At 47.2% G+C, this 109458-nt stretch overlaps 1 protein-coding gene across 1 annotated transcript; it reads right to left on the bottom strand.

The window, feature by feature from the left end:
• Positions 1-668: 668 nt before the first annotated feature.
• LOC119466162 (protein bark beetle) lies at positions 669-94495 on the bottom strand. Its single transcript, XM_037726661.2, has 16 exons — positions 94052-94495; positions 39368-39564; positions 30087-30277; positions 28669-29016; positions 25960-26177; positions 25571-25868; positions 19807-22329; positions 18033-18077; positions 16192-16455; positions 15626-15995; positions 8594-10488; positions 7815-8505; positions 7282-7439; positions 5137-5231; positions 4659-4866; positions 669-3072 (listed from the first exon to the last, which is right to left on the bottom strand). Exons 1-16 carry the CDS (start codon positions 94295-94297, stop codon positions 2327-2329), a joined length of 8493 nt encoding a protein of 2830 aa, XP_037582589.1. The 5' UTR covers positions 94298-94495; the 3' UTR covers positions 669-2326.
• Positions 94496-109458: the final 14963 nt, after the last annotated feature.

Below are 109458 nucleotides of genomic sequence, written 5' to 3'. Positions count from 1 at the left end.
GCTGTTGTTAAGATAGAGCTAATAGTTTTGTTTATTGGGATTTGAATTAGAACTGGAAGACAGAACAATAGTTTATGGTACCATCACAAAGTTAGCAGTATTTATGGAAATCAGGCTCATGCAATCTTCACTGGCTGTGTACTCCTTTTAGTGATATATGGCCTCTTAACTACTTTGGAATGCCGGCAGTCAGTGGCAGTGACATTTCATAAAATAAAAGCACAGTGATTCTGCAAGGGGATCACACCGCAATCACATATATCTTTACAAAAGTATGTGTAGTGCCTACTGAAGAACCACCACTTGGTGAGCAGTGTGTCCCAAATATTAAGTACCAAATGCCAAGTGAGACCCATGACTGTCAGATATCACTTCGTGCGTGCGCAATGTGTTTGCTATACTGGAGGGCAGTGCAATTTCATACAATGCCTGTTGCACATTCAACTTCAATGCATAAGGGTCCTTCAGTGACCATTGTCCATGTTTAGTAAGGTGAGCACAAGACTCAGGCTTCTTTTTTTAACTGCTGCAGTTTTGTATGAGCTATTATTATTATTATTATTATTATTATTATTGGCCTTTGGGCTATTACAGTAGCAAAAATCAGTCGGGCATATTGGTGGGTGTAGTAGAAGTGTTCTTAGATTCAGTAAACATCAAGGGCAAGGCAATGTACAAATGTAGGTTTTATTCTGACAGTGATACCAGGATGAATTACTCACCTGGCTCTGTCTCTTAAATGAATTCACATCCTAAAACACAAAGGACTGCACAAAGTATCTTTCTTTCTTGGCACAGGAAAGTCATGCTATGTGCTTATGTAGCTCGATACTATTCAGTATAGTCCAAGGATAACTACTTCCACATTGCTGCATATATGGTAGTGCACATGGCATGTACAATGATGAAAGCACACAAAAGTCATCAGCAGACTTGGGAACACTTTGGGACACAAGTGCTGAAATAATGCTATTGGCATGAATACTGACTAGGTAGGCAGTTATCAGTAAGTACAAACTTTAAAAAGCAGTTTTTACAATATATAACATTCACACTGGTTTTGTGCACTACACAATAACATGAGCAGAAAATGGGACTACAGCTGCTGGTGACGGTGATGCCATGCACAGCATTGCACAATGTTTATAAAAAAACTTGTGTGCACAGTGAAGAAAATCTTCAGCAGCAAGTACTTGTTAACAAGAATTTGTGAGCAAAATGCTCACAAACGGCCTTCTATTAACAAATGGTCAACCAACAGCTCTGTGGACGGATGTGATAAGGCACTTGGCTATGTTTGTGTATTGGGCACTGAAATAAAGCAAGCAGGCAGTAAAGCACACTAACATTCATATTGACAAATGTTCCTTGAATCAACACTCCTCCTCAGCTATGACGAGTATAAAGTAACACCAGTCCTCAAGGGAAGCTGCTATGCTTCAACAACGTTCCTCTGAAAAATCTGTAATGACGAGTTGCTAGAGAAATACCCTTATGCTCTAATGGCTTTGAGTGGACATTGAAATTGCTTGATTGAGAAATTGCATCTCAGGAATCGGCAAGAAGCGTTACTGAAGCACATGACTAGTATAGTCATGGAGCAGCACAGTTCTGCTTGTAGGAGGAGTGTCAAGTCAAAGAACTTGTGAATATAGCCATAAGACTACCTATGAACACAGCGGAGCAATCTTTATAACACCTTCAGCTAAGTTTCACACAGTACCAAGAAGCACCAACAGCGTGCCTTGGTCTTAGAGGAGGCAGAAACAGAGCACTGGCATATTTCCTATGAAGATGCAACAAAGAATGTCACCACTTTCTCAAATATGTTGTACTCAGTGAGAGACCAATTTAATCTCTCTCTTTTGGCTAAAATTCACACTTCATGAAAGTTCTACAGTCACACGAAAATTCTCTCATACAAAAGAAGGAATGTTTGAAACTATTACTTTTTACAATGCAGCAGTAGTTGTGTGTACAGTATGGTATCAAAAATACATCACCATGGAATGAGCACAAATTTCACAGTGCTTTCTAAAGTCTTTTTCTTTTTTATGGTTGTATGGCCTCTATTTTGAGATCAACACTGCAGCAGTTTTGATTTGTGGATGTCACTGGACCAGCAGCAACACAGGCTGCCACAGTCATGTAGCACAGGTATCACCGGCACCACAAGTCAGTCTGGCTGGAAGCACCAGCTGTTCGTGGCCTTGCCATAACAGAACAACACAGCCAAGCCACAATAAAAGCTTTCAAGTTCTTTGGATTGCCCCATGCCTCAAAGCATAATGCTGACACACGATGCACCTTTCTCTCATGGGGAAAACTACATGGCTGTCTCCAGGGGTTGTCGCCTGTAGTAGTTGTCAGTGTTTGCATAGTGCGATGGGGGGTACGGTTCTGGCCTTTTAAATGTGTTGTCAGCTGGGTCCATAGGAACAACCTGTGGTGTCTCCAGTGATCGTTTCATGTCTAGTGTTGAATCTGTTCCTGAACTCCAGTCTCGGGATGCATCTAGCGAATCATCGTAGCCACCAACAGAGCGGTCCATGTACCCACGGTTTTCATAGGTAAGGTCAAACGTAGGGTGCTGTAAGTCTGTTGCACCTTTCCTTGCTTCTGACACAGTCGTAGGGTACTTTTCTTCAATATCACTGCTGTAGTCCAAGGCAGGATTGCGAACTTCATGCACTGTATCATCATAGCTGCGGCTATCATCCAGGTCATAAGTATACTGTTTAGCGACAGAGTCTGTGCTTCCATTGTGTTTGGATGGATGCACAGGAAGTCGAGGTGGTGTGCTTGTTGGGGTGTCAGCAAGGGCCCGCTCAATACGATGTTTGTAGTCAGAAAAAAAGGCATCCCGGTCAAGTGAGCGGTTGGAGGCTGAGCGAATTGAAGCTCGTATAGAGTTCTGTCGCTGAAGATGTTGTTTGTGACGTTCTTGTGACTTGCACCACCAAAAACCAAGAATTATGCAGACACAAATGAGCAATACTCCCAGCAGTGACATGGCAGTGATGGAAACAGGTTCCTGGTACCAGTAGTCACTCCGCACCACAATTTCTTGTGCTGCAATGAGAGAAAACCTGATTAGTGTCTAAAGCCAGTTCATTTATAAACTGCTTGTACTTTGTCAGCCAAGACTCCCATCGAGTGTTGTTTTTGGCTTCAGTGTTCAGTTGTGGTTCAAACATTCTTTATGACACTTGACGCCTAGGCAGGGTGAAGCCCACCCTATTAACTTGCCGGACAAAAAATGAAGTTTTTACCTACCTACCTACCTACCTACCTACCTACCTACCTACCTACCTTATTGATTGCAGTATAAAGAAGACAGCCTGCTCATATGAAGCACATAGCTTGAAGTAGTTTTAAGATAATTCTTCATCCACAGAAAATTAACAAACCTCCACATGATTTTGCTTGCAGCATTTCTTTCACTTAATGTTGTTTCATTTAACTTTTACATATATTCCTCATTCAAAATGGAACTACAGTTAAAAAGAAACTAAATTAAGTGACCACATGATCATGGACAGGGGCTAATTGCACCTCCACCTAGTGTATTTCTGCAGAACTGACTTGCCACATTCGGTGTCCTTATACTTCAAGTTGTCAATTAATTTAGCTTTTCCCATCGATCTGCTGGCCTCCTCGTTAACTCAGACCACCCCAGGAAGGCATTGGTTCTTGGTTCAATCCCCGGACCAGGACTAATTTTTCTTTGACTGCAAAGTCCTTGTTTCTGAGAAGGCCACATGGATCTTCTTTATTGTAGCTTCATGCTGCTGTGGGGTAGATGGCAATTTTTCCTTTCAGAGTGATTCCTTGGTTGTCAAGCCCCACCCCCTCCTCTCTAACCCCAACGCACCAGTGCCTTCTGCAGCTCATCTTCGCCCCGTAGCAGCTAGCTACCTTACTTGATCAAGACTAAAGGTAGTGGGCACTTATGATCAACATTTGGTACTTATAAATGCTCTTCAAAACAACTGTTCTTTCCCAGTCATCTGTGTGTTCTATCGGAGGCCAGGTGCTCAGTGCGTTATATTACCCCCACCTCCTGTTTGCATGCCCATGGTAACCATATAATGTATACTGTACATACTGTATGCCAATGCATATGCCTTTATTATTTTATTTGGAAACATGGCAGGTCAATAATATTTAATCAAAAGGTTCCTGAAACAGTTTTTCTTGAACCTAAAAGAACAATCTATGTGAGGATGCCATTCAAGCAAGGCAGCATTTCTTTTTTTTTTTTTTAACCTAGCCAAAACAGGAGAAAATACTAATAATAGCCTTTGTACACTGCCTCTGTTTAAGGTAGTACAGATGTCGCAAGCCAGTGAGATCACCTACTCGTGATAGCAGTCGCCCAGTTGATGTCATATAAGCAGGCATGTTTTAAAAAAGTGTGATATTGCAGTAAGCAAGCAAGATATAATTACAGGTTTTATGCACAATGGGTAAACATGCCTGCCCACAAGAACTTTGTCTATCATTCAGAGCATAAGGTAATTACAAAACTTTATTTCCAGGCCAAACTGTATGTAATGCTTAGCCTTCATTAAGCATGGTTAAGATGTACTTCAATTAGGTTGCTCTGCTTACCTCACATTTAGTGCAGATAAACCAAGCATAGGAGTAGCGCTCACCTCTTTCACAAAGAAATGGAAGTCTGTCATTGCAGTCATGAGCCCACACACTTCCTCGGTACAGTACAGCACACTGGTCTAAAGGAATGTCCAGTGACTGCACCCAGATACGTTCATAAAACCAGTCGAAACCTTCTTGCCAGGTACTGATGTACTGCATCAACTTTGTCAATTTCTGCTTCAAGTACGGCATTGATGAAGCATCCAGCTATAACAAGTGGGGGAAAAAGACAGGGCACTGGTGAATAAATGAATGGGTTATATGTCAACATATGATAAAGTGTAGAAGTTCAAAGTACGACAAGCAGCTTTCTAAGAAAAAAAAAAAGGAAGATGATAAAATCTTGGAAACAACATATACGAATACACAGCATACCTGGCCCAACATAGTGTTTTTTTTTTTTCTTTTATCCATTAATTGTTCAGAGCCATTTACCACTATTTCTTTTTTTACACCCAGCATTTGCACTTTTCTTACCTGACAAAATCTCTTGGCTTCATCATGAGTCATTGGTCCTGGTATATATAAGAAACAAGTATCTTCTATCATTTCCCAGCCTCCCATGCAGTTTCCTATAAAGGAAAACAAAACTATTACCAGACAGCAAAAGTGCAGTGGAAATGATGCTGCTGCCATACAGCTTCAATTGAAAGTTAATGATATGCACCTGCTTGCCCTCCTTTTGAGCTTCATAACCTCCAAAGTGCCGTTAAGTTGGCTCACACTTTTTGAGCACTTTTGTTTTCCTCATCAAAATAAAAGGTAGTAAGTACTACAGCCTTTATAACGAAATTCTTGGGGCCTCCAAAAACATTCGTTATACAGGTCACTCATTGTAACGGTCACGTACCGCAAAATCACAATAGAACCAGGACAGACTTATTCCTTCGTTATACAAGTCATTTCATTGTAGAGGCGCTCGACTGTACTTACTGTAAGTGATATACTAAAAGTCAAAGCTACTGCTGACACAGACAACACATTGCTTGTTATGACACATATACCAAGATGCCAAGCTGTCTCTCAACAAAAAAAAGTTAAAAAAAAAGGAAAAACATTTAAGTGCCTGTACATACTTTATGCATAGATTAACTGCAGTGTTATGGCAAAGAATACTAATTGTGCAGCTTTGTACAAACGCTCATACATGCAGTGCACACAGAAGCAGTGCAAATTTATTGCACAGTATAGTGCTCATTGGGAAGCCCTTAGGTGACGTTAGGCCAGTTTCAATAGATTATTAGAGGTCCCTTAAGCAACTTTAACATTTTGATTTATCAAGAAGAGCACACAGAGCATATAGTTCTGACAATTTAGGCAATGTTGCATGCATCAATGCACTCCTGACACTCTTTATGGCAATGGCAACAACACCGGGACACTTGCAGTGGAATCACTCAGCCAATGTTTCAAGAAACTCTGCAGGAGCTACTGATGCCAGTAGAGATCAAATATACAGAAATGTTGAGGACAATACACAGCTACACTGGGAAAAAAAAAAACAAAAAAAAAACAGTGTTGTCAAGACATAAGATTACATAAGTATGCGGAAGCTAGGAAAGTGTTGAGAAAGGGTAAAAAGTTCAGGGGAGGTGCAGGAAAGAGGAAACAGCTTATGGTCACTTCATTTGCCTATATAGCTCGGTTTATGAAGTTGGGCTAGTTAGTTCAGGTTCAGCATTATACAAACTGCACAGATGACAGAGAGAGATGGATGACATAGCCTTTTATGCACCTTTAAAGGCGAATTAAAAAGAAACATTAAGCTGGATTTGTAAATTACACTTATGGAACGCTGAAAATGGCAGTCCTATCACATGTGAGGAGTTGCTAAGCAGTAAAGGTGCAAAAATGAGAGTGCTGGCGATGCGACCTTGTGTGTTCCCACACTAGCTGTCTACAATGTCGCGGATTCTGACACCACCTGCTCAGGACTACTTAACATTTTGTTGATAAAAAAAGGGATTACATTAAACGCCAAAAGGAAGCAAAAACCCAACCAAGCAAGTTTTGAGAACAGAAATGGCCCAAAACATGCGAAAGTAGTTTTAACACTGATGTACCGGCACTGGCAGTTTACACATGAAATTCAAAAAGGGAAAGACTGGGCTCCATTTACTCAGCTAGTAATGAATCCTTTTCTGCCTAATAAATGAAAAAAGAGTTTTGAAAGAATACATTGTGATCCTAAACTGACATAACGTTGCTTTTTAGTGTCCCTCAAAAGAGAGTTCTTGCAGGAGAATGTTCCTTGAATAGTGCCAGTTCATAACAAAATTTTTAATTGAATGTGGTGCGGAGGCTATCGAAAGGCATAGGCTGAAAACATGCACACTCCACTTGTTCTAGGGAGCTAAATCACCAAACTTTTTTTTGCTAGAGGTAACATTGCAATGCCAGTGCTACAACCACATGCAGCATAGCTGTACTGCAACTTATGCTTAATACTGTCATTAAAACAGAACAGCTTCAAATGACAAGTCGTTTTCTTTTTGGCAAAGCAACCTTCAATAATGGTTAATTGAGCTATGTAAACCACAACTCTTTACGAGATGTGCTGCATCTCTAGATAATTACGCTGCGCACTTATAATTTAACGCCTGACAGTGCATGCGCACTTACCGCTGATCACAGTGTCGTTGTGTTCCAAATGTGGCTGAAATCGAACCTCCAATAGTTCTGGCTGATCACTTCTGTCGTAAATTCTTCCCACCACTGCAGATGTGTCCTTGAATCCCCACCAGTTGTTTTCAGCATCAACAAAACTGCTATTCTCTTGCCTGTATTGAAATAACACATAACAATAGCACCACTCATTCAAAATTTATTGCAGAAAAAATTGTTCTTCGAGCAGCACTGGAATTGCAGCATCAATCACTGAAGGACAAACACTGACAACACAGCATAGCATAATTTTAGTTTCAGTGTTTGTAAACGCCATGTGATCACAATGTAAACACAACTGTATGTCAGAACTTTAAATTTTCACTTTTTTTGTTTTATTAATTATTCTTCAAATGTTCTGTCTATTATTACTAACGTTTGTCTTATTCCCTTCAACACAGGTTATCTTACTTTGATATCATCAAATTATAATGCAACACCTCAATGGAATTGACTTATACAAGAGAGTCAAGTTGCAGAACTGTACTTACTCTGTATTGTTTGCTGTGACCATTTCAAAGTAGTTGAGTCTGTTCAAGAAGTAATTTTTGCTGAACTTTTGTCCAGAGCTCTCAGCCAGCACAGTTGCCTTGAGTTCTTTTGCGGAGGCTTCATTATCCCACAGCCAATTATGGTACACTAATTGTCCTGAAGACTGTGTCTTCTCAAAGCCCAGGACACTCATTTGCCGGTATCCTTCACTTTCCACAATCATATTTTCACTGAAGTTGAATGTCACTTTCTCCAACACAACGTTGTCCCTGAAGGCAGCACTTTCTCTTGCAAAGTAGTTGCGATACACATGCAGATACTGGTACATCCCAGTCTCTCCACTGCGAACATAGAGGCTTTCTCTGTTTTTATTTTGGGTAAAGAGGTTGTTGTGGACATACCCTTTTAATGCTGATACTGAATTTGTTGAGCTCACAAATATTCTCAGGCCACCCTGATTATGCATGAACAGGTTTCTTAGAATATGCATCTCCATAGAATTCTGAATGTCAAAAAAGACAGCAGCCTCAGAGGAACTGAAATTTCCAAACAAAGCATCGCCATTGTCTTCAAATCGGTTGCCATGAAGTGTCAAGATGGGTGTTATTTCACCTGCGCTACGGTATGCAACTGCTCCACGGCGGTTCTTGTTAAAGTAGGATGCAGTAATGTTGTGCTTGCTGTCACGAGCTATAAAAGAAAAAGTAAGGCTTTCATTAGTTTTTAAGCACACTTCACACCAACCTATCATTATGTATAGGTACTTAAATGCACTTACCTGTTATTGTCTGTAATGGAATGGTCACCACTTCAGCAATGAATCCATTGAGACCACTTGCTCCAGTCGCATGTAGTTTCACACTAAGAGTGGTTCCTTGCGACCTGTAGAAAGTCATCTGGGCCATGTTTTCCTTTGATTCAGTTCCAACACTGATATAACCAATCCTTTTCACTGTGCTGTTGAAAACATCACCATCAAAAATGCTGATGCTGTCTGGATAAGGAGTGAATTCTGTCGAGTTGAAGAGGTTTAACTGGAGTATTCTAAAGCCAACCTTCTGTGACAGCCGAGACTTGCTAGTAAAGATCTTGATGCATTCTACTGGGCGATTGTCGTACTTGTAGTATAGCAACACTTTTCCACCAACAGGAAATGCTTTATTGTTGTCACAGATATCAACAAGGCCAAAGATATTGTAGGGAATGTCAACAGGCCCCAGTGGAATGTAGTTTAGTCTGTCTGCTGTTGACGTCTGACCATTAAGGGTGACAAAATTTATGCCAGTCCCACGATTGTGCGTTATATTTACAGCATGTACATACTGATATCCTGGGGATGCTATGATGTCAATACCATTTGAAGCGCATTCTGAAATGTTCAGGTGCTCCAGAGTTACGTCCCTCAAGACAACCTGCACAGCTGGTCCCTTTTCATTGTGGAGTATTCCCGCCTTGCGGATGTGAACATTGCGGAGAGACGAGGTTGGAGGAGTGTAGTACCGACTGCTTGCATATACTCCGCCACCTATGCCAGTCGGGGCTTTGTGATCTGGCACAGAAAATCGAATCCCACCCCAGAAGTCTTCCTCTGGCGCTGTCAATTCCTCACCACAGTGGATGTACACAAACTTGCGATCATATGGTGAGCAGGCATAACTGTGCTCACCATAACCATTCAGGCGTAATTCGCAGCTGGAGAAAGAGGACTCATGGCCATTGCACTGCAGTGGATGCGGCCACGAGTTAATGATGGACAGTTCAGTTGGGCCAAGCTCATGCCGGTACCCTCTGTCAGTCCACACATCAAGTATTCCAAAACCAAGTTCGCGACAAACAACTTCTGCATTGCGCTCAGTGAATCGCTGATCACAAACTGGCACCCATTGTAGTGTTGTTGAGTTGAAAAACTCAAGAAAGCCATCTCTTCTGTTTGCAATGCAGGCCTGATCAATGCAAAGTCTGACGGATCTTCTTGGCAATGCTCTTTTGTAGCGAAAACTGGGTTGCAACTGCTTGAATGGGCCCATTCTTATTGGAGACCAAGGTCTTCCAACAGCATTGAGGTCACCAAGGACAAGGATACCAACGCTAGGATAGAACTGAAGTTCCACACCTTCTAGAATGGTCAGTGTTGCATTGGGAAGAATAGTAAGGTCGCTTTTCACAATATATGGGGAGTTTTGCTGGTATAAAGTTAAAGACTTGAGAAGCCGCCCACCAAGTGGCCTTGATGTATCCATTCTATATCCCCATTCATTCAATTCATCGTAATGCAGCAGAGGTCCATTAAACTCTGCTCGAGCCAGGTATGGTGAAAAATCTGCTGCTGCATAGCCATTCCAGTCGTCAAGGTCGAAAACTCTTGACTTGATATCAGTAGCATTCAAGGAACCCCACCAGTTTTCTGCAACATTCACTGCATTGTTTAGTGAACTTGTGAACACACCAGCAAGGAATTCATACTGATGAGCTGGATTGACCAGAAGATTCTGAGTGATGTTAATGCGCTGCACTCCTCGAATGCTTACAGCGTAGCTGCTTGGCTCATAATGGTCTGATGTCATACCACTACTTGCATCTGGGTGGTTGTTTTCAAGGAAGTTGTAGTAGAAGTTTGCAGCAACAATACTGAAGCGTTCAGAATGGCTCTCCAGCTTGAATTCAACAACATATCTGAAATAAATTGAGGAACAATGTCAATTATAGGTATGTTGCAAAATCAAAATGGAAATATGAAAACAGGACAGGATAATTTTTCAATTAAAAGCATGACTAACAGCTGTTACAAGCTACTGCATCTACAAATTCTCAGTTTTCTTCAAAACATATATTAAACAAAAGGTATACCAAATTTCATGTTACCCCAAAGCAACTGCATCCTAAGATGTTAACTTAGATAGTCTGTAATTATTAAATGAGCACCACAATTTTCCAACAAGAGTGCCTCCACACTGAATTTTCAAACAAAATGCCACAAACTGGTCAAGGCGTCTGTAACACAATGCCCTATTGACTGTTAACCCTTCAACTGATGGAGGAACATATCAGTCCCATTTTAAAGCTCCGCTTCCTAGTGCTCTATAATTAAAATAGAACATCTGTTATCCAAATTTTGGATCTTGCTCTGTCCCTGCATTTTCAGGAAGCTTTTTCTTAACCTGCATGTCCTGCCATTAGGTTGGCCCGTATTACAGTGTAAGTATATTTTCTTCATTTTTGCATGTCTCCCATCACTTCTACAGCTTTCTTTTTAGCTGCCTTAGAGATAGATATAGTGTCCTTCAAGTAAACTGTCTCCTACTAGCATAACAATAAAGTTAGATATGCCCCATTCACTGGTGAAAGTACAGTGAGATGTATTCCTCTGGCATCACACCTGATGAATTAGTGTCCTACTTAGGCATGGAGAGCATATCCTAGCCTTTGAAGGTTCTTGTTTCAACATATATGAAACACCTTAAACATTTCAAATGCTTGGACTTTCTTTACTGTGACAGAAATTGCAATGATGGTATGCATGAATACTACAGGAGAATTCTGAAGCAGATTGGGAGCTACCATAAGTCCCTTGGTGATAACAGCCTGTTGAAACCATTAGAAGCCAGCAGACAGGGAAGTGTCAAGTTCCTTAAGTGCATACCTGCCAATCTCCAAACTTTCAAATTCCTAAAAATCCTGTGAACAAGACCAAAGAGTGTGTGTGTATGCGTGTGTGTGTGCGTGGGAGGGGGGTTGATAGCATGCATTTTATTAATGTTTGCACAGAGAACACACATAATGTGGCATACACACGCACTTTATTACTTATCATTTATCAAAAGACTAGGACAGCAGCAGAAACTGAAAAGCAACCCACTGTTTTTACATCAGAGCGACATTTTCAGCGACTGCTTCAGGAACTTGTCTGAATAAACTTGCCCGTAGCAAGTACTCCTGTAGTATATGGCGTTTTCTGTGGCCACGAAAGTGTGACAGAGGTATAGAAAGGTACCATCAAAATTTGTTGATCTTACTCATTTTTTAAAATCTTGAGCAGCCCCACCTTTCATGCCTTTAAAGCTTCGTTGCAAATAAAATGCATGTTTTCGTAAAACTTGACGCAGCATTTGTAAAATCATAGAACGAGCAAAAATTTGTAAAGTTTATGAAAAATTTGGGAGGGTTGGTAAGTATTTGCTTAAGCAGGAAGAAGAGAAAACAAGATTTGGAAAAAAAAAAAAAAGGAATGGTGTGCGCAAGGTGCCGATCAAAGGTGTGGTGATGTATAGTTGTATTGGTGTGTTGCAAAATTTTATGCCAAATCCTATCAATAGTGGACTTGGAACTGATTACCTTCACTTGACATCATAAATCTCCCAAAAAAAAGCACAACCCTTAAGGTGTTCAGAAGGATTGGTTTTCTGGCAATATAAGCTGCAGCCAGCTGGAGACAATACTGGTGCCACAATACTCAATAGAAGCATACACGACCTACATGTAGCTTGTATAATATTTGTGGGAAAATAAGACACTGTAAACAGATGCTTAAAGAAAGGATTTTCTGCCGTTTCACAAGTATAGTTATCAACATGCCTAGCAAGAAACTCTGCTAAACTTGTATAGTATACCAGTGTATCAGGTTGCTTTTGATAATTTAGGAAGCCTTGAGGGGGCACAGATGGACAATGACACACATGTTTCTTGATCATTGTCACACAGGTAAACGGGGCAGTGGGACAAATATGGTCCATATTTTAATGCGATATCGTTAGGGGCCTCGTGTTGCAGAAAATCCGGCGTAGGAGTGGGCTCACCGGCGTCGTTGGCGGAAATAATCATCCGTAATTACCCCGACCGCGCAGGCCCTCCGCGTGGTGCAATGCGTTAGTGAACAAAATTTAATTTCTCAAAGTAAAATTCATCAGAAAAATAGTAAAGTACGACTTAACCGCAATCTACAGACGTGATAGCGTAGGATTGTAATTTGAATATACGAGAAAAAAGCCTGATAAGCAGCCAGGGGTCTTTGAATGCTATCTTAAAATCGAAACTTACGCGTCCTCCAAATTTTTTCTTCCATAAGAATGTTTTCCAGCTCTATGATTTGCCTTTTTGCAGAGAATACCACATGAACATTCCAGTAATGTTTGAAACAGTAAAAGTTGTTCACTTGTCATGTCCATAAAAGGTTAAGCCTGGTAGGCAATGTTTACCATCAAAAGTAATGTTTACTCGGCATGCAACAAGGCTTAGTGCATACATTGAGTACCAGATTGGCGAAAGAAACACAAACTGCCCTGTACCATTACCACATGCCCGCACAATATGTAACACAGCCTGATGAAAATGTTCAAGTCTGATTTTGAGCTAGTTGGTTAAACAGGAAAGAACATCAAAGGCTGGTACAAGCGAGCAGCATACATACACACTGAGCATTGATTTACAACTGCATTTATTCATTCCAAGCAGCCCATTTGTGAAATAGTCACAGGCAACCCTTCAAGCCACTATGTGCAAATTCTGTCATATCTACTGCTTATTCTATGTTCTTCTTTCCTTTTATAATTGACATGCTGACTTACCAGGGAAACGCATGTCAAAATTCGGTACAACTTTTAGAGGCTGTTTTATGTCAAGATAAATTAAGAAATGAAGGCCCTTGAATAAAAATATGGGGTCGTAAGAAACAACTGAAACAGCAACAAACAAACATTAAATAGCTTTTAAAAGAAACGAAGATCATCAAAAAGTAAAAGTAAAAGTGAAAAATCATCTAAAGGTGAAAACATTAAAAAGCAATAAAGAACAGTGGAATACACCCCACAGAATTAAAATAGTATACACAAAGCTACACTAAGTCTCAACATCAGTAAAACGGCAAACAGCAACAAGAGCATCTTGCACTCTTGCAATGGCAAATGACCAAAGTGTTGAACCAATCAGTCTAGCAGATAGTCAAGCTCTTTTCTAGAAACAGAAATAGCATGATACTGGAAAAGGAAGGTCCATGGTGTTCAATGAAAAATGCCTAAAATATATCTCATGAGCACATTGATCCCTGTAAATTCTGATTACATACACCTGGACAAAAAATGGCATACATCTACACACGATGCTATGCAAAGTGAAACTGCAACCTGAATGGGACTTTTAAGTTGTGCGTTTGTTCGTGTAGATGATGGTTTGACCGATGTATACACAGTGCTTACAGCACAAGAAACGCCACATAGTTTGTGCCTTTCAAGTCCGGTGTTGTTTACGAAATGCTACTTTCCTGCAGCTGTGCATACATCAGGCAAACTGGCTGATGCATCAATGATCATCTGTGTGAACATGCAAATAATTTGATGTCAAACTAAATGGCAATGTGGCTTTGCATAGTGCCATGTGTGGCAGTATGCTGTTTTTTTACCAGGTGCATGCAATTAGAAATTAAAGAGATCAATGTGCTCTGGAGATATTTAAGGCATTTTTCACTGAATAGCATGGACCTTCATTCGTTAGCATTCCACCTGTTTCTCTCTAGAAAAGAGCTTGGCTACTGCGAGACTGAGAAGGTTCAACATTTTGGCCTTCTGCCTTTTAAAGAATTCAGGGGGCTGTCACCCAACTCTATCACGTTGTTTGCCACTTTGCTCGTGTTGAAACTTAGTGTAGCTTTGTGTGTATTATTTTTATTCTCCTAAACACATTTCACTGCTTTTTATTTTTCAATTTTAAGTGATTTTTTCACTTTTGATATGTGCTTTCTGATGATCTTCTATTTCTGAGCTGTTTAGTGGTTGTTTCCGTATGAGATGTTTTTTACAATCTTCTTTTTTCTTTGTTTTGAAGGACTTTCATGTCTTGATTTACCTTGGCATAAATCAGTCTCCAAAAGTAGTACCAAATTTTGACACATGTTCTCTGATAACTCAATATGTCAACTTGATAACGAGAAAATAAGATAGAATAAGCAATAAATATGACAAAATGCATGTGCAATGGTTTACAGGGTTGCCTGTGGCTGTTTTAACAAGGGGTCGCTTGAAATGAATAAACATAGTAGGAAGACTATGCTCAGTGTGTGTGCGCATGCATGTGTACGTGCATGTGCACGTGTGTGTGTACGTGCTCCTTGCTCATCCCGTCCTTTAGTGCTGTTCCCTGTAAATCTTCAAAAATTTTGCTTATTGCAAATATGCACCCTTCTGTATTTTAAACCAGTAATTATAGTACTTACTGCATAGGCGAGATTTCACTGCGAAGCTGTTAAAGGGATTCCACAACAGTTTTCGTGCAGCAGCGTGCCACAGCGTGGTCGATATCAAATCGAATGCAATGCAATGTGTGTCAAAGCCCTATATTTGCTTTGAAACGTAATGATCAATGACTATTAGATAAAAGTTACCTTGCCAATATGTCATTCAAACATAAAACTTAAATGTGCATTCTTTTTAACCAGTAATATGTAACTTTTGTTTCTTACATTGCGTTATACTGTCTCCATGTCTCCATATTGTAGAACAGCTAAGAGTTTGTACAGCTACAACTCTGAAAGCCAAAAACATGTTGCTGCAGTGCAGACTGCATGGGAACCATCACTAAGTACAGCCAGTCGCGGCCTCACTTGAATGCAGCCTGCATGGAAGCCATTACTAAGAACAGCCAGCCAACACTGCTTGAGCGAGGCCATGAGCTAGTAAACAGACCCCTAGAATTTCCAAAGGGTGTGAGAACTCGCCTATACAGCTTCGCTGTCTTGGATGTATCACTTGTCAGATTGGCATACATCTGTGAAGGGTTTTTTTTGTCCTGCACTTATTCCTACTGACAAACAAATTTTACTTACTTTCCCACGTTGTTGAGAAATTGGTTCTCTCTGATGAGCATTTCTTTCTCCATGCCACCAATGGTGAAGACTCCTTCCCCAGAACTGCATTCATTGCTTTCGACTGTGTTCCAAGAAGCATTGAAGCGAGCAAAGTGCCCATCTATACGGAGCTTGAAGTTCCTGTTGCTCTTGAGTGTTGAATTAATAAGCACCACACTATGCGTGTAGTTCTCATTGTAGTCCCAGACATATGGCAGTCTCAGATCAATGCCACCATGGTTGTTATTAAATTCTGTTTTGTTGATGATCCAATGGAAAAGGTTGTTCGAACTTCTGAGATCTCTACTGTAGTGACTTATCCCACCTTGGTTGTTGGAGATTTGATTTCCTGCACACCAAAATGTTTTTCATCATTATGACAGCTTTTAAACAACCTCAGTGTATTTTCATTTTTTTTTCTTCCTGCTGCACAATTAAAATGAAAAGCTATGCAGGCAGTTTTTGAGATCATTTATGGTGTCATTTAGGAACAGCCGGGAAAACTACATACAACAAATTTTTGTGATATTGACAGAATTTCTTACCTGTAAGATTGTAGACTATCTCTGCCAGTGAAGAGGTGAGAGGATCCCATAATGGTGACGAAACAAGGATAGCATATCGTTGAGAATCCCTTATGGTATTTTTCAGCAGGTGAATGGTTTCATTGCTGTAGCGATGGTAGTAGAACGCTTCATCCGGGCCTATGTCTCTATTGTAATGGTTGCTTCCAAAACCATAGCCACAACTTGTAATGGTGTTTCTTTCAATATTCAGACTGAGCTTGTACTCTAGCCATTGGGCTTGACCTGTTAAATCAGTAGGGTGTATACACAATACATGTAGTGAATGGAGCAGCTACAGCAACAGCCAACACACTTTGGCTCACACCTGATACCTTACATTTCTAGCAGCAAATGCTAGGACACAAGTTCTTTTTTACATCCAACTCATGCCATGCTATGCACCGACAGCTATGCTTACATAGCTCATGTGCTATCATTTCTCTTGTGCCTTTTATGCAAGCCTCTCAGCCTTTTCAGCATAGCAGTAAATTATTCATCAATGCAATGTAGTCTTCGTATTTGCTAAAGTCATATGTCTGATTCAAATTAGTTAAACGCTGCTTTTGTCTAGAGTCATGTATTTTATCAGTACAACTATAACAATACGATGTGTTATTCACACAATGTAATAAGATAGCAATAGCAATCACATCACATCATTAAGTAAACTTGCTCACAAGGAGATATAGAAGCATTAGCTTTGCATGACTGACTGAATGTGACTTTGCACACAGCGCATTTACATTTTCACACAACAGTTTCGTGATGGTATCATGCATTTTTTATTACTACCTCATTGACAAGGTCTTACTCAGTCATCAAAGGCATCTTCCAATCTAGATTGCATTTTCTTTCATTTGCACGGTCAAACCTGACAGCCGATTTCTCCAAGCCCATGATCTCTTATACAGTTATTTTCTTCTTCCTGACAAAGCAAGCTCTACTTGTACCATAACAACATGGCTTCTACAATCAAGAAAAGATTTTTGATGATTTCATAGATTTACCTTTACACAACTCGCTCATTCTCTCCTACGGTAATTAAGGCAAAAGTAAGAAATAAGGTTATTTAGCTCTCTTTTTATTTGTTGCAGCCAAACAAAAATTACATAATCACAGTAAGGTGTTGGCTTGGGCTAGTTGGTTAGGTTCTATACTGAGAGTGGCACAAAAGAAATGGATGAGTGAGTAGACGGCACACAAGTATGGCACATGTGTGCTACATAGCATGGTACACAATCGCAATTGACTGCACAATACAGGTCAAAGTAAGGTAGCCAAGCATTTGCAGGAGGTGCAAGAGTGACTTCACTTTTTAATAGTGATCTCCATTGGTTGAATATAAAAATAAAAGAACTATTCTAAGCATGAGAGCAACTGCCAACAGAATTATTTATTGCCTGCACAAACTCTGGTGATTGTGGAAGGTGATCATATCAGGCTATGTGAACTTGCAGCAGGAATTTTGCTCCTAGTCAAGCGGTGTAAATGGTCATTAACTGCTGCTTAAGGTACACCTGCCCTGCCTTCTGACAGGCAGCACTTTTTTCTAAAGGAACTTTAAACAATCTCATATCATAGTAAAAAAAAAAAAAAAAAAAACAGTAATGTCACTTAAGCGAGACACATATCTATAAAGCACAGTTTCTTATTCTTCCTTACTTTTTCTTCTTTCCAAACACATTCACGCTTGGTGCTGTGAGACCCCCACCACCACATTCATCTTTCTTAGCCACACATGCTTAGTAAGATGCATCAGTAATAAAGAAAAATATTTTTGAGGGGGGAAGAATGAAAGCACAAACAAAAGTATTACCAACCTGAGTTTTTGCAGTAAAACCCTGTGCAAGGCCTTTGACGAGCACCTAGAAGACATGACAGGCTATTTTACCAACAAGACTCATTATATTTGCATTATATCATTGTGTTATATTTACAATCACCTCGTAGCCCCCGCCGACTCAAATATCTTGGGCTTCGCCTTTCCCCCAATCTGACATGGACTCGTCACATCAATAAAATTATGAAATCCGCTAATCAAGTACTAGGATTCCTTCCCCATAACCTCATGCTTGCATCCCCTCCAGTCAAACTCCTTGCTTACAAGACTTTCATATTACCCAAATTAGAATATGCTAGTTCTTTATTTGACCCCAACCAAGCCAACCTAACCAACACCCTTGAATCGATTCAAAACTGCGCCACTAGATTCATTCTTGACAATTATTCCTATCATTCTAGCATCTAGACCCTAAAAACACAACTTGAACTTAACACTTGCCTCATGCCACAGGATTGTGCGCCTATGTTGGTACCACAAATTTTTTCATGCCCCATCAGCCGAAAACAACCCTATTCATCCAATGCACTGTGCTTCACGCCACAACCACCCGAATGCCATTAACTTGAAGAAGTTCATACAACCACCTTTCAGCAACTCTTTTTCTGCGTACAGCCAAAGACTGGAATGATCTTCCTGCCCAAATTGCTGTGATTACTGACCACCTTCTCTTCAAAGACTCCATCATTAATTACGATACCGAATGGTGTATCATGTTTACTGCCATTGTAATACCCCCCCCCCCCCTCATGTAATGCCCTCGGGCCTTTGAGGTATGAATAATTTTTTTTAAAAACAGACAGTCATGTAAAACAGTGCTGTTAAGAGAAAAAAAAATCCCCAGAGCCCAGTGACCCTTTGCTTCCCTTAACTCAATTACTGTAAATAGCAGTTATGAGCCCACAACTCCACAATAAACTTAGAGACTCCCACATGCTCCTTAAAAAAAAAATCTCAATACACCTGGAAAACTTTGAGAAAACTCAAGTGCCATCTGAAGAACTCCTGAGAACTCGTGGAAAAAGCTAGGAGAATCCCTTGCAATCTGCAAGTGGCATGCAGTTTGCATGCAGGAGCAGGTGTGTGCATTGGCCTCTTGTGTGGTGGCCTTTACTGAGTCTGGTTTACTATAAGTGCACCCTCTCTTCGAATTTTCTTGTTTATTTTACGCATTGTCTTTACAAACTCACAGATGTCACATATAGCACATGCAGTGAAATATGAAATCGGAATGAAGAAAGAGCATCTCGCAGTGCCTGTGCACCAGCATTGCAAGCACTGCATCTCAACAAACACTGTGGCATGATGGTCTCCATAAAAAAAATGAGCATTTAGCACACATTAAAGAACCCCAGGTGGTCAAAATTAATCCGGAGCCCTCAACTACAGCGTCCCTCATAATCAGAACTGGTTTTGGCACGTAAAACCCCAGAAAGAAGAAAGAAGAAGAATTTGTCAGTTAGCAATGCAAGTATGATCTCTTTGCTTGCTTGAAGTGGCTGTAGCATAGTGGTTAAGGCCATAGGTCTAAAACCACACAACTATTGGTTTGATCCCAGGTATACCTGCTCGAATATCTTTTATGTTACATTGTGTCATGCCTGAATCAAAGTGTGGTGAACAAATTAACACTATAGGCCTATTTCCTAGCTCATAACTGCTGTTTACAGTAAAATTGTAATATGCAAAGCAAGTTGTAACAAAGCTGTGATGATCAACATGAAGTATTAGTGATAGGCACACAGCAGACTTACCTAGTGGTTGAACTGCTGTCATCATCAGTGTAGCACCTCCTCTTGGCGTTGATCCTGTCTCGTACCTTAGTGTTACAATAAAGCCAGTTTCTCTTAAAGGGAATGATGTCAAGTTTTTTCTGACATCCCAAATGGGAGCAGATGTGTCTTCAAAATCTCTGCCTCTTCTAATCAGAAGAGTTTCCGTAGAGTCTTCTCGAAAGGGGTCCACTACCATAATGCCAATAGCACGCTTGTCTTCACAAGACACTTGAAATTCCCTTCTTGTATTAGGAGTGGTTCCAGCTACTCGTATATAACGCCTTTCATCAGGGTTCAGCCGAATGTTTTCTGAAATGACTGTGACTGCATCTTCAGCCCAACGCACCATATCTCTCTGCTCTTGCCTCGTGAAAACAGGGTCATACCATATGCCACCACCTTGATTTCCTTGAATCATGTTGTCTGCTATATCCACACCTTGAGATCTTGTTATTATCCCATGATGATTGTTGTTATGGAGTTCTGAAAATTTGACCACTGGATTATGGATGTCCCTGAATATGTCATTCCACATTAGACCTATTCCAGAGTCTGTGTTCTCCCTCACAGTCAGGTGCTCCAAGATGTGGTTATTGAAGTCAACCTGTAGTGCAGGCTTAAAGGCATGTGTGGCATAGTCGAGCTGTCCTGCTTTTTCAATGATGACATTCTTGAGAATACTGGGCCTCGCATGAACACCCAAGCGAATACCAGCCCACGATGGCCTGACACAGCGTATGCCTACTTCAGAAAAACATGAGTTTTCAAAATCTTCTCCCACAACTTCATGTTTGCAAGTAAGAAAACTGGTGTCCATTTCACTGCAGCGGACATTACTTAAAAGTATGTCTCTCGTGCCACCACTTGATGCTTGTGAGGCTGGCTCCATCAGCCAGTCATGTGGGCTCAGAACCATCCCAAGTTGCTGGCAGACAAGTGCTGCAGCTTCAATAGTAAAGCCATACGCACACACCCCACCTGTTGTTCCATTGACTGTCACCTCTACAGTGCCCTCAGTGACTGCAGAAAGTCTCAAGCTTTCCACGTCCATTGGAGCAACTTCCAGTTCCTCTTCCTCAGTGACAATGGGAACAGGCATTCCAGTGAACACAATTTGCTCATTAGTACCATCACTCTCAAGTTCTCCTTGGACCATCATACCGATTGACTGTTCAAAGTGCAGTCTCGTTCCTGGCTTTATGAGCAGCTTTGACCCATGTTGCACAAAAATATCTTTCTTCACTGTGTAGTGGCCCTTCTCAAGGGTGACAACACCCATCACTTCTCCTCCAATTTCCAAGCTTGATTTGAACTGCATAGTCTTGTCTCGCTCAAAAACGGACGAAATTAATTGTTCTGTGTCAAGATCATAAGCACTTAACAAATACTGCAGAAATTTCACAGTTGCCAAGTTGTAACGATCTTTGCGGTCAAAAATTCTGTTGTAGATTTGCACAGCAACATCAGGAGTTGTAGCATCCAGCCCCCAGAAGTTCAGAGATGCATCAATAGTACTGCTGTGGTCATCAAGGTGTGAACCCAGCTCATAGTCTGATGTGGGGTTGATGAATCGGTTCCTCCTGATGACTGTATTGTTTGAAGTCACCACAACAACAGCTGCAACTCTTGACCGTGGATTCAGACGTGGAAAATGCTGTTGGATGCTGTTTTGCTCTAACCTGTTATGATCGAAACTTAGCATCTGCATGCTGCTGCCATGAACCACCCCAATTCTTGCAACAAATGTTCCAGAATTGAGCTTGAAATCATTTTCAGTAATCTGAATTTTGGCAACTTTGTCTGCATGGTGCTCCAAGTATTCTCCGTGGTCCTTGTTTTCAATCCAAATTACTCCAGATGTGTGGTTCATGAAATTGTTGTGCTTAATAGAAGCATTGACGTTAAGCGCTGGTGTCATCTGAATTGACAACTTGTGTGATCCTCCAAACTCTGCAGCTCCTCCAAATCTATTGTGTGTGATGTGCAAGACATCACCTTCACCTATACCATTCACAGAGTTTTTCATCCAGCATGACTGGTAAACAAGAGCAGCACCACCATTTGCTCCAAGTGTGTTCATACTGATGTTCCAGAATGCATCAGCCCTACAGACATTTCCAAGTAAGACTCCAACGTCACCATTTGATGATATGTTTGAGAATGAAATGTGGGTGGTAAAATTAAAAGGGATCCAGTGTGATGTTTCATTAAACCACAGGGCAATGCCCCTTCTTGAGTTCCCATGGATGAAAGACTGCTGAATATGCTTGTAGCCACCAGCATAAGTAGCATTAATACCATCGCCTTGATTACCACTGATATCACTTCTGTTGATGACAAGATCTCCAACACCTTGATCTATGTGAATACCAGCAACATGTGAATTGTTCTGAATCTCTGTCTCCACAATGCTAGCACCTGCCACTCCATCACGGAGCCAAATACCCCGTCCATTGTTGTTACTGATGTGGCAGTCTGTCACATTAAGGTCGTAGTCTTTTCCTGAAAGAAAAAAGAATTGCATATGTGAAAGCAGCAGCATACTCTCTCATATGAAGGTGCATAAGATGCATTAATACACTCTGTTTAAATGGAGCTTTAAAGCGACAGAAATTTTATTGCATCCAGTAGTGTTCAGTTTAAGAAGAGTACACAATAGGGTTAACAAATAAAAATTCTAAATACCTGAAGCAAAGAAACAACAGCATGTAGGGCATTCTCTATCACATTTCACACTGCCTTGTGCACAAGGAATATATGCACAAATGAAAGAAAGGCTGATGAATTTTACACAATTTGACCCATTGTCACTAATGTGGTAGTCACCAATTCTCAAAGTGCCACAGACATTTCTAGCATCTATGTATTATTAAAATGGGTGTGACTATTATATAACTAAAACTGTGAGCACGCCTTGATGTAGAATATAAAATATGAGCAGCTAGAGCTTAATGTTATCGCTTGCCTAGACATTGCTTTTAATTATCGTTAATACCACTGACTTGAAGTCATCAAATGCCCTTGAGATCTACAATTTCACTGGGTTGCTTACCATGTGCAAGTTCTCTGATGAACTTTGTACTCATATCAAGCGAAAGTACCTTATGCAGCCACTTCTTTGACGGTTCAATTAGGTAGCTTTAAAGAAGAAGCCTTACACTAAAGCTGCATTAAAACTTACTACACTAATCATTTGTTTAAACACACTGTTGTTGTGGATTTAAAGTTGAAGATATCCTACAGAGCCAAGTACTCTATTTTGGCCTTTGCATATATGTTTTGTGCTTGCTCATGTAAAAATACATAACTTGAGCGATGAAGCTTGCTGCTATTGATAATAGCCCATGCTATATCAAGAAGGCATATTTTTTCTTTATTACAGTGACCAAGCCTGTGCAAGATTGCACAGCAGCGTTTATCACAACCCATCATTGTTAATAAATGGTACCATGTGAATTCAGCAAGTACAATTAGCATGTGAGGTGTTAGTGTTCATTATAACTGAAGAAGTTTTATAGGTAGTCTTGTTTAGTTGAAGTAGAGAAGAGATGTGTTTAAATTATCTGAACAATGTGATCATGGAAAGACTAAAAAGTCAACCAAAATTCCATGTATAGTTGTTCTTATGATAAATTTATCTTTATCCAAGTTTTTTTAATCAGTCGTCCACTTGGCTTAGTAAATTAATTGCATAAAATGCTCAGAAATTACGCTTTGACTGTGCTGAGTGTGACGTGCAGTCCTGTGACTTTTTTAAATATTAAAATTATAACTTTATAGCTAATGACAAGGAAAGCAACCGTGTGTGTGTGTGTGTGTGTGTGTGTGTGTGTGTGTGTGTGTGTGTGTGTGTGTGTGTGTGTGTGTGTGTGTGTGTGTGTGTGTGTGTGTGTGTGTGCATGTGTGTGTGTGTGTGTGTGTGTGTGCATGCGTGCGTGCGTGCGTGCATGCTTAAAATTAAACATTTGAGCATAACGTTATAGACGATGCACGCCCACAGGGCTGTAACAGCTAGTGCATGCGCTGGGGGCCACGCTCGTCATACCAATGCACACCAGGTGCAGCTACGCTTGCAAGGCTGCATGAGCAGGCATTGTGTTACATTGCATTAGCATAGGAGTAGCAGATCGCCCCATTTTCCCTTTCACTGCACTTTCGCTTAATCACAGGCCTTCGCCTGCTGTGCATGCGCACTTGAGTACACCCTTTCCTGCAAAGTTCCTGAAAAGTTCCTGCACAGCTTTCCTGCAGAGCTCAACTGCTCAATCACTGAGGATGAGCTCAACATAACTTCTAAGAACGAAATTATGACTAGAAGTGGGGGGGCATAAGATTATACCGGGTGTTAAAAATTAAGCTTTATGGTTTTTTAAAAATTAGGCACTGGGAAGCACGCGAAGACCACCTGTGCAAATAAGTTATGCGGCCAGGGGGACACAAAGTGAGATAATAATTATCGCTGTCAGCAACTGAATTAACTAAAATTGAATAAACTTTTTATTGACTACAGTAAGTGTGTATGTTTGTATTCAAAAGTTAGAGGCAGTCGTGTTTCTACACAGTTTCACTTGGAAGAATTCTTCTAGCACGTCTGTGCTCCGAGATATCAGACTCCAATTTTAAGTGTCGTTCACATGATTATGCATGCAAGAGAGTGAGGATCGGCGCAAAGCTCCTCCCTGATGTGATGCGGCTGCTGCGTGCGGCGTTTAGTCTGACAACAGGGCGGAGGTATAGGCAAAGATGATAACAATTCCCCTTCCCCTCTCGGCTGGTGAAATCAAGATATGACAGCAAGGTGTCACCATTATGCACACGCACTGCCCTCTGGCTTCTCCGCTCACATCATTATTTCCGCATGGCAGCTGCCATCATCGTTACAGGCTGTGCGGTCGCGTGTTACGACAGCGGTTCCAGGTTCTTCGATTTTTTATTTCACCAGCTGTGAGGGGGACAGTTATCATATTTGCCAATGCCTCCGCCCCGTTGTCAGACTAAATGCCGCATGCAACAGCCGCGTCACATCAGGGAGGAGCTTTGCGCCGATCCCAACTCTCTTGCATGCGTAATCATGCAAACTACAATCAAAATTTGAAGTCGGATATCTCGGAGCACAGACACGCTAGAATTCTTCCAACTGATACTGTGTAGAAACACGACAGCCTCTAACTTTTCGATACAAATATACCCACTTACTGCAGTCAACAAAAAGTTAATTATTCAATTTTATTTAATTGGGCTGCTGACAGCGATAATTATCATCTCACCTTGTGTGCCCCTCTGACCACTTAACTTATTTGCACAGGTGTTCTTCGCGTGCCACCCAGTGCCTAATTTTAAGAAAACCATAAAGATTAATTTTGAACACCCTGTATATCATACTATATTCATAGCACTGTTCCAACTATAGCACAAGATGCTCTTTCAAGCTGGTAATTACACGCACATGCACACACACAAAGCTGACATTGTATTCGTGCAAATATGTTATGCCCCAATAACAATGGAAGCATTTACTACAACTTTTCAGCAAGGCAGACACTGAGCAGTAAGCATGTTCACTGTACAATAATCATGAGACTGTTATGACTGTATTTTCCTTCTAGTCAAGGGTTCAAACATTGTCAATATCAATGCATCAAAGTATCTGTGCTTCAAGGTGATAATTCATGCATTTCTCAACAATACACTTGACCTGCTGGCAATGTTATTCAATGCAAAAATAGCAATAAAGCACACTTACCAACATCAAGCACTGCTTCCATGGAGAACTGCAGTTGAGGAAAAATGTCATTCAGATGAGAGTATGTATACTTTGGTGGCTGGAATTCGACTGTGAGAGCTCCGCCTTTTTCTGAAGACACACTTTGTGGCACAGTTGTATTGTCGATGTTAAATCGTGCTAAGATATGTTCATCCAGCTTTTGGTCTCCATTCCATACAGTCACTGTACCTCCTTCAAGCTTAGTTCGGCCATCATATCTCTGCATGTTCTTAAAGTGAATTGTCATCACCAAATTGGAATGCCTGGCCTTTAGTTCCTGCAGAAGAGAGTGCCAACAAGATTAAATCCGCTACACGAGTAGACCACACATTCTCAACTAATATATGCTACATATAAGCCACACTTACCCTTTTACACTCCGACTTATAGTTCTTCTCATCCAGCTGGTAGACAAAAACTGCTGGGTAGCGAATGTTGATCACAGATGAAGATTGACAAAAACTCATTTTGCTCCCTATTTTAGTTTCATGCCGCGTGTAAACGACTCCATCAGCACCATTTTTCATCACTGTCACTCCAGACAAGCTGACTCCTCCTTTGCTTGTGTTTATGAAGATGCCATAACCTGCATAGCCATTGAAATATAATTTTTTCAGTTCTCCTACAGAATATATAAACAAGTTATAAACATTTGTTCACTATATCTGCACTCTTTCATAATTTGCAAGTTTTTATATATGTGCACACAGATCGATAAGATACCGCTAACAGCTGCTTATTTTGGGCTTGTTGACTTTGCAGTGTATAAATGTATTGGCACTCGTAATGCACACCACCTCAAGTTTTTCAATAGCATTGGCTTCATTAAAAAATGTGAAGTGCATCAAAATGCTAGTTTGCTTATGCGTTGATGCTTTCAGTGCCACTAACGTACCAGTACATTTTCGCGTCTCTGTCCCGCCATGTCACTGACATCAGATAGGAATGTGAGGACCATACCAAGAGAGCATTTGCAATTATCCGTGTCATTTTTGCCCTCCTGCATAACCAAAAATAAATTATTGTGTTAGTTTTATAATATCCGAGAAAAAAAACCTAATGTTGGAGGTGCGTAACTTTTGAAAAAAAAGAAAGGCACTGAAAGGGTTAATAAACCTTGATGTTCTTTCACAACTGTGTCAAAATCCAATGGCTCTGTCACTGTCACATTCATGGCCTTTGTCACTCTAAGTAATAAGAAGAAGCTAGATGATTTAGCTTACAACAAAAAACTGTTGCCAAAAGATGAGGACAGAAGCATAAAAGCATAGAAAGGCAACATATTCTTTTAACTCAGTATATTGCTGGACAATGCTAGTCAAAATCACTGAATTCTGCAAGTGTATTTAGAACAGCACCGAAAGAGAAACAATTTGGTTTATACAATTTTAATGGAGAGCAATCAAAATTATTGTTACCGGAACAACATATCAATTTATCTGAAAACACACTGTTGAGCACAGACATGACAGAAGAAAGGACAACCAAATGCCCTAAAGCATTTGCTAACAGATAAAAAAGGTAGTTTTGTAACTATACCAGAAGCAAATGTTTTCTGAGAAAAGGATAAAGGCTGCAAAAGAAAAAAAATCCTTAGGAAGGTGGTGCACACATACATTAAAAAATGGCAATCCATTTGTGTGCGCCAAGAAATGAAATAGGAGAAGCTGTATGCAGCAGTGAAGAATGAAAGGGCATAGTCTCAATCATACATTTTTTACAGTTAGGACTCACAATATTGGTGGACCCTTTCGAACTGCCTCACATTTGACTTCTCTTTGCATTGTTGACCCATTTCATGCGAAGGAGTTTCATTACAATGACATCCCAAAACTTTGGGATTTCTGAAACGCAACCTCTGCAATGCTCCTCAACAGGTAATATTACTAGCATATAAAACACTGGTCAGGCCGAAACTCGAATACGCATCAGCCATATGGCATCCTCACCAGATTTACCTCAGCAACGCATTAGAATCCATACAGAATCGCGCCATAAGATACATTCACTCGTCATACTCATATGATATTAGCGTTTCACCATTAAATGTAGATTCTGGTTCGGACACGCTAGTGCACCGTCGCCATATCGTGAGCTCATCATTATTCCATAAGTTCTACACCAGTTCGCTTCGCCACGCACCTTACATTTTACCACCTTCACGCATATCGCTGCGCACAGGCCACCCACTAAATGCCACCCACGCTCGCCCTAGTGCACGCACTGTCATCTGCTCGTCGTCATTTTTTCATTGCACAGCTAAAGAATGGAACAACCTTCCCCACCACGTCGCTGCCATCACCACCTCATCTGCATTCATGGAAGAAGTAACAAGTGTTATTTCTGTAAAATGACATAGTGGACAACCTTCTGTATTATTTTTGTACACCCACCCCTTATGTAATACCCTGCAAGGGGTCTTTAAGGTAAGAAAATGAGATGAAATGAAATCTGACAAGTGTCGAGCTTCAGTACATGTCAAGAACTTGTTCACTCACTAAAACACAACAGGTTTTTGACCTATATACAAGAATGCACATCGAATGATAATGATAAAGAAGTGTTCCAGGGCAGCTGCAGAACAGCTTTTATGTCATCTTTCTTCTGCCAAGCCCCTGTTTCCTCACCCTGTTTTTCCTCACCCTGTTATTGTAACTAAACTATAGAATATATCGCCAATTTAACCTGCCACGCTGGCCCGCTGGCCCAGTGACAAAGGCATTCCACTACTCAGTTCAATATCATAGGTTAGAGCGGTCACATTTCAGATGACACATAAAGCAGAAAAGTCTGTACACTGAGCTCTTACAACATGCTAAAGAATAAATTTGAGTAAATTATTATTATTATTAATTTCGTTCCCCTTTAAATACCCTGTGTGTATGTGTGTGTGTGTGCACGTGTGTGTCCTTCACTTTCTCTTTGAAACAACATAATAGGCATAATTTGTTATAGATAATATAATTTGGTCTAACTGGATAGCCCTCATTTCTCTAATGCAAGTAAGCTTCCTCATTCCCCTTTCCGAAAGTTGTCTCACAAATGGGATCAGGCTGACAAGGGAAATAAATACTAACCTCTATTTTCACTGAAGACGCTGTGCTGAATCTCAAATGGCTGATTCGGCATGGTGACATTTATGCCATGGTAGGCTGACAGGCGCACATCCAAGTTTTTCATCACTGGTGGAGTACCATAGACTTGAATAGCTGCTGTTGCATTTCCATCCTGTTGGCGACCTCCATACTTCATGATCACATGTTGAAGAATGGACTGGGACACTTCTAAATTGATCCACACATTAGGAGAGATCTGTTTGACTTGTGGTTCAGTTTTGGCCAACTCAAAATGAAGGCCACGCCAGTACTGTCTGGCTTGTTCCTGAAGCCTTGGCTCACAGGCAACCTCGATGTCCAGCTGGAAATCTGCATGATCACAAAAATATAGAGAATTACATATAAAGAATACAATAATATGCAACATAATGACACTTCGAGCACTAAGTTGCAGCACAGTGGCCTTGCGGATTGAGTGTAGGGGGTTGCTTATAGAGGATTCATTGCAGCAGAAAATTCCTAGCCTATCTCGGCTCTGAAGGTAGGATCAAGCCTAGAGGCATAGTACAAATAAAAAACATTAAGTCCAGCTGGATTGGTAGATTACAGAGCCAGGATAACCAACAGGGGACCTTTACTGAAACAAGGTGCTGGGTAGGCAGGAAATGGTATAAAAGTAAATTAGCATGCTCCCAAAGGCTGTGACATCGCACTGTCTGTGATGTCTCAGACTATGTCACAGTCTGGTCAATGTTAGTTTATTGTTATTTATTTTAATAGAATCACACTGCATTCAGCGATATACAAAATCTTAACTTTCCAGCTTCTATAGATTCTTCTCGCACAAAAAGAACCTAAATCTGTGAAATGCCCAAAAGTATGGGACATTCAACCCCTTAACATCATTAGTGCTTTAGTCTGGGCATGAAATTGAAGAAGGGAAGTTTAGCATTCACTTTCTCCACTAATAAGCCTTTTTTTTTATTTTTCAGAAGAAACAATTTTTTTAGGACGCACATTTGCTGGAGGTGTACATTTCTCTCTGATATTTTGCATCATGAAACCTTTACTGATGCTAGTGTGACCATTACCAACTGTTCAAAGATCACACAGGTTGTATGTGAACAGCAAGCAAAGGATAGCAAGTTTTTTTTTTTTTTCGTTTTTTTTTTTTTTTTTTGTCTCTCAAGAACATACAGAGCACACATCTGCAGATTGTCTTCGGAAGCTAGCCCTTGTTTTAATGGAATGCTCTTGAAGCTGCTACTTTGCCATTAAAGTTGCCTCACTAAGTTCTCACACATCTGCACATCAAACAGCTGATCTGCACACCTAATTCTTCAGAAGTTAAAGCAATGCATATGCCATGGACATGTGCTTTACTTTAACTCCATACAGAAATAAAGCAATGAATACTTTCACATGGACTAGACACTCACCACATATTCCACTGCCTAGCTGCTTGCGTGCCCATCCAGGACACTGGTCAAGGCTCTGCTCATTTCCGATACAGTTTGGGCTCGCAAACATAAGCTGCCGTGAATCATTGTGTCGTGGTAGCCAACCTTGGAGGAAGCCCCCCGAAAATCCCAAGTGTCGGCACACAACCCGTACATCTTCATCAGTCCAGCTGCACAAAGTATAAAACAGGGACACCAGTGCACACACTTGCAGACATTTCTAGCTTGAATAGCACAAATGGCCTGTGTAACAGGCCGGTGACACCAAAGGAACTACAAGTGTTGTGAGAACTTCCTGCACCTCTCTGCAACTGCTGTGCAGTCAGAGCATTAACCAAGTGTATAAGCGTGTATGAAAGCTTACTAATAATCAGACAGGTGCTTGCTTGCTTGCACAACCCATGCGATGTGCATGCAGCAATGCTAAAATTTTTTTTAAATTATATTTGTTTATTACAGTAAACTTTTTCAAACACTGAAGGCAAGAAGCAAAATTTAAATATTTTGCAGCATTAACCCTGGTCTAAGATTCAATTCTTTCTGCCTGCAACTTTGCTTTGGCATGGTTATGTGAACCAAGATTTGCACAGATGCACTTTGCAGCTCACATGAATGCACTCTCAAATTTCACCTGCACCCTCAGCATCAGGAGACCATTATTTAATGAGGTTTCATCTGATGTTCTACAGATTATTACTGTATACAGACTCATAGTAGTGTGTATTGCTGGGCTAGTTGGTTCAACATGACCCTGTATTTACATACAGACAAACTCATGTTTCAGCTACAGCTTTTTTTTTTTTGTTTCTTTCTGAAATTAGTGCAATAAGTCAGGATGCAGCTATTACAGGTAAGAACAAACATTTTTCTTTGGCTATAAATTTGTTCACATAAATGAACCTGTTTCTCTTCATATAATGAATAACATAGGATAAATGTTTACAAAAATAATTGAACCGTTAGCCTATATGGCTAGTTATTGGTCCAATCTAATACTCGTGAGTTTATGTAATCAGGTTTAAAAGCAGAGGTGCAGTGAATAGGTTATACATAGGCATGCATAAATGTAACAGCATGCCTTTTTAAACAAAGAAAATACAAATCACAATGAATACAATTCAAAATCTCTACAAATACAAAATAATGATCGCCGACACTGAACGCATTGGCGACATTTCACGTGAAATAGCGCTGGACGCGTCGGCACCTACGAGCGACAGCGTTTCTGGCATGCCACAAACGCAGGCAGGCTAACCAAGGTTGGCACAGTGCCAAGAACGCTGTTGCTTGCCGAACGCGTTGGAGGCTAGCCGCTCGATATCAATCGGCCAGCTTCGCTGTGTCTTGAGCTTTGCGCGGCCTAGTGCAAGCTTTCGCCTTTTTTTTTTTCTCCCGTGGCTCAGCGCGCCACGGAGAGGAGAGAGGCGGGGGTCAGGAAGGGAGGGAGCTGGCGAGGAGGAGACCGCATGCGCCGCGCCACCCTCCTGGTTGCCATGGCTAGGGGCGGCAGTTTCTTGATACGAACCACAAATTAGGGCTGCCTTAAACAGCTTTGCTGTTAAAATAACAATAGACATGACTAGCAAGACAACGCAAAACTATAAAGTGACATATACATTCGCTACTACAAACCTTCTCAGTAGAAAAATATTAATAACGTGCTAAAAATAGGGTACGAAGGACGTAGACCTAGCATTCCGAATACAAGTTCAGTTGCTACTGACCGATTTAAAAAATTTACTTTACAAGAGAATTTACAGTTGTGTGCAAGTTTAATTGCGAGTGGAATAGAGTTACAAATTTTAGCACCAAGGGATTGAATTAATCTTTCAGAAACTCGAGGGCACGGAGAAAGAACAATTTCTCCGTGCTCAAGGGTAATGTAAAATTAATGCTGATTATGGCATTCACCAAAATTGTAGTTTTATAATTTCATTTAGACATGAACGCTGAACGTGACACATGACATGACATGAACATGAACATAATTTCATTGCGACGGTCCATCCCTCATGTAATACCCCACACTGGGGCCTTTGAGGTAATAATAATAAAAAAAAAACAGTAATGTCTGAGCATTTACAAATAATTGGGTGCTTGGGCAATGAGGAGACGAAAATGTTATAATTCTCAAAGCGCATTTTTGTAACCGTACAACCGGTGCTATGTATGTCATGTAAGTAAAGCCCCATATATTTCACTACAATAACTCAGTTGTGAGCAAAATAAGGAACAATATAAAGATCGAAGCATGTTATATTGAAAGTAACCTCTGGCTTTAATGAGTGTAAAACATGTAAAAGCGAGCTCTTTAGGTATATTATTAATTTGTTATTTTCAATGCAAGTTTTCATCCATTACTACACCCAAGTACTTAAACATGGAAAGGTGCTCAATAGGTTTGTTGTTAACATGCAACACAGGCAAATGGAAAATGCACCAACACAAGGCTATAGCTTGACATAGCTAATGGAGTTGTTTTCTTCATAAAAACATTGCTCATTTCACTCAGTAAACAAGCTAGCAACGAGAGTTACATGGAGACAAAACATTAAAATACTTAATTTTAAATTTTTATTTCGAAGTGTGGATGGCACGAGTCTAAATGGCTAAAACTATATAGTTAAAGATTTCAGTTAATCTTCTCATCATGAAACTTGATAATCATAATACTGCTGTGATGCAATGTGAGAAGGACGGACCTCAGTCTGCATAACGTGCCCAACTGCTCAATGCATTGGCATTTTACGAGGATGAAAAGTTTGCTATAATTGAACAGGATAAACTATAGAAAGCTATTACAATATTTTACTTCACAATCAATATACTTTTCTTATGTTTCTTTACACCTTCTATTTCAGTGTGCTGTACAACTAGAGCTGCACTAACATGGCACATATTTAATAATTTAAGAAAAAGCTTTGTTAAGAAAAAATGGGTGGCTTTTAATTTATTTATCAAGGTTCACAGGGGACATTTACAACTCACATTTCTCTGAGTCACGGGGATCTGTCCCAAAAAATAGCAGTTTTGCCAGAAAAGCGAGACATTAATTGATAGCTATAGCAAACTATTAGACAACTACACAAAGCAAAGTTCATAGTTTTATCGGCAATATATATTGCAGTGAACATTCCCTTATTAAATTAACAAGCATGGTGTCACGCACGCAGAGGCATACATGAACAGGTCTCACTCAATGACCACGAACACTCGCTGTCATAACGCTGGCATGACGAAGAGTTCCAGCAGCAGGGTGCTTACGGTTGGTGCTGCTGCCTCTCGCTTCACCGCATCTCGGAAACTTGAGATTACGCGACCTGCAACACTAGGCACGCATGAAGCCACCAGCCATCTCAACTCACCCTTAGCTTTTGTGCTCACTCCAGATTACCTCCAAGATACGACGCGTTAGTTGCGGATGCACTTTGCCGCGCGGACAGCCATGCGCAGCCACGGCCGGGCTAGAGGTCGAGCCGCTCACCTGCCCACCCCCCCTCCTCGCGCGCACTTGATAACGTGACCTCTAACATTGGGCAAGACGACGCCCATCAAGCCACCATCCTTCTCAGCTCACCCTCGTTCGCTTTCCCTCTCACTCACGACATGCGCTGGGCCGTGATAGAATGTTATCGCACTCGGAGTCTCGGACTTTATATGGAACATCGCGGCGACGGTGATGCCGAAAATTTCCTGGTGTGTCCATATAATTGCTATCGCAATAAAAAAAGACGCAGTTTCGCTCGAAAGGCGAAGCATCGATTGCGATAGCAAATTAGTAGACAGCTATACGAAGTAAGAATAGCAGTTTTATCGGCCGTATCAATATTCGCTAACAAGCATGGTGTCAGCGCGCACAGGCAAACATGAACACATCACACTGGACACTCGCTGTCAAAACGTTGGCGTGAGGAAGCGCGGAGCAGCAGCGAGCGAAGTGACCATGGTGCTGTCTACCTCTTCTACGCCAACTGAGCGACGAGAACACAGCACGCACAAAGGTATGAGCCGTCTGCAAATCGCTTTCAAGATAAGGCGCGCGCGACCGTGCGCGGCCGCGCAAAGTACGCAGTTGGTGCCGGAGTAGAACGCCCCCCCCCCCCCCCCCCCACCTCCCTCCCGCGTCGCCTTCCCGCTTCCCTCCCTGCGCGCGCGAGATTGAGCCGCGATCGTTGGCTCCACTCGCCCGCTTTCACTCGCACATACAGTATACGGCGCGCGGCGACGATTTTATCGCCGTTGGACTTCAAACGGAACCTCACGAGTAGCGCAGCCAAGATCTCTGCCGGGGGGGGGGGGGGGGGTGAATTTGAACAGCGGAGCTGTTTAAGCCGGCCGTAATGTGTGCAACTCGCGCGCTATGCTCAGGAGAGAGAAAGAAAAAATGAGAGCGAGAGAGAGAAACAAATTGTAGCAGCACCAGCGAGGCAACGCTGAGCCGTGCTCCCTCAAGGGCTGCAGAAGATAGCGCTAACCTTTCCTTTTCCAAACGAACCACTTAGTAACGCGCAGAGGTGCTGCTGACGCCATCTGCGCTTCTCCGTTACCCCGCATTAGCGCCGAACGCTCGCGGTGTCCGTGACTGCAGCAGGCGGTTCGGGCGACGGCTCGGCCACGCTCCCACCAGCTGCGCGCTACTGCGCATGCACCGTGACGTCATCCCGGCATGTCGTCTGCTGCGCGTCACCCGTACACTGTGCATAGCTTTCGCCCCACTTCCCCTACGTGTGCTCGGACTGCAAGTGCTTCCCGAGGTGTTCCCCCATGCCATGGACCACGAGGAAATGCTTATACACTTCGTATAACTTAGCATCACTTGGCATTACTCCGTATAACTTAGCATCACTTCGTATCGCAAGCACTTTGCATATAATATGCAATTGCCTTGCTTTAGTCAGAGGAATCCAACAGGAAATAAAATACCTGATAATTATAATAATATAATGACACCAAGGATGATGACGATGTTTATTTCTTCAGCGTTTTACTCAAAGTAATTTAAGTGTGAATGAATAAATACAAGACAATGACAGAGTGTTTTTGGTAATCAGGGAAAATTCGACCTCGATCAAGCCACCTCCTGAATTATAATGACAACGTGAACAGAGCACTGAAGGTACACGTTGGACTGCGGTGGGGCTGGACGCGTGGGGGGATAACTCGGCCTCAGGGGGGAGTTACAACACCCGAACCCCCCCACCGTCGGTACGCCACTGCCTCACGGCGACGACGACGACGACGACGGCACAAATGCGCCTGGAGTGTCCATATAAATGTTTTCGCTATAAAACATGCCTGATCCCACGTCCGCGCACGCTCCATACATTAGCGCGATTGCAGCGCTCTCAACCGTAAACCTCGTCAAATACGGGTCTAAGTTATCGCACTGAGAACGAGTGGCCGCGCTCTTTCCCCGGCACGTCAGCAGATTTCGGCGTGCATCTTCGAGTCCAAGGACTCTGGTCATAATCGAACGCGAAGACCTGGCGGCCCTGAATTTCAGCCATAACCTCCGAGATCGAGCGGCACGAGCGCGTACCTCCCGATCGTGTGCCGCTCCGCGCGCGCTGGTGCGTGCGGACGCGTTGTCACGTGGCATTTTTAGTTCTCGCAGGCTTTTTTTTTTTTTTTCTTCGTCGGTAAAAAGGACCACGCAAGACCTACGCTGCTATCGGTTATTTCTCAGCACCCTTCAAAGCTTTTACACTGACGCCTCATCGCTTAGGTAAGTTAATTAAATGTTAGCTAATTAGACTTAATTATTATTGCAAGCTGGAAAAAAAATGACCAGCCCTTCCCCTGACGAGAAAATGGGGGTTATAAGCGAAGCTTGTCGTGTGTGTATCTGACCTTCGTGGTGATTTTCTTTCTTTCTCTTACTTTCTCTATTTCTTCCTCTCTTTCTATATCTCTTTCTTCCTTTCTCTTTCTCTCTGACCTTCGTGTTGATTTTCTTTCTCTCTTTTTCTTTCTCTCTTTCTCACACTCTCTTTATTTCTTTCTTTCTCTCTCTCTCTCTATCTTTCTTTCTCTATTTCTTTCTCTTTGTCTGACCTTCCTAGTGATTTTGTATATTTCTCTCTCTCTCTTTCTCACTCTCTCTTTATTTATTTCTCTCTCTCTCTTTTGTCCCTGGTATGTGCCATTGAGCTTGGACCCTTTCTGCACTATCGCCAGGATCGGCCCACTTTTCAGCGTGACACCACCGCCGCCACCACCACCACCACCGCCGACACTTGTGAGCCTATAAGGCTTCGCTTAAAAACGACTAGCGAGGACAACATCCATCAAAATACAGCGAGCGCCGTTTGCGTAAAGCCCTCCGTTGTTGCCATCTTATTATTATTTTTTTTTACTCCTTGCATATTCTATGCTGTGTTGACGTGATGCTACCACTATTGTTACTATTTTCTAAGCGAGATGTACTGCATTGTTGTCACCTGACAACACCATTTCTCTTGACGCCATCTACCATTATGTGCATTCCGTTTGTCCGCGCGCTATGTTCTAATTTTTCGTGATTATAGTCGTTTGCTATTCTTTTTATTTAATTTTTTTTCTTTCGCACACCATCTTACGCTCTATTTTCCCTTTCGATACTTGCCAAAAGCCAACGTTGTTGACTTTTCTGCCACGTTCCCAGCATCCCATGTAATATGGAAAGATATGAAATAAATTTGAATGAATTAATCAATTCGTAAAATGGAGCCACACCGTCCTTACGCATACAGGTACAATTCAGACTGTTTTTCAGTCAGTAAGAATACTGGATGATACTGACACTCACGCACGGAAATTTATAGAAGGATTTATATTATATGTACAGAAGAAATTGTGAAAACATTTCGGCATACGGGAATAAAAACGTGTTCGGCATGTTGTCAAGGTACTTGGAGTCCCAATCACCGCAGAGCGTCTCGTACAGGCTCAGCGCCACTGCGCTTGGGCACGACCGCCTCTAGGCCTTCTGCACATGCTCAGACACAGACTCCTACCACGCATCATACGGTCGAATTCCTAGTGTGTTAACTTCTGTCGCCTGAACAATCATGCAGCGTGGAGTCGGTAGCGTGCATTATTAATCGCCGGATTTACCTCCCAACAATCCGGGAGCTATAACGCACAAGGCGCTCGTAAAACGGACGATTCATTCACGGGGCTCTGGAACATTATGGCTCTCGATCATCTGTCCACTTGGCCAGCAGACCCCTTCAGTACAGTCCGGAGGCAAGCAGGACCAGTGTCAGAACGGTGGCGTGACGTCATTAGCGTCGCAAGAGCGGCCGCGGACTGATCAAGGCGCCCTTGACTCTGGCCTGGCCGCGAGGGATTGTTTCTTCGGGCGCGCTGAACCGCGCCGTGCGCAATGCGCCCCAGTGGCGGCGCGCGCGCGCCAAATGCGCTTCCGCGTCAGCATGGCGGCCGAGCGCGAACAATGCGTCTTCAGGAGCGCGTCTTGGCCGTGGCATTCGCGATTTTGCGGGGCCCGCTAACAAAAGCACGCCCCGCGCTGGCTATTCTAATGCATCAGGGTGTCCTTTCATCGGACCCGTGCCAACGGCCACAGTCAATGCCAACGCGCCGCGCACGCATGGTCACTGGGATGGCCTCACAACTGGAGCAAGCGACCTCCACGCTCACGTCGTAACTCGGTCGCACGCGCGCGCTGCCACGCTGCGGCCAGGGAGGATGGCCGGCGCCGCAGACGGCCGTGAAGAGGGACCGCGCCGCAGGCGTGGGCTCGGCACGGCGCGTGAAGGCGAGCAGCGGCCGTGGCGAATGGCAGCACATTCGAACTTTCCATTAGCGTCGCATCCTTTCACGCTGCGGATGAAGCGAAACGCCTGCGAAGATGCGAGCCCATAGTCAGTTGGCACGTACGCCGCTGCTTTCGCAATCCATCTGCTGATTTCGCAATCAGTGGAGCACAGTTACACCAGCAAACGGTTAGCTTGATTTTCTTTTCTAGCTAGCTATCGCAGGTCGGCCGCATTGTCCACAGCTAAACATGGTGGAGTTAACGTTACAAGGCTTCACACAAGTGCCATAGATGGGGCTCGAGGTACCGTTGTTGTAGAGTTAAGTGTCTGGGCTATAGGCTCCCTGAAGGGAGCCTATATAGTAACTCTACGTTGTTGCATTAAATTGAGCGCGCGCTATTGATAGTTTCTCAACATGCAGGTAACCAAACGTGGCGGCCACGATGACATCCGTGCACCACATCGTCATGAGTACATCGTTTTTCGTCGGATTATCACTGCTATATACGATTTGCCGCTCGGTGCAAGACGCGCCTGTCGTTCTATCATGCTGCCACGTTTCTTCTTTACGCAGCTTCTCGACATGCTAGCACCCTAAGATATGGCGGCGACCATGACGTCAATGTAAATCATGCATCCTTATTTTCATTTTGTCTCCATATCTCGCACAATTTAAATAATTCCTGTGCAGCCAAAGTTGCGACTTGAGTGAGATATATGCTTGATAAGGGGGAGGGTCATGTTCTCTGCCACAACAATTTGTTATGAGCGTGACACACACACACGTGCGTGCGTGCGTGTGAACAAGGTAGTCCTTCGAATCCGGTGTTTAATAATTAGAAAGAAAAGTGCAGGCGCACGTTAAAAAGCAAAAATAAATTTAATTTCCGCCGGGGCCCGGCCTTCACCACGCGCAAGGGAGGAAGGCGGGGAGGAAGCGCGCGTCTTCTATCGTGCACAAGGCACGGAGGGGGAGGGGGGGTTCTACTCCGGCGGCGGCTGCGTATGGCGCGGCTGAGCGCGGCCGCACGGGCCCCATCTTGAAAGCGATCTGCGATGGGCACAGAGTCTGGGCATACCTATGGTCTAGGTGCGCCTAGAACTGATAGCTTCGTGTGGGCTGTGTTCTCGTGCACATAGTTCGCTTGTTAATTTAGTTAGTAAGCGAATGTTTACAGCAGTTTATACAGCAGATAAAACTACTAGCCTTACTTCATATAGCATGGCTAATAATTTGCTACCGCAATCAACGATTCGCCTTTCGGTCGAAACTGCAACTTCTCGTCGAATTCTGCAATGGCGTCCATTGAAGCCGATCACAGTGGCCGTAGCAGCCCTGTGAGTCAATCAGAGCTGACAAGATGGCGAATTCGATAACGATGGCGGAATATGCATGGCAGCGTCCAGGACAGCACCCCGGGTACACCATTGCTAGCCTGGCATGCTTGCTGCTCATTTGCAAGGACCTTATATAGCGAGGCAGATGGAATGACTGCTCACTTTTTGGACCGAGTACAGACGGACCACCAGTGGGCGCCGTGACGCAGCTGCAGCCGGCCGCGTAGCGGCAAAGGTCCGTCGGTGAGCCGCACCGAGGGCCACTCGACACTCGTGTCGCGGTGCACGACACTGTGCGGCTCCAGGCGAGGCTCGTTCTCGTTCAGCACGGTCATCGTCACCGGCCTCTGCGCCGTTCCCTGCGGAAAGAAAAGAAAGTCAATTCCTGCTTGCTGCGAATCCGCGAGTGTTATCGGACACGGCTGTAACAGACCTTTGCGGGCCCACCATGACACGTGAACCCTATATATAGTCGAGCGCCTCTACAACGAAATGACGTTTATAACGAAGAAATAATTCTGTGCCGGTTCTATTGTGAGCTGTGCGGTGCGCGACTTTTAAAGCGAAGTGACCTGTACAACGAATGATTTCGGAGGCCCCAAGCACTTCGTTATAAAGGCGTTCCACTGTTTTACCTTCTAGGTAAATGATCAAATCCAGGATTTCCACTCCGATATCGCTCGAATTGGCTACTGCCGACGATGCTCTGTCGTTCTAGAAATGCTTAAAACGACATTAAAGAACAATACTAATTCAATTGAAGACTCACCTATGAATTGTGCGCAAATAAAAAAAAGAAAGGGGGGGGGGGTATATAAGAAAGACAGCACAGGCGCATGGCCGCAACTGAGTTTATTGGCAAAAACATATTATGAAGCATATAAATATACTCCGACAGGGTGCACACGCATCACCGCACAACACTGAATGCCCATGGCGGAAAGAGTAATTAGAGATTTGGGAAAATATCCAGACCCGGTATCCTCGCTTTGCTGGAGTATGGAAATTCGCCTGAGAAGCCGCTGTCGTCGCATCACAACCACTCGTACATAACCGGCTTTGGTCTATAATATATATGAGACACATGGCAGAGGCCCATGAATTCCAACCTGATCACGTTTCAAAACTCTACACAGCACAGAAAATGGCGATATCGTCGACGTAAGCCAGAAGGCTGACCTCGCCTGTATATAAATTAAAACCGCTCATCAGACCGTATTTAATTACCCTTAAAGAAAAAGGTTCAATAAAAGTTTAGAAGGAAAAAGAAAAGAACACGGATGCGAACAATAACGGAAATCCCTGTCTTACGGAGCGCTCCACATGTACACGTATGCGCTGACCCAGTGATTCACCAGCCTTGTCGTGCACCCGACGCCTTCGCTAATAACAGTACCACCATTCGCGTACCCTTTTCGCGGAGCAGTTTGTTCTAGAGAAACGAGATGGCGCTTACGGCGGCGCGCCATACGTCTCCTCAGCGACCGCGCACGAATACGAAACCATTACCGCTTCTACCTTGCTTCCGCCTTGCTTCTGTGCGATCAGCTGTCGGAAATGCAACCGAGTTTTTGCTAACGCACTGTGCTCCATTCATGCTGGTTTGAGTTTGAATCATGTGGATTGAAGACGTGTGCAGTAGTTGACTGCAAAAAGTGACTGGCCCATATCAAGGAATGTATTGAATATGTGGGGCCAAGTTCGCGGACCGCAGCTGCAACTTGCCGTACATGTTTCCGGCACTTCGAGATGTACGGATTTCCTCGAGGATACACAAATTTATTGTAATGGATGGTGTCGCTTTATGCATTGAAGTGCAAAAGTAACTGGAACGCCAATGCATTTCTCCGCAAAGTTCGGGAATTAATACCTCGAAACTGCATGGTGTCATCCTGAGAATTCGTTCCAAGTGGATCCGCCTTGCGAACTCCACGGCTACAATTTGTAAATTGCAATATGGGCCACAGGTAATTAGTTAAAAACTTAATTAGTGAATTTTTGTTAATTATTCTATTATGCATTTTAATTTCTTATGCAAGTAATGTTCGCCTCTTCGAGTAGACCAGCTCATGAACTAGAATTGTGCTATCTGCCACAGGCCACCTTTAATAATTTTGGAAAGTGTTCGCTGAAACACCAGGCCTGTATAATTAGTCCTCGTTTCTCGCGATGTTTCCACTACAAGACGCAATATACCAACTAGCCCATGTGTCACACTCTTTTGCAGTCCATTACACATATTCAGCACCTACGTGTATACTCATAACACCCCACAATAAGCGTGTGTGCGAGAACATGTCACACAAGTCTCCTGGTGGAAACGTTGGCTCCAGGCTAAAGGCTTTATAGGCCAAGGCTTCCATTGTGCGCTTTTTTATTCCGTAAAGTGGTATAATTTGACGCACGATCACATACATCATGAATGATCTTGTGCGGTAAAATTTTGATGTGGCCAAGACTTGAGCATTCTTTCGGGTTCGTAACTCTCGACACGAACAATAAGCGCAAGCAAAAGTGATTATCTACTTATAGTCAGCGCGAAGGAGGTAGCATTGCAATCAGTGTTCACGCGACCTGATTTTTTGACCGTTTTTCCGCAATGTTTTATTCACCTTCAGACACGTTAAAAAGAAAAAAGAAAAAAAAAAAGAAAGAAAGTGCGTGACAGTAGACTAATCTACAAAGTGTATATTTAATTCAAAGCGGGAAAATAAAATGTATTCCGGACAAAGCATTCCGTTCGCTTTGGGTCACCTTCGACCAAGTCGGCCAGCTTATTTGAGCTCGTTTTGAGAAGCCTCTATACGCTCGTTTGCCCGAATTCATACGGTCACACCGACTCATATGCGCAGAGTTCGAGAAATCCGTAGCAATAAAGAAACATAGAGCAAACACTCAAGGGGGTTTTCCTGGGTATACGTACGACTTTACACAGCAAACGCACGGGATAGCCGGGGACCACCAAAATTACGCGTCCAGAAATAGAACGCCAGGCGCTCCCGCGCGTACGTAATATCTTGTGTGTCGCGCCTTTCTCGCGCGCCACTGAAAGAACACGGAAGCCGCGGACGGCAAGGTCCAGTGGCAGCAGCGATTCCCGGGCAAAATGAATCTTTCTTTCATTCTTCGTTCCGAAACCAGAGCGAAAATGGCACTGCGCTCGGTGCCTCGTCCAACTGTACGTCCAAACAGCCTTCGCGGGGAGCTGGTCCGGTGGCTCGAAAATTGGCCGGGGCCCAATCGGAGCGAGACAGCAGGTTCGGCCCCGCTCGCGGTGTCTCTACACACAAAAGGCTCTCCGAGAGTGCAGTCATTTGCGACGTCGGCGCAGTCACGGACTGCGGGCGAAAACCCGACCGGCGCGTCACGCTCGCCGAAGAGAGCGAGACACTTGGAGAAAACTCTCGTTCCGCTTCATCGGAGACGCACTGGGCAAACGACTGCCGCCGGACAGCATAGTACCGCGCGCAGGTTCGATGCCCACGCTTTGTCGCCCGCGCAGATTCTTCGCGCCGCTCGCGCGTTTCGCCTTTTGACGCGCCGAGACGACAGCCGCGGCGATGACAACAGCGCGCACCGCCGGAGAAGGGCCATTATATGGGCTCCGGCGCTGTCGTTATTGGGAACGTCACGGTGCATGGTGTCCCGTTCTTCGCGACACCTGCGTCACCGCCCACCCCCGAGCGCATGCACTTACATTATTATTATTTTTTCCTGACCAGTATGTATACACAAAATCTCTTCGAGTATATTTTAGAGTTGCTTATAGCGAATCTAAAGCAGGGCCTCCCAGACGTTTCGCCTCACATGCATGCAGGAGGTATTGTCAGCGCGCGCGCCACTGACGTGCACTGATGACACCTCCTTTTTTTCACCCATCCTTACGATTCCGTTCAAATTATTTTCCCTTTAGCACTTCGTCAGTGGTCCAAGCGGAGCTCTGCCTATATACGTTATCACCACCACGCGGATCGGCCATTCGCGAGCTGTGGATGATAAAAAAGGAATAGAATTGAGCGAAAGGAATCATTACATATTCTATACCGGCCCAGCCAACACCACCTAGATAGCAGAAGGCCTGTTCACTCTGATCCATGACGTCACGCTACCTGGCCCGAAATTTCCATTGCCAAGGCTGGCGTGACGAAAGCGATGACGTCAGAATCACTGTTGCTTACTCGGGAGCATCCCTATCAGATTCGATTGCAGTCGGGCCAGGTAGCATGACGTCATGGATCGGAGTGAACAGGCCTTGTGATATCTAGGTGGTGTCTCAGCATACTGTCCATGTGCGGCGTTTAGAGAAAGTTCAACCGACGTAAACCATGCCATTTCGCGACATCATTTATAGCACCGCGTTTGCACGTTTCATGCAGTGAGCGCGCTTTTTCGAGAGGCAATTTCCCTCGCCGCCACAGCACAGGAAATGAGGCTAAGAATAAATTGAGGAATGAGCCCAGTGCCATATACGCCAACGTTCAGGAGAGAATGACTACACACTACATGGGTGTTTGGAGAAAGGCTGCTGGAAGCTCCAAAGATACACAAGACTACAGCGATGCAGCGCTCGGAAATTGAATGCCTAATAGTATATACATGGTGTTTCAGCTAACACTTTCACAAATCTGTAAAGGTTCCTGATGGCAGATAGCACAATTCTAGTTCATGAGCTGGTGTACTCGAAGAGGCGGCCATAACTTGCAGAAAAAATTGAAATGCATAATCGACTAATTAAAACATCACTAATGAAGTTTTTAACTCATTACCGTATTGCAATTTACAAATACTAGCCGTGGAGTTCGCAAAGTGCATCCACTTGGAACGAATTCTCAGGATCATGACACCAGTTTCGAGATGATAATACCCGAACTTTGCGGAAAAATGCATTGGCGTTTCAGTTATTTTTGTGCTTCAATGCATAAAACGACGTTTTGTTAAGAAAGTAACTGGAACGCCAATGCATTTCTCCGCAAACGCTCGCTCTACGTTACTTTCGTTTACAAAGCTCACCGTGCAATCAGTGCAATGCTCCTTCCTGCTAGACCACAGTCCTCGCGTGCGCAGTCAACGCTGGTTGCGGTCGTCCCAACTTCTGGGCGAGCACGCTCATACAACAAAGCGAGTTGTATATACCCACTCGGATTCGGTCATCGCGGCTATATCGCCACGCTGAATACGCCTGTTCTCGTCGTACATCACTCAAGCTAAGCAGCATTGCGCTTGGTTAAGTATACTTGGGAGGAAAACGCTGCGGGAATGTCGAGTGCACGCTCCCATGCGGCTGCGGAATGGCATGCGCCCGTCTTGGGCGATTGCCGTGCGCGTACAAACAAGCAGTCTTCTCTTGAAGCGAAGCTTATATACGCTATATCCTGCGCCGGCGATGTAACGCTAACAAAACCAGCTGCTCTCAGAGCTGCACAGGTGGTCAGCACGAGCTCGTGCTCGGCACGCACTCGTGCCACTGCTCCCGCGTTTGTCGTCTGCTTCCACAGCTGGCTGCTTTGCCGCTAATCATTCCAGAGTAGAATTTCGCTTCTCTTCTGTCGTCGTAATGGGAAGGCCGCGTTTACGGGGGGGTATGAGCCACTGCTTATGGGGGTATGAGCCATTCATTGTTTTACGTAACGGACAGATTTAATTTTGAAGAAATTTCATGGAAATCCATCCACAATGAACGCGCTCGGGAAAGGGCTCGTCGTCGACGTGCCGATTCTAGCGTGAGGGGTTCCAAAGCTCAGGCGAAACGTCAGCGAAGAGCCGCGGACCCCGAGTTGAGGGAGCGCGATGTTGAGGCCAGACGTCAGCGTCGTCTTGCCCTCCAGGAACCCGACAACGGTGGCGCACGCCTCGGCAACGCTAGCGCCAACTTCCCCGGTGCGACGGCCAGGTTTCAGCGCGAGTTTCTCAACCGCAACTTCGGAGCCAGCTGCAGTGCGTGTGGCCGGTTGTGGTTCGAGCACAACGTGGTACTCGTCAGTGCAATTCGTTCAGAGGAACACCGAAGAAACACACGACAAGCTTCGGTTACCCCCATTTCCTCGACAGGGGAAGGGCTACTATTTCTTTTTCTTTTTTTACTATTTTCTTTGATAAAAATAAAGTAAGGAACACAATCCGACTATGCTAGCGTCAGTAAAATTTGTTGCTGGGCGAGCTGATTGAAGACTATTAGCGCGACGAAGAAACAAAGACTTAAGAACGGAACTGTAGGAAGTATCAGGACGGGCGCTAACGCCTTGTTCCAAGTTCCTCAATTCCCGCTCTGTTCCTTCCTACTCACTTCTTCTTAGCTGCGCTAAAAGGCCTCCCTTCTGTTAGCTTCACCGCACTCACAGAATACATGCAAAAAAGCGGTTTACGCTTTTTCCGGCACTGTGGCGAGTGCCGGAAAACGCTCAATTTTTTCGGCGGGCCCATCGCGCTAGGGTAGCATAGCGATGGAACGGATGACCCTAGTCCGCAACCTGACCCTGCTGTCCCGGTAAGACGAAACGGTCTAAGGGAGGTCACGCGGTCCAAGAGGGATTAAAAAAAAAAAAAAAAAAAAAAAAAAAAAAAAAAAAAAAACCCGACGAGAACTCCGAACAGATATCCGTGACTGAAGGTTTTTTTTTTTCTTTTTTTTTTTTTTTTTTTTTTTGTTCGTGTATTCGGCCCTCAAGGTATACATCATCGGGTGCGATGCTCCTAATTCCAGCACAGTGCATGTACTACGCAAAGGCTGCACGTTCCAGTGGCAAGGGCAGCAGGCGCGCGCTCGGCGGAGAATCGAGGCCCGCGGGCCACGACAGCTGATCGACGCCGGCACAAACAGCGCGCGTCCATCGAAGCGATTGCGGGCGGCGGCCGCGATCGGCGCGCGGACGGACACCGCGCGACCTTCAAAGGCTCGGCGGCTGCCGGGAACGCCCACGTTCGGCCGGGACGCGTAATGGCCCGGCAGCGACAGGACGAGACAATGGCTCGGCAGCGGACCCATCGGGCCGTGACAACTTCTTATTATCCAGTCGACTCGTCGGATATATCGAAGGTGTGTGTACACGCTTCGTTCGCTCCCAGATGCATACACACACGCAACAAGCACACAAACTGCAACCAAACGCTGCTCGCGAGAGGCGGTTGCTCCAGTTTCTGGGGGCGCGTGAGCGCGGTTCAGTACCGTTCACCGCGCTGCCGCGCGCATGCGGCCTGCGATGACCAGCTGGGCGCGTCGGGGAGATACAGCAGGCGACCATTAGCCATTGCGGGCGAGAGTAGCGGTACGAGTATCGCGATGACGGCAGCGCCGAAAATAGAACAGCAAAGCACGCCCCCCCGCCCTTTCTCATTTTTTATTATTGGCATTTTTCTTCTATAAGAGCACTGAAACACCTCTTGACAACGCGTATAGATCTTGAGGCAGACCTTGACCAAATGCCCTTCTATATAGCGACGCCTTCATGCCCTCCCTCTCCAATTTTCGGTGTCTATAATCGAGCACGGCGCGAGGAGCGCCAGATGTGCAGAATATGCGAAGCACCTTTCCCGAGAGACAAGCGTGAATGGAAGATTTTAGCCCTCAGAATTTAGTCTGGCAAGTATTTATGCAATAAACTATAGGTAGAGAGTTCCGCTACCGCGATGAATGTTTGAAAAAGCCAAGTAAGTGCAGTGTCACCGCCAAGCTAATAGCAACGTTAGTCGCTGACGACGACCGTGAAACTGCGCGAACGTGCAACATGGGAATTCAAACCACCATGCGAGCGCCCGAAGAAATTCTCAATTCTCAAGCCAGCGGATGGGGCGGTGAGCGAGCCTGAACAGCTAGAAAACTGCAATGACGCGTGCCACGTGACAACCCCACTGACATGCACGGGGTGCTATTCTGGACACGGTCAAATTCCGCGCCACACTGGCATTCTGAGCCAATCTGAGAAGTCGTAGCAGCCCTATATACGGGCCAATGAGAGCTGACAAGATAGCGAATTTGACAATGTCCAGGGATGCCATCTTGAAGCGGTTCGGAAAATGAACCGCTCACTTGCCCTCGCGTGATCGGTCAGAATGGCGCTTTTACTGAGGAAAACGTGATACTGGCCAATAACGCGAAAGAAAGCGAACGGTTCGTTTTGCGAACCGCTACAAAATCGCAACCAGAATAGCGGCCCACCGATGGCAAAACGCGCGCTGACGAGGCTCTTCACAGAAGCTTGGCGGAGTGATCGAGAACGTGCATCCACGACTTCTCTCCGTCTCTCTCGAGAAGAAAAGGACGCTGTGTGGGAGGCTGTAGAGAACCGCACGTTGCAACGACCAAGAAAGCACGAATGTGCCCCACGCACGCCCCGCAAAAGCCGACGAAAAGCCGCAGTAGAGAATAAGAAAGACTCCGGGTCCGGTACGCGTGAGTCTCAACAGCTTCGGCATATAAGAGCTCTGCATGCACCCAATTCTATAGTCGGTCACGCCGGCTTTTGTGATCGCGATCCTCCTGTATAGGAGGCCACGTCTCCGTCTACTACGGCGATCTATCTTGGTCACAAAGGGGTATATAACGGTAGCTAACGCGTAGTCGTTAATCTGAGGATAGCGGGAGAGACGTTACCCGCTGTATCCACGTGTATAGCGCTGTGGAATGAATGAACGTCTTCGTCCCGATAAATATGTTCTTAAAAAAAAAGATACGATGAAAGAGTGGGAATATCGAGATCACGTACTAAAGCGGCGCGCGCCAGTTTCGAAGAATATATGTGGCCGAGATACAAATCGGCGGCCGTGCGTGCCTAGACTCGCGCCCCACGCAGGATATACTACTACACCCTCCTCGTGGTGCGCGCGAGTAACCGAAGCAAGGCCGCTCATCGCGTCGGTCACGAACGCTGACTGACGCTACAGGAATGCTGCTTGAAAAACTCGCGGCGCGCTCCACATGCGCCTTTTATCGCGGACTTCCAAGTGCGCAGCGCGGATAACGTTACGGAAACAGAACGATGCCGCAGCGTGGGGGTCCCACGCGTTGAGTCACGATCAAATCCGGCAGCATTTTCGCGAGCACTAGATCTACCACCGCGGCGCAGGGTTTGACCGGCGGTATATGCACAGTGACATAGCTCCAACATGGGAGCGGCTTCGGTGTCGGCACGCCTCCGCAGTGAGTCTACGCGTGCTCCTGGTTATATATACAATTCGGCGGCACGCGCACAATGCGACTTCATTTGAATGCGATGCGAGTCAGATGGCCTTCAGTGCGCGTTGTTGCAGTGGATTCTTACGCGCTGACGGAATCTCCGACGATGCACTTATCCTCACCGCCATCTTGGCGGAGCGCTCCCCCCCTTTATTCTTATTTATTTTTTCTTATATACTTTTTCTTGCTTTTTACGTACGGTAGCAACGAAGAAAGTTTAATGAATGAAACGAAACACCAACAGACTCAAGTAACTTTCGCTCCCTTACTTCAGTTATTTCGAACAGCAGTTATTGTGAGCACCGGACTTTTCAATACGTTTACAGATTCCCGCGCGACTTTGTGAACATACAATACTGCAGGAGACAGCCCCTATAGCTGTTCTGTAACAACGAACGACGACACACATCGCGCACAAACTCAGGTTTGTTATTTGTGAAACGCGCCTCATGAAATATACATCTGCCGCTGCTCACATCATCCTGCATGGTCACCATCACCACCACACTATACTTATACAATACCCACCACCTCCAATACATCACCAGGATATTTCTACACGCGAATCTCTTCCTATTGACGAGTCACCTTTTCAAATCAACATCATGTGCCGTTGTAACTCGTCGCTATAATAACCGAGAAGGATTATTCGCCGTAACCCCAACACGTACTCTACTATACCGTATATATACTATACACAAAAGGAACTTCACGAAGGTGTTAATTTTGCTGATTCCGGGCATTTTCTGACGTGGGAAAACGATATGGCAATGCAAGTATTTTTGTTATATTCATCTCCGGTCTCACACACACACACACTGCGCATTTTTCTGCGCAGCTTGGGGAATCTGCTCAGCCAGAGACTGTGGCCACGCGTTCAGCACATTTCCATATATCTTATAACGGTACATCGCTGTGGAAGACCGACGTTGAGCAGTTGTTAGAGCGCTCATCCTGAAGCCGCATATATAGTTATAAGCACTTATACCCCCACATTACCGATAATTTTTTTTTACGTTTTTATGAGAATAGTACGAAATTTCTGCGAACGAACGTACACGTCCAGCCCTCTCGCTAACGACTGCTCGCAGTAACAAAGAAGAATGTTTTCTTTACCACCGTGCTATCGTAGACGACAAGCGGGCGCACCGTGTCCAGCCAGGATTGAGTAAAAATAGCCGGCTCTACCGCAATCGAGAGTAGATGTAAGCATGAAATGGCTAACGGCAAAGCAGATTGGTGCCGCGACGCAGGCCTGATAGCTTACCGAGCCGAAATGAACCTGTTTATAACTGAACCTCGTTGCAAGTCTTGTCTCGGCCAAACAACCATCCGCGGCGTGCCGGACGCTGCCGGCCTGATCACGCGGCGTGGTGCCATCTCTCGAAGGAGGCGGTGCAAAACCCGCGCCGCGGAACTCACGGGCCGCTAGCGTTGAAAAGAGATCCGGCAGGCCTGTCTCAACGCCAAAAGATGACAATCAAGTGTATGATGCACTGTATCTGCCTTTTTAACGTCGCTATTTGAAATTACGCATTAAACTTCAGCGTACTAGAAGTTACAGCCTGAGTGATATGGTGAACAAACATTGGGGAGAAATCGGAAGCAACATTTTTTTTTTTTTAACTTGCTTGGGCAGTAACTAGCGTATGTAATGCGGTCCTGTACTACTGTAATGAGGTCCTGGTTGGGAGCCAGAGACCGCATTTTCTTAAGTTTCGACTGGTTGTCCGGGTGATCTTGTTTTGCTCTCGCGACGATGTTCTCGCAGGTTCTCGTTTCGTTCTCACGCCTATTTTCATCTTGAGTGCCCGGATAACGGCTCTGGATTTCCGTTCAAGGTCACTTGAAGGTCGCCGACAACGGGAGAAAGAAGCAGTTCATGCTTAATTAAGTGCGGAAGCAACAAGTAACCGAAGAGCAATTTCCACTGATGTCACTGTATGCATACACGAGCCTTTGGCCTTCATCCATGCAATCCCTTCATCGATATGAAGCACCAAGGCGAGAGAGGACACCAAAAACGAGCGTCAATCATATATGTATATATATACATAAATTAAATCTATACAATTGGTCGACATCTAATCAGGTCGGGAAGTAAATTCATATTAGGAACAGAAAAACAGAACACCGGCCAAAGCGGCGATGTCAAAGGGATTGACGTCCATACCGGCGGAAGTTTTAATTGTTCACTAACGGAAAGCCGACTCACCTCAAACAAGGCTTCCACGTGGCAGCCGAAACGTCAACCCCCTTGACAACAGCACTGAGGTTGAGGTCAGTTTTTTAATGATTTTATTATTATTATTATTACCAAGTCATAGAACATATAGCGCTTAACACCAGAGTACAGCGGTAAATTTCGTGTGCTCGCGCGCCCGTATGCCACGGACAGGAAACAGCGGCAAGGCAAGTAATCGAGGCGGGTTAAAATGGTTGGTATTATCAGACTATCAAAGGGCTGCCATATTATGTAGGAAATGTTAAAGCAACATTGTGCGGGCATGGTAAAGAAAAGAAAGGGAGGAGGAGGAGGTTGAAGACGGTAGAAATGCGCCGCAACTACAGCGTCATTTGCCAGCGCCAGCGATCACCCTCCGTGATCTCACAGAAAGCGGCGAGGGGCAGAGAGAGAGAGAGAGAAATAACATTTATTAGCCCCGAAGGAACTAAAGCCCAAGTCCGGGCCTCCTGGTAGGCTCATGCCTCCTGGCCCAGCACGTTCTCGACGTGCTGCACCAGAAACGGCCACCATAGTTTTTCAAACCTTCGTGGGGTCCACTCCTCCCAGCTGCCAGGACGCTGGTTGTGTGGTAATTTGGAAAGTATATTGTCTTTTTGAAGATGGCGTTTGCAGGGCACTCCCACAAGATGTGTTTATTTGATGGATAGGCCCCGCACTGTTTACAAGTGCCTGGGTCCCTGTTAATATAATGCGTATAGTGTGGTGTGAGTAATGTGTGTGTTTGTGCTTTTCGTGTGATTGAGGCGTCCTCTCTCGAATGCGTGTAGGATTGTGTGTTGAGAATTGTTGATGCTTCCCTGCGAGACTTCAAAATATGTATCCTTTCTTTCCGCTGCATCTTCTGCTCTTTTCTGGGGTTGTAAGTATCTTCAACGGGCCAAAGGATAGGAAGTCCCGGATGTTCTGCGCGGGTGAGCTGGTGTGCTCTTACATTTCCTCGCAATCCTTGATGGCCTGGAACCCATTGTATGCGTATGCGTAGAAGGGGGTGAGCATGCATGTACATGTGGAGCTTTGTGCGTATGTGGTAAGGAAGGTCATCAATTTAAATGTCTCTGCAAGCGCTTTGACTGTCTGTTCGGATTGCGATCGTGTCAGATGTATGTGTTATTTCCGTTATGGCGAGCATTACTGCCAGCAATTCCGCGTCGTGAGGCGTTGGGACTCCCAAGTAATTTTTCACAAGCGTCGAGTCATGGCCCACGACCGCTGCTTTGCTGATTTCGGCATTATGACTGGTATCTGTGTAGTACGTGCTTTTATCCTCTGTCCTCTGCATTACACTTGTTCTTTTTGAGCGCCTATTTCGGTTCTTTTCCGGGTGCATGTTTTTTTGGAATGGGATCTACGGTTATCCTTGGCAGATCATCCCATGGTGGTAGTTTCAGGTTGCACGCAAAGGTTTTTCTGAACAGAAGAGCCCGAGACGCTCTCGCGTTGGTGAGCGGAGAAACGCCTCCGGTCGGCACCGCCTCGGCGGAACGCGCATAGACGCGGCAGCACCACGGACGCCCTCGCGACGGGCTCGAAAACGCAGCGCCCCGCCTGTTGTGAAGGGCACGAACTGTCGATTCGAGGGGAAGTCATGCCAAGTCAGCGCGGGGGCAGCAAGCGCGTGGCTGCTGCCGGCGACGTCGTGGCACGCTGCGCGCAAAGGCCAGCAAAGGCGTTGTCGCATAGCGAAAGAAATCGTTGTCGCGTCACTCGGCGTGTAACGCTGCGCGTAGCTCGCTGCGAAATTCTTGGGACGCCGACGCGAACCGCAGCACGACGGTCTACTGACGCGCGGGTCGCGCATACATATGCGAATAAGGCTTGCCACCGCTGCACCAGGCCGCGCACTCTCGTTTTAAGTGACGGTTTCGAGTGCACTCAAGAATGGCGGCTCGCACTTCGCATGTGACTGACGAGTTGTCGAACTCTTCAACAGGGCACTCTTCCCATGGTGATGAACCGGATATGAAGCACGGCAAGACTCTGGCGTAACGAAACTATTCACATAATGCATATCCAAGGCGTGCTATAATACAGGGTGATAATATTGAAGTTTTATGGAAATTTAGAAAATCGCCTGAGGCAGATAGCATAATTCTTGTCCTTGAGCAATTTCGAATAGGTGGACATTACTAGCACGATAAATCGAAACGCATATTCAACTAATTAACAAAAATGTATTAGTTAACTTGTTAATTCATTACTTTACGTCACATATTACAACTTACGAATCGTAGCCAGTGAGCTCGCAAGACGTATCCACTTGAAATGAATTTCCAGGATGACAACAGTTTCGAGATATTATTTCCCAGAGTGTGGGACGAAATACGTGGGCGTTCCAGTTACTTGTGTGCTTCAGTGCATAGAAGAGCGTTTCGTTGAAAAATTAAGTGGAACAACAGTGCATTTTTACGGCAAGTCTGATGGCGCATATCTCCAAACTGACGTCGTTCTGTAAATTCATTCCAAGTAGATACGCCTTGCAAACTCACCGGATGCAATTGCGTAAATTGCAATTGAAATAAAGTAATTAATTCAAACGATAATTAGTGGACTCTCCTTAATTAGTTGAATATGTGTTTCGATTTCTCGTGCAAGTAATGTCCGCCTCTCTGAATAATCCAGCTCAAGGACTATAATTATGTTATCTGCAACAGGCTATTTCTAAACATTCCTTAAAGCTTAAAAATGATCACCCTGTAGTATATCCCTCTTTCAATGCTGCGTGACGGCGTGGCAATGCATGCGGAATGGTGGCTAGGCGTCCCGTTTTGCGGCGCTTATTTTTAGGAAGAATCAGTGCACGTTTTCCGTTGTTTGCTATGTCGTCAGGGGAGAACAATGAAGGAATGGCAGTTTTTTTTGCCCTGGCTGGCTAAAAAAGGCATGACGGCAGTACGCGTAGTGGAAAACCAAGTGTAAAGGCACCGTTTCCTTTCAACGACAGGACGAACACTGGAGGATGGGAAGCACGATCGATACGCAGGACGTCTGCGGTGCAAGGGACATGTATACCTATAATGTGACCTATTTAAACGCAGCATTCGTTTTACGCCGACCACTGAACTCAAATGACCGTCCAGGGCCTGTATTCACAAAAGAAGCTTCTTCGTTAGAATTGCTCGTAAGAGCAAATTCGAGCCAATCCTGATGCTATACATGGTCATATTATTAGCTAAGGCGTTCGGCCAATGACACGAAGCACTACAAACGAAAGTCTTTGTGAATTCGGCCCCATGGGTCCTTATTCTTGTGATGAAGGCGATCTATACAACAGGGGCCGAATGTACATAACTTTTCGTTCTTAATGCGGCTTGCCACTGGCCGAACGCCTTCGCTAATAATGGGTCGAACATCGGGTTTGGCTGGAATTCGCTCTTGCGCACAATTTCAGCAGTAACAGTTGTTCGTGATATTCATTAAAAAAAAAGAGTTCTTACGCTAGAAAAGTTCGAAAGTGCATAAGCGAAAGCGGTCAGATATACTGGCAAAGAGCACTTGCGAACGAAAAGCTTTGTGAATTCGACCTCAGGTGAGCCAGTCGACGCCATAGACTTTTTTTCGACAAGTGATACGGGCCGCCCGTATATTCACAAAAAGATCTTACGCTAGAAATGTCCGTATTAGAGCCAGATTCCCGCCAATCCTAATACAGGGCATATTATTAGCGAATGCGACCGGTACAAATAGCCCTTACGAACCAAAAGCTTTGTGAATTCGGCCTACGATCTCTATCCCCTTAATAATTTTTACTGCGAACAGACGAGCTATGAAAACAGCCGATCCTATTCGTTCGTTCTTCCCGCTTCGGTACAGTGAAAACGCGTGAAGAAAACAGAGACTTTGACAAAGAAGTTGACGGCACGACAACGACGATGACGACTACGGCGCGACGACGCCACTTCGTTGACTGACGTAAAAGAGCCGTCTTCGTGAGAAGACCACCGTGACTGATTGCTAGCTGAGCGGAAAGCCGCGCTGCAAACGGCGTATAACGGTAGGTGCACGTTTCCTTCAGCAATTAATTACGACTATACCCACAATACCAATATGTTGAAACTATGCAAATCTCATCTTCGGTCCATCGACTCGTTTAATTCGGAGGATTTGCCACAAGGCACAATGAGTAAAGAAAATCAAACAAAACGTTCGTCGACTCGCTCCACGCCAATTTCGTCCAACAGCACTAATGAGCCTCTGACTCCTCGGTACGTTTAGAGACTCGAGATGAAGGCCCCCCCCCCACCTCCACACATGCAGGGGGATCCCGGTAATATGAAGAAAGAAGCTTGCAGTTTCCATGCAGCATCGAACGCACGCTGGCGCAGCTTTTTTTTTTTTTTTTTTTTTTTTTTTTTTTTTTTTAAGCCTGTCTATGAGTATGCACTCAGCAGTACATCAACTGTGTTGCGTAGAAAAACAACGAATCCGTGCAAGGTGTATATATATATATATATATATATATATATATATATATATATATATATATATATATCAAGCCAGACATTCCAACCACTGCGCGGCCGCCACTTAGCCAAAATCGTCGGAGTATTGCAACGTTGGTGCACGCGCACACAGTGCGGCGCACTCTTCCTTCGCTCCGCAGGCGCTCGCAGTGCAAGCGTACCGAGGAGTGCGGGGCTTATTACTGCTGTTGATTGAGTTATTAGGTGGATGAGTCGCTCCAGTCTGGAGATTTCTTCAGCCGCGGATGTGTGTCTGCCAGCTCTTACTTCGCCCTCGCCGATTCATCTGTGCCAATACTCGCTTCAACGCACGAGGGCAGATGAGGTGAAATGACATATATATATATATATATATATATATATATATATATATATATATATATATATATATATATATATGCCCTCGTGCATGCGGCTGCCCATATATGTCTGGTTTGCGCGTTTCTTCTTCTTTTTTTTTTTTTTTTACCGCGTTGTCTCTGAAGGGCGCTCAGATAACTGGGGTCGAGTTCACAAAGCTTTCTAAATTCGTAGGTGATATTTACCATTGGCATTGTCTTTTTCCTTCGCTAATACATACAAATAGGCGAGAGTTTGGCAAACGGCCGTCTTCTAATAATGGCCGACACTCGGAGAGCGAGCGAACCACGCACTGACTGCGTACTTCGTCGTTCTCGCCCAGGGGACGTATTCTCGGACAATCACTTTTGGCGATACGGTCACTTTCGCGTGACGTAGTACACGGTGCGTTGTATGCATCGAGCGGTTTCGCTCAATCAGCGCGCACTGAAAGTGCTATCTCCGAAAGTGACCGTCCAATAAGAATACGCGTCCCCAAACTGAGCTTCAGGATTGGCTAGAATTTGCTATTATACGAATAATTCTAGCGTGGGGCTTCTATGTGAATACGAGTACTGAAGAGGCGTTTACCTCCCTACCCTACACTTCCAACTTTTTTAGAAATCGCCTTTGACAGGTAGCATAATTCTTATCATTGAGCTGGGTTATTCGATGAGGCGGACATTCAGCTTGTGAGGCGTATCCACTTGGTATGAATTTCCAGAATGACACCAGTTTGGAGATATGCGCCATCAAACTCGCCGTAAAATGCACTGTTGTGCCACTTACATTTTTACCAAAATGCTGTTTTTACACTGAAAAGTAACTGGAACGCCCATGGATTTCGTCCCACACTTTGGGAAATGATATCTCGAAACGGGTGTCATCTTGGAGATTCATTTCAAGTGGATGCGTCTTGCAAACTCACCGGCTACAATTCGTAAATTGCAATATGTGTCGTAAAGTAATTAACTAAGAAGTTAATTTGTCAAGTTTTGTTAATTAGTTGAATATGAGTTTCGATTTCTCGTGCTACTAATGCCCGCCTCTTCGAATAACCCAGCTCGACGATAAGAATTATGCTACCTAGCTGACACAGGCGATTTTTAAAGATTCCGTAAAACTTAAAGATGAACACCCTGTATAGTGCCGCTTTACTGAAGCCAGTATGCTTTCCACGTCCTTGGCTCAGAGCATCTGCAAGGTAAGAGACCGTCGCAATTACGACCGAGACGACCGCACATGCGGAAATCATACGCGAGGATGCGTTGGCCGCTTCTCTCAGCGGGCTCGCTAACGGCTCGCGCAGACTCAAGCGCGACCGCCATTGAGCATGTGCGGGCCCGTAGGCTTGGCTAGCCGCCGCTTCCTTGGTGCTGTTTTCCTCTGGTTGACCATCGCGCGCGCCCTCCTCCTGGCGTGCCTCCAAGAACTTGCGGGGGGCGTCCCCCCATACCTGCGGCAATTGCGTTTCCGGACCGGCTGCACTGACGACCTGTTTTCATAAGCGAGGATGGACTACCGGCGCCACCAAGACCGCGTCCTTTTCGCTTTCGCATACAAGCTCGCCACGACGACGGCCGGCTACAATTATGCGCCCCTCGCGGTCATTCGGCTGCATAACTGGGCACCGAATTGAATGCGATACCAAGTGTCGACCCAAGCGGGCTCAAAAGCAGAACTGCGAGCTTTCCACCGTTGTCATCAACAACGAAATATATGTATACGATTGCAGACGGATGCTGTGGCACTGCTTCGAGCACCGCTGATTCAGCGTCCACGCATATAGCAAACAAAACTTTGGCTTTGTAGTCGCTCCTGCTGATGCAATTATCGGTCGATGGACATCGTCCGCCACTTGTTGGACGCAGGCGCTGCGCGAACGCAACCTTCGGTGCCAATCCGTCAATACAGGCGCCCATGCCGCGGTCAGCAGTTACGCCCCGTCTGACTGCAGCCTCGACCGGCCTTCCTCGTTCGGGACGCCCGTTGTTTCCGCGGCAACAGCGAAGTAAATAAGGGGGGCTGTATACCAATCGTGGCCGCGTCGCTCGGCGCGCCGCACGCAAGCGCCCTTTGCGCGCCGGATCGAAATCCAATCGAAAAAGAAAACCAGAGGGGCTCAGCATGCCGCCCCGGAAGACGAGGCGCGAGACACACACCGCGCCGCGTCGGCCGAGAATTCTTGTCCACCCCTCCTCTCAAAAAACGAGGTCGAAGCCCTCTTCCGAGCGGCACCTCCAGTCGAAAGGCCTCTCGCAGCGGCCCCGGTGACGCCAAGCGGAACGGCGTGCTCGACGCTGCCCGCCGCTGAGGACCGCGACACACCGTGTCTTCTCTACCTGGCGTGCGCATGCACCTGTTCGCGAAACCAGTTCATGTTGCTGGGTGCGCCACCGCAGTCCCAATAGCCGACGGCGCGCAGCAGCGTTGCAACTTGGTACCGTGGCTTTTAAGAGGAACGGCGCGTGTGCATCTGTCAGACTGATCCGCGGGTCACGTCGCCCTCTTCTTTCGGACGGACTTGTACGACGCGGACCCACATCGCTCGATTTTACTCGATGAAGAACGCTAAGGCATAGGACGAGGTGGCCAGCATGCGTGGGAAGAAACGCTCGGAAAGACGCGCATTAGCCACGCTTCCGATCAGTTTGGACTTGGCCTTCCGCCCGAGAAGTCTTTGGTAGCCCAAATGTTATTTTATACACAGAAACCATATTTGCTCCCGAAAGCGAAACCAGTCCTCGACCTTCTGTGCCTCCAAGGGTGAAAGGCCGGAGGCGTTTAAAAATACGAGAGAAGAAAGAGAGCTCGCGTACGCTGCAAACTCGCCACAGAGTTGGCGAGCGCGCCAGAAGGTTTCTTTCACGCACATGCGCACGACCAGTCGATGCGCGGTCGGTGTGGCTACTTTTGACCGGCTTCCTGTTTCCTTTCCGGCCGCAGCGAAACGTGAAGCGTGGGGCAGGCGGGGCATGCCGGGCGCGGAGAAACACGCTGAAGCGCCCGCGCGACGCCACGGAAAGCAAAAGCCGCGATGAAAACAAACGCCGCCGGGGGCGAAATCACAAAGGCCGCGCGCACCGCCTCGCTCGCGCGTCCGGCCCGCCGACGCGCTGCAGCGTTCGTGGCCAAAAGGGCGTCCGCCTCTTGGCGCGCTCAAACACGAGAGGAGGGCGACGTTCTCCCTTCCGAGCCATGGCTTCGCGCATTCCTTCGGTGAGAGAGGGAAAGTTACGCGGGGATCGTTCGGGGGGCACCTTCCGGCCCGAATCAGCGTGATGCGCCATGCAATCGCGCGACGACGCGGGCAAGCGTTTGAAGTGCGCGTGTCAGCGCTGAACGGCGATTCATTGTTTCTGCATTCCGTTAAGCGAATTCTTCATCTCGATTGTCAGGCGCAGTCGCGTAACGTTTCATCAATGCGCACACGCGCTCGAAGAATGTTGAGGGCGGTGTGTGAATTCACAAATCCAGGTCTGGGCCGCGATGCTGTAGCGATGGTATTCCTTTTCGCGCTTCGTAAGTGGTCAGATCGAGCGACGCTCCGCCGCCGGCCGTGATCGGTGGATGATAACAATGGCCTAGAATCGAGCGGAAGGCATCACTACAAACTCGCTGGGCGGAATTCAGAGCTTTTCGTTCGTAGGTGCTGTTTACTATTGGTCAGCCGCCTTCGATATGTCTAGCATCAAGATTAGCCGGAATTTGACCTTACGAAAAATTGTAAGAACTTTTTGTGAATACGGGCCGCGACTATATATTCACCAAATTCTGACGCTAGACCTGTTGGTAAGTGCATCTGCCAGGCAATCGTGATGTTGGACGTGTTATGAGCGAATACGGCTGACGAATGGCAACCAGCACACTACGAAACAAAGCCAGTATTCGCGAAAAAATTCATTACGCTAAAGCTGTTCGCAAGAGTATATAGATGCCAGCCAATCGCGATGTCGGACATGTTACTAGAGGAGGTGGCCGCGACCAATGGCAAGCAGCGCAGCTTTGTAAATTCAGCCCCTGACCCGCATCGACAAGGCCAGCTGCGTTCAACACCGCGTCCCTGGCGCAGTGAGTGGCACACCGAGCTTTGCAATAAAGGGCCTCCTATTCGAGAGAGAGCATCACCGAGCCAGCCGGCGAGCGAAGCGCGGCGCATGCAGGCGCCCCGTGGCGTCCCCACGGCCACAAAGCCCGAGCAGGGTCCTTGAGGCTAGCGGCACAGAACGGTTCTTCCTCCAAGACGCCGAGGCTCGCGCTCGCCCTTGTTACTGCGTGTATACGCCTCGTTGTCAAATGACACGCGCGCGCCCACTACACACCGGGGAGAGCACGTCACTCGACACGATGTCGCGCGGAACGACGCTTCTGTATCAAACTTCATCGGATAAATTTAGTAGCATCAGTTCTTTGTTCGCTGAACTATACGCAAGTGCACGAGCATGCGATTCGACAGGAGGTATTAATAATACCCCATCGAGTTTTACGTCTCGAAACTATACTTGGTCCACGTAGGGGTCTGTGCTCTATAGCGGGAGCTTGTGTTGCGCCCCATTTGGAATGCGGCGGCTTCCAGCAATCGAATCCACAACCTTGTGCTCACAGCCATTGAGCCACCGTGGCGGGCATCCGGAAGTCCAATAATCAAACAAGTTCGAACAGATTCGAGGATTTCCACAAGGTTGCAATTCACGCAACGGCGCGGTCCCTAAGTCGCTTCAACATCTTTCTCCACTTTCGTCGAGTCTTGCGAGGCAATAACTCGGCATAACCACGGAGCCGGAGGTTTGAAAAGCACGAACAATGTGCGTTCAGCGCCAGTATTTTGTAACGATTCATATAATTTCCATTTTTTTTTTTTTTCATCATTCATCACTGGTTCGGACGCCGTCGCGCCGCCGTTTATCGGCGGTTCGACCACTGGATCGCCTGGATCGACCACTCCGTGCGACTAATGATAAGGAGAATGGAAAATGAAGCGCGTAGTTAAAAAATACGGTCCCAAAACTCGCCGACGTGCGGCACAAGCTGCCCAACGAGACAGCGCGTGATGCATCGTCTTGTCGCCCGCGATGAGGTCGCGCAGAAGTAGGACATGCATCTATCACTGCGCCCGGTCACGATGAGCACGCCGAGTGCGTTGACTATTCCTCGGCATCTAGAGTGTATGTATATATAGGACACAGTGCAGTGAGAGATGATCATTAATGACGCACATTTCCAATGACTTCGGCAGCTTTCATGACTTCCCTAGCGCGCCGAACCGAAGGCCATACACGTACGCATATAAACGGTGTAGTTAGCCGCGTCGCTTAATTGGACAGCATATAGCCCACGGAGCTCGTTCATATATACGCATTTCCTCGCGGCATGCGCAGTGATACCGATATCGACAACGCTGCCTGTTCACAGCGATGCCGGAGTCCCATCCCCGCCATTGCGCAGCAAAAGAACTCTCCCGAGTCGCGTCGGTAACTCGGCGTGTATATACACGCTCCGCTCAACGTTAGCGCGCCTGCATTTGCTGCTGATCCGCATGGGGTATCGTGCACGCCGCCGAGATAGTCGCGCTGCCAGGCGCGTGCTCCTGTTACCGCATTGTTCTCGATGCGGCGGACGAGCCAGTCGCGCAGTAGGCACTGCATGGAGCTCGGTCAATCTTTATCGCGCGCGCGCGGTCCGTTCGTTCCGCGGAAGTGCGTCGCCGACGCAGTCCGATGATCGCCGTGCACGGCAGCCGCACGCGCGTGACAGCCAGGCTGGCATGTTATACAAGGCCTCGATCGAAGGCCGCCGGAAGCGAATGCCGACTGACTGTGTACGCACGCGTCCTGAGATGATCGAACCGCATCGCGGCGTCGGGACCGCGCCATGGTTCCTTTTATGACCACACCAACGAAAGAGAGCGAGCGAGCAATACGTTCATCGATAATTCTGCATGCTGTGCTCGTCAGAAAACGTTGAGACCGCTTATTAATGCGAAAGCATTATATACCCCATTACGCGAAAATGCGGAGTCGTCGGCGGCGGCGTGATCGAGCTATGGTACCAAAAATGGCCGACGGCGCAGAATAAAAATACGTCAAACATTTTAAAGCCTAGTCATAAAAGCTATAAAGTAACGGCTCATGGGAAACGGGCCCGCACCACATCATACGCAAGCGGTAATTCCCAGCCGCTGGGCGTGCGCATAGAGTATGGGGGAGAGTAGAGCGGAGCGGGTGGAGAGGGCCGACTGCGACGAAGGCCTAACTAAAAGCTACCACGAACCAAACAATGCCTTGAAAGATTCGGAAATCAAGGCGGGCCTATTTCTCAACCAATATCAACGTGCAGGTGGGCCCCGAAGGAAAACAAGGACAGCGTCAGAGGAGAGGCTGGCTTGCTGAGGCTGGCTGACGTAATGCTCTCCTCCTATAGTCTTTTTTCCTTCCTCCATGGTATATACCTGGTCACCGTGGCTCGTCGCGCAAATAAGAGCGGTGCAAAGTGAGAAGCGCGAGCTATATGGCCTCGCCGTTTGTCCGCGATGTTTATACGAGTGTCGGCCGGGACACCAGACAGACAGCGCCGCGGCGCCAAACAAAGCAACGCGTCTCCAGGATTCCGGTTGTGGGCTGCGCACGCCGTGACAACGGATATCCCTTGCAGCAGCGACGGCGCCACGCCTGGACCCTCCCTCCAGCCAACCGCGGTGCCACGCGGGCTCCGTATGGTTGCCGTTCCCACGCCTTCCGACACCGATTATAAAGTAGAACACAGACCCGTCCACCGGTCGCAGACTATAGTTCAGGACGTGTTCGCAGTGTTGTATAATTCTCAGCCTTGAGCACACGGGAGGTTCGTCTCTAAATGTTGTGGTTAGAGAACGTTCCTGCAACTGTGCGTTCAGACGCCTCCCATGTTGCCTTCCTACTATATATAGGTATACCACTATCACACGTTGAGTAAGAGGAATATCTGACGCCTGCGCCAGTACCCGCCAATGAACACGCAAAATAAATAAATAAATAAGTAAGTTCTGCTCAAATATTGCTGTATCAAATTCTAGAGAGAGAAAAAAAAAAAGAGAGACAAACATGCGGTATATGACGAAATTCACGGTTTACCGGAAGATAGTTTAATAAAACATGTTGTTGCGCTAGTTGGTGCATGTTTCTTGAACGGAATTATAGCCCAACAACACGTTTGATTAAGCTATCTTTCGAGTATACAGTGGGCACTTTATTGTGTCTTCCTTCGATCGTTTTCTACGGTGTGCTCCTGTCCATGTCGTTTCTGTCGTCTTTGTTCCGATTGCTGCGCCATAATTCCGCATTACAACTATCCGCGTGTGGCAACGATCGAAGCGACATATCTAGGCCTTATTTTAGCAAAGAGAAGTCAGGAATTATTATCTTTAACAAAGAGGAAAGTGATGAGGTGGCATCAATTCAACAGCAAGTCATACCCATAGTCTAGCAATACCTGATTGCATATTAAACGAAGGACAGAGCTACTAGAACATTTAAGAAAACCTGAGGATGAAGGGGAAGCGGAACGCAGCTATAATTAAATACAGAGCACATTGGGGCTACGATAAATATGAAGAAACAGGTAATGGTGCAAGCGCTAACGTTCACAAATGTCATTATTTACTCAAAACCAGAGATCATGACGTGGTTGGAAGTTAAGCAAAGGTCGGTGGGCCGATTGGCGTATGCAAAATGGCGACATGGATTGGGCCTCTTTAAAGTCAGAAAAGCGCAGAGCAAAATTAGTTTTGAAGAAATGCACAGAAACCTGGATGAAAAGGAATAAGCGGCTAAAGTGCAGAAATATCTTTATATTAAAAGCGTGGACACGGAATGTATAAGAAGAGGTCAAGGAAGTTGAAAACCAAGTAGTACAGGGTAATTAAAAGTGTAAATAGACAACTAGGAGCCCTCAAAAAGAAAGTGAGAGAAACAGAGACGGTAAACTGAATACAAAGGATGGGGAGGGGGGGGGGGGGGGCGGTAACTATGAAGATTGAAGGTTTACAAATACGGCAAGAAAGAAATCAGGAAGTAAAATCTGTGCGATAACACAAAAGCAGCGCCTTGCTATATTGAGGCCCGAGCTGTCTGCCCGAGGAGTCTGCCTGAGGACAAAAAATACCGGTACAGGTATTCGTAACAGGATGAGGCATATGTGTCTGCTGCAGCAAAAGTCCGAAGGCGACTCAGCACATCGTAATGAAATGCCAAGATATTCACCCAGCAAGAGCCGTAGAGAAAGTCCACCCTCCAGAATCGCTGTAATTCGAAGCGGATGGAAGCGCTAACAGGTCAGCAGTCGAAATGAGCAAGAGACGCTTAGAATATTGGTGAGAAAAGGCAGGGCAGATATCGATAGAGCGGGGGTCGTTACAAGCATAGGTAGCTGTACAATATAGAGATAGAGGCTTTAATGAACAGAGAGAGGATCAAGGAAAGATAGGCAAGATGCTGCAATAGATATAGTATTCTGTATATGGATCAGCACGCTAACGAGGGTAACATAAAGAGAACACAGGACTAGCGCTGTCTAAGAACTGAAATTTACTAAGAAAAACGCAAGAAAGGAAGACACCGTGCGCATGTCATTAGGCCACATGGAATAAATCACCAAGCATTTGCGCCTCATTTGCGATATAGTAAAATCTGATCAACTCAGGCAGGCTATATACGTAAGTATTTGTCGCCGCCTCGTCTCAAAGGGGATGCCAATAGAAATCTTCATAAATCATCACCAACGCTACAACCACTATAACAGACTCAGTAGAATAAATCGCAGTGTGCGACATATATACATCGTGTGAAAAAAAGGCAGCGCCTCGGCCTCAGCTATGCCAAGAGAAATAAGTAACAATGCGTTGTCTGCAGCATAGCGTATCAACTGCATGCCTATGATCTACGGGGGTGTAAAAGCGTGAGGGACGCGCGCAAATAAGAGGCTGACGGTGTGTGTGTGTGTGTGTGTGTGTGTGTGTGTGTGTGTGTGTGTGTGTGTGTGTGTGTGTGTGTGTGTGTGTGTGTGTGTGTGCGTGCGTGCGTGCGTGCGTGCGTGCGTGCGTGCGTGCGTGCGTGCGTGCGTGCGTGCGTGCGTGTGTGTGTGTGTGTGTGTGTGTGTGTGTGTGTGTGTGTGTGTGTGTGTGTGTGTGTGTGTGTGTGTGTGTGTGTGTGTGTGTGTGTGTGTGTGTGTGTGTGTGTGTGTGTGCGCGCGCGCGCGCGCTCGTGAGAGAGAAAGTGAGATGTCTTAGCAGAACTTGTTCTTCGTCTAGTCAGCTCATATTTACAGTAATAACCGTAGCGTTAACAAGACTGCTACATAAATATGTTTTTCCGAGCGTGAAAGAAGCCCGCAAATACACGCAAAGTGCCTCGATTCGCGGGCTTCTTTCACACTCGGAAAAACACATTTATGTAGCACGTATTGAGCAACGGAAAGCTGTATATCGGGAGTTTTTCATGTTGCTCTACAACTTTCTCATTGAGATTGTGATAATTAGGACAGTACTTATCGAGTTAGATAATTAATTACAATTACCTAATTAAATCTCAGTAACGAAAAAATTACTGGCGGCTACTCCACTGTACTGGAAACAATACGCACTAGGTTTGCTTCGCGTAACGCCGTTCCTCTTTTTTTAAATCGTGCTGCGTGATAGCTGGGACACCCTGTATATCATGTGACACGTTGATCTCGCTGTTTTATGCCATTGCTGGCGCATGATATTTTTTGTACGTGTACTTATATTGTTGCCTTCCTTCCCGAAATAAATCAGTCGTGAGTGTATATCGTTCGTCCTGTCACCTTTCATGTGTCCGTCTTTTTATACGCTTTAAATACGGAAGTATTTGTGGGCTTGTAATGACATGCCTCTGACCTTATAACAGGCTCCACAGGCCTTAACCCGGCCACCCACTGGTTACTAACCGGGGCCTCATTCACGCGACGCTTATCTAGTACAACGCAAGACCTAGTGGCCGACTGCCTCAGCTCCTTAACTATGTTCGCCTTGTATTTGTTTCGAGCTGACGGACCACGTGAAGTGTGTTCGGTCTCTGAATACTGAGTGGAGCGTTTTACCGTTTATGCAGAAATAACACAGTTGAAGCCATTCTCTAACAAAAGTTAGTCCTCTTTTATCGCAGTGACCACAGACAACGATTGTGAATACTTATGGAGTTGAGTGTGCTGGAACGTCGATCGTTACCACCGCTCCCGCATGCTAACTCTTCTGATGCTCTACAGAAGCCTGTGCTATCGCGTCCTTCACTATACGTGATATGCGCCGCAATTAGCGGGAGTGCGGCGCCGGCAAAATTCTTTAGTCGATCTCGAAAATGTTCTTGACAACGGCGTGTCCAACATTTCTGGGTCCGCACTCACATGACAATTCGTGCGCTACATCGGCCGCCAGAACGGGCGCCGACCATATATAGGGTCCGTATACTTTGTGACCAACCATTTCGCTTACCTTTCCTCTCGCCCTTCGTCATTGGCTCGGACGCCGCCGTTATACCCGAGATCGCCTACTCGACGCCACGCGCATGATAATAATGAGAAATGACTACAAAATACGGGCCCAGGCCAACGTGACTTAAAGCACGCCACGAAATAACGTACTAGCTGGGGCAGTATTCTGCAACGATCCATTTCGTTTTTCATTCTTCTCGCTATATCGTCATCGGGGTGACGCCTTGGCGACACCGTTAGCTATATTCGGGATCGGCCACTCGGTGCTTCGGATGGTGAGAATGGGAACTGAAATAGATCGCTAAAAATAACGCCCCTGGCTGTGCTATTCGGGCCGAATTCAAAATTCAGTTAGACGTCCAAAACGGCTCTTAAAAATATAGGCGCCTACACATCGCGATAGCGAACATAAAACTGCCGAGGGCCGGCTAATCACGAACAGTTCTTACGCACTAAAATATTTGAGAATGAGGGCTCGTATTCACGAAACACTTAGCGGGCGGTTCGTGTGGGAACGGGCGCTGGCCAATCGTGATAGCGAACATAGTATTAGCGAAGGCTACCGGCCAATTGCAAAAAAAAAAAAAAAAGCTCTTTCGAACGAAACGCTTCGCGAATTAGGCCCTTGGCCCCTGATTTGAACCACAGGCCACGGCCACTCCTGCGCCCTCCGCGGACGCACTCCACAGGAAGGCGCGGTTCAGGGAGCAGCGAACGGAACCTTGGGCGCGCGCGCGCGCTGCCGGAAGCGTCTCGGAATAAGCGCGCCAGTAGGCAGCCATGCGTGCCACGCTCGAGCGTGTGAATGGGCGCGCAGGATCACGCTCGGCGAGTCGCCCCAATGACGCCGACCAGCGTGTGCCTGTATGCTAACGGGGCGCTACTATAGGCCGAAACAAAAGCGACCGTTGAACGCTCGCCATTATTTGCCGAACAAATGTCGTCCACGAGTATCTGATCGGGGAAAACGAAAGGGCGAGCACGGACTGACCCTTCCTCTTCCGTGAACTGTCGTGGCAGTGCGCAAGACGATAGAAGCGCTCAGCGACAAAAGAAACTTCGCGCGCGCGCATGTGGGTTGTGTGTGAGTGTGAGTGTGCGTATGTGACAATGAGTGGGGCAAGGAGACTTAATCACAGAAATAACGTATTAATAGGAAGTGCAAAAAGACTGACCCAAGTTCTCCAGAGGGGCATGCCATGCTGGTTCAGCGAAAACAAAAAAATTATTGAACTCATATGCATGCAGTGGAGCAGCGGTAACAATGTCTTTTCTGGGCAACACATTATGAGCGGCGTGGTTCATTAGTAAATGTGCGGCAATCGCTAAATGACTAATCAGCAATACAATATTGAGTAATAACTTTATAAATTAATTACTCGGGGGCGCGTGCTGCGACTGCGGAATTGGTGAAGCCAGTCAGTGATCGAGGTGTACGTGTCCACATAGTAGAATTCTCAGACTATATAGGGAGTTCTATAGAAATAGCACGTGTTGTTGAGGAGAGACCTGAGCGAGCACTCAATGCAAGCAGCTTAATTAGTGTACGGAGAAATAGCGGCAGTGCGCGTTCGCAGGACCCCCAAACTGCGCTTTGGCCCCAGGGTCCGTATATACAAAAAGAGTCGCAGGATCGCCCGAAGCACTGATAGCGATAGCAATTAAAGTATTAGACAACTACACGAAGAAATGTTCCTAGTTTTATAAACGGCAGTAAACGTTCACTTACTATAGTTATATTAACAAGCACGGTGTCACGCCCCCACGGGCAAACATGAACAGATCTCACTCGACGACCGCGAACACTCGCTGTCACGTACAACGCTGGCGTGATGAAGAGCGGCAGCGAATACCCCTTGGTACAGTGGCTACCCTTGGTGCTGCCGCTCGCTTCAATGCGGACAAGGCAAGGCGCGCGCGAACACAGCGCACACGAAGCCATCTCGGCTCGCCTATAGCCCCTAAGCAGGTGCCAGTCAACGGTGACGTTGGACTTATTAGCGAACAGTACGGCCGACCAAGATCTAAGAACACTTACGAACGAAAAGGTCTGTAAATTCGGCCCCAGGGTCTGTATTCATAAAAACGTTCTTACGCTTGCAATCTGTTCGTAGACGACGCCAGCCAATCGTGATGCCAGACTTACTATTATTAGCGAAAACAGCCGGCCAATGGCAAACAGCACTTGCGTACGAAAAACTTCACGAATATATATAGCCCCTTCAGTCACTGTGTACACATTTGAGTACGCGACCTATTTTTGCCATTTTTGTGCAGTTGTGGTAAGCAATAGACCACAAAAACTAATACTAGGGTAAATTAAACGTTCTGCTTACCTCAAGTACCATCATTTTACTTCTGATGGAAATCTATCGCTACCGAAGATCGCTTTGGAGAAGGCTTCTTCTTCTTCTTTCTGGGGTTTTACGTGCCAAAACCAGTTCTGACTATGAGGCACGCCGTAGTGGAGTGCTCCGGATTATATTTTGCCACCTGGGGTTCTTTAACGTGCACTACAACGCAAGCACACGGGCGTTTTGGCATTTCGCCTCCACCGAAATGCGGCCGCCGCGGCCGGGATTCGATCCCGCGATAGTGCGACGTGGGAAGTTTCTGTAGCAATTGCGAAATAATATTTTTTTCTTTCCAGTAAAACTTGCAGCCAATAATTAACTTGTGCAGGTAATTCACACTATTGATGAATTTTTTATGAAGAAACGTATCATTACAGAGTGCACAATAATCAGATCCTTAATCACTCTGTAATTATGGCGACTCATCATAAAATACAGAAAGAGTCATTCTACCACCTTGACTTGCTGTTAATCGAGTCTGCAGCACCTTGGCATAAAATTATGTAAATTTCATACATTTATGGACAGGCGATCATAACTCGTGAGTGAAGGGGATATAGCCCCATGTCGGAATAGGTCGGTGTATGCAGCCGCCGACGATACACACACGTGATGCGCATTTTTTTGTCTAGTGCCCAAAACCGAGGATCTTGAAGCAGTCGTCCCGTCGTGCGAGCTTTGTCAACCGGGGATATATGCCTGCTTCAAGGCCGCCGCTCCGCGACGCGTCGCCGCTTTTCCGCGCCAGTTTCGACGAGATGGGGGTCGCTCGCAGGAGGAGAACGTCGACGAACTGGGTTCTCGCGGCGCGGGCTCGTTTCGTTTTCGAGTGATGAAGAAAGACGCTTCGTCGAACAATGCACGCGAAACTGGAACGCGTCCAGAGTTGGCGCCACCGCATAATGAGGAGAATTACCGTTCGCACAAGAGTGGGTCCGCCCGCTGTTCGCAAACACGGCGGCGCGGTCACAGCCGACGGCGCACCGTCCCACTTTGTATGAGAATTAAGCCGGCAAGCGATCCGCGCGCGGGCGAATTGCTCGACTGCTTCAGTAACACTCCGTGGCCGACAACAGCTGGTTCCAGAAACGCTGGCCGACACGGCCGGAAAATGGCGCGCTGAGCGGCGCGCAGACCCGACCGTCATGGCGGACAACACTTGAACTGCAAGCCTGCCAATGTTCCACCCAGCAAGTCTGACGAAGGAAGCAATATATATATATATATATATATATATATATATATTGCCTGATATGTGATCTCTCTCTACCTCTCTTTGCTTGAGTTTGGACAGTTCTGTGAGACTGCTAAGAAGTACACATGGAAATAGCGTAGCCGAAATGGGGAGCGAATTGCTGCAGGAATAATGACATAGAACGCAAACAGGAAAACGAGACATAAGGACACGGTAACGCCTGTTTGCGCTATTTATCATGAGCGTCTACCAACAGGTCCAGTTTTCTACAGGCAGCTGAATAAAGCCTGCCGGATAGCCAAAAAAGCAGGCCCGCAGACACGTATATACTATACCGGATGTTTGTGTGACGATCGACTGTAATAATTACATTAAAACAGCAGATAAGAGGCGCACTGCTAGTTTTTGTTGGTCGATCGGCTCACAACAGGGACGGGCAAATGAAAAATCCCCGATGGATCATTTATCAGGTAAATTTACTAAGATTCGCCAGTTTAACTGTATTATTAAGGTTAGGCTACCAATGGCAATTGGACGTTTGTCGAGAGTGGTGAGCTAGTAAGAAATCAGCTTTTAAAAGGAATAAAAAATTATTCACAGATATATGCCAATGTGACAAGGTAATAATCTAACACTCTCCATGGTTAACTCTATTGTAACGTACCTAACGCTACCATCAGTATAACGGTCCCTCAGAGCAACGCTGCTGCACATGCTCACGTATCCTAAAATGCATGGCAGCATGTAAATCCGTCGTTCGTATTAGTTTCGTACACCGCCCCCCCCCCCCCCCCACACACACACACACACACACACACACACACACAGCCTCTGTCCAAGCGTTCGCAAGAGCGCTTTAATTGGCTGACACTGGGGTTCGGGTGTCGATGGATTCCAGGGGAACCGGGGGAACCTTCTCGAGTTCATGTCTCAAAAAGCATTGGTGAATGGAATGTTCATAACAGCTGTTCGGAGTAGCTGAGTTGAGGTGATGAAGGAATGAATTGTTTCATTCAGAAAAGGGAGGACCAAAGGTCGCAATTAAGGAGATGTAGACACCTACTAAATCGGGCGAGCCAGGTCAATAGCAACTAACGTTACTATAGGTGATCGGGGTTTTCGATAACGTCGTTCTGTAAAACTTCAATGTGGCGATGTAGAAAATATTGCTGTCGTGTCGATAAATATTGAAAGTGGGACAGTGTAAAATGAGATGCAGTAGGTTGGCTTCGCATACGGAGTGGCAGAAGGTGCATATTCGGGGGGCAGAGGTGTCAACGCCCTTCTTCAGAAGGGGACGAAAGAGTCGGCGTTTCCTTGTTTTCCTTCCCGCCACAGCATGGAACACTCAAAACCAAGTTGCGACTACCGTGACAGCGCATACCGTGACAGTTTGTACATAGTGCCATGGCACCATGAGCGAGCGCTTTGCCCACGGAGAAAGAATTTGCCTAATTTAGGTGCCCCATTTCGTTCCCACTGAATCAAGCGCATTTCGCTACCGCGCCGCTCAAGAGACAGGGCAGATGGGAGTGTAAGTATACAGTACAGAGGGGAACGCGTGCAGCAGCTCCCAGGGGCAAGCCCGTTATGCGCGCGCAATCGTGGCTACCGCCGCTGGGTCCTTCCGGTGAGTCGCGAGCGGGCAGTTCCTCCGCGCAAACGAGCCGCCGGTCGTGTATAGAAAAAAAGACGAGGTAAAAAGAAAACGGTTGCGGCGTGCCGCGTATATAGTATGTGCTTCCATTCTGGCATTCGCTAATCGCCCTCGGCTCGTCTCCGTCAAAAAGTCCGGCCGAAGAGAGCTCACGATGAACGCCGCTCTTCCCCGTGGGTGTGTATAGTATGCGTTCTTCCTGCTCCCAATGAGAACGCGGCCGAGTGAGCAGATAAGCGGGTGCCGCGGACTGACCGCGCACTCGGCAAGAATGGGCTTGGCGCCACAATGCGCTGGCGCTGTTCTATCGCCCGAACGGTCTTCGCAAACTCCTCAAAAAACGCCACCCGGAAATGCTCTCCAGCTTAGAAAAGTGACGAGGCCGAAATGCACTGCGCGCTCATTGTGCGACCCGCGCCGGGCGCTTATCCGACCGCCAGTCACGCCGCGGTCGGCCGTCGCCAACAAAGGACCGTGACTCCCCGACAAGCTTTCCGTCGCGCAAACCTCTCGCAGCGCGTCGGCATGTCGGCGGCGGGGTTGGCAGCGCGATATCAGGGACTCTCCTGCTCGTGCACGACTTCAGCAAACACGCGACGACACCGCCCTCTTTCACAAAGCGCAAGAAGGCCCGCGCTCACACCGCGTGTGCGTCTGGACAGGGCGTGCATGCGCAGCCGTTCACGCAGGAGCACATGCGCCACCGCCCTTGACGTGCCCGCCACCGCGTTTCACAAAAAGCAGAGCGATCACTCGAGAGACTGCACGGTCAACACAGACACAAGGGACGCACTAAGACGCAGCCCGCTGTGTCTCGATGCTAACTGCTCAAAGCAGTAATGTCATTAGCAAGCCCATTGTGAACGCCCATAGTAGCAAGGCTAAATTCAAAGTGCTGCAGGTTTTAAATAATTATCATGCGCAGGCTGAAAAATACGCAGATAAGATGTTTCATAGTGAGAGTCGTCATTTTTTATGTCAAGGCAACAGGGTATACCAATTGAATAAGATGCACTGACTCAAGGCTCGGTGAAGCGCGGCTCCAGCGCACTCAGTCATTCTCAGTGTTCTCCTGACAAATAAAACGCTGCTTTTAGACGTCAGTCTGCACGTCTCATATGTGAGTCATCATGCCGCCGTCGTTGTCGGTGGTCTTGACTGTGAGCCATGAGCGGGAACCTTTCGGGGTGTGCGCCAGCTTGGAGCTGCGAAACGGGATTCACCGTGCCGGGCAGCTCTTCTCTTCAGAGTTGGTAAGTGATCCGTTGTTTGTGAGGTCGTCGATGGAGTTGCCCAATACCACGAACGACAATTCGATCTTGGTCGCACACAGGCGGTTCTTGATATTTCTTCTGACCGCAGCCGCGTGCTCCGAATCGGGCAAGTCAACAAAACTCACTTTTGGCACTCGTATGCCTTTTGGCTTGCCCGTCACGGTCCCAGTGAGGGTGACGTAAACCTGGAAGATGGTGTGCGATCGTGAGGACTCGGCGTTGATATCGGTGACGCGCTGTGCTCGCCCTTTGTTGCCTTTCAGGAGGAGGTCCAGCAGGGCGCCTGCCTTTTTCACCTTGTGGATGGTGAGGCTGGAGATGGTAATGCACTCAGCCGGATCGCCCCTCACGCAAAGCGATCGCCCGTTTGGACAGAGTGCGTTCCGGACCGCATCGTTGCGTACCTCGAGGTAGACGACCGCGACCTTGCACGTCTGGCCCAAGGACCGAAGCCTGTCGACGCGCTGGTACAGTTCCCTGATCGTGAGGGAGGCCGCTCCGGGGCCTTCAGCCCAGTCCTGCATGGTGAATGTTTTTCCGGCACCGGCCGCTGCCCCGAAGCAACTGCAACCGTTGAACAGCTTCGTCAGCATGTCCTTGGCGGTGTGTGCCCCGGAGCAACTGCACCCTTTGGACAGCTTCGCCGGCATGTCCTTGGTGGTGTGTGCCCAGAAGCAACAGCAGCTTTTGGACAGCTTCGTCAGCATGTCCTTGGTGGTGTGTGCCCCGAAGCAACAGCAGCCTTTGGACAGCTTCGTCGGCATGTCCTTGGTGGTGTGTGCCCCGAAGCAACAGCAGCCTTTGGACAGCTTCGTCGGCATGTCCTTGGTGGTGTGTGCCCCGAAGCAACAGCAGCCTTTGGACAGCTTCGTCGGCATGTCCTTGGTGGTGTGTGCCCCGAAGCAACAGCAGCCTTTGGACAGCTTCGTCCGCATGTCCTTGGTGGTGTGTGCCCCGAAGCAACAGCAGCCTTTGGACAGCTTCGTCGGCATGTCCTTGGTGGTGTGCTCAAACACATGCGTGCGCGTCGCCCTTTGCTTCGTCAAGAAGCTGCGCGAACATGAAGCTTTGGTCTTTGTTGGGCTTGACCAGGCCTCCGTAGCGTGCTGCTCCTGGATGTAGAAGGGCTCTGCCTCGGCCTTGGGGTCGAACACGAGGCACCTCTCGTCCACAAGGTGAGCAACGCTGACGGCGTCTGCAGCGGGCGCACGCGCACTGCCACGTTCACCTGTCTCCCGACAGTGGGCCCAGGCGTCGAGTCTTGTGGGCCGAAGGCGCCGCCTGGTTGGAACGCCTCCTTCGGTTCGGCGCCGTCGTGGATGCTACCAGGCTGTGACACACGCAGACTGGTCCTGCAGCAGCCGACGTGCTTCTATGCAGGAGCTGAACGGGCAGCGGTTGGCTGGACGTGCAACCGATCCAGCAACCGATCTTCTTCTACTTCTTCTTCTGCGCGAGCTCCTGGCACGTTCCCACGTGAGAGATTCGCCACGTGCATGGGCGATTCTGAAGGAATCCGCACAGGCAAATAAGTAGATGCGGCGTGATAAAAATTTGCATATAGTGAACCTGTGTAATCCTATAGCGAGTCTCTTAAAAGTGTGTCTGATAAAATTTTGAACCCTATATAATTAACAAAATCGCAAGCAACTCTGGAAGCGCTGCGGCTTCACTTGGTTGAACATACTTAACCTTCGGTGAACATCCCAACCCACTGGTGTCAACAGAGATTGTGTTTCTAAACGTATTCATATAAATAATCCTCGCAGGCAGGACAGCAGAGGTATCGATGTGAAACTTCGCAGATTGTGATTACGTTTAAGTGAGTGTATATTTTGTACAGTGAAACAGCTGAGATAGAGCTCGCTGAAATTTGAAGACCCGTTTAACAAAGCTGCAAATAATATTGGTATAGAGCAAGCGAGTACCGAGGAAGCTGGCGGAGAGCCTTGTCAATGTTTCCAACGGTCTTAAAGTGTTGTAGATTTGAGTGAACTCTGTGAAGACTGCATTTAGAAATATTTGCAGGTTTTCAAAGGTTCTCTCTCATCCGATGCAGTTCTTGATGTATGCCTATGCTAAGCGTTTGCACAGATCTGGTCAATATATAGAAAAAGGGTCAAGATCGGGTCAAGATATAGAAAATGAAACAAAATACAAATTTCAGTGCCGCACGGGAGATCAGCTTAATTGCTACACCGACCCTAATCAACTGCAAATTTACTTTTCTTAAAATAAATTATATGGAATAAGGAGACAAATAAATTAGCGTCTCACGAAACATATCTTATTGCCAAGCTGATAACATTTAAGTGTACATAAACTTAATTATACATATGTCGCTATACAAATATCGTTTAATGTATGACCCAATGTAGAAGCCGCAAATAAAAGAATACGAAGTTCGCGGAAAGAAAATCAACTTTGTTGAAAAACCGCCTTCAGATGACGATGATCGATGGGATTTAATGGCGCAAGGGTATCTTTGGCTAAAGAACGCCAAGCCTATGGATACATTCAATGATTCATAATATAAATACAAAAGTCGGACAAGAATGGTAAGGATGTTGAAGTGTGCTATATAAAGGAGCAAAAATATACACCGCCTTCAGAGAGCGACGGCGTATATACAGCAGATGTAGGTAATAAAGGTGGGGGGGGGGGGGGGGGGGAAATGTTCGATTAATTCTGAGACATTTCGGAAGCTACATAGCGATAGAGGATCTGACGATGATGATGCTGATGATCCTCTGTACAAATGGCACATAGCCACCGTGGGGGAATCGGCCAAATCCTCTTCTCTCCAACCACGTCCACATTTTCCTCCTCTATATTGTTCATCGGTGTCATTCCTTCTGTCATATTTACCTGCTACAATATTCACACCCCACTGTTAATTGCAGAGCGAGCCTTCCCGACAACCCCTCTTCGATCGGCTGATAAAAATTCTGCAGCAGCGTTTTGTAGAAGTAAAGCCGGTACCACCGACGTTCTCACTGCAGAGCGTGTGGACTGTCATCGCCGTTCACACTGCGAGCGCAGCGGTGTTCTGCAAGTTGTATGCCCGCTGCAATATTACACGCGAGCGCCGTTTCGGGCCCCGCTCGTCAGCCTGCCGGATCTGCGGCTTGGCGACCACCACACCAGGTGCAAGCGAAGCGTCGCTCACGCGTAGCCGCCCCTCGAGGCACGTTATAACAGCTCCTGGCTACATAAGCTCACTCCTGCTAGTGGCGAATCCCATTCTTCCTTTCGGCTTAGCCACCGCCCGTTTCGTTCACCGAAATATCTCCAAGTTTATGACGAAGTGCTCTTTGGGACGTCGTTCGTTATACTGCGAGCCACAGGGTTCTGCATTAAGATCATACGCTGGGTAAATTCTGCAGAGCTCTGACGTCGAATTCACCAAGCTTTTCGTTCACGAACGCCATTGGCCGGTCGTCTTCACTAGCATGCCTCAGCATCAGAAGTGTCTGGAAGTTTCTCTTACGAACAATTCTAGCGTAAGATGTTCTTGTGAATAAAGGTCGTAATAAACAGGTTTGAAGTGCCACGATCTGCTGTATGAACGATAAAGTTGGTGCAGAAAGCACACAGTGCACGCCTGAAGTATTTTAACACGGAGGCCCGGGCCGGCAGGCGGCCGGGTAGAATAGAGGCCGAATTCACGAAACTCTTCGCTCGAAATTTATCTTTGCCATTGTCTGGCAGCCATCTCTAATATTATGTGCAGCCTCAGGACTGGCTGGAATATTCTCTTACGAAAAAGTCTAGCACAAGACTTTTTTTTTTTTTTTTGGCGAATACGGGACTCGGGGCCAAATTCACAAAGATAGCTCTTCGTTAGTGAGTTCTCTATGACATTGGAGGGTCGCCTTCGCTAAAAAAAATATGTCCAGCATCAGGATCGGCTGTAATTTTCTCTTACGAACAATTCTAGTGTCAAGAGATTTTTGCGAATATACAATCCTAGATCTTTCGAAATGCTTTTCACCTCACACGTCACCGCGGATGTCGCGACACGACGTGAAGTCATCGCACCGCCGTCTCACTCATCGTTGGTCGTCAGCGATCTCTCCCGCGGCCGCGTGTTTGAACAGCGATAACGCGCTTAGCAACGCGTCCGTTTCCAGGGGGCTTTCGCGTGGCCGCACGTCTTACGCACGCCTGTTATGCCGGGTCCCAGAGCCCGCGTTTCCTCCATCGTCTCCTTGTCTGAGCAAACATACAACACGGTTTCGCCGGGCGCGCTCTTTCACGTGCATCGACAGGGCGGAACGCGTTGGAACGAGTCGCAGTCACCACCGGCCAGCTCGTATTCATTTCAGCAGACGTCGTGTCCTCCTTGCTAAAGGCAGCATCAACGCGTCGTTTCTGTGCGCGGCGCGGCTGATTGTCCCGAGGCGAAGTACTTGTTGCGAGGCGAACATTTTGTTTTCCTCCTTCTCGTTCATCATCATCACCACTAGCAGCAGCGAAATTAAGTACACTGCTGCACAACGGAGTCTTTCAAAGCTCTCTAACTATGCACCACTTCCTATACCGACACTGGCCGCGATCATCCAATAGACGTGACTCCCAGTCTAATACTTCCATGTGATTCGCTGCCTGTCGCGGCTTTATACGTTTTACGGCGGTGATCTGTTCATAACGCGAAACACTGCTTTCCCAAGATCATTTTCAACAGGAACATCATTTACTCGCGTTCGTTCTCTATATTCTATGGATGCTGCAGTGTATACACGCATAAGGTGCGTACGTATGCCTTGCGCGGCAAGTACCCGAATTTATCATTAAACAAATAAGACGTACACAGTGCGAGCACCATACGCACAACGTATCACGTAGAGAAAACAAATCGTATACGTTTTTTTTTTTTTTTTTTTCGATTCTCGTGCGTTCCCAACAGTCTGTCTATAATATCGAACAACGTCTACAGTTTTATTGCGATAGCAATTATATGGACACTCCAAAGCAGATTTCTGCCGTCGGCGTCGCCGTCGCCGTGAGGTTCCGTATGACGTCAATGGAGATGAAATCGTCGCCGCGCGCCGAACGCTTATGTGCGAGTGAAAGGGCGCGAGGGACGCGCGCTTTCACGGGGAGTGAACGCACGGCGGAGAACAAACGCGCGTTCTGCGCCGTGCTCCCTTAAGGGCTGCAGAAGTAGGCGTCTCTTTCCTCCTTTACAATCACCATATATGTAGAGCAAACGCGCCTTCTGCCGACGAGCGAAAGGCCTTGGGGGGGAGGGAAGGGAGGCGACGTTTAGCTGCGGCACCAAGTGCCTATTTATATCAGAGGCTCCGGCAACAGTCAGCAACGCCGCATGCATTTTGTGCGAACGCGGCCAAAACGGCGACGGCGTCGACAACAGTTCTGCGTGTTTCCGGTGCTGCTGCATGTCGAAGTTTATACAGCTGATAAAGCTACTATCATTACTCCGTATAGCTCTCTACAAATTTGCTATCGCAATTGATGCTTCGCCTTTCAGGTGAAACTGCGACAACGTTTTGCGCAACACGCGGCAGACGATTACTGCAAGCGGATGGTTACACAATCCTGTTCACAAGTGGGCTCGCACGCACACGCACCGCTGCCTAAAAGTGTAGCGCGCCATCCGTCCAATGCGTGGGCCTCTCCGGTCAGCAGATGACGACAAAGGATCGCCGACATGGCATCCCGAAGCGTCGTCGCTGAGCGCGCGCATATACACTGCATGCACACTCCTCCCACGCGAATGCGCGCGGGACAATGCGCGGAACGGACGGGCGCCGCGCAACAAAACCGCAGCGAACGAGCCGTCGAGGTGAAACACTGGCATCATTTGCGGGGCGATCGAGTTGACCCGCCCGTTTCCCCCGAGCGCGTCCCACTTTCGCCACGGCGCTCGCTGCGCGGGGACCATCGCGAGGCCAAGTCGGTGGGCGCCGCACGGTTTTGCGTATATACAGGCCGTTTAAGCAACAGTGTGGGGGCGCCTGCAGGCCTGTCGGGTACTTACACTACGCAGTTAGAAGCACTAGTACGTTCCTTTTCACAATAGTGGAGCGCTAGAGCGGATGCTCACGGACGTGAATGACCCGCTGCGCAGATGACGCAAGGACGCGGTGAGACAGGCGTATAAGCGACGTGCCGCCAGATCGAGTTCGTCTTGACCGCCGTAGCGGATCGCGCTTCCTCGGTGACGCCTTGAACGTGAAGGGAAGCCCTTTTTTTTAATGACTGTGTAAATGCTCATTATGTAATCGATGTTGCTTCCTATACACAGTGACGCTGGATGAATGAATGAAAATTCTCGCGCAGGCAGCGCTGCGAATGAATCCGCGTGCCATTGCAATTTTTACTGTCCCCGACTGCAGCCGCGCCTCGGTTGAAAAACGTTTATCTCCCACGTCGCTGCAGCCAATGAGCAACAGGCTCTGCGTGGAGGCCGCGAATACAGGTGCCGCAACGTCTTGCACAAAACGTAGCTCTGTGGATGTGTGTGCCGAAACAAAAACTTTTATGCGCTTTAACAACCTTTATCTAGTGTACATAAGTACAGAGTGACTTTCCAAGCCGGTGCACTCAGACGGCGTTATACTGTATAGGAGCGGAGGCGATTGCCGGAAAGCCTCGCAAGGCTAGGTCTGCCCACACCATGCTTCCTCTACGGCTTGCAGCCAATCTCCTCCTCATGTATACTCTCTCTGGCACGCAACAATGACTCGTCCAAATCAAGGCTTCGCCGACAATGCCTAGTAAGATTTAATGCACACAAGGATATGCATATACAGCTGATGACGGGCTGCAGGGCGGTGGTGGGTTTGTTACTCTTACGCGTATGGCTGTTCAATGTATAGCGTAAGCGGGAATAATACTTTTTTATTACTATTCGTTATACTGTTTTTGTTTTAGGCGTTTAAAGCGAAGTCTAAAGAAAAGAAAACGTCCCGCTTATTTAGCTCTAAAAAAAAAAAATGGTTTATGGCGGCTGTTGGTAAATGCAGACGATACTATGCTACAGCCCAATTTTGGCTCCTGCAGCATTAAAGAGAGAGAGAGAGAGAGAGAAGAAAACGACATTCTGTCAAACGATAGCGCATGCACGTATTTAAATCAGTTTTATTCGGCGCAGGCACAGCAAACGCTTCAATAATCACTTTCGGGCACTATCAACGCTTCCAGCTCCAGAGTAGTCGTGTACGTATTGCAAAAAAAAAAAAAAAAAAAAAAAAAAAAAAAAAAAAAACATCGGACGCTTGGGGGAATAACGAAGTGAGCGAGTACAATCGGCCACAAAGGTTTACGGAACAAGGGATTTACGAAAAAAAAAAAAAACACACAATTTCTCTAACCCTATGCACACAGCCTGTAGTACTTGTTGCGACCTACGCAGTGACTGAGTGAATTAAAAGCGCTATGTTTTAACACAACAGAAATTCATGTCCATTTGTCGCGAAACCCGTGTCGCGTGAACTTTTGGGGCCTATCGTACGTCTTGTCATCCGTATAAATCGAGCATGCGCGTTGGATGTATCCAATGTCCAGCTGGATACAACTAGTTTATGTTATATTATTAACCTGTACAACATAGCCGTCGTTGAAAATGACGCAAAATAAGACCACAATTCGCTAGGCGTAGGCGAATAATCGATGTTTCGAATAAGAATCCAATACTACACACCAACTATTCGTATTCGAAAATGAACTATTGGGTATTTTCGATTATTCGAAACTAACAAAATACCTTGCAACAACCGAATGTTAAAGTCTGGTTACTGTTCAACGCCTGCTAAACAAAGTGTCGCAAATTATCAGGAGTTAGCAACGACAAAAGTTTTCGGAACAATGCGGAAACAAGAGTAGTATAATGCAAGGGTTCTTATTTTTAATTTTACTGTTTCATCTCCCTCCTCCTTTTTCAAAACGGCACACAAATCCCTCAGAACCATTTCTTTTTACTCAACTTATCTTTCTTCGGCAACCATTTACTTAGCGTTTCTGGAAAGCAAGTCATATACAACAGCCATTCTTTCTTGAAAAGCTTGTTTGCACAACCTGGCTCTACTAAAGCTGCTGAGAGGCTATTCGTGCAATTTTTTTAACGACAATTAGTGTTCTTATGTTTAAATTTGATCCTTTGTCCCTGATAGTTAGCTGTCTTTCTTTAACTTATCAATAATGAATTGGTACATAATTACACTGAAATAAATATTTCTCCTGTAAATATATGCGTCTCAGCTTGAATATTCGATATTCGGTCCGATATTAAAAATTAATTATTCGTATTCAATCCGTAGTCGAAAAAGTGGTACTCGCCCATCTCTATACAATCCAATGCACCCGCGAGTTTGTTATAATAGGAGTTCGCTGTCGGGGGACTTATTTATTCGCAAACTTTCGGGGAAAAAAAGAAAAAAGAACAAAAAAAAAAAAGCGCAGCATTGACTCCTGACACACTCCCAACCATACTTTGAAAATCGTGCATAGCATCCTCGTTCAGCGTACGTCTAAACTAGCACGCCATCGGCCTACAGTTTTTCTTCTCTATACTTCGTAATTGTTGCCCGCCTATAGGATAGCTGCTAAATAGGCAAAAAAGTTTAGTAAATTGACGCACAATTTCACGCAGGCATGTTTCAGCGATTTATTATTAGCCAAGGTATAGAGTCAGGAAGTTCGTTCGTGAAGCGCGTTATCTGCACGCGTAACTGACTTAAACCATGAACTTGACTTGAAATGAGTCGATAAAAGAGCATTTCAAGTTATCATTATTGCAGAATTCACGTCAGTCAGCGTTCAAGCTATGTCCGTTACTTAGAAATCCGCGTACTAGCACTAAATTTGAGACATCTGCTTGCAAAATGTACGTGCCGCGAAGCAGACTACGTTCCAAGCATTAATTGTCATATTATGAACATATTAACGGCCCTTTGTCCGCATATCTTTTTCTCAATGTGGTAAACTACGAGATAGCTTGCACGCTTCGTTGCATAAGCATTTAAGGGAAGTGGTGCCATCTGCACATAGTGCGCATGAATGCGGTCAAGATATTTCCCCTGACCGAAGCCGTGCGCTGCGAAACGGCGAGGTCGACAAAACCCGTGCATACTCGACACAAGGATGCCTTTTCGCTTTCCCGTCAAGGTCTCGGTCTGAGTGACGTACACCTGGAAGATGGCGTGGGACCGTGATGACAGGCCGTTGGTATCAATGATGAACTGTCCCTGGTATTAGTTGCCTTTCAGAAGGACGTCCAATAGGGCGCATTTTTTTTTTTCCACCTTGTGGCTGTGAGGCTGGAGATGGCAATGCCATCAGCCGGATCATATCCCGCACGAAGAGCGATGGCCCGTCGGGGCAGAGAAGGTGGAAACCGCCTCATTGTACACCTCAAGGGAGGCAGCCGCGAACTTGCAAGTCGGGCCCGCGGACCGAAGCCTGTCGACGCGCTGGTGGTACAGTTGCCTGAACGTCAGGGAGACCACTCCGGGGTGATCCTCCAAGCCCTGCATGGTGTATGTCTTGCCACCAGCGGCCGCTGCCCCGAAGCAGCTGCAACCTTTGAACAGCTTCGTCAGCATGTCCTTGGTGGTGTGCTCGAACACGTGCGCGACGCCTTTCGTTTCGTCAAGGACCTGGGCGAACATGAAGCTTTGGTCCTTGTTGGGCTTGACTAGGCCTCCGTGAGCTTGCTGCCCCTGGATGTAGAAGGGCTCTGCCTCGGCCTTGGGGTCGAACCCGAGGCCCCGGTCGTCCACAAGGCGAACAACGCTGACGGTGTCCATCTCGTGCCCGCACAGGTTGGAAATGCCCTCAGCCGGATCGTCCAACACGAGAAGCGATGGCCCGTTAGCTGGGCAGAGCGCGTTACAGACCTTGCAGACCTCGAAGTAGACGACCGCGACCTTGCACGTCGGGCCCGTGGACCGAAGCCTGTCGACGCGCTGGTGGTACAGTTGCCTGAACGTCAGGGAGACCACTCCGGGGTGATCCTCCAAGCCCTGCATGGTGTATGTCTTGCCACCAGCGGCCGCTGCCCCGAAGCAGCTACAACCTTTGAACAGCTTCGTCGGCATGTCCTTGGTGGTGTGCTCGAACACGTGCGCGACGCCTTTCGTTTCGTCAAGGACCTGGGCGAACATGAAGCTTTGGTCCTTGTTGGGCTTGACTAGGCCTCCGTGAGCTTGCTGCCCCTGGATGTAGAAGGGCTCTGCCTCGGCCTTGGGGTCGAACACGAGGCCCCGGTCGTCCACAAGGCGAACAACGCTGACGGTGTCTGTATTGCGCCCACCCAGCGGGCGCACACGCACCGCCATGTTCAGCTGTCCAGCTCCCGACAGTGGACCCGGTCGTCGTCAGAACGCCTCTTTCGGCTTGGCGCCGTCGTCGATGCCCCGAGTCTGTGACACACTACTTGTCCTGCAGCAGCGGACGTGCTTCTATGCAGGAGCTGGATAGATACCGGTTGGCTGGACGAGCAACCGATACAAGCAACCGTTCTGCTTCTTTTCCTTCTTCTTTTCCGTGAGCTCCTGACACGTTCCCGCGTGAGATTGGAAAAAGGTTATTGAGTGGTGCTTTCTACACACAGTGCGCACGCTTACGCCATCTAACCTTCAACTCCAGGTTGCAAGCTTATATAGGCCAAGAAGTATTTTAGCTTTATTGGAGTTGTAGCGTTTCGTAAACTTCTGCTGGAAGGTGTATGTAACGTTTGCAAAGAAAACGGAGTACGTCGTTTGCAAAGGTATACGTATGCCCTAGACATGTATTTACAAAGGTCTTAAGCTAGAATTGTTCGTAAGAGAAAAGTTCAGCCAATCCTAACGCTGGACATATCATTCGCGAAGGCGGCTGGGCAATGACAAAGAACATTTACGAACAAGAAGCTTTGTGAATTCAGGCCCGCCCGCATTCACAAAAATCTTCTTACGCTAAATTGTTTGAAAGTTCGAAGGCGAGCTAGCCATAACATCGGACATCTATTAGCAAAAAAGGCGGTCGTCCAATGGCAAACGTCACTTACGAACGATATATAAGCACGGTGGGCCCAAATGCATATTGTGGGATTGTGCATGGGAGGAATTAACTCAATAACGCAGCCTATAGTCGCTTTAATATTGCTCGCTTTTAAATTTATGCTGACAGTACATACCGTTGGCTGCTCGAATATACAAACATCACGCCGCGTGGCACAAGAAAAAAAAATACCTCGCAATTCAGTGTCTGAATGGCCTAGTGCTTTCGTTTGTGTAGCATTTCCGCAATTCTGCTTATAACTGCAGGTTTCGCATACATCTATACTTATAAGAGTTACACTGAAGGGCCATGCGAGAGTGCGTGCATATGTACGACTCTCAGTACATGTTAAGTATTATGAGCGGGGTGATGGTTAGGAATGTTTTCGCGCAGTCATCGGCTAAAGCTAATCATTCGGACCTTGGACCGATGTCGAGAAGCTTCGCGATTGCGGCAGTAACTTGCGTGCGCAAATTTACCCGCGCAAGGTTGCTCCTTCCTTGTCGATTGGTTCCTCACGCATTCTGTAGAAGCGACGGCCCGCCGCTGACCATATACTTTTACGCCACACCTACAAAAAAGAATTTTGTCACGTGCCGACGAAAGCAGTAGAGCCACGCATATCCGATGGACGCATCGGATATGCAAGTCTGGCGCGGCGATCGCGAATGGCACCTCGTAAATGCCGAGGCACGCCATGCAGCGCGAAAGGCGGCGACGCACGCATTGTCTCCATCCATCCAGTACATTCTCTGAGCTGTGTGAGCTGTGTACGGCTCTGTGCGGCACGCTACGGCTAAACAGCTGCAGCGTTTCATTTCTTTCTTTTCTTCTTAAATCTTGTTTTACTCGGGAAATTCAGAACTCGTTCCGAGAGGGAAAACGAGATCGGGAGCATATAGTACGTGCGCGCACAGCTAAACAGTCCCACACCGTCGTCGTAAGGCCCGATCAGCAGGCGTATGAGTGGTCGCATGGCGGAAACGTGCAAATGAATGGACGCGCGTGGGAGGAGGAGGAAGAAGAACGGCGAGTGGTCCCACCTGCTGAGTCACTGCTCTATTGTGCGTGGCACTCCGGACAGGATAAACCCAGCGGGACACGCAAGGACATGACGAATGGTATAACTCTCTCTCTATAAACAAGCGCTGACGCATCGGCGGAGTGCAGCAGCGAGTCACAACAAATGTGTACAAGTTGTCACCTTTAAGAGAAAACGCGAAGCTCGAGGAAGGAGCGCGCTTGTGCAGCGCTGCCGTTCTCCACTCGCACGGGCTGACTTAGGAAGTTTAATTCAGCAGCGTCGAACTATCCGATTGCTTACTCCGCTTTGGCGCCGACGTCTTAATGAGCGTCTAAACTGTGCCGCAAAATGCCGATGGGTGCGGAACCAAAAGCGAAAGAGGATAGCAGTTGTGAATGCTTAGACATTTAATTTTACGGACACTTCAAATACATTTTCCTCGCGCCTCCCAATTCTTGGGTGATCCCTCACAGTGGGTATGCGCCACAGGCCTCGAGGTCATTATCATCATCACCAGCGTACGCAACCAATGAGAAACTGGCCGCATTCGCGGCACAGCGTGTTCCACACATACTCCCTTTCTGTATGCTCTTCCCTTACCGCCACTAATGATTCACCTATGCTAAAACTATTTTACTTGCTAGTTCCTGCCCATGTGCAATGTGTTCATTTGATTTGGGTACCTGGTCATAAAGGGTTGTTTTTTAATGAAACTGCCGATTCGCTGGCAAAGACCTCATATTCCGGCCCTGTTCTTCCTATTCTACCAGTGACAGCAGACATCACGGCGGCTAGGTTTCGGATGCAATCAATTAGTAAAGCCTTATCAAACCCAGTTCTGACTGCTTCTCCAGATTATAAGCACCTGACATTTCTCTGGCGTAGCGAATCCTGTAACACAAAGATGCTTGAGGTCTCTCTCACCAAATTACGTTGCCGTATACCCTCCCTAAATTTCTACTTACACAGGTCGGGTTTGGTTCCCTCCCCCCTCTGCCCGTTTTGTAATGAGGAAGAGACGATACACCACTTTCTTCTATCTTGTCGCCGCTTTACTGCGGCAAGAAAACGATTGTTGGAAATACCTTTTCGAAGGCTTGCCCTGGACTTAACAGAACCTAATTTTCTTTCGTTCGGGGCGTCCACTTTGGGATTCAGCCACAGGGATGCTTGCTTCGCCGTCCAAACGTTCCTAACAGAATCCAAACGATTACCCTGCTAAATTCTATCCTTTTTTTGTACTTTTAAATTAATTATTACTCATTCGATATGACTTTCCTGATTTACTTTAACATATAACTCTACGCTGTTCAATACTAATTTCATAGATATTCGGAAATGTATCCTCCATATTAATTTGGAATAATCCACCCATTTCTTGGCCAATCCCCCACCGTGGGTAGGAGCCACATGCGTGATAGGCTACAACAACAACAACATACGACAGTCATCGACTGGCAGAGGGAACCTCATGCGGCCACCTACCCCCGGACTGGTGAGCTGTCGTGGTGGTCAACCGCACAGCTTGAATGCACGCGGGGATCGAGCGGTCGTTGTGCACATGCATATCTGAAGGGGGGTATGGCGTTCACTCGGCGATTGTCGACGCCATCGACGCCTAGCACCGCGTGTGATGCAGATGACGCTCTATAGCTCTCTCGCGGTTCACATTACAAGCGCGCCGGAAGCCCTCCATGCTTCCCGCCGTCTCGGCGTCTCCAACAACGCCGAAGGTTTGAGGGCGCGCGCAGCACAGGTACGCGGCAGAGTCACCAGAAAGAGACACAAAAAAATCCGTCTAGGCTGCAGACTTTCATCTACGGGTAAGTAAGCTATGTTGCGAAACATCGTGGTATGAAAGAACGACACACACAAACATACACGTGTTTCTTTCATTTCTTTTTTTTTTTTTTTTTTCGTTTTTATCATCTGACTGAAACGCGCTCATGCTGACAATTTCGGGGGAATACCGCATGGTCTTTTTTATAATTCCCATTCAGTGCACGTACAGGTAACGCGGTCATTTGTTCCAACTCGTCGTTCTATGGACATGGTAACAAAAATATCCGCAATCGGCTTGCACAGCCGGCGAACTACAGAAGACAACACAAAAGACGCGAGGCAAGGCTGCCAAATGGAGACGACGTACTCCTCGCCATTTCATGCACACAAGCAACTTACGACAGTTCCATGCACGTACCTACAATAACGCGAAACTGTTGCAACTAAAAAATAAACACAAACATGAGGCCCTCGCGCCAAGAGGGGAATGCAGTATATCATACGCAGCCATCGTGGTCTGTGTGTGTATATATATAGTATTGGCTGCGACTAAAGCGGTAACCACACGAGCGCTTCAACCGCGCGCCATGGAGCAGGCGTCTTGACGAGCCTATGCGTCTGCCGGAAGCGGTCTGCGATCGGAGAGAACCGCGTAGACGAAGACTGATCACTGGGCGCGGATACCTCCCTCCAAGAGCGCAAAGAAAAAAAGAAATCTCGGGACGAGGATCTCGGGGCTTCCACAACACATATCCGCGTCTTAACCATGCAGGCGCGGCGCAGCGCATAAATATAGTAGCGCGCAAACGCGTGAGGAGGCGTGAGTACGCACTCATGTGGTTGGCCCGTCACAAGTCCGCTCATGGACCCAGAGCGAATGCACTGACGCAGTCAATATGTAATCTATAGGCACGGAAGGAAATTTGTCTGGTCAGGTGTAACAACATTAAATATGAAATTGCGGTCACTAACCACGTCAAGCGAAGATCATGACACACATCGCGCCGCCCACACGGGCTTCGCCAAGGCGGAAAAGAGTCCGAGAAGAGCCACGATTTTAAGCCATAATGTATGCATAGATCCCACCCCTCTCAGACACATCGATGTGTAAGACCCGGACGATAGAGACAACTAGCGAAAGCATCTTATGGAACGTCCCATAAGCAGGCTGAAGCAGGCGAGCGCGTAGTTCGAGTGAAATTCAGAACTCGCTAACTCCTTTTCGTGGCGCTTCGTCCGACCGACAGGAAAACGAGCGAGGAATCCGGGGTTTTCCCGAGGAGGAAGGGTGTCGTCGGTCTGGCATGAGGCGCGCGGTAGAAAAACGCCGCCGCGATACGCTCTTGTGACAGATGTGCTTTTCAGGCTGAAGTTTCTGAAGTAAGCGAACTGTAAACCCCGCGGGCTCGTGCAAACAACATTCACGTTGCAATCGGCAAACGGACGCGTATGAAATAAAATGATGAAGGCAGTCTCTTATCCCAATTTACGCCGACTCTCGCGCTGCCCTTTCTCTTCCACGTTTCGAACCAGTACAACATGATTGCGCGCCGTTGCGTTTTGTCCCCGTCGAAATGTGTAACAGAGCAGCCCGAAGCCCGTTACCTAACGCCACAGTAGAAGAAAAAAAAAAAAACGGCAAAATCAACCCAATGCATGAACCAGAAAGACTGAATGCCAGGCGATGGGTGCATGAAAGACATGCAAAGAAAGAAAGAAAAAAAAAAAAGCATCGCAACCGTGTGGAGAATGAATGCCTCGTGCGTGAGTCGAGTTCCTGACCTTCGACGCAATCCGGGTGCTTCGGTCGAGTTTCTGACATGCTTGCCCCGTATATGCTATACAGCGGCAGGCAGGCGGCCGACCAGTGCACAGCAGGACAGCAGACGGGCAGCGCGGCGGTCCGGCCGCGATTCGGTCACGAGGCTTTTGTGGAAACGTTCGCAAAGCCTCCGTCGTGACTGAGTGTGGCATTGGACGAGAGCGGCCGAAGACGCCAAAAAGATTCGCGCCGGCGGATGACCCACACACACACACGAGCGCGCGGCCGATCGTGTCCGGGCGCCAAAAGCAGCCCTGCGTGCGCGCGCCACGTGGCCGCGCTTAAGCAGCGCTGCGCTATAGACGGCAGCGAAATCAGAAGCGACTCGATTAAGGAGGCACCTTTATGCACCGAGGAGCGCGTAATTCTGGGCCGCCGCGTCCGGGTTCCGCATGCGCGACGGCGTCTCGTCTCAGACGGCGGTGGCTCCAGCTTCACCAGAAGACACGTCAACAAATAATGTTGTGTCATGGCTTTGTGATGAACACTGAGATTCGAGAGGCAACACCCCAAAAGGAAAAAAAAAAAATCATGGTCCTGTTTTCAAGATTGGGTTCCACCATAGTTTTTGGTTCCGTATACTGCATATATGCAGCATTACTGTTGAAAAATACCCCTCCTTTTAAACCGATCTTCAAGTCGGACGCAAAGGCGATGATTATTTTGGGTGCCTGAAAATACAGTCTGGTATATTTTGGTGGCAATGCGGCTGCAAACGCATGCTCCGGTACGACGATGGGTCCACAGGCGACCCGTGTTTCTCTCTCGCTCGAAAGAGGCGCGACTAACTTAACATTCGGGGAAAGGTGAGCTATAGGGTAGTACGGAAGGGCGGAGAAGCTGACAGGTAAAGGTGGTCTCACGAGCGTCTCGTGATCGCTGAGTGCCAACCGAGGCGTGCTGCTATTATCCAGGCGTATACACACGTTCGCATTCTGATCAGCTAGGGCGCGCTCTGGCTTTTCACAAATTTGCACGGCGCGGCTTGCCAAGTGGTTCCCTTTCGGCATTATACGCGTCCACGTTGCTCAGCTGCCTCCTCCAACTGGCTGACTGCGCCCCGGCCTGGCGAAGAAAGCGCAGCCTCGATTGGCAGCGAGCACGAGAACGCGTCTATGCCTTCGCAATTATAGAAAGCCGAGGAAATTGGTGGCGGGCGAGAAGCTAGAGCACGTCTTCCGTTTCGTTTTCGCAGACACTCTCCATATAAAGCGAGTCTTTACGCTTGCCTTCGGCTTTGAGAGACAATTCTCGAGTGCGAGACAAAACAAAATGATCAAAGTCTCCAAGTATACGACACACAGTCGGCGCTTATCTGTGCGCTTGCGACTCTCTACAATCCCGGCCAGGACAGCACTGCAGAGAGAGAGAGAGAGAGAAAGAAAGAAATAAAATAGGAGGCGCTATCTTCGCTGAGTGCCTTGACAGAACGCATAACATGGCATTCGTCGTGCACCGTGTAGTATAGCGCGCGTCTTTCCCTCTGCTTTTCTCAGTCCAGAAGTATTTTTATATAGATAACGGCGCTTGCTCTGTAGTGTACAGTAAACTGTCCCAGTCAAAAGAAATTTGCCGATAACGGCGAAAATATTTGACCTTCGCTGTCGGACGCGGTTATGGCTTCGCAAAAAGCCAGACTACAGAACACGGCGGCGGGCAGAGCCATCCTCCGCCGGACCAGCACGGCAACGGAGCTTCGTGCCCTCGATGGGCAACGATCACTCCCGCCCGAGGTGAGAAGCAAGATCACGGCGAACCCCATACCAAAGCACATGAGTCATGAACTCCACGAAGGACGACGCAAGGCGCGGGTCGACAGACAGCGCCGACAATTCAAGGGTGACCCGTACGTAACGTACGTGGACGTGGCGGCGTACCCTGTAGGGGGCCTCTTCGCGGTAGCCACCGTGAACGGGAGAGACAACTCCTTAACCCTCGCGGCCACCGTCAGGGCAGAGACCCCAACTGCGGATGAGACCATAGCTAGTAATAAAGCAACATGACAGGGTGGGCAGGGAAGTTCATGTCGTTACCGACTCGCAACAGGCCTGCCGCAACTTTACCAACGGACGAACACCGGTGCTGGCGGCTCAGATTCTAGGCCCGAGGCTGCAAGAATCCCATCAAATCACGTGGACGCCGGGTCACGCGGGACTGGAGGGGAACGAAAGGGCGAACGCCTTAGCTCGAGCGCTATAATTAACCGAGCGGGGCAAAACCAATCGTCTGATCAATCCCCACCCTTTACCTTTGTGCCCCTGCCATCAAATTACTGCGACCGACTCGAGATCCAGCGACTCAACCGCAGGATTTGTCCTCCCCCTCACAAAAAGCTCAGCACTGAAGAGGCAATAGCCCTCAGACTTATCCAAACAAATACATTCCCAAACCTACACAGATACAGCAAAATGTACCCACAAACATATCGCGGCATCTGCCCCTGGTGCGGCGACACACGCCCTACGCTCTTTCACATCTCGTGGGGGTGCGGGGGCAAACCTGATCATTTAAAGACGCCTAACACGTCATTTGAGCGGTGGGAGGTACAGCTGACCGGCGATACCCTGGCTGGACAAGAAGCTCTCGTCCAGCAAGTACGTCGAGCAGCCATGGCCAGTGGAGTCCTGGAATGAGGACACCCCCCCACTCGTCCTCAAGATCAACTCGATGGTCTAAATAAATGTTTTTCTCTCTTGACCGAGCGACTGTATACACGCATACCCAGCTCGCAAGAGCAGACAGATGACGTGTGTTTGTTTTATTTGACAATTTAACCGCAATAAATGTGACATATAACAATCCCGAATGCGCGTATCTCAACGTCGAGAAAGCAATACCATCGCGGAATTGTTAGTAGCAAACAGACAACAAAGGTAGTTTGAACGTTCTAATTAGCGCGACTTCTGGAAAACACCACTACCCTGTTCCCGTGCGAAACGTTATTTTCGACAATGCGTATCAGTCAAGGCGTAATAAGAGTTATTGCGGACTGTGTTAACATGCGGGCAGTGTACGCGCGGCGCACACCCGGTAAACGGGTTCGGCGCAATCGCGCATGCGCATAGGAAGCAGAAGGTGCGAACGAGCAGGGGCAACAGCTCGGCAACAGCTCTGCGCGGTCTACCGGAACTGAACACACGGACTGCCGTGACAGGGCCGGCGTCGAAGGTATGCACCGCCACCCAGATGTCCTTGATGTCCCTTTCACGACGGTTTCCACAACGAAATGTCATTTCATCTATATACAACGATGAAAACTTACATAGACGGCTGTGTTTGTCAAGGAGCGTTGGTGAGTCAACACGTGGATTGCGTCTCCTAAACTTACGTTGAGGAATGCGTATATCTTTGAAAGGGCCAGGAGGCTGTTACTGGACTCTTCATTTTTCATTCTGCTCGCCCTTCCTCGTTGCCTTGCGAACCGCCACGCCGCTGTTATAGTCGCGATCGGCCAGCAAGCACGACCGATGATAAGGAATGGTTGGAATAAAAGGAGAAGCAATCGTCACGATATGCCACCCCTGGGGTCGTATTTTGCAACAGTTTTACATTCTTTCTGTCCTTTTGTCGTATAGGTTCCCACGAAGTCATACCACGGATCGCCGGTATCGACAACTAGGCGGTACGGATGATAAGAAATGAAGAGAATCGGAGGAAATCTTATCCTTTCAAAATGCGGCGCATATACGTACATAAAGTATATCCTTGTTTACCTCCATAAAAATGGTTGTAAACTTTGGCCATGCAGCAGTCACCTGTCAGGCACATACCTGAGGTTATTAATGAGGTCAAGAGAAATAACCCTGCTTCACTAAAAATCTCATTTGCCGTTGTTGGCTTGAGTGACGTTTGCGTGCCCACGAAATCCACGAGGCCAGTAAAGGCCAGCAGGGATTACGGTGTGCCGTGTGCATGCACCACAGTCGGGCGACATCGCGCCCACGACATAATTCATGGTTTTTATAAGAGTGACTTTAGAGGAGTAAATAAACATTATCCACGTCGAAAGAAAAAAAAAAAGGAAAAGAAAGAAAAGGAAAAAAGTCACACTAGAGACATGTGGCAAAGGAACTCTTCAGAAAAACCAAGATAACACGAACTGAAAGAGTGAATTTCGATTCCTAGAAAGGGTGCTCTAATTGCGCAATACACCCAGCGTAACAAGATTGTAGCCGTTGGTTCACGCACCAAGAGAAGCGGTCCGGAGGGGTAAGCTCGCGCTTATTAGTGGCACGTTAACGTATTTCAACGCATCTTTCAGCTCTTTAAGTGACCATCGCAGAGATAACCACCTGTCTCTGTAGCCATACTGGGCTCAGACAGACAACGTCACGATATTTGCAGAAAAAAATTTGGAAGTGCACTAAATTAAAATTCCTGGCGCCATAGCATCGCCCAAGGTGCTCCAGCACGCCGCCATGGCGTCTGGTCAGCGTGCCCGTGACGCCTCCAGGCTGTTCATGACGAGCGACGAAACAGAGCGAGCACAGCGACCGAGCGGGCCGCATGCACGGCCCTTGACAGGGAGCTGTTGTTCGTGCAGCTTCGGGCTTCGGCGACGTCAAGGGGTCACGGCACGAACGTGTTTCCACCGGGGCCTGGGGCCCCGACAGCGATCGAGCAGCGGTGGTGGCGAGCGGCCGGGGCGCAGCCTATGGAGGGCAACGGGCTCCGAGGAAGCTCGCAGCTCCCCAAACCAGTTTGAGGCGCTCGCAGCCAGCGACAGCGCGGCGCGCCGCCCCTGCCTCCACGGTCAGGGCGGCAGCTAGTCTAGGAACGCCCCGTCCGATCGCTATTCCCGATCTTGGTGTATGAACGCTCATCCCAGCGCGTCATCGCCCACCGAGCGTCGCCCTTGCGTGCCAGGACGGCCTGACGGCCGACACCTGGGCGACTCTGGGGCGAGCCACAGAGTTGCACCTACTGGCGCAGTCGGCTTGTAACTGGGTGTGCGCGCGCTCGCGCCCACCTCGTTCCGCGCACACGTCTTGCGCTCTACACGGAGCGCGCGATAATGCAAGCGCGGACTCCGCCTGGCGCCCTTGAAATAAAACACCGGGATAACGGACAGCTATGACCACAAGTGTGTTGCAGCATCCACAACGCACATCATTCGGATGTGTCGACCCTCTTTAGTCCAGAGCGACAGGTCACGTACGTGCAACTCAACACTGAACTCCTTCTGCGATAGCCCCTTGTTTACTCTGAGGTCACGCATTTGAAACTGCAACCGTTCTATGTAAACAACGAATGCCGAACGGTCGTCGACACACCAGCAGCACCAACGTTCAGGTCCTGGCCCTTCTGGCTACTAGGAGCCAAGTTGCCAACCCGGTGGCAAAGAACGCACATGCGACACAACGATGAGATCACGCGCGTTATAAGGAATTTACATTTCGTTGCTGCACCGCAAGCGATTTCAGGAAACGAAAGAGAAATACAAAATAATAAAGCATGCGATCTTTTATTTCTAGATGGTACGCTCTCCAACGTGTAAAACTTCACACGTGAAATTCCGCAGTTTGAATAGTCCCCTACCAGGACAGTTTTGTTCATTTATTCTTACTCAACAGCCCTACATCCTGTAACCATTCGAGCTCTGCCACAGTTTGCAGTGGCGCGTGCACGTAAGAACCGTTGATCGCCTTCAATGAGTGACCATCCGCGCGCGTAACAAGAAAACCTTTCGGAGCTACTCTGCGACCGGTTAATCTAGCCATATCTAGCCAAGGTTTTACTACTCGGGCACCGCAGTTAATAACTTCCCTCTCGAGAAGGAGCGCTCACCAGGCGTTCATTCCCGCAGGAAAGAGACTGACGCCGCAACGAAGGGCAACAGTTAGAGATGCAGAAAAGTGAAACAACCCCAGAAGCAAGTGAGAAAGCTCAGGTCGACGGGACGCGCGACCACGAGAGCACAGAGGTCCCTCGGCGGTTCGTTTCACGTGCGTGCCACACTGATAAGCTCCTATCTCGGTCGCTCGCCAACTGAGACCTTGCGTGGAGCAGCGGCGAAGAAAGAAATTCGTATACCTGTGCTTTGAGTACTCCATTGACGACGATGCCCACGCCTGGTGCGAAGCGCAGCTCGACGCCTGGCTCGATGACCAGCTCACCGGAGTCTTCGACGACGATGTCGCGCGTCACTCGATGCGGGCTGCCTGATAAGTCGAACACCTGCCTGTCTCTGATCTCTACGGGACGGCCGCCGCCGAGCGAGAAGCCGTTCATGAGCCAGCATAGCAGGACTGCCGACGCCCAGGTCGGACGGTACTTCATCGTCGCGAAGGGGCACTGACCGTTGTCCACCGTCTCAGATCATGCTTCGCAAGTGTGCTCGTCTTCCGCTCGTCTGATCACGGGGTCTTCACACGCGGTCGCGAGTCTCCATCGCCGACACGGCCGCGCACGTTACACCGGTCGTCCCGTTCAAACTTCAAACTGGGAACCGACTTTCGGAATCGAGCCGACACTGGCTGAGCCACCTGGGCGAGCGGCGGCGCTGGCGGCGGCGGCGGCGCTGGCGTTGGCCTCTCAGCCGTATATGAGAGGAGGACAGCTGAGGGCAGTGCTTGCGTCACAGCGGCATCGGTGCGCATTCGGGCAGCGGCGGGCGGCTGTCCGCGCGCGGCTTCGGAGAAACGCGTGGAGGTGTGCGGCCAAAGATTAGGTTGCCGTGGGCCACCGATGGCAAATAGAAGCAGAACTGCTTGTTTTTGGAGACGAACCAAGTCTAACTGCGGGGTTTAATGTTTAAAAGCAACACACGGGCTATGAGATCGCACAGTGAGACGTGTTGCCAGCTGTTGTTCACATGGCGGTGGTTTACAAGGAATCCCTTCTTGCAGCACTTTCGATAAGAAGTAATAGAGCAAAAAAAAAAAAATCAAAATTGTGCACGTCCGATAAAACCGTACACAAACGGACAATGCACGTGACAAGCAACCAAATGACCAGACCCTAGAGCCGCTTAATTTTCACCTTCCTGTAAGCAGAGCAGCTGATAAGGTGCATGGAATTTTTCACCGTTGCATGAATGATGATGGGACCCTTACAACCTCAGAATCACCCGCTGGAGTGGCTCAGTCAGCTAAGGCGTTGCGCTGCTGAGCACGAGATCGCGGGATCGAATCCCAGCCGCGGCGGCCGCATTTCGATGAGGCGAAATGCAAAAACGCCCGTGTACTTGCGTTGTAGCGCACGTTAAAGAACACCAGGTGGTCAAAATTAATCTGGAGCCCCCCACTACGGCGTGCCTCATAATCAGAACTGGTTGTGGCATGTAAAACCCCAGAAAGAAGAACTAAGCATCTCATCATGCAGAGCAAGAAACACGCATTACTCGCAATGCAACAGCAATGTAAATTATTTCTCATGCCTGCCAGAGAGGTCGGAAGTCGTTGACGGAAAGGGGGGTGACACTGCAATGTCCTGACAGAGTTTTTGTTGCGGTGATAGTATTGACAATATTCCACAAAGAGAGCTGGTGTGTCTGCCATCCTCATCTCCGCCACACACTTCCGAAGCTATGGAAACATTTGAGTGTCTATGTGGTAATACCTCCAAGAAATTCCCTTTTTTGGAAAGCCAGCCAGACATTTTATGAGTACATGCATAGGTAAAATTTTAACGCACTGTATGTGTCACTAATCAATTATTATTATTATTATTATTATTATTATTATTATTATTATTATTATTATTATTATTGCAATCGCTGCCGAGAGAGCTTTTGGTATTATTTTACCTCCTCGTCTTTTAATTGTTTGCCTGCTATACTAAATTACTACTATACACTATTTAGGCAACCCTTTTGAGCGTGCGTTGTGCTTTCTATCGGTACTTGTTGGGCCGCTTTACCCATGTAGGGACATGACGTTATGGAATATGTCATGATAAGGAAAGTTGTCATTCAGCTGAGACAACGTAGCTATATACTATGAAAAGCCATGTGGGTTGGCAGTTGAAGAAAAATTCTCCCTTGTACGGGTATCGAACTCAGCACCCCCGTCTTTTCTGGTCAGTCGCTCCGCACCAAATAAGCTATAGCCAGAAGGCGGACAAGTGGCATAGCGAGAAATAACTGATCGATAACGCGAAGCGCAATGCTTCAGTGAGTGAGTGAGTGAGCTATGTATGCGCACGCCGGCAATCTTGAGGCTAGCTTTGGGTAGAGGAGACCGAGGCTGTATTGCATCGGAGAGTGTTTTCATCGGCGTTAAAGCAGAAATTGGCGAATTCGAATTCGTCGGCGAATACGATTTTTTTTTAATATTTACTAGATTGGAAAGATTCTGGGAATCTCTTTATCTGGTGTAACTTGATGAGCGTTCGAAGGGATGTTGTTTGCGCGTGTTCGGAACGGCTATATATTACGCAGCTTTTCTGTGAATAAAGTTAGTCGCGACTGGCGCCCTTTTCTTTCTGTTCTTCCTTCCGTGGTTGTTGCGCGTCTATTTCACACCACTTACCAAGTACCAACTATCCCAGTCGCAAGCTTTACTAAACATTAGTGCGCGTTATGTTCCTTTCCCGATTTTATGCCAGTCGACACACTCCTTTCGAGCAAACATTCATACGCTAGGTGCCATTCTTCTTGTTACGTGTGTCGTGCTTATAGTGGCTTCACACCTAGAAAGTACAACTAGTGACTTCTGCTAACCATTTCGATCTGCGATCAACAGTAGTCGGGGCAAAGAATTGAAATGTCGCTCGATCCACACCGGGGCTGCTATTCTGAACACTGCAGTCCAAGTCTGCCATATTGCCAAATTCTGCAATTGCGACATTTTGAGCCAATCGGAGAAGTCGTATACCAGCCCTGTGGGTCATTCAGAGCGGACAAGATGGCGAATTCGATAATGATGGCGGAATTTGATATTGTGCTCAGAATTCCAGAACGATGACAGGAAACATGTCACGGCTGCCTACCAGCGAGTGCCCTCTGTTTCGCCAGAATGAGGAAATATGAAGTTCAAGAAAAGCTGACCCGATTCTTGCAAAAACTGAAAGAGAGAGAGAGAGAGAAGAAGACCGAGAAGTGCACCTAATCGTGGGCATTTCGAATAGCTATAAGTGAGATATATGTGGCTATTGAAAGGAAGGGGAACAGGGGGGGGGGGGGGGGGGGGGGGACCGCACTAACCCATAAGCGCACAGATGACCTACTCTTACGCGATCTAACTCGAGGAGGGTTGTCCTGGCGCACTTGCTGGCCCCGTCTTTATCGCGTCTTCAGACCGTTTTGTTTGATTGGTGCATACCTATTCTTTATTTGCTCCATTATCCTCTGATAATCCACCTATTTATGGTACTTGACAGGTGGGCAACGAGCGGATTTAAAACTTTCTTGACAGGCATTTAGGGCAACTCAAGTAATTTTTTGAAGCTTATAGAGGTAACGGTTAGGCCGCTTAAAAATAGGCCTGCCTTGTAGTATACCTGGAGCCAACGCACGTCAATTACCTCTACGAGTTTCCTCTTGAGCGCGTGCGTCATTTTAAAGGCATGGCGGGCCATTTCTGGCACCGAGCCACAGTACGGAGCGCTTTCGCCCTCTTCGCAGATATTGAGCCAAGTAGTCTGGGGGCGAGTACAGCCTCCTCCTCGCCCCGCCGATCGACCTGCTGCGAACGCGCGCGTCATCCTGCTACGGGCCGTTTTTCAACTGCGAAACTCGGTTCTTCGGCCGCAGTGGCTCTAGCATGTGGCGCGGTCCCCCTTCACTCGGCAGCTGCGGCTCCGATCGCTGGTAGCCGTGGTTCCCACCAGGTCGTATTCGGCGGACGTGCCGGTCTAGGCTGGGCCTATCAAACCGACGAGCGCTGTGGGAAAAGTAATGCCCCCCCTGCTCCCACTCTCCGCGGGGCTCGCTGGCATCCGAGATTCGATGTGGGCGAGGGAGAGAAGCAGGGCGCTTTCCCGCCCGTGCGTGCGCGCGCCGCTTTGTTTTCCCTCTTTGTTTTGGGCTGCTTGTTGTCGCCGCGCTCCGTTGCGCAACGAGTCAGCTAGGAGACGGTCCCTGGAGAGGCGCGCCGCGGCCATTGGTGGTGGCGGAGCGCACGGCCCGGCACGGCATCGTCCGGAGGGGGGCACCGCCGCGCTGCTGCACCGCCAGGCACCAGCGTGCGCGCACACACACGCGCGGCCTGCATGCGGCAGTGTCCACGCAAATGACCGCCGCCCGGCGCGACCGGCCGCTTCCCGGCAACGACTGCGTAGTTGTCGTCCCCTCGGAAACTGTCATTTGGCCAGATCCGCCTCGGCGGTCGCGACCCTGCGCGAATCCCAGAGGGTGCTGTAGCGCAACGCGGTGAAGAGCTTCGTAGGGGGGTAGGGGGGGTCGTACGTGCAGCAGGCCAGCGGCCGCGGCGCCCTCGCAGCGCGCTCACTGCCGCCTTCGGCCAGCTTTCGCCGCCAAGGACGCCGGCGCGGAGGCATGCCGCATACTGCTGAAGGGCTGGCCCGGTCGTGACTTACGCAGCACGCCGGGGCAGCCAAACATCGCGCTGCACGGCGTCGTTCTGCATAGGGCGTGCGTTTGCGCACCTTGTAGAAGCGGAAAGGGAAAACGAGAAACCCGGCATTCGGCGATAAAACCGGAAATGGCCCAATTGTAGGCCTGTGGGTATATCCACACAAACGCACCCTTGATGGTGCCACGGTCGATAGCCTTTCTGTCTCTCTCTGTGTGTGTGTGAGTATCGCCTAATGTTCCGCGAAATTTCATTCGTGTTGCGTGCGCGCCGCCTTTTCAATTCCGAACAGCTTTGCCTGCCGCTCGCTTTCGTTAGAGCTCCCTCCCACCGACGTATCTTCGAAGACAACACTTTCATTTCATTCCCCAAAACAACTCGGAGATGAAGCTTTCCACAACTCGCTTTCGGGCCTCGTTCCCCCTCCTTTTTTTCTTTTTTTTCATCGGTATGAAACTTTCATTGGGGCGCAATTTTTGTCTGCCCCAATCGGAAATAATAATTGGCGCACAATAATAATTGGCGCATTTCAGTCACCGATTTAAGATTGCGATCTGGGCTCCAGACACTAAAAACTCGTCGCAAAATGCACCGTGTACATACAATGTACACCATATTATTGCCGCATGCTAGAACAAACGCGCATCTTTCTTCCTTCCTGCCCAATACAATAGGTGGATAGCAAAATCTCGGTTGTCGCAAGGGATTGTGGGGTACGGCGTATTCTGCTACAACTTCCGGTTCGACACCACGACGCCGTCTATGCCGCCGTCACTTCATGTCCATGCTTCACGCGCTTTGCCTTTTATAAACTGCGGAACTTTGGTGAAAAACCACGATGCAAGCACCGCTGGGCAGTTACAAAACGTAGGGGTGAGCTATCGCTCCTTCGTACTAATGTTGACGCCCTTAGACTCGTGTATTTTTAGGTGGAAGACATTTCATGCACTATAACGTGTTTGTGTCGCGTCAATTAGTCACATAACGTTTATGAAGCGCAAACGTTTGTCGAGCGCAAATAAACGTTCGTTAATTATTATTTTTTATTTGATTTGTACACATATACACACAAGGACACAAAGGGATTAAGGAGGGAGCAAGCTGACAACTGCCACCGAGAGGGGCACAACGCCTGCCTACTCCTGTAGGAGGAGGGAATAGAGGAAATGAAAATATGAGAAAAGAAAAGAGGAAATAAAGAAATGACGGAGGCACAGACAGAACAAAACAAAACAAAAATACAAATAATGTCTAACTTAACTTAATGCTTCGTTAACTTAAGGAGTAGTTTTTAATAACTGGTAAGTTGTGGGAATCCTCGGGTCCCATAACCGCCGCATGGGCAGCGAACGTCGCGTCAAGCGCATGCGTGCCAGGGAGAGTTGGGAGAGGGGAAACTTTCCTTCTGCGGGCGGCGCGCGGGAATCGCAAGCGCTATCAGCGCCACCGGGTGGGTCACGTGAGATCCCGCTGATATCGCCCGGCACTCTTTGGTCTCCAGCAAGCGGCGATGGCGGAAGTCTCCGCCGCCGCTCCCGTATTCCCGCACGTGGTTAGTCAACCACGTTCTTGCCGCGGCAAACGCCGCGGCCCCCCCCGTATTCCCCAGTTGGTAAGTCGGATGCCCTTCTTTACCTAGTGTATTATTCTCTTCGAGGGAACCCTCAGCGATGTCAACTATATAGCTAGCTGGCCTGCTCGAAGTGTTAGTTGCAGTCGTAATAAATGCTTTCCGAGTGTACACGTGGTTGTCGTCTATTGTTTCCTCGAGCTTGTACCGGACCGCGGTTGATGCGCAGGCATGCGCCAACCGCGGGGCTCGGTGTGTCGAGGCAGAGGGCCGTTGGCATCCCCCCCATAGCCCGACAAAGTCAACCTAATAAGTGGCTGTTTCTAACGCTTCCCATAACAAACGGTGACGTCGATCGCTTCGTCCGCTGTTTTGTCTGCAGCGGTGCCCAGCGCGCGCCATGTCGTCGGCTGCTGTGCCTTCGCAGTTCCCGTTTTTTCTCGAGACGCATGTCGTGTATAACTGCAGAGAGAAAGCACTGATTTAAGTATCTTAAAAGTGCACGAATTATTTTGACGTTACCTCTCCTCCCTCTTTCGTGCAGCCTCAGTTGCCTTTTCGTTGTACCGGAATGAAGACGGCACATTATCAATGTGCTGAGGATCCTTACTGAGTGCACCTGTGTGTATTTAACTGATTCTTAAAAAGGGGGTATTTGTACTAGAACGTTAGTAGAAGTTATTCGCCACAACACTTGCCTGTGAAGAAATGATCTTCACATATTCTGGCTCCTACGTTCGGTACCCACAGCTCGCCGTTCACGGTCGCTCGTTTGACGGCAACTGCCCATTCACGTTTGTGCGCTTCATTGCATGGAAAACGAAACACTTTTTTTTCCTTTCACGGAAGAGTTCGCGCACCCTAATGCCGAGCAGCCAACCACAATCACGTTGCTGAAGTGTGTTTTCTTCGCGAACAGCGGAAAATCGCACTGTATACAAACTGCTGACAAGGCTGAACGAAGCAACAGAAGCGCTAACCCTCGAACCGGAAGTCGCTAGCTGACGACATCGTCATTTTGCTATCCACCTATTCCACCCTAGCATAGGTTTTAATACTAGTCCTAATGGCCAACGAAAATTGGCAGTGTAAACGGACGAGAAGCAGGCTGGCAGCGTCGTCGTAATTGTAATATGGCCTTCTCGTCCTCTCTCTCCCTCTGGATTTTTTTTAACTGTCAGTTTTCTATTTCCACCGCGCAAATGGCGTCCACAATGGCAGCAGACTTGTCGCGAAGTTCTTGTGAATGGCGAGGTAGGTTATTTTTTTATTATGTTTTATTTTTTAAAATAGGACCACGCGATGCCATCGTTTTCTATTGCATATTAGCACTTTTCTTTGCGTATATTGCTGGTTAGAACAGTTGCCATAGTCATTCTATATGGAAACATTCTTTCGTAGTATCGCTGTCTGAACTACTGGCTGTGAAAGCAGCGTTATCGACGTATGACAACGTGGCGTCGTATTTTATGCAGATGAACTTGAACTTACTGCCTGAATATCTCGCAGGTACGAATTGCTTCGCCCAGTTCCTTCTCCAGTGTGCAATCTCTAGCCTTCGCGAAGCCTATCCCTGTACCTAGGGGAAAAAAAAGCGAAGGGAGTCTCACAAATAAACGAATATTTCATTTTGTTTTAGCAATTCGGACAAGCAAAAGTAAGGTACCACCGTACACTGAGAGTGACTTTTTTTCTTTCTCAGTAGTACTTACATTCCCTCAGTTCTTGTTCTATCATCTCAGTGTTATCAGGTGCTTCTGTTATCGGGGAAAGTGGGTCGGAAATCCTTGACATCTCGTCGTTCATTTCTGAAAACATTTAGTGCAGCAAATGGCGGTCATTAGCAAAGCAGCTCAGCCGCACGTCTGGCAGGAGGAAAAGCTTATTACCTGTTTTCTCCTTGTCCTGTAAGTAAACACGGCACATTGTTACGAATCATACTCTCCAAAAAGCGCCGATCTAGTTCAAGCTCGATACATTACCTTTTCGAATTTCACAGTCGCCTGTAGTTGTTGTAGGGTTTCTATAGACATTCGTCGGTATCGCTCCAGTTCTTCATGAAGTTCTCTTGCTCCATAGTCAGGACCACGGTGTAAGAAGATAGGTGTTCCGACGGCGCGCCCGCGCTGGGGCGAGAGAGCGGCCACTTCGTGTGACCGGAAGTGAGCGCCGCCGCTAGGGGCAGCACGTGTTCAGGAGGCCTTGGAGAAGCGGCACAACAGTCGATAATTTACGACCTCCGTCAGCATTTAAACACCCATACCCAAATATATGCAATTTTTCGTTATTCAAACGCCAAATCCTGAGCAGGTAGAAGGTTTCATGCCACTTACAGTCAAAATACCGTCATACGGCGTCGGAGTCAATCGGAATGTCGGCAGAAATATAAAGGGACGTTCCTCCAACCAAGTAGAGTCGTTTTAAGCAGGCGAACGACATATATTCATCGAAATAAAGCACTTCTGCCGTGCGTGCCCATAAAAGCGCCAGCAAAGCGAGCGAAAAAGTGGCCCCCAGAACAGGTGCTGCCCCTTGCGGCAGCGGCGTGCGTAGAGACACTAAGTGGCCGCGCCTCGCGCCGCCGTCGGATCAGCTTTCTTTTTACACCGTGGTCAGGACTAGATAATCCCTGCAAATTAAGTGAGTGCATGCGCTTCTACGTGTTTATCGTTTCATTTAGAGTGCCCAGAACACCAAAATGGTTCAGGAGCATTTAATTAACACACCACTTACGTCTAAGGGGCTCTGAAACGACATTTTTAGTCAGCGGAGATTGCAGTACGGCGCCAGTGAGCTTCGGCGCAGTCGTGAAAACGCGCGTCGTCTAGCTGTTCCTTGTTCGAATAATAGTTATAGTCTAGCGCGTTCATTGTTACCATATTTATTGTTTTTAATTCATTAACTTGTCTGGCGACAACTAATTTCATAATATTTCGCTAAATTAGTTAAGTGCAAGTTATCATGGTGTCTGCTAAAACAATTAAGGGGTACGCTGTAGCAGACGAAGATTTGGTGTTGTGTGCATGCAGACGACGCTGAACGGCGAACGCGCTGCTTTTTGGGAAGTAATGTCATCGGCGCTGTTTTTTTTTTTTTTTTTTTTTTTTTTTTTTTTTGCTGTGAAGTGAACAACATATAACATGACGTAAGTTTTCCTATACTGCAAAGAGCTTTTAAACATTCTTGTAGAATCGCCGTAGACGTGTTGTTTCAGCGAACACTTTCAAATATTTTTAAAGGTTGCCTGTGGCAGATAGCACAATTCTAATTCATGAGCTGGTCTACTCGAAGAGGCGGACATTACTTGCACAAAAAATTGGAATGCATAATGGACTAATTAACAAATTGTCACCAATTACGTTTTTAACTAATAACCTTAAGGCCCATATTGCTATTTACACATTCTAGCCGTAGAGTTTGCTAGGCGGATCCTCTTGGAACGAATTCTCAGGATTCCACCAGTTTCGAGATATAACCTTTGCACAGAAGTGCATTGGCTTTCCAGTTACTTTCTTAACAAAACGTCGTTTTATGCATTGAAGCACAAAAGTAACGGGAACGCCAATGCATTTCTCCGCAAAGTTCGGGAATTAATATCTCGAAACTGGTGTCACCCTGAGAATTCGTTCCAAGTGCATCCCTCTTGCGAACTTCACGGCTAACATTTGTAAATTGCAATATGGGCGATAAGGTAATTAGTTGAAAACTTAATTAGTGAATTTTGGTCGGATTAGTCGATTATGCATTTAAATTTTTTTGTGCAGCTCCTGAACTAGAATCGTGTTTTCGGCCACAGGCAACCTTTAGAAATTTTTGAAAGTGTTAACTGAAACACCCGGTATATCTATAACTTATATAGGCTATGGGTCATATATGCGTTCTGTGCAGACTGACGCGTTTTAATAAGCTTCACCGCAATACAGACATGTAATGCGGTGAGATTGTTTAGCACGAGAAAATAAAGCATAGCAGCAAACGGACGTGTCAGGAGAGCCCCCAAGATTATAAAAATTCTAGCAGAACCCACTTCACGATGAATGCAAGCGTTAATATGATTGGCATTGAGGCAACACACCGTATTGCCACCGCCGAAACGCGTCATGTATACGCGGGTTGTTCAGTAAAGACTGAGGCGCATGATGCTCTGTAAGCTAGCTTTATTTCTGAAAATTATTCATCAGCACTTTTATCCCTTTCTATATGCTCGCCAGGTTGTTCAATAAAGACTGAGGCGCATGATGCTCTGTAAGCTAGCTTTATTTCTGAAAATTATTCATCAGCACTTTTATCCCTATCTATATGCTCTCCAGGTTGTTCAATAAAGACTGAGGCGCATGATGCTCTGTAAGCTAGCTTTATTTCTGAAAATTATTCATCAGCACTTTTATCCCTTTCTACATGCTCCCCAGTAAGTGAAATGCAACGCATCCCGCTGTTTCTATCAAGCCTAGATAACATGAGTCAAGTCATCTTTTGACACCTACTTATATATCGCCTTCAAATAACTATAGATTTTTTCATGTTAAAGCCATGCCCCTTTTTACCGCGAGGTACATAAAGAAGTCGGAGAGTGCCGCATCGTGGCTGCAAAACGGGTAAGGGGATTGTTGCGGTGCTTTGGCGGCCGGTAAAAGAATGGACATTGCTCTGATATGGAACCAGGCGTTGTAAACACATTAGAGGCACTTTTCAAGTAGTTGTCGAAAGATGGATCCACTCATGTTATCTAGGCTTGGTAGAAACGTATAGGAAGGCGTGCATTTCACTTACTGGGTAGCACATAGAAAGAGATAAACGTTCCGAATAATAATTTTCAGATATCAACATTTCGGAGCAGCAGTCTCAGTCTTTATTGAACAACTCATATATAGAGGGTTTCTACGAAAAATTTGAAGGGACACTAAAGGCCAATACTAAGTCGACGTGTACAGTTGAAATACCATTCCAGAAACCTCGCAGCGCTTGTACCGTGCCAAGACTTGGTTTACGAGAAAATTAAGTCTGAAGGGTCCGCATATATATAGCGCAGTTCAAATCGCCCACCTCGAGTGGGGAGTAGTGACGTAAACATATGCCGTCACCGACCTTTACAGCCGTCGGTGAGTAAAACCGCGCGCGACATACAGCGCTATGGTTTTCTGCGCAAAACGCAAACTCGCGGCCATGGAGAAAGCGAGCCAAGACAGCGTTGGATTCGCCGCTGCAGCTCCGCTTGGTCAAGTGGCGTGGACCGTTCGCGAATACCGCGACATCACACGGACGTATAATTCTCCGCTACTTGCAGTTTGTGTGTGTTTCGCGAACCAGCAAACCCAGCGCTAAAGATACATCCCCAGAGCATGTGCGAAAGTGTTGATCTATCCCCGCAAGCAGGGCACGCGTCATCAGTGTGAATCTCCGGATATATCGCATCTAACGTGAACAGATTGGGATAGGTCTCTGTCTGCAAAAGTCTGAATGTCAGTGCCTGAGGCCTGGTGAGCTTGAGGTGAGGAGGAGGGTATTGTCGCCGCGAGAGATGGAAGTGTTTAATAAGCTCATTATAAGCGGCGGGCGCGTCCCTACCATCCGTAACTCTCTCCTCGGCCGTTACAGCGCCAGCGCGGTCAGTCAGTGCACACGCGGCAGCGTGGGCCGTCTCATTGAGGTTCGTGGGGACACCCACCATGTGCCCAACGTGGGCTGGGAACCAAGTAAAGAAGTGATGATTAATTCCATCAGGACCTGCCTTAGTACGAAGCAGCCCGAAAGCCTGTTCTGAGATCACTCCACACTGAAATGCCCTAATGACCAACCGTGAGTCACTGTAGATGTCGTCGCTGATGTCATTAAGCATCGCTAAGGCAATGGCCACCTGCTCAGCTATCGCCGGATCTCCGGTTCGTACAGATGCACAGTTAGTGAGTCGTTGTTTGGAATCCACCACTACCGCAGAAAAGGAGCACCCCTTCCGATATGCGGCCGCGTCAACAAAGCAGGCTCTACGCCCCTCTGTCTGGATCTGTTTGAGTATGGTGGAAGCTCTTGCTTTCCTTCGATCCTTGTTATATTCAGGATGTACATTTCTTGGTATCGGCGATACGGAGATCAAATCTCGTATGTCCCGTGGTAACTGACATTTTCTTGGTGCCTCTGCAGATGGTGGGTAGCCGAGATCTTGTAATATCCTCCTACCGGTGGCGGTCGTGGAGAGTCTGGCAAGTTGCCCTCTTTCCTGCGCCTCTGCAATCTCCTCCAGAGTGTTGTGCAAGCCTAGCTGGAGGAGGCCATTGGTGTAGAGGAAGATCGGTATACCCAGGGCTCGCTTAGTGATTTTCCTGAGCAACGTGTTTAGTTTGTTCCTCTCTGCTCATTGCCATCTGTGCATGGCCGCCACGTTAGCAAAGTGGAAAAGCACAAAGGCGTTAATCAACCGTAACTGATTGTCTTCTTTACGGCCATGAAGGCGGTTAGCCACCCTTCGGATGAGACGTATTGCATTCTCCGTCTTGGTCGTGAGCTTGATTATCGTTTGCGAGTTAGAGCCAGTAGATTCGACTACCATGCCGAGTATTCTTATTGCGTCAACCCTAGGAATCTTGTCTCTCTTGCCCATGTGAAGATAAATGGTGCTGTCACACAGTGGTATCCAGCCCATGGGCTTGCGACCTCGTCTTATGGGGCGGTAGAGTAAAAGCTCTGACTTCTTAGCCGAACAGTTCAATCCTGTGAGTCGAAGATAGTCCTCCGTAACTTCGATGGCCTCCTGTAACGCACTCTCAACCTGTCCGTCACTACCTCCAACCCACCAAATGGTAATGTCGTCCGCATAGATGGTATGCCTGATGCCCTCGATTCGTGAGAGTGTCCTGGAAAGGCCGATCATGGTCACGTTAAACAAAGTCGGCGAGATCTCCGAGTCCTGTGGAGTGTTCCTTGTTCCAAGCTCCACCTCTTCCGCCATCATGTCTCCTGCGCGGAGAGTCGCCCTTCTTCGGTGCAAAAATGACCTGATGTAATCATGGAACCTTACGCCCAGACCAAGTTCGGATATCGATGCAGTATAAATAGATGGGCTATCTTATCGAAAGCCTTCTCCAAATCTAATCCAAGGATGGCCCGAGTATCACGCGTGTCATTGTCGATTATCTGACACTTGCGTCCTGTGTGGACAGACCTGCCCTGAAGCCAATCATCGTGGAGGGGGGGGGGGGGTAGAGTTCTTTGTGTTCGATGAACCAAGTGAGCTTGTTGAGTATGACATGCTCCGGGACCTTGTCTACGCAGGATGTGAGCGATATTGGTCGCAAGTTGTCCAGGCTTGATGATTTGCCAGGCTTGGGGATGACTACTGTAAGTGCCCGCTTCCATGCTTCCGGAACCTTGCCTTCCTTCCATGCCTCGTTGATGACTTCTGTCAGGTATTCTCTCGAGTGATCGTCCAGGTTACGGAGACTCCTGTTTGTGATGCCGTCGAAACCAGGAGCAGACTTGCTATTAAGCTCATGTAGCGCCCTCCTAACCTCTTCCGTGCTGATGTCTGCATCCAGGTGGGAGTTGGGTGGCCCAAGGTAGTCTGCGTAGGCGACCGATGTCTCTTGCCGAGGACCAACGGGGAGGTACTTCTCCACCATGCTGTTCAGGACTTCCTCGCTGGTCTTGGCTCGTGTATCTGTATGCAGAAGCTTTGCCATCACATGCTGCTGGTTGAACCTTGTGTTGGTGTCGTCCAGAAGATGCTTTAAAAGATTCCAGTTTCGACCGTTCCGCATTTGACCATCAACCGAGTTGCACACCTCGTCCCATTGTTGCTCTGAGAGGGTGTGACAGTACTCCTCGGTGGTTCTGTTGAGTTCAGCAATCTTTTTGCGTAGTCTGCGATTTAGCCTTTGGCCCTTCCATCGATTGAAGAGTGACTGCTTAGCCTCTAGTAGATGGGCGAGGCGACTATCCATGTTTTCCACAGGAAGGTCCGTGCATATGTTGTGAGTGTTACTCTAGATATCTTCCCTGATCTGGTCCATCCACTCCTCAAGGTTCAGTCTGGTGGTTGGATGTGGGCACTCATTCGTTATCTTGCGTAACTTATCCCAATCCGTGAAGAACTCATTCTGCCTCTTGGGGGTTGTCTGAAAGTGTGCAGCAAGGATATAATGATCGCTGCCAAGATCAACAGAAGCATTAATCCATTGCGCCTTGGACAAATTCTTGACGAACGTTAGATCCGGAGTCGAGTCCCTGTACGAAGATGTTCCCAATCTGGTCGGAAAAGACTTATCAGTGACGAGCGTTAGGTCGAAGTCTGTAGTATTCTGCCATAACTCCTTTCCCTTGACCATGTTTTACATGTAGCCCCACGTGTAGTGCGGGGCATTGAAGTCCCCGGCTATCACCAAAGGATTAGTCCCTGCGAGGTTGATTGCCTTCCTCAGAAGGGCTCTGAAACGCTTTGAAACAGGCGGGTGCCGCGCGCGCGCGGCGTCCGCCTGTTTTCGCCGCTTAGTAGTTCGCGTTGAAGCGAGGGGCGAGGTAACGCAACGGTCAATTCGCTCGCCGCTGCTGCCGTGCTTCGTCACTTCAGGCGAACGAGCAATGCATAGAAGTCGCGGAGGGGGAGGGGAATTGAGCACTGCAGAGAAGCCGCGCGGCCGCTGCCTGCCGCTTAGCGCTTCACAAGCGCATGAGAATGGTCTTTTTGCACACCTGAATGACAATTTTTCTCTGCAGAACGTATCATACGAGCGCAGTTTGCCGCAATGATGAGCGTTGCTGCCGAATAATCGTATTTTCCGGGAACGTATTAACCGGAACCTATTAACACATTCCTCTATGGGCTTATGTTTATTTTTCGCGATTGCGAACGTAGGTGCCGGGAAATTGTATCAGCGAGGTTCTACCGTATACTGTATCTCGCTGTCTTTCGAATTAAGTTGTTAGTAGCGCATCTGAAGTGTGTCTGTGTCTCTTCTTTGTAATTGTGCCTTCGCGCTACAATATCTCATTAACCATAATCTCTTGACACTGTCACCTTTACGATGTGCTGGCATTCTTTTATGAGAAAATTCATTTACTTCAGGGACATTATGTTATACATCAGAGCACTTAGGTCTTTATGCTTTTCAGTACATTGGTGTTGAAGAAGGCTGTAATTGTCATCACATGTTCTCGTTTGTATTGCAGATATTTTGAGCATTAGCTTTTGTTGCCGGTTGTATGATCAGCATCTGAATTAATTTTGTTGATTGCAGTTCACCACAACTAAAGAAATTATTTCTTGCTTCTTAGATGCTATCAGGAGATGTGTATTGATGTACTTATTTACTTTTAAACATCCTGAAGGTACATGTATATGTAGAACATTATAGAGGGAAGGAGCAGAAACAAGAATATTCATATAAATAAATAGTGAAGTATAG

The sequence above is a fragment of the Dermacentor silvarum genome, chromosome 1 (assembly GCF_013339745.2).
Source record: "Dermacentor silvarum isolate Dsil-2018 chromosome 1, BIME_Dsil_1.4, whole genome shotgun sequence".
Classification (NCBI taxonomy): domain Eukaryota; kingdom Metazoa; phylum Arthropoda; class Arachnida; order Ixodida; family Ixodidae; genus Dermacentor; species Dermacentor silvarum.
This window is presented reverse-complemented; position numbering and strand designations above follow the sequence as displayed.

Excerpts from the sequence above, each read along its gene's own strand:
- LOC119466162 (XM_037726661.2), bottom strand. The coding sequence starts at position 94,297 with ATGAAGTACCGTCCGACCTGGGCGTCGGCAGTCCTGCTATGCTGGCTC. Across the intron at positions 26,178-28,668 it reads CGTCTTCAGTGAAAATAGAG|GTTATGGCATCTTCATAAAC; the intron begins GTTAGTATTTAT and ends ATGGCTATGCAG. Across the intron at positions 16,456-18,032 it reads GTTTTACTGCAAAAACTCAG|GTCAAGCCCAATGGCTAGAG; the intron begins GTTGGTAATACT and ends CTGATTTAACAG.